The sequence below is a fragment of the Phascolarctos cinereus genome, unplaced genomic scaffold (genome assembly GCF_003287225.1).
Source record: "Phascolarctos cinereus isolate Bilbo 61053 unplaced genomic scaffold, phaCin_HiC Scaffold_5;HRSCAF=322, whole genome shotgun sequence".
Lineage (NCBI taxonomy): Eukaryota > Metazoa > Chordata > Mammalia > Diprotodontia > Phascolarctidae > Phascolarctos > Phascolarctos cinereus.
Genome location: NW_027555958.1, coordinates 95461769 through 95605947, shown reverse-complemented (window position 1 = coordinate 95605947; position 144179 = coordinate 95461769). Strand labels below are relative to the sequence as shown.

Below are 144179 nucleotides of genomic sequence, written 5' to 3'. Positions count from 1 at the left end.
ATGGGAGAGAAGATGCAGACAGGGAATCTCATTTGGATATTACTGATAATCTTGTTTTCCTTAAAAAGAAAGATGTTCAATTGCCAGGCCAAAAATGAATTTAGCAGCTGCACAGCCAGCTAAATCCATGTTTTCTGCCCTAATCTAGAAGAGACCTGGTCTAAAATCAGAAGGCCCAGAAAGTCTCAGTAATAAGCCTTAGAGCAATGCAGAGCATTTCGGGGATGGAAACTGAATTCAGGTGGGTGCCTGGCCATTCAGTAGTGATCCTTAACCAACCCTCATTTCACCCAAGGTGAAGTCTCTATTGTCCTTTCGGGAAGGATCAAAGAGGAAAGGCCGTTTAGGATGTGCCTGTGTAAAATTTACTCCTCACACAGCTGCAATTCAAGGGGGTTCCCCTTTGATGCCGGTCCTGCTTTGGGCTGGGGTAGGGGATAAGGGGGAACACGTTGCAACAATAACTCTAATTTTTCAGGGCATAGCAAACATGACCAGAAGCATGAATACAATAGCAAATAAAGTAATTTCTGGTCAGCCGTAGGGTCAATCCAAAAGGGGTGTAAAGGGAGGGTCTTCTTTAAGGCTCTGTAGGAGGTATTGTTGCACCTTCTCTAACTAGAAAGGTAGATTTGAGCCTGCTGAAACTCATTCAATTAATACCAGAGGAGCCCCTATTACCTGGGTTTCAGGTATATTCAAGTAAATTGAAAACGAAGCACTTAGCCATCCTCCCCTCTGAAACAAAGAAAAAAGTGGAATTCTAAAAGAAAGAGCATTAGAAGAATGTTTACCATCATTGTGCCCTTACTTAGTTAACATAAAGTAGTATACTACCTCCCTTCTCTAACTGGAGAGTGGTGGAATATGAGAAAACAGTGTTGTATATGCAGAAAACACAAGTAGATGTATTGGTTTGCTGAACTGCTCTCCTCCCACTCCCACTCCCACTTTTTTTAATCTTTATTCTTTCCTATAAGGGAAATTTTGCTGAATTTTGGAGTATATTGGAATTAATGTGATGTGAAAAATAAAGGGTATCAATACAACTTTTTGAAAAAATAAAATAGTTCTTGTCCCTACTGGCTGAAAATACTTATCTATCAACCCAGTGCCATGACTGGCATGTATTAGGTGATTAATAAGTATTTCTTGAATTTGCTTGAATCCATGGAAATGGAAGAGGACCCAGTCAGGAGACCTGGGTCTGACTCCTGGCCGTAATATTTACTACCTATGTGACATTCTGTAAGTTACTTCTCACCACTAGCACCAGCACACCAGCACCATTACCAGGAAAATGAGAGGTTAGACTAAATTATTCCTAAAGTCTTTTCCAGCTTTCAGTGCTGCTGCCTTATTTTCTAAAGAGTTTTGAAATAAAGTTCTTTGGGAGATCTGAGGGTGAAGGAGTATGTCACTAATCAGAAAAGTCAGGGGTGCTTCACAGAAGAGATGACACTTATTGCCTTCAACCCCAATACAATGACTGTATCTTCTCTGAATCTAAGTCTTCCAGATAAGCCCAACTACAGTGCCTTGTCATGGCATGAAGATAATCATGGGTTCCCAAAGGCTATGTTAGCAATACAAAAGCTCCGGAATCCCCAGTAATTCAATAGATGTGTATTAAGCTCCTACTGTATTCTGTGCAAGGTATTAGGAATGCAAAGAAAAAAATGAAACAGTCCCTTATACTGAAAATATAAGGAAGTTCCAGTTAAGTGGAAGGTTTTCCTCGGAGTCAAGTGTTTTTGAAGTTGACCTCAAAGTACAGCCAAAGGAAACTAGGTACATATCCTCACCCAAGACACTCTATCTCCCAAATCCAGGTATTTGCACTGCCTTTCCGTCATACCTGAAATTCCCTCCCTTCTCGTCTCTGCCTCCTGCATGTCCTACATGTCCTAGCTAAAACCTCACCTTCCCCAAGAACTACTTCCCAGTCCTTCTTAATCTCAAGATGAGATATTTGCAAAGCACTTAGCACAATTCCTGGCAAATTGTTTTTTGTCCTTCTTTTTCAAGAGGACCAGTGACATCACAAGGGATGTCTCAGCTTGCAGAGAATTGGATTTAAGTGAGGCAGAGTTACACAAAGTCATCAGCCTCACTCTCTCTTTCAGAGTCATCACAATCCAGTGTCAAGACAAAAGCCAGTGGATGACCTTAGAGTCTTCAGTGTCTGACCAAGCTCTAAGCCAGGCCTGCACAACCTTCAGCTTACAACACAGCAAAGGATCATGTGGAGGCCCATGAAAATGTAGAGAATGACCCCTAAGCCCCAGGTTGTGCAGGCCTGCTCTAAGGGCTCTACAGCATCTGCTTCTGCCCTCTTCATGGCCCCTGGAACAAATTGTTCTCATCTGCCCATTCCACTGGGGGAATGTCTTCACATGCTAGGAGTAGATACCCCCTTAACTCACCAACAGATTTGAGGCCTGTCAGTTACCCTCAACCTGGTTTAGCCCATCTGCTGAGACAGGTTGTGTCTGATGGACGTGCTACAGCTTCTAGGAACCGTAGGTGAGAGTTGGGTGAATCAGGCAGACACAAAAATGGATGAGCAGCCCAGAAGAGGGCTCAGCGGCCCTCACACCAGAGGTCCTGGTCCTCCTGAGCATCCCATATCCCCCTAGCAAGTAGTAGGTGGTACATAAATGTTTCTTCCCTTCCCTCTTCCTTCATCCTTAATGCCTTACTCTGACTACCCCTAGCGTATCCTAGTTATACCGAAGTATGTATCTTGTTTGTACGTAGTTGTTTGCAAATTGTTAGACTTGAAGACGGAATTTTTCTGCCTTTCTTTGTATTCTCCAGGCTTAGCACAGTGTCTGCTACTTAGTGGGCACTTAATAAATGCACCTTGTTGACTGACACCATTTCATGGGACACTTGATCATCTCAACTTGTAGTGAACGATGAACACTGGTAAGAACCCCCTATCATGCTTCTTCTTGCCTTTGGGTGCACTATGAAACTAAATCTGCCAATTCATTTCTTTGACTCTACAAGAAGAGCCGGCCTTCCATTTAGAGTCAAGCACCTTTTGTCTTCTGGTTATGTTTATTTTGAGTTTATCAATATTGATGCAGGTTGAGTAGGGGCAGCTAGGTGGCACAGTGGATAGAGCACTGGCCCTAGATTCAGGAGGACCTGAGTTTAAATCTGGCCTTAGACACATAACACTTACTAGCTGTGTGACCCTGGGCAAGTCACTTAACCCCATTGCCTAGCCAAAACAAACAAACAAAAACAAAAAAAGAATGGGTTGACTTGATTTGGAAGTTCTAAGTTCTTTGTAGAATTTCTCTACAACTTCATTCTTAGCAATTAATGTTGGTACATAAGATGCAACTATCTCTATAGTAGTCTTTTTGCAAATATTTCTTATCATGACCAAAGATCCCATGAAATAACATTTCTTGTTGCTTAGGGGCAAATGACGAAAGTCACTCTGCCAATTCCTTCCTTTGTCTTGATAAGGATTAACTGTGAGCCATTATTCTATGTAGTGGTAAGTTCCTTATTTCTTCCAGCTAAATTTGTAGGAAGAATATTAAGATCCTCCAAGAATATGTTTACTCAGTCATTAAACAAAAAAGTCACATTTATAATATAGTCATATTAATGTTTATTTATAGTCTAAAAAGTGTATTATTCCATCTTACCATTTCCTGATTTCCCTAGTCAAGTAAGAACCTTTCTTCATTCCTAAAACCATTTCTTCCTTTGGCCCTCACATATCATTTTACTAGCATATGGTAGACTAATCATGCATTATTTTATGCTGTAGGTATTTGTGTATCATGTACTCTACTTCACTAGAAGCTCCATGAAGACAGAGACTGTCTTATCTAAATTTTGTATCTCATCTAGTGCCTTGAACAGTGCTCTGTACACAGATGCTTAATAAATGTCTGTTGAACTGAATTGAATTGGACAAGGACAAATGGTGAGAGCTTTATGGACAGAAATTTTAGCTAATTTTAAAAAATCATGACAATTAGAGCTATAGAAAAAAGGAATAGGCTGCCTCATGAGGAAAGGAGTTCCCCATTAGTTAAGCGTGTTTAGACAGAAAGTGGAGGGTCACTTTTGAGGAATGTTGAAAAAAGAATTCAGGAATTATTCATTAAATTGAACTAGATGATCTTGGGGGAATTGTCCAGGTAATATAACCAACAAAAAGAAGGACAAGCATTTTCTCTGATGCTCATTACCACTCAAACATCTTCAAAATAGGAATTATATACAGGAGACAAATTGATATCAGCTTTCTTCATAGTCTAGGATACTAAGCTAAAAAAGGTAAAAACCCAAAGAATTAAGCACAATAATCCCCAACTCCTCGCTATGCACTTAGTACTTCCCTCCACCACCAATCATGCTATGACAATAGGGCTACACAAGCCAACCAAAAGACTTAAAAGAGATCTCAACTCAACCCTACCCCTACCTCCTCATTGCTTCAGAGATGCAAAGGAAAAACATTTCTCAGGCTATGACAATAGTGTGTTGTCAGTTGTGAGAGGAACGTGCCAACACTTTGGGTTGCAATGGTACTTTTACCACAACAGAGCAGAGTTAGAGAACTGTGGAACAGAAGGAACTGGAGAAATATACCTGTATGTCTGTGTGGCACTCCAATAAGACTGAAAGAGCCCAGCATGCATTTGGGGTCTGCCTCTACCCCTAGAAGTCACTTGGAACAAAGAATGAGGGGCTTAAGCTGAATTGCCCAGCATGAGGAGGCTGAGACAGCTTTGAGTTCCAACCCCCAGAGAAATTACCATCAAAGGGGAAGGAGTCAGAAAGTGAACAATAAGGAAATAAAAGGAAAAAAAGACTAAAATTACAAAGATCTGAGGAAGAGGAAAACCCAAAGATTTTGAAAATAAGCAGATAAAGCAATAGGCAAGATATTAATAATAAAAAGGAAAATAGTCTCCAAATAAGATAAAAGAGTTCAGGGCTCTATGAATAAATGTTACAGGAAAATGCAACAAAGGAAAATGAAGACCCTGTGGATTCCCAAGAGAAAATGAAACCACAACAAGATGTTTCTAAATAGCTTAAAATAGAAATAAGAATCGTGAAAGTGCTATTTATGATCTGCACTGCAGAAATAATTGGCAGATTAGAAAAACTTGAATCCACAGTGGCAGGTCTTACCAAAGAAACAAAAGAGACCATAACTGATAAAAAAAAAAAAAGGCAAATACCCAAAAGTAATGGACTTAAGGAAGAGAAGTAAACAACCATGTCAAAAGAAAATATGATCTCCATACCTTCAAAACAAATTGTTCCCTAAGACAAGATGGAGAAAGACAACTTAATGATTATAGGTCTCTCAGAAGAACATGACAAGTCAAAAAGCCAGAATATTACAATTCAAGAAATAATACAAGAAATCCTCAAGAACTTCTGAACACAGAGAACAAGGTGTCAATCAAAAGAATTCAAAGATTGCCTACAAAAACAAAACATATACCACAAAATTCAAGACACATAGTAGCCAAATTAAGTAATTTCATTGATAAAAAATTCTGTAAGTGACCAGGAAAAAGACCTTCAAATATAAAAGAAAGAAAATTTGAATAACACAAGACTATTGTTCATCCACTAGTAATCACTGGAAGTAACGAAATAATGTATTCCAAAGAGCAAAGGAACTCAAGATGCAACCTAAAGTAATATACTCTGCAAACCTGAGCCTAACAATTAATGAAAAAAAGATGGACATTTAATAAAAAGAGGTATTTAAAACATTCGTAGGAAGAAAACCAAAACTGAAGAAATTGCTTATTTTTCAAATACTCTAGACAACAGAAATAAAAGGATAAGCAAGTACAACATCCAATGAAAACAACAACAAAATAATACTAGAGAACCCATGAGGAAATTTTTGTCTAAATGCAACCAAGATGATGGTGGTGAAAGCAGAAGTCAAATAAGAGTGGTGGTAGAGAAACAAGCCTGGAAAATCATGGACTAAACCTCATGAAACTGTGCTTACAGGTGAATCAAATGGGGGAGGGGGGATTAAATTACAGAATGGGAGGCTATATAAAAGGAGAGGAAAAAGAAGACAAACAGGAATATATGATTTACCCTAATCAACTCAAAAACTAGCAATAAAGTCTCTCAAGAAGAAGAAAGCCCAAAAGAAATTCGGTGAGGAGGCAAAGGGAGGAATTTAAAATAGGGGACAGAAAAGAGGGAGTCTTGTTTCACTTGTGGGGAGGGATACTACCAATGAGTGCTCATGTAGGTGAAGAGAGATATTCTGTAAAGGAAGATGAGGACCTTAAAATGGATATGAACTGCAGAGATTTGGTACCTAGAGAAACAACTAACCCTGCCTCAAGAGAAGGGGGGGTCAGAGCTCCTGAAGGCAACTGACATCCAGAAAAGGGGATGAATCTATGGAGGATATTTCAAGAAAGGGAGGAAATGACCATAGGGAAAGCAAGGATTAATAATGAAACGCACAATCAGGGACACAGGAAAATTTCTACCATGGAGTAAAATCTTCTTTATCACCTGCAGGAAATGGTACTTCTGAGTGAGGCACCAGTGGATAGGGTTACCAGGCCTGGAGTCAGGAAGACCTGAGTTCAAAATGGGCCTCAGACACTTACAAGCTGTGTGACCCTGGGCAAGTCACTTAATCCTTTTTGCCTTGTTTCCTCATCTGTAAAATGAGCTGGAGAAAGAAATGGCAAACCACTCCAGTATCTTTGCCAAGAAAACCCCAAATGTCAATGGTACTGGCTAAGAAGTAGAGGGGTAGGTCAGTGGTTAGGTACATAAGACACAGTAGTCAGCGACAATAGTAACATACTGTTTGATAAACCAAAAGACTCCAGCTTCTGGGAAAAGAGCTTTCTATTTGACAAGATTTCTGGGAAAAGTGGAAAAGAGTATGGCAGAAACTAGGCACAGACCAAAAGCTTGCACTGTATGCCAAAATAAAGTCAAAATGGGTACACAATTTAGATACAAAGGCTGATATTATAAGCAAATTGGGAGAGCAAGAAATAGTTTACCTGCCAGATTTATGGAGAACAGAAGAATTTCTGACCAAACAGGAGATAGAGAACATTATGAAATGCAAAATGGATAATTTTGATTACATCAAATTGAAAAGTTTTTGCACAAACAAAGCCATTGCAACTAAGATTAGAAGGGAAGCAGAAAACCAGGAAAGAATTTTTACAACCAGTGTCTCTGATAAGGGCTTCATTTCTAAAATATATAGAGAACTAAGTCAAATTTATAAGAATACAAGTCATTCCCCAGTTGGTCAAGGGATATGAACAAGCAGTTTCCAGATAGACATTAAAACTATCTATAATAATATGAAAAAAATGCTCTAAATTACTATTGATTAGAGAAATGCAAATCAAAAAACTGAGGTTTTTTGATCACACCTTGGCTAACATGACAAAACAGGAAAATGATAAATGTTGGAGAACATGGGGGAAAATTGGAACACTGATGCATTGCTGGTGGAGTTGTGAACTGATGCAACCATTCTGAAGAGCATGCCTAAAGGGCTATAAAAATGTGCATAACCTTTGACCCAGAAATACCGCTTCTAGGGCTGTATTCCAAAGAGATCATAAAAAACTGGAAAACTATTTATAGCAATGTACAAAACTATTTATAGCTGCTTTTTCTATGGTGGCCAAGAATTGGAAATTGAGGGGATGCCCATCAACTGGGGAATGGCTGAACAATCTGTGGTATATGAATGTAATGGAATACCATTGTGCTATAAGAAACGATGAGCAGGCAGGCTTCAGAAAAACCTGGAAAGACTTGTATGGTCTGATGCTGAGTGAAGTGAGCAGAACCAATGGAACATTGTACATAGTAACAGTGACATTGTGCAATGACTAACTTTGATAGACTTAGCTCTTCTCAGCCATGCAAGTAAGACATCTTCAAAAGTCTCATAATGGAAAATGTTATCCATATCCAGAGAAAGAACTGTGGAGTCTGAATGCAGATCGAAGCATGCTACTTGCTCTTTTGTTTTCTTCTGTTTTGTTTTGTTTCTTCTTTCTTATGGTTCCTCCTTTTGGCTCTAATTCTGTAATACATGACTAATGTGAAAACATGTTTAATAGGAATGTATATGTAGAGCCTACGTCAGATTGCACACTGTCTTGGGGAGGGGCACAAGGGAGGGAGAGAAAATTTAAAACTCAAAAGCTTATGGAAGTGAATGTTGAAAACTAAAAGTAAATTAATTAATTAAAAAAAGAAAAGAAAAGAAAACCCCAAATGGAGTCATGAAGAAGTCAAATACAACTGAAATGACTGAACAACAACAAAAGAGTGAGGCAGTACAGAAAAAGGGGGCCAAGGGAATGAGGTAATAACATAGAAACTATTTAGGAGAACCCAAAACAGGTACCTCCGAAGCTTTAATTCAATGAGAAATACAGAAACTGAAAAAGAGACTAAATATGTATAAGGCTATGAGTCAAAGAATAAAAGCATAGAATAGTTAGCAACAGAAGGTAGATAATGAAGAGAATGGGGAAGAAATGATCTTTAGGTCTTTGAATTCTAAACTCCCGATTCCAAAATGTGAAACAAAGCCATTGGTGATAACTGAGTCCAATAGCCTTCTTGAGTAAATCAGACTTGTTTGTACTATTTAATTTGAGTTGGCAAATTCTACCATATCCTGTTGGATCTCAGTTAGACTTAATTAATATCTGGCTTCATCCTTAACCTCTAAGGATAATGTTCTAGAGAGAAATTACCACATTAACCCACAAAGATCTTTTTCATCGTACAGAGACAGAAATGTTGGTATGAATGACATTTCTTATGTTTTTATAATCAACTAATTATTACTATTAAGCTCTTTCTTAGATGATACAGAAAGTAAGGTAAAGACATGCTCCTTAAACCAGAAGAGCTTAAAATCTAAAGTAGGGAAGGTTTAACTAGGCAATTCCATTATTTTTTTCACTAGTTCCCAAAACTGTTCTAGCTCTCCACCACATGTGTCTGATAGCTTATGCTCTGTGTTCCCCCTCAAGGCTTGACAGGGATGCACTGCTTAGTATTACTATATCTTTTGACACCTCCTGTTCTTAGATGCATAATGATAGTACATTTTATGAATTATGTGGCATACTTTGCCGTGCTCAGAGAATAGCAAATACACATGTACAACTTAAACTTACTATTTCTCGGCTATATGGCTATGCTTTAAGTAGCTTTGCAAGATGAGCCAAGCCATCAGGAAGGCTATGGAGAAGTTGATGGGGGTAGCAAGTCTCTGCTAAGTGACATTTTCTTTCTTGTCTGTTCTTTTCACAAAATACTACTGTCTTTTTCCTTATCTAGTAAACTGACACTGTGTGATTACTATAATACTAATAAAGTGTTAATAATAATGGTTTACATTTGTATAGTACTAATTATTTGGGACTAAGAATGGGAACACTCCTCTCTTGTCCAGGGCTCAGCAGAGTATCAGGCATGAGTAATAGCAGGCAGAATAGTAGCTCATGACAGGCATGAGCAGGCTGCAACACATTTATGAATAATTGAAGATTTGCCCAAAAAAAAAGAAACATAAAGGATGCCATAAGAGAGATGACTGGAAAAGAGGGTGGGCTAGTCATTTAGCAAGAGCAAAAGATAACCAGAATAGCCCACATTCTCTATTGATATCCAAGCCATGTGAAGAAAACTAGAGCAAGAGAGAGAGAGAGAAAGAGAGAGAGAGAGAGAGAGAGAGAGAGAGAGAGAGAGAGAGAGAGAGAGAGAGAGTGAGAGAAAAAGAGAGAACAAGAGAGAGAGAAAAAAAGAACAAGAGAAAGAGAGAGAACGAGAGAGAGAAAAGAGAACAAGAGAGAGAGAGAGAGAAAGAGAGAGAGAGAGAGAGAGAGAGAGAGAGAAAAGGAGTGAGAGAAAAAGACAGAGAGAAGGAGAGAAAAGGAGTGAGAGAAAAAGAGAGAGAGAAGGAGAGAAAAAGAGAGAGACATAATGAGAGAGACAGAGGAGTGAGAGAAAAAGAGAGAGAGAATGAGAGAGAGAGGAGTGAAAGAAAAAGAGAGAGAGAGAACGAGAGAGAGAGAGAGAGAGAGAGAGAGAGAGAGAGAGAAAGAACAAGAGAAAGAGAGAGAAGGAGTGAGAGAAAAAGAGAGAATGAGAGAGAGAGAAGGAGTGAGAGAAAAAGAGAGAGAACGAGAGAGAGAGAGAGAGAGAGAGAGAGAGAGAGAGAGAGAGAGAGAGAGAGAAAGAGAACAAGAGAAAGAGAGTGCACTGTTGGGTAGGCCCCTTAAAGGATTTCTGGGAGGACACAGACAAGAATCATGCAGGACAAGGCAGGACTGAATGGGTTTTGAACAGTACCATTTGGAGGAAATACTCAGAACCTCTAAGTATTGGAGTGGGGGCTTAGGTGGGATTCTTGTAATTACTCAGGGCCCTCAGTTACCCGAAACAGTTAGTAGCCTCTCTCCAGATAGGGCTGGCTTCCAGCTATTCCTAAGGCGTACATGCCTACTCCCACCATCCGTAGGTGGAGGGGGAAGAGGAGATAAGGAGGTCACTGCTATTTATGATCTCTCCAAATAGAATGTTAGGTCCTTGAGGGCAGGAGCTGTCCTTGGTTTTTTTTGGTTTGGGGTTTGTTTAATTTTGTTGTTATTTCTTTTTTAATATACTTAGCATTCAACACAATTCTTTGCATATAGTAAATGCTTAATACATGATTTTTCCTTTACTCATTCCATGCATTCACAATAACCTTTTGAAGTAGGCACATCTGATACTTCATCCCAGCTTTGAAGAAGAGCGAATTATTCGTGTCACATGTTCTGGGGGAGATGGAGTGACTTAGAGGGTGCTTAGGCATACAGCTGTCATTGAATCCAGATCCATCTTCTTCACTTTAGGTTCAATTTGAGTTCCAACATGCCCAGATCTCCATCCTCAGGCAATGCCCAGCATGGGCACAGATGTGCATAACCTCTTAGGACCACGCATGTCCAAACTCCCAGGGCCACCTTTTCAGGGGGAAGGGCAATCAGCCGAGCACATGAATCCACCATAGATATGCTGGATACTGGTACCCTGCTGCTCACCCACACTCACTGGCCTCCCCTGACTCTTCCTTCACTCTATCATCCATGGTAGCTTTTCTTCAACCCATAAAATTACAGTGCATAACTTGTCCAAAATGACAACAACCCCCTTTACTTTGCTTTCTTCAAATACCTTGCCTAATACAGCCCTGAACAAAAGGGCTGTTGGATCAGGCAAACTTCGACCAGCTGCTCTCAGTAACTGGGACATAATACATCATCTTCTGGTCTGCTTCTTTCTCTTCACTCTAGACAATAGGGAATAGACCTGTGATTTCACTGGGTAAGGGAACTCTGGGGTGAGAGAACTCTCTCTATCAATGCAGGTCAGCATCTTCCCTACAACTTAAAAATCTTAGAGCATTGCACAATCACATAGCTAGTACATTTAAGAAGTTAAGACTTAACCCAAGTCTCCCTCGCTTTGAGGTGAGCTCTCTATTTACACCAAGCTGCTTCTCCTCACTCTGGTGACAGAAATTGAGATTCAGAAAACATTTCTGATCTACCCAAGCTTACACAGCACAGGTTCCCTCCTACTTTACCCCAATATTCACTCTATGCCAATGCAGAAAAACCTCAGGTCTCTGGAATTCTGGGTAATGTATAATTCTGGAGAGGAGGTAATTTTCTGAAAATTATGGCTTTATCTCGTTGATGACCAAAACTTTGTTTGTACTTAATAACTAACATTTATATGCCACTTTAAGGTTTGCAAAGCCCTTTACATACATTATCTCGGTTTATCCTCATAATAACCCTAAAAAGGAGGGGCTGTTATTTTCACCTTGTAGCTGAAAAAACTGACATTTAACTGAGGTTAAGTGATTTGCCCAGAGTCACAGAACTAGTAAGGGTCTGGGGCAGGATTTGAATTCAGATTCCCCCTATCTCTAAGTCCAACACATTATCTACTGTGACACCTATGATGCCTCCTGAAATTATACATTTTGGATAGGCATCTATTATATGTTTCTGTGAGCATACACTTAACTAACCTTTTCTTGGTGGCTTGGAGTCATTATTATGAACAACGATTATCATCATACTATGCCGTAATGAGGAAGTTCCATCCTGACCCATCTAAGTGTCATGAGATCTTTGTCCTTAAACCAAATGATCCCAGGCCATTGTGTTTTTGAGATCTTTATGTCTGCTTTTTATAGTTTTTCAGTCTCCTCTCTTACCATTAAGTTGTCAGATATTACTTTTTGCTATTGTCAGTGGGCCTTCCTAAAGCAAGCAATCTTTTTCACCCTCCTTCTAATATACTGCTTCTACTATATTCAGCTATAGGATGGGAAACCAGAGAGACTGTTAGAATTCTATCAGCTTGTTAGAATTTTGTTAGAATCTTGTTAGAATTTTTATCAGAGACTGTAGTTCATTCTTTGTAACTTACTATATGCAAAGTGCTGTATTTTTACCTAACACTTGTACTTCCACACAGTAAGTGTAGCTGGAGTGTCAAAACCACTTAGAGCACAAAGGACTTGGGCTAACAGTTATATATACCAAAGGTATCAAATTTATCTGAATGTCCTACAAAACTCCAGAGTGCAATGAACCAAATTAAAATATAATTGGGAAATTTTAACAAAATAAATAAAAATACAGTTCAACAAATAATGTTAATTTGTGGTTTTCCAAGTCAATTCAGCATTTCTATTTGAGTTTGACACTACTGATATAGACTGTAAGTAGGAGCCTAAGGGACTATTTTATGAGAAAAGTCATTAGCCTTTTAGTAAATGGACTTTATAAAATCCAATTATGATATTTATTTGGGGTTGTTGTGAGGCATTATATAAATGTCTATTACTATTATTACTACTCAGAGAACTTTTGAATGACTTCCTGGTTGTTGTCTGTGTTCTAAATAGTAAAAGTAAATAGGTGAGATGTGGATAAGTAGAATATCATATTTAATTTACTAAAATGTAACCCATGAAATATTGGGAATTTTTTTTCTTTTCATGAAATATGGAATTCATTTCATTAATTATGCCATAGCCTAAAATACTGGTACCAAATTCCTATAGAAACCCAGGCTACTACACTATATATAAAGAGCTACTACACCATATATAAGGAACACTACAGGCCTTACACTAAGAAAACCACATATTAATATTATCTCTATTCTATTTTATTTAGTTTATTAGATATTTCCCAATTATGTTTTTAGTTTATTGTTTTATTATAAATTATAATATATTATTAATGTTATTTAGTAACTCTATTATTAATATTTCCCAATTACACTTTAATCTGTTTATTTATGGGATGTTTCCCAATTCCAATTTAATCTGGTTCAGGATAGCTCTCAGAAGTGTTGACCACACCATGCTTAACACCTCTGGCCTAAGACATTCATCAAAGTACAGGTTAAGTCAGAGGTATGCTGGTAAATGTTTAACAATCAGCTCTCCATGGCGGGGAATGTAGTCACAAAACACTTTGTAAGTTTAAACTGCATTACAAATAAAATCTATCACTTCCTTAAATCTAGACAATCATCAATACAATAAATCAAGCCCTGATTTGTAAGCTTTAGGAGTACAGAGAAGATTTAACATTTGGCAGAACTGGCATGACCTTGTTCCAGCGCGTCCCTGACTTTCCACCTCCTACTTTCCACTTCCCCTTTATGTGTTGTCTTCTCGCTAGAATGTAAGCTCCTTGAGAGTAGGCGCTGTCTTGTTTTCTTCTTGGTTTTTTTTTCCTAATACCCCAGTACTTAGTACATTGACTGGCCCATAGTAAACTCTTAATAAATGCTCAATTTATCTCTCTTATCTATTTTTTCTATCTTGTCTATTTTATTTATCCATCTATTATCTATCTATCATCTATCTTAACTCTATCATCTATCTTATATATCTATCATCTAGCCATATATCTACCATCTATCCTATCTCTACCATCTATCTAAGTCACCTATCATCTATCTTATCTATTATATATCCATATTGCCTATCTCAACTCTCTATCATCTATTGATCTATCTTATCTATCTCTATCATTTATCCATCTATCACCTGTCTATCTTATCTGTCTTTCTATCATATAGCTGTCTATTTAAAGCTGGAAGGGACTTTAAAAGCTATTTTGTTCAGCTCCCTCATATTACAACCACTGAGGGGTTGCTAGGTGGCACAGTGAATAGAGCACCGCCCCTGAAGTCAGGAGGACCTGAGTTCAAATCTGGACACAGACCAAACACTTGACACTTACTAGCTGTGCGACCCTGGGCAAGTCACTTAACCCCAATTGCCCCCCAAAAAAAAACCGCTGAAGAAAACGATGCCCAAAAAGGTACAATGATTTGCCCAAGGTGACACAGCTAAGTAATTGGCAGAGCTAGGATTTGAACGTAGGTTCTTTTATGTCATAGCTAGAATTTTTTCCACTGTACCAAGCTGTCACAAAGCAAAAACAGACCCGTGCTTCACTGCGTGAAGAATGAGGTTGCAATTCATAACTTCGTAATACATAGTGTACAGTAATAATCTTTATTCTTTCTTATTCATCGCTCTCCTTCCTTAAAGTTGTCTGTGTATAGCTCTATCTCTAATTCAGTACTTAAGAGAGTTTCTTTATCCTAGGAGCTGAACAAAAGTCATTGAGTTTAGTTAGTGTTCATCTTTGCTGCAGATGATTCATTCACTTCTTTCCTCCAGCAAGCCTTGTTTCTTCTACCAAAACATGGGCGGTGTTGTGTGTTGTTTCCTCTTTGCTTTTAGCACGTCTCCAAATAGGCTGCCATGTGAAAGATATTTTCTTGCAGGCTTTCTACCCTGCTGATATAAGCCATTTCGTTCGGCTGTCCATTGGCCTCCTGGAGTGTGTTGACCATTGCTCTCTTACTCTTAATTCACTTGTATCTCCTTATTTATCTGTGGTTTTCAGTTTTAGGACAGTCAGCTTCTAGAGCACAAATTTATCCCTACACCCAATGCCCAGGTTTCTTTCCTCCCAATTTGTGGACAAATTTCAAAATGAACATTTTCATCATGGTTATGTATACAGCATGACTCATTCAGAACAAATCCACTCAGAGGATTAAGTAAAGTTTAAATTGTTCACTCTATATAGAGACAGGGAAAGTCTGCCTACTCAATGAGTGTAGTTTTCTCCACTTGAGGAGATGGAATTGGGCTCACTGCCCTAACAGGACTGGTGGGTACTTGAGGGTGAGGCTGAGAAGGTAAATGGAGAGAATAGCATCTTACCTAGTAGTTTTACATTGTATTGGAACAAGGAGTAAAAAGGAATTCCCATCCCTGACTCCCTATTAATGAAATCAGTGAAACCTTAAGACAATGCACTCATTCAAACGAGTGCCCCTACCACATGAACAGCATTCAACTAAATACTTGACCGCTACCTTCAAGTAGCTTCCAATTTAAACCAAGTGATACAATATACAAAAATGATGCCAGGAATGTCAATTTAAGGAGCAAGTGGGTTATAGACAATGCTGGTTCTGGGGAAATGGTTGGTATTCAGCAGGAAATATGTCCACCAAGGGTTTTGAGTTGTTTGAATGATAGATATTATCTCAGTACAACAAGGATAATTGCTCAAAGGACAATGTTGTCATTTGTAGTTTGGGTGATTTTTTTCAGATGAGCAAGTAATTTCCTTTCTTAGTACCCAAGGCAACTTTCTTGAGGCTATAAGTTACAGAGAAATTTCTGATATGCATCGGTGGGTATAATTTCCATGATGGAGTCCACTACAGTAATGAAACTACATATCTATGCCAAAATAACATCAATATTGCATTTGTATAGAAGAAAGGCAAGAATATTAACATTGCAACCACTAATTTTTTCACTCAATTATATGATCACTAAATTTAAATATGTTTTGTTCTTGTTTTTCATCAGCAGAGTAATCTTTTCTAAGGAAAGGAAGTCATTGGTTAGACAGCCAGTGTAATAATGGCTGTAGGAGAAAAACAAAACAAGACAAAACACTAGAACTAGAATGAGGAGGCCAGGATTTGAAACCTAGTGTTGATATTTACTAACCCAACACTATGACCTTGACCAACTCACAGAATTATAAAATTCTAGAACTTCAAAGCGGAAAGACAACTTAAATGAACATTTAGTACAACTTTTTTTATTTTAAGGAGAAGGAAACGGAAGTCTGTAAGTTGACTTACTCAAGATCACACAGAAAACTTTCTTCCCACAAAAAGCACTATTATAATACCTATAAAGAGGGTGTTGATTAACAAAATTAATCTCAGTGCATCATAAGAATGCTACCTGAGGGGCACCTAGGTGGCACAGTGAATAGAGCACCACCTCTGGAATCAGGAGGACATGAGTTCAAATTCGGCCTCAGACACTTGACACATACTAGCTATGTGACTCAAGGCAAGTCACTTAACCCCATTGCCTAGTCAAAAAAAAAAAAAGAATGCTACCTGACTTCCAGCTCACGTGACCAACACAATGGAGGACTACATCTTTTCTCTGATGTTTCTGTCCTTTCAAATATCTCCAAGATAGTAATTATGTACAAGAGATAAAGCAATTTTAGCTATATCCACAACCTATAACACAAAGAACCACAATGAGGAAAAATGTGATGAACTAATAGGAAGAGAAAGTCGCTATTCCCTATTACCCACTATATTGTGACAGGGCTGCATGAGTCAACCCTTAAGATGATAACAGAACTCATTTCTACTAACTCTTCCTCCTTGTGTTGAGGAAAAACAAAAGGCAGAAGCTTACTCAGACTGTGCCAGTAAAAGTACAGTGATTTGTGCTACAATAGAGCGAACTGGGATAGGACACCCGTTTGTGGCTTGTAGTACTCCACTAAATCTGAAAGAAAAATGCCAGCTTCCAGTTGAAATCAGTTCTGGTCCCCCAGAAGTCATGTGAGACACAGACTAAGACCTGTGAAATGTGAATCACTTGGCAAAGGAGTAAGTAGAGACATCTTTGAGATGCCAGCAGCAAAAGAGTCAGAAAGTATAGAATAGAGAACTATAAGGGAAAATGACTGAACTTACTAAGGATCTCAGAAGGAAGAAAACTCAAAGACTTAGAGCATGAGCAAATAACCTAAAAAGAAACATATTAATTACAGAAGGGAATATAGTCTCCAGATCAGGTAAAAGAGTTCAGGCCTCAATGAATGCAGAAAAAGGAAAATAAATTGACATATAATGAGGCAGAAGACCCTGTGGATTCCCAAGAGAACACAGCAGGTAGTTCCTGAATGGTTTAAAAGAGAAATAAGAATTATGAAAGCAGAATATATGGCCTGCCCTACACAAATAATTGATAGAATAGAAAAATGTGAAATCCACAGTGGCAAGTCTCACCAAATAAACAAAAGAGACAATAACTGATAGGAAATGCAAATATACAGAAGTAACTGACAGAAGAGTAGCAGAAGAAATACCATTAAAAGAAAATATGATCTCCATACAACAAAATATATTGATCTCAGAAACAAGATACATAAAAAACAGCTTAAATATTATAGTTCTCCTAGAAGAATACAAGTTTAAAAAAAACCTAAACACCAAGAAATAATACAAGAAAATTGATTATCTGAATACTGAAAATAAAGTGCCAATCAAAAGCATCCACAAAATATCTCTAGGAGGAAAACAATTGATGCTACAAACTCTAACACATAGTGGTTAAATTTTAAAATTCCAAAAACAAACAACAAATTCTCTCAGCAACTAGAAGAAAGACCTTCAAGAGAGAGGGAATTCAAATGACACAAGACTATTCACCACTAGAAACTACAGGAGGGAATGGAATAATGTGTTCTGAAGAGCAGAGGAACTGAATACACAGCCCAAGGTGACCTACCTTGCAAACCTGAGCCTATTAATGAAAAAACATTCAATTAAGAAGAAACATTTGAAACATTCTTAGAGAGAAAGCCAGACATGAATAAATTAATTGTTTTTCAAAAAGGTAACAAAAATGCAAGTAATGTAACAAATACGGCAACCAAGGACAACAAAATAGCAACAGAAAAAAACATTAAAAGATTTCTTCTTTAAAATAATAAGAAGACAAAAACAAAAGTCAAATAGATATGATGGTGGAGAAGCAGATGTGAAACACGATGGACTGAAACTAGGGGCAAGATGGTAAATGTTTAACAACCAGCTCTCCAGGAGGATAATGTAGGCATGGTACAATGTTCAGTTTAATATGCATTAAAATTTTCTCCATCACCTCCATGAGTCTAAATTAGAAAAATAGCAAATCAAGCCCTGATGTGTAGCATGTGCCAATTTCTGAGGCATAAATGCTCACACTGAAAATTTAAAAGTTAGTTCTCATGAGTTTGTTCAAGCCACATGAGTCTATTCAAGCCTTTATATAGCTTCTGCCACTTCTAGGTACTTTGCTGAGCTCTTTTAACAAATGTCTCATTTGATCTTCATAACAACCCTGCAAAGTAGGTGCTATTGTTATCCCCATTTTACCATTGAGGAAACTGAGGCAAATAGAGAGTAAGTGGCTTGCCCAGAGTCACATAGCTAGTAAGTAACTGTAGTAACATGTGAACCCAGCTCTTCCTGACTCCAGGCCCAATGCTCTATTCGCTGTGCCACTACCAGCTGCCTCTAAGTCAGTTCCATTACACTCCTGAAACTTCCCAACACTCCACTTTTAGGTGAAACGATGTTTGTTTTTTCTCTGGAATTAAATTACAGAATTCGAGGGCATGTGAATAGGGGAAAAGAAGAAAAGATAGAGGGAAACATGTAATGTATCCTAATCAATTCAGAGATTGACAATGAAGGGAAAATAACACCTATAGTACCTCAAGAAGACAGCCCACAGAAGAAATGGGCAAATAGGCAAAGGGAGAGTTTGAAAAGGGGTAGTAAAGAACAGAAAAAAATCTTATTTCACTGGTAAGAGGGGGTACCACTGACATATATGCCTATAGGGGAAGAGATATATAAAAGAAAATAAGTACCTCAGAATAGAATAATCTACAGGAATTTGGTTCTTAGAGAGGCCACTCATTTTCCCTTAGGATAAGGGGAATCAGAGCTCCTGAAAGCAAGTGAGACATAGAAGAGAGAGGGAGGGTATGGGCCCATGGAGGAGATAACCAAAGGGAAGGTAAAGGTTAGTAATGAGCTACACAATCACAGGGAAATAGGAAAATTCCTCCCATGAGGCAATATCCTCTCTACTACCTGCGGGAATCAGTATTTCTAAACATTCGGCACAAGAAAAAAATGAAATGACAGGACAATATAAGACAATAACATAGCAACTGTTTAGAAGAGAGAACCAAAAATAGGTACCTTAGAAGCTTTAATTCTATAAGGAATATAGGGACTAAAAAAGGATGTGGATCAAAGAATAAAAGACTAGAATAGATATAAAGAAAAGAACTAATGAAGAGAATAAAGGAAAACACCCTTTTAAGAAAGAGGCACAGGGGCAGCTAGGTGGTGAAGTGGATAGAGCACCAGCCCTGAAGTCAGGAGGACCTGAGTTCAAATCTGGCCTCAGACCAAACACCTGACACTTACTAACTGTGTGACCCAGGGCAAGTCACTTAATCCCAATTGCCTTAAAAAAAAAAAAGGTGCAAAAGATGACATTTAAAACTAACAAAAGAAGTTCAAAATAGGAGGAATCAGGATTTTAATTGACTGAAATAGAAAAAAGAGAGAAAGAATTAAATAATTAAAGAAAGAGAAACTAATAAATTAGGAAGAACTCTAAGACTAGGGGAAAGAGTAACAAATGGGAAGGGTAGGCCTTGAGGGTAAGAGAAAGAGAACCTGTGGGAATTGGTCTACCTTTAAGTAGATTGGGCTAAAATTACTGAAGAGATAAAAAGTAGTGTGTTTACATAGGAAAAGGGGTGGGGGGAACCCTACTTTGGACAATATATAATATAAGAAACAAATAAAAGAAATATAAACCTAACCCTCATAACTTTAAATGTGAATGGATTAAACAATCCAACAAAAGGGAAAAGAGTGAAAGAATGGATAGAAAACAAAACCCCACAATCTGTTTCTTATGAGAAACACATATAAAAAGCAAGGGCAGGTACAGAATAAAAATGAAGAGCTGGGGAAATTTTTTTTTTTACTATGCATCAAATAAATAGGAAAAAAAAACTGCCAAAGTTGCAATGATGGTATCACATAAAGTGAAAACAAACATTAACAAGATAAAAATAGATACACAAGTAAACTACATTGTTCTGAAGGAAAAAAAAACATAGACAACAAACCAGTATATCTTACAAATACATTGGCATCTAAATTCATAAAGGAAAAAATAACTGACCTACGATGAGACATAAACAGTAATATAATAATGGCAAAAGAATTCAATGTCCCTCTCTCAATTGTGCATAAGTATCACAGGAAAATAAACAAAAGGGAATACAGAATTGAACAAATTGCCAGAGTAACAAGGGCTAAATGACTTATGGCATCTTCTAAATGAAACTGGAAAAACAAATATGTATTTCTGAGCACCACATGGAACTTACCACATGTTAGGGCACAGGTATATTGCAAACAAATGTAAAATGGCAGAAATACAGGACACATCCTTTCCAAACCATAATGCAATAGAAAAAGTTATCAATGCGATAGAAATGGCACAAACAAAAGACACAAACCCAAATGGAGGTTTAAGAATGAAATCCTAAGTAACGAGTAGGTAAAAGAACAGTTCACAGAAAGAATTAATAATTATGTGTAAGAAAATTATAATTATGAAACAACACATTAGATTTTCTAGGATGCAATGAAAGCAGTTCTGAAGAGGGAAAATCATATTCGAACATACATTAACAAAACAGAAAAATTGAAGATTGGCTGAATGTGAATTAAAAGAAAAAATTGGGAAACCAATAAACAAACATACCTAAAATAAGCATAAAAGGGGAGGTATTAAAAATTAAAGAACAAATAGATAAAACAAGAATAAAAAAAATTATAAAAGTGACCAAACTACAAGATGGTTCTTTAAAAAAAAACTGATAAAACTCTGGACAATCTAATTTTTGAAAAAGGACAGAAAATCAAAGCAACAAAATTAATGTAAAGTTACATTACTGTGCTATAAGAAGTGACAAATATGAGGAATACAGAGAAGCATGAAAAGATATACATAAATTAATGCAGAGTGAAGCATGCAGAGCCAAGACAACAGTATACACAATGAGTACACACATTTAAATGGAAAGAACCAGCACAAAAGAATCCAAATGACTGTTGCAAAATTATAAATAGTAAGTATGGCTAGAAAGAAAACATATAAGGAGCTCACTCCAATTAACCCCTTTGCAGATGTGTGAGGTCCACAAGTGTGGTATTCCACACATAATTTCAGACTTCTCAAATGGAGCTTACACTGTATTTAGAAGATACAACATTCAAACATGTAAGAAAATAAATAATGATTTGAAGTGAGAAAAATCACTAACAGTTATAAGAATTATGAAAGGGTTCACTTTACTTCACTGAGACTTATTTTCCTCACCTTAATATGCAAATAATACCACTTAACCCTACCAAACTCACAGAGTTATTGGAAAGAAAAGAAGGATAGGCACTAGTTCTGTGATTTCATTGGCATAGAAAACCCCTGGGTAAGGAAGCTCCCTCTACCACAACAATTAAACATCTTCTCTGCAACTTAAAACCATGGAGAGTTGCCCAGAGGACTGAGAAATTAAGGGACTTGTCCAAAGGCATACAGACAAAATTATCTCCGTGATAGGAATTGAACTCAGCTCTTCTTGGCTTTAAGACTAGTTGTTGGGGCAGCTAGATGGCCCTGGAGTCAGGAGGACCTGAGTTCAAATCTGACCTCAGACACATAACACTTTCTAGCTGTGTGACCCTGGGCAAGTCACTTAACCCTGTTGCCTAACCAAAAAAAAAAAAAAGACTAGCTGTCTATCTGTTATGCTAAAGTCTGTGGGGGAGAGTATTTTGTCAATCTTAAAACACTATATAAATCTGAGTTACTATTATTGTGGGGGGCAGTGTAAAATAATAAAATTATGATTAAGCATGTCACAGACAGAAGAACTTCCCATGGCTCCAGCTAACATTAGTTGTTTCCAGCCAAACCTGTTTTAATGTTATGTTTTTAATGCAGCTTGCTCTTTGCCAGTGGATGAAAGTTACGTTCCCAATGATTCAGCACAATGAATCAATAGCTTCACCTTGGAGAAAAACAAAAAGTAACGCGGTAGTAACAAGCCAAACTAAAAGTGTTATCAGTAGCTGTGATTTCCCTTTATTGATTCTTGGCTGTGAAATGTGAGGCCCCTAATTTAAATCATCTGTATAGGTGTCATACTGGGTTAATTGCCAAGCAATTGGATCTAATAATAATATAACAGAGCATCCATGTTTATTGATTCCTGGGATTATGTGCATGTGTATTACACTGATCATGGGGTTACGATTCTTAAAGTTAAGGGAGAAGCCAAGTCCCAGGCTCATCATGTAAATTTAAGCTGCCCAGGGGTGACTTTTAAGTTATAAGCCATTTTGGATTGATATTGTAATTCTGTATACAGCTAGAATACGATTGGTTGTAAAATGGCTACCCTTGTACCTGGGTTGTTTTTTTTTTAAAACATATAGCTTTAACCAAAAAAGAAAAAAAAGCTTGATGTTGAGGTAACAGCAGGTTGTTAAGGACCAGTACTGATGTAAATTCGGAGAACAGGGTTTCTGTTGGTCAGGACGTCACGCCGAATTTCATGGTTGTTGATGATTCCTTTTTTTTTTAATTTAACTAGGTTGCTTTGGATTTTTTGTTTTTTGTTTTTGCCAGTTCACTAAGAAAGGAGCTATTCAAAATGAGCAAGAACAATACATTCCACATAAGCAAAATCTTAAACTGGATTTAATTACTTTATAAGAACCAAGCCAATTAGTTGCTGGTTATATGGTTAGAAAGGCTATAACAGGCTTACATTCTCCTCCATTCAGTGTGAAGGCTCAAGGTCTTAGCACTTCACTAGTCAAGTTTGACCAGAGATCAAGAGGTATTTCAGCCTTGCAATAAGATTCATGAAAATAAGTGTGCACCTAGGAAGCATCAGGGTGATAGTGCTGGATCAGGGAAGTCATTAATGAGAAAGACCTTACCAGCTTCCCAAGTTGGAAAGATAAGCTACAAGATATTGTCAAGTCAAAAAGCATTTATTAAGTGCTTACCATGTGCCCAGCACTGTGCCCAAGTGCTGGGAATTCCAATACAATTCAAAGAAAAAGGAGCCTATTCTAATGGGAGAAAACAATACTTAAAGGAACCTGAAGAGTTGGCGATGTGGTAGAGGGAGGAAGGAGGAGAGAGAAGTCTAGAAAGTCAGGAGCCCAACCTGGAGAGGAGTGGAAGAGTGAACGTGGCAAGCCTTGCCACTTTTCCTTAAAATGAAGTTTCATGAAGGAACTGATCAATCAGAAGAGGGGACCTAAGGGGCACAGTGATCTTCCAGGATGACAGAATTACTCATTCAAGGAATACAGCCATATTGTTATCCTTTCTGGTCATAAGGTTGAAGTGGTCAAAATAGAGATCATTTGAGAAAAAGGAGACAGGTAACTTTAGGCTTGGGAGATGAGTTTATTTCCAGCTTGTAAGAGTAAAAGAGAAGTCAGTGTCTTAGGAAAAAATCATATTCATTGCTATTGTTTGCTTGCAATTGGTGGTGGTTATTATTTTGAGATATTGTGGAAAACAATCAAATTGAGAGAAAAACCCCATTTACATGAAATAACTTCTAAATAAATCTCTCAGTCGAAATTCAAATAAATTCTCCTCCACCCTTTCCATACGAAGAGAGCACACTGCATGTGATCTATCCAAGAAGGCAGCAGCCTGGGAAAAATCTAACATTTCATGGGAAAGCCATAGATCTAAATAACAAAGAAAAGTTAATAAGAAATCCAAAGGCAAATTTGAGTGGGAAAACTTAGTTTCAGAGGTAAAAAGGAAATAAAAGAACAGCGGTGGGAATGGATAGAGGGTGAGCCTTGGAATCTTGAAGATCCAGGTTCAAATGCCACCTCTGACATATCCGGATGTGTGACCTTGGATGAAACATTTAACCTCTTCTTCTCCCAACAAGTCTTCAAAACAATAAAGTTGTACAACAGTTCCAGATCTGTGTGGATAAAGGGAATTTGCTCACTGGGAGTTCCCTACAACAATGATATCACAGGTCTGGTCCCCACCTCACTCCCTGTCCCCCCACCAAAAAAAAAAAAGAATAGTAAAATAGAAAAGATTCAGAATAAGAAAAATGAGAGAACTAATTGAAAAAAATTAGGAAATGTCATCTTTAAAATGTGCATTCTCTGTAGCTGTCTTCCAGAAGGAGAAGGGCAGAGAGGATATCCTCACCTGTCATCTCAACACTGTGGATGCAGACTGGTATGTAACTTAAAATCAATCATCAGTTATTGAACAGATATTCATCAAGTATCTGAGAATACAAACACAAAAGTAAGAGTCTCTGCCCTTAAGGTGCTTACATTTTACTTAGGATGTTCACAGATATGTAGAAAATTGAATAGATAGATAGATACATATATACATACACACACATGTGTGTATGGGGCGGGGTGCAGCTAGGTTTTACAGGAGATGGTGAGAACTCTGGACTTATAGTCAGGGAGATCTGAGTTTAAATCCAGCCTCAGACACTTACGAGTTGTGATCTTTGGCACATCACTTAAGTTTTGTTTGTCTCAGTTTCCTCAGCTATAAAATGGAGATAACAGCAGTTCCTACTCCTCAAAGTTGTTACAAGGATCAAGTGAGATATTTATAAAGATCTTACCACGGTACTTAGCACGTAGTAGGTACTATTTAAAATGCTAGATATACATTCACATCTCTATCTGTGAATGTATATCATATATACATATATGATAACCTATGTGTGTAATATGATATACATACACACATACATTTAAATACATAATGATGCCCCACCCCTAACTGATGAAATCAGGAGAACTGCCTGGGTTATTGAGAAGCTCAGTGACTTGCCTGGGTTTGTACAGAAAACACACATCAGGGCAAAACATTAACTCAGGTCTTTCCCACTCAAAGGCTGTCCCTCTACCTACTTTGCCACGCTGTTTCTCACCCTCTAAATGCAAGTTCAAAATTCACTCTAGTTATGACTAAACTATCCTAACGTGCAGTACGCGCCAGTGCCCAGTGCCATTTGATATATAACTCTGATGGGCATACCTAGGTAACTTTCATACCCACCTCCACTGCCACCCCAGAGGGCCCTGGGGAGAACTGGTGGCTTCCATTACTCATCCTCCACTAACAATATAACATCTTATGCATCCCACATACAATGAAAACTGATGGTTTTCACTTCATCTCATTTCATCATGAAACCAAATGGCTTTCATTCCCTTCCTGCTTTTGGTTCAACTGACTTTTCACCATCTCAAAGATTAATTGTGTGTTATGCTAAACAGGTAACTTAATATATACAGTAAGCACATTTACCAAAAAGATGTTCAACTGTACCTTATAGGACTTGCCCTTACTGGTCATAGAGATCAATATTAGAAGATTCCATTTTATTATTTTAATTCGATTCTTTTACCAGACCTTCAATTTCATCAGTGTGTGGTGATTCTGAGGAGGTACTTCCTCTACCAGGGCAGAGCATGTGAATCACTGAGATGTGCAGACTTTTCTACTTGATAATGAGTTATATGTCCCATGTGTTCTGAGCTGCTTAGTGCTGGAGCTGACAGCTGATTCAACAGAAAGGAAAAAAAAACAGCAGGATGGAAGAAAGAAGTGATTACTTTTATCTTTTTAAGGTTTTTTAAAATTTTTATTGAACATGGCTATAGGGACAGTACCACTGATCTAGGGAAGGCCTAATAAAAACATCATTATTTCTACAAGATATAAGATGGGTATGAAAAAGACTAGATTATGAATACAGAAAGGATAGCATTTGGTTTTTTTGTTTTGTTTTGTTTTTGCTTTTTTGGTGAGGCAATCGGGGTTAAGTGACTTGCCCAGGGTCACATAGCTAGGCCAGATTTGAATTCAGGTACTCCTGACTCCAAGGTTGGAGCTCTGTCCACTGCACCATCTAGCTTCCCCCTAGCATTTGGTTTTTAAATAAAATTAAGGACATAAGATGTTGTTAGTGTAATAGTGATAACAGGAATCATGTATGTTTTCCACAATAATTTTTCTGTGGATTTCAGATTTAGCAATGTAGGAGCTAGATTACTGAATTTTAAAATATATTTTATTTTCCTTCAATTAAATGTTAAAACTATATAACATTTTTTAAAAGTTTTGAGCTCCAAATTCTATGCCCCCCCTTCTTTTTCTCCCTCCTCCTTGTGACGGTAAGCAATCAGATATAGGTTTTACATGTACAATGATGTAACACATTTCCATACTAGTAGTCATTTTGGATTACAGAATTTTTTAAAAGTCAAAGTCATTGTCTTGTACAACAAAGTCTTGTTTATTTATCACTGTATGTAAGGAAGCTAACAGTTATTTAGAATGATAGGACAAGACGATTGAAGCAAAAGAAGAACAAAAAGTAGGTACTGAAATAGTGGTTTTGGGACTTAGTATTAAAAAATACAAGCACCTTGTAAAAGATTTATCTTACAGTTCTTCTATGAATAATATGATATAAAATGATAATTTTGACATCATGAAGAAATTATCTCAAGAATTATCTAAACACAAGAAAAGACTAAAATTGTGATGTTTTTCTTAATTCCAAGAGGACATTGTTTCTAGAATTAGTTTCATGTTATATTCTTCTAGCATATTTATCAGATTCAGATTCACTTTTTAAAATCTTATTTATAAAAAAAATAAAATTTTATTTATAAGCATTTTATTTGAAATATGTAGAAACAAGTCCAAAATCCTACTTACTTCAATTTCTAGTCTTTAGTTATTTCCTATTTTTCTTCTTTATCCAGTCTAGTTTCACTATTCTTATGATTAGAATAAAAAACAAACACACAACATCACCCCAGTCTTAACCATCTTATATTCATTAAGACCCTCTACTCCAGATAGATTATCCCATTCACTGCATGCTGAATACTCCAGGAACACATAGACACCTTTGCTCAAACCATTCCCCCTTCCTCAAATGCCCTAAAGCTCTCTTCATCTTTCTAAATTCTACTATCCTTCTGGATTCCCTTCTCCATGAAACCATTCGTGATCACTTCAGCCCACACTGATTTATGCCTCCTCAGAAACACTGAATGAATGAATCTTACTTAGAAAGACAAATCTGTTTGTCTTACATGTGTTTATATATGTAAAACAAAGTCATGTTGTAAAATAGTAAGGCTTCCTTGAAAAAGGTCAGGTTGGTGATTCATTCACTCAGAGACAGAATGGGGGAGTTGTTCATTGAAAACTTCTGGGCAGACAATAACATCACATTTCCTCTAGAGAAGACACGAAGAACAAAATAACAACTGGCATTTGTACATCGTCGTAAGGTTATAAAGCACCTTACATAGATTATTTCATTTGGTTGGGTGTTCTCCTTTATTCTCAAAGAGGACCAAAATGACATCACTGTGTTGATGTCAAGGCACAGTGTGTCTGTGGCTAATCAGACCAAGATGACCTTGGAAGGCTCTATCACAGGTGGGGAACAAATAGAACACATGAGCATTTGGAATGGAGATGGCTGGAAATTCGTACAGCTCAAGTTTCCATTGAGCTACTGCAATTCTGCTTTGCTCATAGAGCACAGTGCCTTCTTTGATGTTGGCCTGCAATATTGGACAGTCTTATGTCAATGTCTCCTATGTCTCACAATTGATTGGAAAGTTCTTCAGAGAGACCTTGAGAGTATCGTCATACCACTTCTTCTGACCTCCATGTAAACTTGTCTTGTGTGAGTTCTCCATAAAATAGTCTTTATTTTTATTATTTGTATTACATTTTATATATTATATATTATATTTTATAATATTTTATTATTTGTTATTATTATAGTATTTTGATCATTATTTCATTTAGGACTCTAAACAATCCTTTGAGGTACAAACCTATATGAAAGATGAGAAAGCTAAGGAAAAAAAGCTAAGTGGACTGCCTACACTCGTATAGAAAATAAGCATCAGAAGTCAAGTGTCGAATCCAGGTCTTCCTAAATGCAAGTTCATCACTTTATCCATTATATCATCACTATATCCATTATATCTTTTTGAGGCAATCAGAGTTAAGTAATTTGGCCAGGGTCACAAAGCTGTTAAGTGTCTGAGGCTGGATTTGAACTCAGACCCTCAACTCCAGGGCCAGTGCTTTATCCATTGTGCCACCTAGCTGCCCCAAGGATGGCTGTTCTTGAAGAAATGTTCAAGAGCAGTGGTTCCCAGTCTTTTCAGGACTATGGGGGCTCCCTTTTTAACATCAAAAAAAAAATTCATGGATTTCCTAAGAAGCTGGCTATCTTTCCTGAGAGGGAAGAAAGAATCAGACAGAGGCAGTTAAAAAAACTAGTTGAGACAGTAACACTCTTTAGTAAGAGATTTAATTTATGGGATGAAAAAAGAGAAGGTCAAAACAGTTATTGCAGTTAAGGGAAGTAATGATATGACATACTTTTTCAACATATTATGTCTCTTTTCATCCTTTTTGCTCCTCCGTATCATACGACTGATCACTTCAAAATGAATTCATTTCTACTTTACTACAAATAAGCTCTCTATCTTCCACTACTGAAGTATCCATGAGTCTGAAGTCTTTAGATAATTGAGTGTCCTAACGGGAATCTCATAGGAGGCGGAACAAAGGATGGATAAAGGATGATCAGAATCTTAAGACTAGATCGATCCAATGAGGTGCAGGTGGGCAAGGGTAGCAGTCACAACAGCAGGCAATGGGAAGTTCAGAAGGTCAGCATCAGGAAATACTGACAATAGATAATAGTCAGTGAACCAAGCAAGCAAATGGTTAATATCAGGGAGGTCTGGCAGCAAGTATCAGGAAGCTAAACAAAGGAACTGGGGTTCCAGGAGAGGATCCCAGTCCCACTTGAAAATTGAGCATTGGGCAAGGACACAACTTAAGGAAATTAAAAGGGATCCAATTACTAGAAATAGGAAGACAAAGGCAGGAGCTTCGTCAAAAGGAACACTGTGAGAATTTTATTACTAAAATCAGCGTACAAGGTCAGAACATGACCAGTGCTAAGGCTGACTTGCCTAAAGGCCAAAATGGCCCCAGCCTTTGGATAAGGCTGCAGATTAAGGGTCAAATAGACATAATTGTGGTGTTTGGAGTGTACGAAGACAGGAAGACATTACAACCTATATCTTCTACCCATCTATCTTTGTTCTGCCTTCTGGAGCAGATGATTGCTTTCATGAAATTTCACTTTCCTCCATCATCTAATCTTCTCCAAATTCAACTTCTCTAGCTTGTTCAACCATTTCCTTTATGCCATAGCTTACAGACCCCTTACTGTCCTACTTGTCTTCATCTGGTCATACTCTCATTTTCAATGACTTCCTATTATATTCAAATTTTTAAAATTTTATTAAGTTTCTACTAGGTTGTAAGACACTGTGCTAAGTGCCCCTGGACATATCCAGGGGTGTGCTGGAGCCGGTTCAAACCAGCTCAGGACAGCCAATTGTTAAATTTATAGTGTTTAGGAATCAACAAATATGACAGATCAGTGCTTGATTTATTATTTTGTTGATTGGCTAGACTTAATAAAGTGATGGGAAACGTTAATTATGAAGATTAAATTTAAGTGTGTAATACAAACTTTTATTTTTTTCTGGAGATCTAGTTGTTAAACAAACCTTATTCTCTCAGGAAACTTACAATCTAATAATAAAGGGAAATACACAGACAGCCTATTATAGAAAAAAAAAAGAATGTATCAAGTACAAAGGAAAGGCAAAGGACTATGAGGAAATTGAGAAGAGATCGCTCTCATTAGAGGAAGGGAGAGACATGAAAGATTTTATGGAATAAGAAACACCTGAATTGGTCCTTGCAGGCGAAGGATTTCAAAAAGAAGAGATGAGGGTGAAAAGTCAGTTGCAGGCATAGAAGACATCATGAGGAAAGAAAATGGAGAATACACCAGCAAGCTGAAATAGAGTGCATGAAGGGAAATGATATTAGATAAAACTGTCAAGGTAAGTTGGAGTCATATTACGGAGGAGAGATCACATTTTATGGAGGTCTTTGAATGCAAGGATAAGGAATTTGTTCTTTATTCTGTAGGTAATAGAGGGACCCTAAAGGTTTCTGAGTAAATGAGTGATGTGATCAGAGTAGCACCTCAGAAAGATTACACTGGCAGTTATGTCAAAGATAGATTGGGATGGCAAGATACTGGAAGGAGAAAGAACAGCTAAGAAGTTATTACAATATTCATAGAATTGCAAACTGTCAAAGTTGTAAGGGACCTCAGAGGTCGTCAGATCCAACCTATAGTTGAATAAGAAACCATTCTACATCATAGCTAACAAATAGCCTGCTTTCACTTGAAGAACTCCCAAAAAAAACTTCATTTGTCTTTTAAATAGCTGTTTAATAACTAATAACTAGGAGTTTTTGCCTTATATTAGGTCTAAACTTTACTCTGCAATTCCACCATTGTTCATGGTTCTATCTCTGTGTCTAGGTTTATTGTTATTCATCCTTTCAAAGAGAACCAATGACAGTACAATGTAAGATAAGGGATGACAAGTGATGTCTCGACTTGAACTGGATTTAAGTGAGGCAGAGTTGCACAAAGCCGTCAACCTCACTCTCTTCCAAAGTCATCAAAAGCCTGTGGGGCAAGACAGATTTGGGAGTAGATGACCTTGGCATCTTTGATGTCTGACCAATCCCTAAGTATTCCATACCACCTGCTTCAGCCACATTCATGGCCATTGGAACAAATTGTTTTCATCCACCCATTCCACCAGGGGAAGTCTTCATAGTCCATCTGCCCAGACCGTTTTACCAGGGTGTGGAGCAACATACTTGCCACGGCATCTTGGAGCCACAGGTGAGCCACTCATCCGTGTCTAAGTGCACCAAGTCTAACACCCTGCTCTGCGTGACAGCTCTGGAAATGCCTGAAGAAATGGAATGCCAACTGTACCCTACCAGACAAGGGGTCATCCAATATCTGCTTGACAGACCATCAAGAAAGCAGAGCACAACACGTTTCTAGGCAATCCCTTGTGCTTTAGGACAGCTCTAATGGTTAGCAAGCTTTTCCTGACATTAATCCTAAACTGACCTCTTTGTAACTTCTACCAATTGCTCCTAGTTCTTCCTTTTGGGGACAAACAGAACAGATCTAGTCCCTCTTCAACACAAGTCCTTCAAACAATTGAAGATTGCTATCGTGTTTCCCTTGAATCTTCTCTTCTCCAGGCTAAACATGCCTAATTCCTTCAACTGTTCCACATACAACATGTCTTCAAGACCCTTCACTATCTAGGCATCCCTTCGGGGGACATTCTCTGGGTTATCAATATCCTTTTCTACATGGTGACACCCCAAGTGGTGTACAGTACATAGATGAGGGCTGACAAGAGCAGAGAGTACAGGTAGACTATCACCTCTCTGTTCCTAGAAGCTACACCTTCCTTCATGTAGCTCAAGATTCCATTAGCCTTTTTGGCTGACACATGATATCATTGAATCATATTGACCTTCTGGTATACTTAAAACCCCAGCTCTTTTTCAGAACAATTGCTGTTTAACCATGACTCCCCAATATTGTACTTGTAAAGTTGGTTTTTGGTATACAACTAAAAGACTTCATAATTAACCCTACTGAAATGCATCTAATTAAATTCAGCCAATGATCTAACTTGTCAACATTCATTTGGAGCCTATCATCATCTGAATGTTAGCTATTCCTCCCAATTTTGTGTCATCTGCAAATTTAATACCATATATTCCTTTCTCCAAGTCACTGATAAAAATATTAAACAGCAAAGAGCACAGGTTTCTAGAATACTCCTCTGGAGATCACCTGTTACACTGATATTTAACCATTAATAACTATTCCTTGAGTTTGGTCATTTGATCAGTTCTCCTTTGGGCTAATTGTATTCTCTTCTAAGTCAATAACTCCATCTTCTACGCAATTTTCTGTGCTCTTGACACTGGATTTAACCTCTCCTGGTGTTTTTGGGCTCAGAGCACTGGCATCCTTCACTGTTCTCAGTCAAAACCCTGTGGGTGGCTGTCCTTGGCAACGGTGTTGTTAAGGGATTCCACCCTGTAGTTTCCCTGTTTGGGGTACTGCCATCTGCCATCTCCCCCAACTCACTGGAATATCTTAAGTTGGGGCACTGCCTTAGTCTTTTGACCTTTTCACCTGAGCATGTGCTGACTTTCCCAGAAGGATCAATCTTCCAGCATGATGACTTCTTGCTATCTTTTTTTGTGCAGTACTGGGCTGGTTGACGATACTTTCTAATGTTTCTCTTTAGATTTCTTCATGATTTTTCAATCTGCTACCATTTTTAGATCATTGCCAGAGTGTATGAATTGAGCAGCAAGGCTCCTTTTAATCCTTTCCTGCTGCTATCTTAACTAGAACTCCTAAATCCTCTAGTTCCAACTAATACAATATTTTTTGGCGCTGAATGAACATGGAAGAATGAGAAGGGGGATATCTGAAGGAGAGGGGAAGATTTCAATCCCAAGTGACTAGAAAGATAAAAGTTAGCATAAATAGATAAGGAAGGCTTGGGAATAAAAATTATTAACTCAGCTTGAGATGTTGACTTTACAACACCAGCAGCGTATCAAGATGTAGTTATCTAGGAGGGACTTGAAAATATAGGATCTATAACTTTGTCAATAAATTAGGACTCAAAATTAAGATGTTTGAGTCATCTATGTCAAGGTATTAAAGAAAATGAAGTTATAATCATCTCACTAAAGGAGAGGCTGTATAGAAAAAAGAAGAGGGCCAAAGACAAAAAGGTCAGGGAATCCATGTATACAGAGCAGGAGAAAGAGAAGGAATCAGTGAGAAAGACAAAGATATGAAGTGACTATTAACAATTTCAATAAGGCAGAGAAGTCAAGGGCATTTGGACTTAAAAAGTGGAAGCTACTTGATTTGTCGATAGTTATATGGAGAGAGTTGTCTGAGTCCAGTAATCAGAAGAGAAGCCAAATTGCAAGGGCTTGAAGAATTAATGGGTGACAAGTAGAGGTCGTCTATTCTTCTCAGAACTTTAACAGTAAAAGGGAAGAATAAGAAAGAAGAGTAGCTTGAGGAGAAATGAGATCAATGCCTCATTCTTGTTAGAACGGGTAGACCTTGATACATTTGAAGACTGAGGCAGTGAAGCCAATAAAAATTAATTATGCACATAGGAGAATTGTATAAGAACAAGATATCACAAAAGAGATGGGGGGATATAGAATAAAAAATACAAATGGTGGAGTTAACCATAGCAAAGAGAAGAGCTACTTTTTTTTTCTCCTGTGACTAGAGGGAGAAAGGAAAGGATGTTTGAGGTATATACAGGAGTAGAAGTGAGGAGTTGATGGAAGTGTTCATATTCCATTCAGATCAAAATGGCATTAAATGTACCAAATATAACAAAATAGCATACAAAAACAATATTGTAATAACAATATAGCTTTAGAAGAAAGAATGGAACAACTAGTAGAATTTCTGAAATGCTTTAGGTATTTAAGAAGAGCACTTAGGAAATACTTAAGGTTGGAAATTAGAATTACTGGAACTAGAATAATTCTGCTTAGAATACAGACTTGCAAAATTTTTATAAAGCAATAACTGAGAACAAAGCAGAGATAGAACTCAAAATTGCAACATCCTAAGGAAAAATATAAAAAGTAGAATGAAAAGACAATAACAGGAAGAATGCTTGATGGCAATACATACCAAAACACCTGACCTTAAAGACAAAGCTCAATGTTACAATATAAAAATTGTTGGATTCATTGGAGGGGAGGGGAAACCATTACGAAACAAAGAATTTGAATGCTATATTCCAAGAAATTATAACAAAAACATGCCCATAAATACTGGAAACAGGTGTAAAAGTTCAGAACAATAAAATCCAAAAGATACCAGAAGGCAGGAGAACCACATTTAATTTACTCACACATATTATTACAAAGTTCCAAGACCTTCCATATTAAAGAAAAAAGTGTTATTGAATTATATATTTCCCTTGGCAAGAAAATTATAAAAAAGCCTGTTAGTAAATGTAAAATCATGGACCTAAGTGTGAGCTGGGAAGGAGATAAGAGCAGGGGAAAGCTGTAGATAGAAGATAGAAACTGGGATCAGAATGTATGAAGCAAAACAAGCTTAATGTTATTTTGCATTTATTGTTTGAGGTAACATAAAAGTCAATCAGTCACTTAATCAACAAACATTTATTAAATGCTATTACGTGCCAAGCACTAAACTAAGCACTGTGGATACAAAAAGAGGCAAAATACAGTCCCTACCGTCAAGGAGCTTACCATCTAATGGGGAGGTAACATAGAAATATATACAAAGCAATCCATATACAGGATAAATAGAAATTAACTAACAGAGAAAAGGAACTAGAATTAAGACAAGCTGGAGAAAATTTCCTGTAGAAGGTGGGATTTAATCGGAACTTGAAGGAAGCCAGGGAGGTCAGTAGACAAAGCAGAGGAGGGAGAGCACTCTGGGCATTGAGGTCAGCCAGAAAAAATAAGCAGAGTTGAAAGATGGAGTGTCTTTTTAATGGAATGACCAGGAGGCCAGTTAAAGGGTACATGTTGGGAAGCAAGTTATATGAAGATTGGAAAAGTAGGAAGGGGCAAGCTTATGAAAGGCTTTAAATGCCAAATAGCATTTTGTATTTAACCCTGAAAGGCACAAGGAGCCACTGGAATTTACTGAGTAGAGAAGTGACTTGATCAGACTTGCACTTTTAGAAAAATCACTTTAGTGGATGAATGGAGGATGGATTGGAGTGGGGAGAGACTTAAGGCCAACAGAACCTCCAAGAAGCTATTGTAATAATCTGGAGATGAGATGATGAGGGCCTACACTAGGGTGGTAGTAGTATCAGAAGAGAGAAGGGGGTGTATGTGAGAAATGTTTAAATCAACAAGTCTTGGTAACAGATTGGATATGGGGGCACGGGGAGTGTTAAAGACAGTGAGAAATCCAGAATGACTCTTAGGTTGTGAGCCTAAAGGAGTATGGGGATAATATTGCCCCCTACAGTACAGGAATGGTAGGAGGTGGGGATGGCTGAAAGCAGGAGTGGGGAAACTGAAGCCTTGAGGATACGTGTGGCTTAGAGGCTGCAGGTTCCCCACCTCTGGAAGAAAGGTAATGAGTTCTGATTTGAATATACTGAGTTTAAGATGTGTCCTGGAAATCTAATTTGAGATGCCTGAAATGGCAGATGGAGATGCAAGATTGAAGGTGAACAGAGAGTTTGGGGCAGGTTATATAGATTTGAGAATCATAGCATAAGATGCTAATTAAATTCATGGCTGCTGAGGAGATCACCAAGTGAAGTAGTACAGAAAAAGAATAGAAAAGCGTCCAGGACAACCCTGAGGGATACCTATGGTTAGAGGTCACGATCTGGAAGAGAATCCAGCAAAAGAGACACAGGAGTGGTCAGATAGGGAGATGGAGAACTCAGAGAGAATAGTGTCCTGAAAACCTAGAGAGAAGAGACTATCAAAAAGGAGAGAGATCAACCATGTCAAAGACCTCAGTGAGATCAGGGAAAATGGGGGATTGAGAAAAGACTACTTGATTTAGCAAGTAAGAGATCATTTTTTAAATTTTTTTTTTAATTTTTAGGCAATTGGGGTTAAGTGACTTGCCCAGGGTCACACAGCTAGTAAATGTTAAGTGTTTGGTCTGAGGCTGCATTTGAACTCAGGTCCTCCTGACTTGAGGGCCAGCGCTCTATCCACTGTGCCATCTAGCTGCCCCTGTAAGAGATCATTACTAACTTTGGAGAGAGTAGTTTCCGTGAAATGATAAGGCTGAAAGCTAGTTTGTAGGGGACTAAGTAGAAATTAAGAGGAGCATAATGGGAATAGATGGAGGTAGAAACAAATTAAGCAATTATAACTCTGAGTGGTAATGGGTTTAACCTACCTATAAAATGAAAGAAAGTTGCAAAGTGTATCAAAAAAAACAAAATTAAATATTTTTCTGTAAGTAAGGTACACACAAAAAAAAGACTTAAGATAATAAAAATGAGGGGCAGGAATAAAATGAATTCATCAAAATGAATCAGAGTATGGGGTTATAATTATGATTTGGATAGGAAACAGCAAAACCTGATATTCTTAGGAGACAAAAAGAAAAGCCATATTATGCTTTAAAACACCATACATGATCAAAAAAGGGCTATTTGAAATATAGATGTACTAAATGACATTGTGACTAAAGAGTTAAGGGAAAACATTTTAAAATAACAGATGAAGTTCATTCAAAAGTAGGAGGCTAGGCTAGGGGTTAGATTATGCTTGAACCTGCATATGGAAGGTGATAATCCTCAACCACATGTTTATTTGAACTGAGCAAGGGAATTGTTTTTAAGATTACCTAACTAAATATAGAATCTGAGAAAGCAAATCTGGAATAGGAAGAGATTTAAAAGGAATGTCTGCATATGAAGGTTAGAAACTATGTTGAGTATGTTTCCATTCATAAGCAAGGCAATAATTAAAGGAGACATTTTTCTTTTGAAACAGAGTCTAAGAGGAATATTAAAAAAAACACAAATCATGGATTTGAAAATAATATTACAAAAAACTTAGTTTGATAGGCTATGAAAGCTATTGACAAAGAATTCTAGAAACTATTTATTTGTAAATATTAATACCTTTACAAAAATGTGCTAGAGTATAAAAAACCTGCAAATAAATCAGAAGAGGGGGCAACTAGGTGGCACAGTGGAAACAGCATCAGCCCTGAAGTCAGGAGGACCTGAGTTCAAATGCAGCCTCAGACCAAACACTTAACACTTACAAGATGTGTAACCCTGGGCAAATCACTTAACCCCGATTGCCTTTAAAAAAAAAATAAAAATAAAAAAATAAATCAAAAGAGCAGAAATAATAAGAACATCCTTCTTGGACCACAACAATAAAAACTGAATCAGTAAAGGAAATATAAACAAAAGATTCAGAGGAAGGCCATGTAGTACTGTAGGAAAAGCAATAGATTTTGAGTCGGAGAACCTGGGTTCAAACGTAACTCGGCCACTTGTTATTTGTGTGATCATTCTGGGCCTCAGTTAACTCAAGTATAAAATGAGAGGAGTCAAGGCAATAAATTACAGAGTCTTTTACAATTTTAAATCTATGATCCCATGATCTGAATAGAGATTCAAAAACAATATCCCAAAGCATGAGTGGATCAAAGAACAAATCATAGAAACAATTTTTTAAAAGTATGCTAAAAAGAATAATGATATGTCAAAATTGATGACTTATAGCTAAAGTAGTCAGAGGAAAATTTATATTCCTCAACATTTGCAGTTTTAAAAATAGAATGAAATATATAGGCTAATTGAATATGAAATTTAATTTTTAAAATAATGTTTCATTTATATCTTTTATTTTCCCATCATCTTTATTTAGGAACATAACTTACTTGAATTTCTCTACCTAATGAACTATGCCTTATAAAAAAGAAAAACATCCAGATACTCCCCTGCCTATGCAAAAAAATGAGAGTGGTTGGGTATATGATATTAAAAGCTAGAAAAATCAACAAATAAATTGATAATCCCAAAATCAGTATAACATAAGAATTTTTTTTAAAAAATTATGCAAGAGAAAAAAGTAAGAGCAAGAAAATTAAACTGTAAAGCATAAAACTGTTTAGGACTTACAAACCATTAGCCAATTTGATTTTTTAAAGATGAAAAACAAATTATCAATATCAAAAATTAAGAAGAAAAATGTACAAAAAATGGAGAGAAAATTTAAAAACTATCAGAAGCTACTATATCCAATTATATGGAACAAAACTGAAAACAAACATTAAATGTAAAGATCAACAAAACAGGAAATATAAAAATCTAAGCAAGTAAAATATAGAAAAAATAAAATTCCCTAGTCATAAATGAAGTCTTACTGAACAATACTCATAGACCAGAGGATTCCAAAATATTCTATTAACTATATAAAGAACTAAAAAGCTCTACTATATAAACTGTTCTCAAAATTTTTTTTTAAAAAAACATTATGGTCTTGAAATCCAAACCAGAGACAGATACAGTAGAGAGAGAACACAGTCAGATGTGCATTAGCCAAGAAGAGATGGAAAGAAAACAGCTGTTTAAAATAATGAGAAAATTCATTAAGTATCTGGGAGTTTACCTACCAAGAAAATACATAAGCCATATAGTTTTCAGTCATAAAGGAGGACCAAAATAATTAGAGCAATGTTAAATGTTCATGGTAGCAGTCTATTATTAAGACGATCTCCTTAGTTTGAAAAAAGATTTCTTTAGATTATTTTATACCGTGTTCCACATCTGGATTCTACAACTGGATAAAAGAACTTCATATAAAAATAGCGTTAAAAAGTTTGACAAAAATAGGTTATATCTGTCATAAGTATGAAAGAATTAGTAGCCAAACCTTGGATATAGGAGATTTTAAAAGACAAAATAGACCATTACAACAGTGTAAAATTAAAAAGGTTTTGCACAAATAAATAATATCAATGCCACTAAAATAAGAAAAGTGTATAAACTGGGCAAAAATGTTCCTTAAACATCTCTGGTATAAGTGTGACATCAAAAATCTATAGGTAATTGACACAATTCTATAAGACTGAGCCATTCCCTAATATATGTGGTCAAGTTATGAACAAATTGTTTTCAAAAGTAGAAATCTAAACTATCAACAACACTTGAGAAAAGTTCCAAATCATTACTACGAGGCAAAATAAAATTGAAACAACTTTAAATTATTATGTAATACCAATCAAATTGGCAAAGATGGTAAAAGTTTGAAAAATTCAGTGTTGAAGGAATTATAGAGAGGCAGGGACCTACATGGCACAGTGGATATAGTGTCAGGCCTGGAGTCAGGAAGACCAGACTCATTTTCCTGAGTTCAAATCTGGCCTCAGACATTTACTAGTTGTGTGACCCTGGGCAAGTCATTTAACCCTGTTTGCCTCAGTTTCCTCATTTGTAAAATGAGCTGGAGAAGTAAATGGAAAACCATTCCAGTATCTTTGCCAAGAAAATTCCAGATGGGGTCATAAAGAGTCAGATACAACTGAAAACAGCTGCAGAAGAACTACAAAGAGACTTCAAGCCAGTCATAGTGGAGCTATGAATTGGTCCTACTACTCTAGAAGACAATCCATAGCTATGCAAGAAAAGTCACTAAATTGTTAAAACATAACAATCCTACTACATACTGGTTTATACCTCAAGAACAAAGAAATCAAGAAATCCATATGAACCAAAATCTTTATAGTAGCACTTTTCATAACAGCAAAGAATTGGAAACAAAGTTTCTTCTCTGGACTGAGGCATGTTTAAATGACTTGTGCAGCATAATTGAATTAATATTACTGTGATGTAAGGAGATTTGAATATGACTGATATAGAGCCTAGTAAAGAAGCATAGTAAGACTTATATGAACTGATGCAAAATGAAGTAGGCATAACCAGAAAAACAACATGTACAATGACTCTGACAATGGAAATGGAAATAAAAACAAGAACAAAACAATTGAAACTCAGTGCCGCAAAATTATAATGCTCAAGATTGGCCAAAGAAGAGATATGCTGACATGGAGTACTAGGAGTGTGAAAGACTATATAATGGCAGCCTTTTTCAGTCTACTGTTTAGTTTTGTTCAACTATTCTTTGCCTTCTTTTTTGACAAAATGTGAAATGGAGGTTATGTAAAAGCAAAAGATTTCAATAAATAGACTCACATGTATAAACATTTATGTCTGCACAATCTAAAACTGAAAAAAAAAAAGGCTGTAAGCAAACTGTGTGGGGAATGGCTAGGCAAACGGGTCTATGTAGGTGATGAAATATTATTATACCATAAGGAATAACAAATATGAAGGATTAGGAGAAACATAGGAAGTGATACAGAGTGAATAAGGCAGAGTCAAAAGAATATCACAATACACAATGACTATAGCAATGAGGACAATACCAAGAGGTAACAAAACTCAAGTCAAGTACAAATCACAATGTTGATACAAAATCATTAGAATTTAAGTATACATCATTCCTTTGTATTAACAAAAGGCAAAGTACAAAAGTAGAAAATGATATGTCTGTGAAATCTAATCACAATGCTAGGCGGCTTTGTTTTACTGTTTTCAAGAATGTACATAATAGAGGGATTTGTTAAAGAGAAGGTGTCTTTAACCCTTTTTGTGTTATGGTCTCCTGTGGCCATATCATGAAACCACGAATAATAATGATCTCAGAATAATGATGTTAAGTGCCTTAAGTATAATACATAGTTACAAAGGAAGGCAATTATAATGAATTATAGTTATCAAAATATTTTTTAAACCAAATTCATGGATGGTTGGGGATTTGTGAGCCCCAGGTGAAGAACCTCCATTATAGAAGGCATTCGTTCAGATGTGTCTGCTGTGTAAAAACAAGGTTTTTAAAATTAGAATCAAATGTACCTCTAAATGTTAAGGTCTAACCATCACAATATTTACATCATAACCTAGAACACCAGAAAAACTCAATAAAATCCACAGAAATTTTTTTAGAAAAAGGATCCATCTAACAAAACACACTAGGGGGTAAAAAGTAGATGAAAAAAAATCGATATTATCAAGACTATAATGGTCAGCTGACAGACAATTCAGTTATTCTATCAATGTGTGATGCTAGGTGCCACCATGGATCCCCAAAGTCCTTTCATTCTTTGTGAGCCAGACATTTGAGTTACATGGCAAAACAAATGTTAGGCTTATATTTTGATGGTGGCAGACTCAACAAAAGGCCTTGGTTCGTATTAATTCTACCTTTGAAGGTTTATTTATGGAACATATGAATGTTTCATAATTATGCTCTCAGTAAGAAAGATTCTTTGAAGTCTTGGAAGTTGGAATCCCAGCCCTGCAGTATGAAAAGTCACTGTAACCTGTGTGACTCCCAGGGCCATAACTCAGACTTTAATGCTACAGAGGAATGGGCATAATGGATATGGACATCTACCACAGACGTTTATGAGGGGTAAGATTAAGTCAGTAAAATCCAGACTTTAGTAGAATGAATGAACAATTTCAGATCAGAGCAAACCCACCTCAAACAGGGCAGACTATTAGTAGTCCACATTTTCCCCACAACATGTATGCTTTTAGACCAGTTCTCTAGATGCCTATGTGAGCAAGCCTCATAAAAAACTATTAATACTTTGCTGCTTGCCTCTTCAGCTATCCCTTCTCCCTGTAGACTTGGGGAGGAGAAACTATTGTTTAAAAGAAAAACTCTCCGCTGCGTTTACTCGTTCCAATGTTACTGCTGCCCCTGCTGCTAGCTCTTTTGGGGAGAAGCCTCCTGCTCTAAACTATTGCTGTTTTTTCTTTTTTGTGTGTGTGGTCTCTTTACAAGAGTTTCCCCATACCAAAACCATGCCACATTTCCTTATATTGAGAGAAGAATGAAAGCTATGAAACCTAGTAGTCTATAAGAGTCCAGGCCATTATTCTACACACACACACAAACACACATATGCCATCGCAAAGGAGGTATTACATTCATGTCTGTCTTGGACAGGCCCCATCTATGGACAATGATTTGGCCCATAATGAAGCAGCTTAGATCCTATTTGTGAAATTTGGAGATGATTTGCTCATCATCACCAAAACTCACCTCTTTATCATTATCCTCTCAGTGATGCAATGCAGCTACAAATCACAGAACACTATGCTCTCGGAAGAATCAGAATGATAAGTAGAACAATGGAAAGATTCATGGTGGAAATGAGGAGATTGTAACATATTACATATGGTGAATGCCACGTGAAAAGCTGCGTAGAAGATATTGTTGAGGACATTTATGAGTAGAAAACAAGGTGTGCTGATTATGCAATAAGAATGAAGGTCAATAGTCCATAAACAGATTAATCAGAGAAAGGCCTCCAGAATGTTAGCCCAGGTTGGCATTGACTCCCAACTCTTCCTAGACACACACACACACACACACACACACACACACACACACACACACACTCTCTGTCTCTCTCTCTCTCTCTCTCTCTCTCTAATGGGGTTAGCTTGTTCATCCCACCTATACTCTCTCTCTGATGCTGGATCATGTCTACATAGGAATTACTCATTTCTCAGGATTCTAAGGATAATCCTTCTGGGAGTGAGGGGAATATAGCTCCTAAGCCCTCATTGGTGCACTTCCCATTCATACAAAATCTTAAACATGAAACAATTATTAAACTATAAAGCAAAAGCAAAAATAGTCATAGCATACGCCCAACAGAAGGCCAAGTAGGTATCAGGAAAGCATTCCGCCCATAGCCCCGGATCTCACTCTTCCACCGAATCAAGCAGTATCAACGAAGAGCAACCATCTGGGTATCCAAGCCAAGCAGAAAAGTTCACGAGTCGGTAAACCCACGCACCCAGACAGCTCACGACTTTGGGCCTCAAGCCTTGATGTCCTTAGTCTCAGAGAACAGGCTTGCACCAGCTGCTTGGCGAAATCATTTCTCCATTATCTGTTCCCTGTCTGGTCTTCATAGCTCTCTTGCTGGGCAAAGCCTCTTCTCCACTATCCTTCATCCACTAAAGCAGCATCATTCTGTTTTAGCGCATAGCTACCTCTGGTAACTATGAAGAGAGTGCTATCCTTGTTTAGCAAAAATATGTCAGTGTTCCATAGTGGAATCCAGAATCTGCCAAGCTAATTAGGTTTATCCTCTATGGATTACGAGGGGTTTCCCCTTCTCAAACCATAGAGGGCAGTAAAGGTCAACATTGGCAAGCCCCTGAGGGGTTTCCTATCTTTCCAAGTTGTGGATCCCAGAAAAGGACATGTAGCCTTTGCCCTAGCTAGCTCTTCCAAAAGCTGAGGATTATATTTTCTCTCCACAGGGCTGACCTCTCACAACAAAGCAAATGCAAAGCCTGTCTTTCACCCTTTTGTTTTTCCTTCTCAAGACAAGGTCAGAAAAGGGCAACCAAGGCAAACTCTTGATAAAGTTCCCCCTTTCTGAGGCTGTAAATGGTACTAAAGGGCAGTAAGCCCAATCGGCACTTCCGGCAGGAGGAGCAGTCTACTTTCCTACAACCAGCTCTAAGCCACTTCAGGGCTCTCCTACAACCAACAAGCTGCTTTCATTAACCACAAAACCAGCCTGTGACCCAAACTCACCTCCTGTCAGTTTTTGCTTATGTAATATCATCCTACATTCCCTAAGGGAGGGTAGAGGGCAGGCAGGGCAGCTAGGTGCCCCAGTGGATAGAGCACTGGTCTGGGAATCACAGACTCATCTTCGTGAGTTCAAATCTGGCCTTAGACATTTATTAGCTGTGTCACTCCGGGCCAGTCACCTCAGTTTCCTAATCTGTGAAATGAGCTGGAGAAGGAAATAGTGAACAATTCCAGTATCTTTGCCAGGAAAATCTCAGATGGGGTCATGAAGGGTTCGACACAATGGAAACAACTCAATAACAACAAATATTCCCTAAACTGATGTTTGAATTACATTTTCAGTTAAAACCTTCAAAACCCTGAACACTCACATGTAAATGTACTGATGGACAATGGTGACCTGCTGCCATGCCCACCTCAAGTCAACGCTTTTGTTTGTAAAGGAGACTGTTCTCTCTCTGGTCTTCTCAGAACAGCCCATATCTCTCCTCAGGAATTTTTATCTGATGATCTTCTATTATTCTATTACTATTCTACACATAAACTTTTTTCTGTCCCATTCAGAAACAAAAAGTGTCCATATAACAAAAGTATAGTACCTCTTTAATTGAATTTGATGAAAATATATGGTTAAGAATCACCCAGGACAAATAACAGGAGGAGGGAGAGTAAGAAGATTAAAGGAAGGGGTGGCCACATTGATGATTATTCATATTTTCAGGTTGTCCTGTGTCCGTATTATCTAAACTCCAACTTCCTTGAGGGCAAGGCCACAGTCTATATCTGTATAGCAGTGGTCTCCAAATTTCTCTGACCTCATGACCCTATAAAAAAAAAAGCTTTTGGACACACACTCCAAATATATGCCTATATTTACAAAATGTATACCATGGACTATTTTATTAATATATTATATACATGATAAATATGCACAAAAATAGATATCAGAAAAGGGTGCAATAAAGATGAAACAAGCAATACTTTTGAAAATTGTATTAACATAAATTTTTTTATCCTCTCCAAAATAATTAATAATAATATTTTAGTGAGAACACTGTGATTGAATATGCTTCATTCTTTTTAAAGATCTTGGTTTAATGGTGTGTGATGGAAATTAAAGGTATAGTTTTAAACAGTTTATTCCAATACTTGGTTTTAACAGCTGTCATAGCTGAAAAATATACCCCCCCAAAGAATCATAGGCGCATAGATTTATAGCTGAAAGGGAACTCAGAGGTCATTGAGTCCAACCCTCTCATTTTATAAATGAAGAAACTAGAGCCCAGAGAAATGAATTGACTTGCCTAAGGTCACACAAGTAGTAAGGGGCAGATCTAGAATTCATCATTTTATAACCCAGTTGTCAGGCCCTAACCCTTGACAAATAAGACCAAGTTCATTCTTGGAGGCCAATTCTTTTAATCACCCAGCGTTTTACTTTGGAACATGAAAATCTGTCCTATGTCCTTCAAAGTATACTCAGCTCCCCCTGCAAGTGCATAGATTAACAAAAGCGTTAAACACTGAGCAGATTTATTTAAGACAATAAAGAACACAGAAAAACCCAGATCTAACCATTTAAAGCAATCCTCTCCCCAGAGGTTCAGTTCAGTCTCCACAAACTCATTGCACCACACCTACTGCCATCCGTGAATTATGAAGGAAATCATAGAGAAGCTGCAAGTCTAGGTTTGGCTTCTCAGAAACAAGTACAGGCCGAGTCGTAAGTCTATCTGTCTCTAGCGGTTCTCAAAGGTTCCATTTCTCTGATTTGTTCCTGGCCCCAATCCATACTCTCTTGGCATGGTTCTCCATCTGCTCCATGGACCCACTACCTCCCTCACACGGTATCCCAAACCACCCTGGCCACCGCAGGGCTTCACACCTTCATGTTAATTCCCAGGCAGCTCTCTCTTCTTACATGCCCCACCAGTCTGGAAGCACCAGCTCAGTACTTTTTGTGCATGAATCTTTTCTGTGCATGACCACCCCAAATGTATTAAGTGGGAGGAGAGAGAAGAGAAGAGGGAGGAAGGGGTTTATTTCAACTGTTACTGTTGTATGTTCACCAAAATTATGCTTAATTTGAAATCATTTGCATTTTCCAGCTTGAAGACAAGTAGTGAAGCTACACACTGTATAATTTCATGACCGTAATCCTAAATGTCCATTGAAAACTGGAGAGAGAGAAAAAAAAATACGGCTAAGTATAAATTTGGAACAACGAGAAACATTTATTTTGCCTAGGGAAAAAAAAGCTGAAGGGTGAGTCAATGACAGTCTTTGTCTTCATTTATATGAAGACATACTGACATAGGTGAACTCTATCCTGGCAGAGGTTAGAATACTGAAAATGGACTTAAATTGGAAAGAGAAAAAATGGTGGCTGGCTCTAAGAATTATTTATACAAGTTACAAAAGATATTGGAGAGTCTCTTTTCCTCGAGATATATGACCATAAGACAGGTATCTTCCCAACTGAATGTTTTAGATATATTCTTTTCTGCAAGCAGGAGGATAGGCTAGATGTTTAGCAATATCAAAAGACTTGTGATCAACACAGTGACCATTAAGATTTGAAAGGACAAATGATTATTTTTCTTCTTTTTTTGGTTACATTTTAGTTCAAAACTATCCCCCTCCCTCCCCATCCTCAACTAAAGAAGGCCACCACTTGACAGATTTATAAATATATGTACAACCATATTATGCATGCTTCTAATTATCAGTTCTTTCTCTGGAGGTGGATAGCATCTTACTTCGTGGGTTTGAATACTGATTTGAGTATTTGCTTATTGATTTGAATATTGATAGTACTCAGAATAACATAGTTATTCACAATTATTCTTAGGACAATATTGCTGTTACTGTATACAGTGTTCTTTTAGTTCTGTTCACTTCACTTTTCATTATTTCACACAAGTCTTCCCATGTTTTTCTAAAATCAACCAGTTCATCATTTCTTATAGTGCAGTAGTATTCCAGAGAGTACAAATGATGAAGCATGCTATTCTCCACCTAATAGAGGCGATGGACTCAGGGTATACCTATTTTGCGGACATGGCCAATGAGGGAATTTGTTTTGCTTGACTGCAAATTTTTACACAGATTTTCTTTTCTTTTTTCTTCCTCATTGTAGTGGAGAATGGGAGGAAGAGAAAATATATTTCTATCCATTAAAAAGAAAAAAAATTAATGGAAAAATATTTCTCAAACCACCTATTCTACATGTTCTTGTTTATCACCACCAAAATCCAAAACAAAAACTTTGTATCAGGTTGGCATTTGTCCTACATTTTTGAAAAGGATGAATAACATCACCAAGTGATGTCTTGACTCATATGTAAAGTGGATTTAAGTGAGGCAAAGTTGAACAAAGTCATCAGCCTGTCTTCCAGTGTTATCAAAGTCCAGTGCCAAAACCAAAGTCAATATAACTGCTGATGGCCAGAATGCAGTGGATGACCTTAGCCTTCAGTGTCTGACCAAGTTCTAAGCAATACAAGTTCTGAATGCCTGCTTCAGTCACCTTCATGGCCTTTGTAACAAATTGTTCTCATCTACCCATTCCACCTGGGGAAGTCTTCACATGCTTGGGGTAGACAACCCCCTAATTCATCAACAGGTTTTTAGCCCATTGGTTACCCTCAACCTAGTTTAACCAGACTACCAAGACAGTTTTTACCAGGATGTAACTGCTGCACATGCTACAGCTTGGAGCCACAAGTAAGAGTAGAGTGCTAGTGGGCACCAAAGGTGGATGTGAAGCCCTAAAAAGGGCTTGGCAAATCCTCACACCACAGGTGTTAGTCCTTTCAGAACACCTGTACACCCCTTCCATCAGATACAGAGCCTTTGGGACCACTATACTAACTTGATTTATTCCTTTTTCTTTTCATGCAACATAGGATGGGAAGGGAATGTCAGATATAATCTCCTTCAATGAGTCTTTCTACATCTCTTCTCCTTTCACTTCTTTCTTTCCCATGCCTACAAATGACATCAACCAAGGTAGGATCCATTTATGTCATTTCTGATCCAAGTGAACCAGAGTCATGAGGGCATTGTGAAAACTCTGCCCAGTGAAAACACAAGCCCACAAATTCATTGTTGGTAATCATGAATTGATACACTCTTTCTCAAAAACAAATTGAAGCTAGGCCAGAAAAAATTATTGAATTGTTCATATCCTTTGACCCAGTAGTACCACTATGAAGCATGTAACCCCAAAGAGGTTAAAGGAAAGATCTCTGTACATAAATATTCATGTCAGCACATTTTTGTGGTAGTAAAACATGAGAAATAAAGTGGGGACCCATTGATTAAGCAATGCTGAACAAATTATGGTGTGTAAATAAAATGGAGCACATGCTAAGAGACATAACAAATAAAAAGAATTCAGAGAAACTTGGAAAGACTTGTTTGTACCAGGAAGAAAATATATATAGATATAGATATAGATATAGATATAGATATAGATATAGATATAGATATAGATATAGATATAGATATAGATATAGATATAGATATAGATATAGACAGATATAGATATAGATATCGATATAGATATAGATATATAGATATAGATGATATAGATATAGATATAGATATATAGATACACACACAAGTATATGTATGTATCTATACCCACACATATTATATGTATGTGTGTATATACACAATGACAACAATAATATAAAGTAACAGCACTAAATGGTATTAGAATTCAGGTAAACTGATCAATTAACCAGTATTTATTAAGCATGTACTGTGTGCGAGGAAGTGTGCCCTGTGCTAGGGATACAAGCACAAAGGATTAAATAATCCCTACTCATACAGAATTTAGATTCTACTTTGGGACATAACAAGTACATATACAACGTGTCCCAAAGGTCTTAGTGTGCTACTAAGACTTCTGGGTCACCATAAATTCAAAGTTGTTAAATACAAGGCAGTTTGGGAGGGAAGATACTAATAGTTGGCAGGGGGTACGGCAGATAGTCAGGGAAGGCTTCCTGAAGAGGGTGGTGCCAGAGCTGGGTCTTGATAGAAAAGAAGGACTCTATGAAGCAGAGGTGAGGAAAAAGTACCTTTCAGGTATGAAAGATACCCAATGTCAAGGCATAGAGGTGGTCAATTGAGTACCACATATGAACAACAGAGAGAAGGCCAGTTTAACTGGATCGCAGAAGGTAAGCAGGGTACAATTAAGTTAAAGAAAACAGGTTGTGGTCAAGTTGTGAGGATCTTTAGGAGACAGAACATTCATATTTTTATCCTACAAGCAATAATAGATCAATGCAATGACCAATAATGATGAAATATACCTTCCTCCCATCTGTAGGGAGGTGATGGACTATGGGTGAGGTGGAAGTGTCTGTTGACAGACATGGTCAATGGGACAATTTCTTTTGCTTACCTCTACTTTATTACAAGGGAGTATTCTGGAGGGGATGAGTATTGAGAGGTAACCACAGTATTTTTAAGGTATGAATAAAACATTCTTTAAAAAACTGTATCCGTACTCTCAGTAGAGTTTGAGGCAGCTACCAAAATTGTTCTTTCTTCTTTGGTTCTTGTGATGACTAGGAACCTCACCTAAAAACTAACCCAGCTTCTTCCCTCACATTTTGGACCAGTCCTTTACATCATCAGGAGATTTTTCCTGAATCACCAAAGTGAATAGATTATATATTTTAAGGATCATGACACTAGATGATCTCTGATGTTCTTTGTTAAAGACTGTGATGTATATACCTAGTTGATCACTAACTTTCTTTTTCTAAAAACTTTTCTTTGAATTTTGAGAACTAGTAGTGCAGTCTTGAATCTCATGAGAAGGTATTATATGGAAGAGCTGCGAAATCATTAGCCAAACTCTAGGAAGAGATTTATTGTTAAAAAATCTATTTTCCTCTAGATAGCAAAGTAGTTAACACTCAGCATAGCAGTCTATGTTTTAAAATATTTGATTCCCCATCATACAAAATCTCACTACAACAGTGATTCATAATTATTTTTGTTTTCTCTTCTGTCAAAATTCTTTCATATTTCTTCTTTTAAAAAACTGAAGTGGGGCATCCAGGTGGTGCAGCGGATAGAGCACCAGCCCAGGAATCAGAAAGTCCTGAGTTCTGGCCTCAGACACTTAACACTAGCTGTGTGACCCTAGGCAAGTCACTTAACTCCAATTGCCACACACACACACATAAATGTCTTTAAAAAAAATAAACGGCTGAAGAAAAAAATGAATTTACATCCTACATGGTCATATTCCAGGCTAACTTCTCCTCTGGCAACCAGGAACACACAGCTACTAATAGTTCTCTAAGTCAAATGAAAATAACAACAAAGACACAAAAGTAACCTACTCTGAAATCCTTTTATTTTGTCCTAAACCATTCTTATGGTCTATCTTTGGATCTTGGAGCTTTATTAAATGATCATGCTATTGATTTTTAGTTCTGAGCACTGGTTAAAATTGAGTGAATTGAAACCCTGATGGCTAAAATCCACTCTTTGTCTAAAGGACAGGTTTAATGGGATAAGGTGTATTTTGAGTTCATTTCCATTACCATTCTTCATAGCTGAGATTTGAACCTCCTGAAAATAGGACAGGTGGGAAATAGGACACAGAATCTGACACATCTCTCTTACTTAAATTTGGCAAGGCTGTTATTCTTGGTACCCATCTTGGGAAAATGTATAATTAATGGTATATTCTGATATTAGGATAGAACCTGCTTGCCTCATTTCTACCTTCAAAATCCAAATTTCTAAGAGTCTTGACCTTTAAGAATAATTTTTCTTACTTCCAGTCTTATCCTGTCTGGGCTATTTACTCATGAAGTTGAAGCAATGAGCAATCAGAAACTAAACTGTGAATTTTCAATACTAGTTGCCAACTGTTTTGAGAATATGAGACTTCACCTTACCCGTAAAATACTGAACTTGTGCCAAAATGAAAGAACTGTTTGAGTTGCTATAGTCACCAGGAGCCAAACGTTTTAGTTTAAAACATCATTATGAGTAATTGAAGGGGTAACCATAGGCTCATAGAATTTAGAGCTAGAAAAGACCTTAGTGATCATTTAGTCTAACCTCCTTATTTTATAGATGACCAAATTGTCAGCCAGAAGCAATTTTCCCAAGGTTACACAAGTAGTGAGGCCAGGTGGCTTAGGGGAGCAGGAGGTTTGGGCCAAAGCCTAGCCCAAAGAGAAAGAGTACCAGGTTAGAATTATAAGTATCCATCCCCCTAAATATTATTAGTTTAGGGGAAATTATTTTTAAGTTCAAGCTGAGCTCCTGATCACTATCCCTTAACAGGGAAGGAGAACCCCAGGCAATATATCCAAGGCTTGACTCTCTTCCCACCAAATGGCAGTTCCACAATGAACATGCATGGCAAATAGCAAATAAACATTTTCATCCAAGCCAAAAGTAAAGAGAACTCAGATAAAGTATAGAGATGAGAATATGTATCAGACAGTACACAGGGTAAATGAGTGCTACTATTGAGAGCAATATATATCAGGTCAACCAAGAAAAAGAATCCCAGACCTCACCCAAGGGCATATTCCCCAAAGTCTCTAATTTAATGAACTGAGTTTAGGGGTATGATCCAGGTGCTGGCTTCTCTGTATGTCAGTTTCTTCCACTCTCTCCCTTCAGGGATCTGAAGAGAATCCAAAACCATGTCTTCTTTCTGAAAACTGGAAACCAGAAGCCCAGGTTCTCTACTGTCTCAAACTCTCACCAAATCTGGCCCATAGAGCAGACATAGAGCATTGAGTAATCAATTTCTGACAATGCAGAGAGTTTTATGCAAATGGTTTTGAGGGTCACATCCTTAGTTTCACAAGGCATCCATCCATCCAATCTGCTCAATCTTCTAGGGAGAATCTAGTCCTAGAAATTCTAGAAGACAGAAGTTCAATTTTAGTGTCTGTTTGAGAGAGGTATAGGATCAGTCATAAAACTAACCTGTGACTCAATAACCCCCAGGGAGGTATTTTAACCTCCTACACCAGAACCTCAGGGTCCCAGCAAGTTAGATAGTCTGTGAAATATAAGACCTACTTTGGCCATCACTAAGGCATACTCTGATCACGGGTACAGACCATGGCAACAAACAATTATAAAAAGGATCAAGCTTAGAAACCACCATCAGCAGTAGAGAAATAGGAAAATAGGAAATTGCAGGGGGCAGGGAGTTGTTTCAGCTTTCACCTAAACTGACATGGGAAATAAAGATGTAAAGAGAAAAAAGGACACTCTTCAGATATCAGGCTTCATAGCTGAGGTGGAAGGGAGTGTAGAGTCCACTACTATTCAGACCCTTCATGTAATTGGGTTCCTGCAGTCCCATCCGCTTGCCTTGGACGATGACACTGGTTGCTCTGAAGGGAGCCTGGCTGTTTTCCACCTCATTGAACAGTTTCTATACTGTTTCCCCATCTCGCCAGCCATGGCCACCACTTCTGTCCTGCCCTCATTTCCCACAGTTCCTTATTCTGTTCAACTTTCTTACACTTCCAGACCCACAACTCCAAATCCAGAGTGATGTTTCCTTAGTCTTCTTATGGGATGGGAGAAGACTAAAGTAAGGGGCCATAATTCCCAAAATGTCTAACTGTCATTCACAATATTTTGTGCCTCTGAAGCCCCAGTCCTGGCTTCACCTGTGGAGTGTCATACAGCACAGTAATAATTCCATTATATTCATGTATCTCTCCAAGTTTTGCTATTTTTCTGTTTGATGTGTATCTACTTTGTTTTCAATTCTTTGCTGCCACGAAAAAAAAGAAAAAGGATTGCTACCCACCAATATTTTAGTGAATGTAGGACCTTCCTCTTTGTCATTGACCACCTAGGGGATGTGCCTAGCAGTCAGGACTCTGGGGTAAAGAGTATTAACATTCTGTTTACTTCCATCATATAATTCCAAATTACAAAGCTGGTATACTCTACTTCCTGACCATAGTTCCAGAAGTTCCCTTTTTTTAGTTGTAAGTTTAGACAGCTTGAAATGATTGTTATAGGAAAGATCATGTCTTGAAATATCTGATGAAAATATACAAAAGCCTGAGATTACAAAGCAAATCGATTTGGAGTCAATTATTGATTTCAAAAAGTTTCTGCACGAGAGTTCCTTTACAAAGAAAACACCCTTGGCTTCTAAAATATAACTTGATTGACATAAATTCTCTTCACACATACCCGTAGAGAAGCCCAACTCTTCCATGAAGTTACTCCTGCACACAGTTCATCTCATCACTAAAAACATGAGTCAGAAAGTTAGCACTGTCTGACGGAGAAGGCAGGTGGCTGTGGCTATACAGACAAGGGAGAGTCTCGTTCAATTGTCTCGGGACCTCTAGCTTTGACCAGCTGCTGTTTCCTACACCTGACCTAGCCTGTTTCTCCCAGTTGTTTGTGCCCTTCCCGTTCCTTAGGAATGATTTTGTATTTGCTTTGTATGTGCTTTGTATTTAATTATCACCTTACTATAATATGGCTTCCCAATTTAGTGAAAGTCCCTTGAGAAGAGGGACTGTTTCATTTTGGTCTCAATAAACATATGAATAAACATCTAAGGCAGCTGATGGTGTAGAATGCTAGAGCAGGAGATGGAAAGACTTGGTTTCAAATCTAGCCCCAGACATTTCCTAGCTGTGTGACCCTGGGCAAGTCACATCTGTCTCTCTCAGTTTTCTCCCCCATTAAACAGCATCTACCTGCCAGAGTTGTTGCGAGGATCAAATGGGATATTTGTAAAGAGTTTAGAACAGTTCCTAGAACAGTAGGCACTTAATAAGTGCTTTCTTTCTTTCTGTCTTTCTTTCCCTCCTTCTGTTTGTTGAATAAATAAAAATGTGAATATGTGAATGAATGAACATATTGCCATGCTACATCTCTCCCCAGCCTCAAATCAGCCACCTAATTGTAGGAGGGACTAGTGAAGAGTGAAATTAGTTGATGTTTCCATCTGCAGTCCTAGTTGGTTGAGGATAAGAAGAACTCAAGATAATAGACTCTTTAAGAAGCACAGTTCATTTACAAACAAGAATTCCCACACTAGTACCCCTATACTAGGTAACTATATATACTAGATATTCTATATCTACTCTATTCTATATTATATATATATATATACTATATATTGTCCTATAGTATTATATTATACCACATATGATGTATTATATATATTCCATGTATACTAGATACTCAATATCTATTCTATATCTACTGTATATATTCCATATATATTAGATATTCTATATCTATTCTAGATATTCTATTTATACTAGATATTCTATACCCACTCTATTCTATATCTACTCTATATATTCCATATAACTAGATATTCTATATCTATTCTAGATATTCTGTATATATTAAATATTCTATATATAGTATATATTCCATACTAGATATTCTATATTTACTGTATATATTCTATTTATACTAGATATTCAATATCTACTCTACGTATATATATATATATATATATATATACACTCCATATATTTCATATGTGCTAGATATCTAGACCTACTCTATTATAAATATACTAGATATTCTAGATCTACTCTATATATTCCATATACACTAGACATTCTAGACCTACTTTATTCTACATCTACTCTATATATTCTATACATGCTAGGTAGTCTAGATCTACTCTATTCTATGCATCCTATATATTCTCGATGCTACAGAACTGAGCAGAGATGAATTCCATTCAACCTAAAGTTCTGAGTGATTAAATTCAGCAGATTGGAATTATTCCAAGGCAAATTTTGGTCTGGACCATAGAAATTGATGGATCACACTTTTGAAGTGCCTCTTTAACTATAAACAGTATACACATGCAGAAAGCATCGGTCTATATATGCAGAAAATAGTGCTAAGAAATTAACTCTCCTTTCATATCGGTCTTTCCCCTATTGTACAAATGTAGCTATTGATATCACCTATGACCTGTCACTTAATTGTATTCTATGGAAACTAAATTTAAGAATGGTGAGGATGGCAGTTTTAATGTTTAAATCGGGTGTACCTTCATTCTCCTGTTTTTGTTCTTTAGGTATTTTCTTGTTCTCTATTTTCTTCTATGTCTTTTGGCTTCCCTCCTTTTCTTCCTACTTAACACTCATTTGGGGGAATCACTCTTTTCTGGTCTCTTGAAGGGCAGAGAAGAGATAGGGTTGAAGACCTTTAGGCAGGGGAAATCCTATCCACTGGGAAGGGACATACCAAGTGCAGAACAAGGGACTTCCGTCCTGTGCCTGCCAAGGTAATACAGTAAGGGAACCAGCTGTGTCTAGTCTGTACTTGCTTTTCACTTGCTCTGCTTGCTAAATTCCTAGTCACCCTAATTTCAATGATCTTTGGTACCCCTGAAGGCAAGCAGCACACCTGAATTGTAAAGCTGCAGATGTGTTGAGTTCAAAGTTTTATTTTCAACTTTTAAAGCCCTCAATAAATTAGGACAAAGGTAGTTGGAATACAGCCTCTTGCCCGATGCTCCTCCGGGACTGTTAAGATTGGCTAGGCAATCTGCTCTTGGAAACCAGGTGTAACAAGACCTGGGTGGAGGGGCCAGGGTGTTGTTTGGGGAACTTTCTCCTTCTAGGTGACATATGCCAGAGTCTCTCAGGAGCTGTCTTTAAGATTTGCCACAAAACTTGCCTGGTTAAGAATCAGTGCTTTTCATACTTACCCACATCCTGACAAAGAGGGCTATTGGGCTCAGAACGAGATACACATTTTTTAATATGACCAATGTGTGAATTTCTTTTGCTTAACTGTGTATCTATTAAAAGGGTTTTGTTTTCCTTTTTCTTTTGTGGGGGAGGAACATAAGAGAAGAAGAGGGAGAATAGGAAGAGGGTTGCCAAAAAAGAAAAAAGTCATTGAAATTTTTTTCAGCGCATAAAAGAATATATAAGGAAAATGAAAAGGAAACACAGACAAGCAGGAGAGCTTTGAAAGTTACATGTTGCATCCAGAAAAAGAACTATGGAGTCTGAAAGCAGATCAAAGCATACTATTTGCTCTCTCTCTCTCTCTTTTTTTTTTTGTCTCTTCTTTCTCATGGTTTCTTCCATTGGTTTTAATTCTTTTTTACAACATGACTAATATGAAAATGTTTTCAATATAAATGTACATGTATAGACTATATCAGATTGCATGCAGACTTGGGGAGGGCTGAGAGGAGGGAGGAGAAAATTTAAAACTCAAAATCTTATGAAAGTGAATGTTGAAAATTGAAAATTAATTAATTAATTTCAAAAAATAATTTGGAACTCAAAAAAAAAAGTTACACGTTGAATTTACCATACTTGAAAAACAATCTGTATGTGATAGTCACAGTTTCATACACATATACAAAAAATCCTCTTTTTCTATTCTACTTGTATCTAGAAATGCTCATTTTATTGTTGTTTAAGTTCAGAATTAAATAAAACTGGGGCACAGGGAGAGAGAATTTGAATTTTTTTGTTGTTGTTCTAAGAGTCACCAAGCACACCACCATCCCTTATTTACTATCTAAACAGATAAATGAGAAGGAATGGCTCAGTGGCAGTCCAAGGTATAAAAGGCTTACTGATTACCTCTATACCTTTCCTATTTTGAAGTCTGTCTATTTCTGTTCAGAGAAATAATGTGTCAACTCTTCAAACATTTGAGAGCGAGATCTTCTACTAGAAGGAAAGAAAGATACAAGCCTTTATTAAATGTTAACTATATGCCAGGTACTATGGTAAGTGCCAGGGATCCAAACACAATCAGTAAAAGAGTAGCCCCCTGCCCACAAGGAGCTTACATACTAATGGAAGAAGACAATACACAAAAAAGAGCGCTCCCTGGGACAGAAATGAAGGCTGGCCTACCCCCAACCACCTAAATATTGGCTCCTAGAAATAACTTACCCTTGGAAGAAGGAAGCAGGGCCTTACAGAGGGAAATTCCAGGTTGAGAAGGCCAATGGGGGTAGTTGGACATTCCAGGGCAAGAAGGCGTTCCAAGAGATCTGGAATTAAACAACCAAGAAAATACTCAAGACCTGAAGGATGGTTGCCATATAAAAGAAATAGTTCCCTGACCATATAGAATGGAGAAAAAAAAGAAAAAGAATTTCAGTGTCCCTATTCTAAACCCCTAATATATTTTCATAAGCTCTCCTTATCCCATCTGGAGGGATGTAGCCATTATGAAAAAATTTTGCACCCAGGAGGATGTTTAGTTGGGGAGGGAGGCAGGAGGGAGCAACAAGATTCCTTGAACAGAGGACAAACCAATGCCTAGAGAAGGCACAGACCATCTACCAGGAAATCTAGCCCACACCCTAAAGGTGTTGGAGGTGAGGAAGAGAAAGCAAGCCTGAAGAAACTGATACTGCCATTTTATTGCTCTGTACTGCATTTGCCACGCTATAAAAGTCTAGGTTACGGGTTCTGTCACATAAAGACTATGACAGTTACAGGCAAAGCAAAGTAGTCTCTTTGAAAGGAAGACAGTAAAATAATGTTACTTTCCATAATTTGTGCTGCAGCCTTTCTGTGGTTCAATATGTTTTGGAATGTACCATTAGTTTAGCTAACAAGGTATTTCATTTGATGAATTCCAACTATTATTTAAAGTAAGATGAACCTTCTAGAATAAGACTCCAACTTTACTTTTCAATATCTTCTACTTCTCACCAAATCATAACATTAATAAACATAACTCATTTATAGAGAACTTCAAGTATATAGTGTGTGTTCCTTACAGAAATCCTGTGAGGCAGATAACTTGAAATATATTGATATGCAGATTATCTATCACAGGGGTATCAGACTTGGGACCTGCAGCCACCCATCAAATTCCCCAGTATTACTGAAACAAATTGAAATGTAATTAAGAAATGCTTAACAAAATAAATAAAAATGCAATTCAATAAAAAAGAAATTGGCACTGGGATACCAACAAACTAAGGCTGCACTGTGTAGCATCCCAGATTATTGGACTTAGAGGCAAGATTTAAGAATGATGCTCAAGGAGGATTTCAGAAAAACCTGAAATGATGCTGAGTGAAGTGAGCAGGACCAGGAAAATGTTGTACACAGCAACAGCAACATTGTGCAATGATCAACTATGATAAACTTGGCTCCTCTCAGCAATGCAACAATCTAAGAAAATTCCAAAAGACTCATGATGGAAAATACTATCCACATCCAGAGAAAGAACCATGGAGTCTGAATGAAGATGAAAGTATAGTATTTTCACTTTTTTGGTTGTTTTTTTTTCTCTCGTGGTTTTTCCCTTTTGTTCTGATTCTTCTTTCACAATATGACTGATGTGGAAATAGGTTTAACATGATTGCACATGTATAACCTATATCAGATTGCCTGCTGTCTTGGGAAGAGAAGGGAGGGAGAAAAATTTGGTACTCAAAATCTTACAAAATTGAATATTAAAAACTGTCTTTACATGTAATTAGGGAAAAATAAAATACCATTAACTACAAAAAAAAATTTTTTTTAAAAAGAATGATGCTCAACATTGTTCCCCTACAATGTTGGTACCTTGGAACAAAGCCCTGATCACTTTGTATTAGTTTTGGTTCTGCTAGGGTCTTCATCACACATATACATACACCAGATCTCAAGTGGTTCCACAAGGAAAACATTTATATCAATTATAAGTAAATGGAGTCTGGAATATGCTGCATACAATGGACTTTGTGGAGTTTTTTTTAAAATTCTTACCATTTAAATGTGGATGAGACTTAGAAATTTAAAAACTGAAAAGGAAAGCAAGCAACCAGTTCCCCAAAACAAAGTATAGTTCTCTTTCCCTTAACTTCTTCCTTTGCAAGGTGACCTATATCTCCTGGAAATGAGGCTTGAAGAATAAAGAATCCCAAATTGATAACGACTCCACACTGTCAGCTCCATGGGATATAAAACAAAATAGGAAATTACCCCACTGCTAACTGTCAGTAGTGTTCATAGCAACTCTTGTCTACATACATATCCCTGCTACTTACTGGCAGGTGTTCAATCTAGATGAACAAAAAGGATTCCAATCTACTTTGTCCCAATAGAGCAGTTATTTCTATGACACTTATCTCTGTAGTCCCCAAAGCACTTTATAAAACAAACTAGATGTCTGTTATTGTGGGAAATCTACAGACTACCAAGTTCCTGAAACAAGAAAAACCTTTGGCTGAAATCACTTATCCTTTGCTGAACAGAAACTCCCGAGAAACATAATGACTATGTCCAGATGGATAAATAGATTCATGGATAGCCTGAAAAGAAGATGAAAGCAAGAATAATCCATTCTTCTATTTTGTTTCCCCTCCTTTGTTATGTCATAAAACAGTAACTCAGAAAACCAATGATACTCAAGGCGGCAGAGTCCACCATCTCAGAAGCTAAGATCAATATACGAACATAAAAAAATGAAATAAAATCATAAGGTTCATCATACATTGCTACATCATTCAGCTAATGACCGAAAGGACTATTCATTCACAGTGTAAGTGGTGGGGAGAGTGGGGATGGAACTAATCTGTTAGAATCATTCCCTTCCTCAAACTTCTTTTCAGCAAAGATATAAATTATGCCAAATATCTATCAGTTTTATGACAAGACCATCAAACTTGTTTCATTTTTTAAAAAAACCTCCCTTCACTTACAACTGTCTAAACAGGATTTTCCCATTTAGCACCCTATCAATCCAGAATTATGATTATTCAGTGACTGAGGGGATCCCTTGTATTAAATATTAACATTTGTATAGTTATTAAAGTATTTGATGATTTGTCCAGGGATACTATAAAATTAAATGTAAGATGTCATTTAGAGTAATTCAGAGGGCTTTAATAAAAAATTATTTTCTTGACTTTGATGGTATGCTGGTACATTATGGCATGACTTAAGGGATGCTTTGTATGTTATATGGTATAATATTATAACATATGTAAGTAGAATATCAGACTATTTTGAGAGAAAGACACAAGTGATTTTTTTTAGGTCTTTTAATTTTATGAAATGGTAGAAATCATTGAATCATAAAAATGTAAATATAGGAAAGAAGCTATTTAAGATAGTAAAAATTTCCTTATAACTGTGTATCTAAGTACTTGTGTGTGTGTGTGTGTGTGTGTGTGTGTGTGTGTGCACGCGCGCATTTGAGTCAGTCGACAAGCATTTATGAAATATTTACTTTGTGCTAAGCATTGGCTTGGGAAAAAAAGCAAAAACTGTCCCTGGCCTCAGCAAGTTCACATTCTATTCCAAGAAGCAACATGTAAATAACGATAAACACACAAAATTAAACAGAATAGGTAAAAGGAATTTTTAGAAGAAATCTTAGAAAGAAAAGCATTACCAGTTGGTAGGAGAGAACAGAAAAGACCTCCTTCAGCAGAGTACTTTGAGCTAAGTATTGAAAAAGGTTAGGGAAGTTAGTAAAGGTAGGTGAAGAGGAAGAACATTTAAGGCATGAAGGACAGCCAGTGAAAGACATGGAATCTGGAGGAGTGTCATTTGAAAGGAAGTTACAGGAATTTTACTGGATTTTTCTGAGTAGAGGAATGGTATGAACAGACTTCCACTTTAGAAAAAAAAATCACTTTGGCAACTGTGTGGAGAACGGATTGGATTGGAGAGAGATCTGATACAGGAAGATCAATTAAGAGACAATACTGCAATAGTCCAGACAATAAATGATGGTGTTCTGAACTCTGGTGGGATGTATATGAAAGATATTGTGAAGGTAAAAATGATGAGGCTTGGCAATGGATGGGATCTATAGGGTTAATGTGAATGAGGAGTTGAGGACAACACAAAAAAATTGCAGCCTGGGTGACTGGGAAAATAGTCATGCTCTTGACAGTAGTAGGAAATTTCAGAAGAAGAAAGGATTTTAGGGAGAAGTTCTTGAAATAGGTCTGATACGTCTATGAGATACCCAGTTCAAGATGTCCAATTGGCAGCTGTTGATGTGAGACTGGACATCAGGGGAGAGGTAGGCCTGGATAAATAGATTGAAGAATCATCAGCATAGAGATGATAACTGAATCCATGGGAGTCAAGACATTACCAAGCAAGATGATTTAGAAAGAGAAGAGAAGAAGGGCCTTTGACAGTCCCTTGGGAGACACGAAAGGCTAGTGGGAGAGCCCTGGATAAATATCCATCAGAGGAAACTGAGGAGTGATCAGACTAGTAAGACAAGAACCAAGAGAAAGCAATATCACCAAAATTTAGAGTAAAGGGTATTCAGGAGGTTCTGAACTTTGTCATACGCTACAGAGAGTTCAAGAAGAATGAGAATTGAGAAAAGGCAATTAGATTTGGCAATTAAGAAAGCATAAGTAAATTCAGAGAAAATAGTTTCAGTTGAATGATGAACCAGATTCCAAAGATTTTAGAAGATTGTGAGAGGAGAGGAAGGAGAAACACCTAGTGTAGACAGCTTTCTTAAGGAGTTTAACTGAGAAATGGAGGAGAGATATAGGATGACAGCTAGCAGGAACAGTAGAATCAAATGAGAGTTTTTAAAGGAGAGGGAAGACATGACTATGTTTATAGGCAGCAAGGAAGGAGCCAGTAGGTAGAAAGATATTAAAGTGAAGCTCTCAATTTCTGTTGGACTGTGAGAGTTGGACTGTAAGGAAAACCGATAGCACCTGAATCCACGCTTTCAAATTGTGGTCTGGAGAAGACTTTTGTGAGTTCCTTGGACAGCAAGTAGATCAAATCAGTCAATACTTAAAGAAATTAATTCAGATTATTCACTGGAAGGTAAAATACTGAAGCTAAACCTTAAATACTCTGGCCACATAATGAAAAGATAGGACTCATTTTTGAAAAGACCCTGATGAAAATTTTGAAAATTAATGTTAAAAATTGTTTTTACACGTAACTAGGGGAGAACAAAATATTAAATAAATGTATTTTTAAAGAAAAGGAAATACATTTTTGAAGAAAAAGAAAAGGCTCTGAAGTTGGGAAGGATTGAAAGTAAAAGGAAAAGGAGATGGCAAAGGATGAGATGAATAGATGGAAACAACAAACATAAGCTTGGACAGACTTTGGAGGATAGTGGAAATTAGAAAGCCCTGGCATGCTATGGTCACAAAGAGTTAGATATGACTGAACAACAACTCTTAACTTCAAGGATATACTCATTTCTGAAGGCAGCTGAGGTTGAATGAAGGAGAACTGAACAGACTGGGAAACCAGGGCTGATAGTAAAGACAATCTGCCAGAGAAGTCAAGAAGTGGGGAAAATTTGAAATAAAGCGTAAATATAGAGGGATTGACCTTAATAAGACAGAAATGAAGGAAAAGACAAGAGGGAAAGATGTACGAGTAATGTGTGATGAGAAGGAGGAAAAAGGGAGTTTTAAGCAAACGGCCACGTGTGTGTGTATGCGTGTGTGTGTCTGTGTGTGTGTGTGTGTGTGTGAAATCTGAGTTGAAATTTTCAGCTGAGTGAGTGAGGAGAGGCAGTGCCAGGGGAAGCTTGAAAGAGTTTTGAAGCTGTGGCAATTGGGATTTCAAAGTGATTAGGAAGGAATAGAAAGATTACCTTACTACAGTGAGTGCCCAATGAGATTACATAATATTAATGTAGTGGATTCAATCAAAATGGTTTCATGATTTCCTCTTGTTCCATTCAGCAGCATAAGAGGGATAAAAGAATCAGATAGTGGGAATAATAAAGAATCGGGGTTTGGCAAGATATGACTAGAAATGAGTTAAGGGGGCAGAGTGGTCTGAGGGTACAAGATGGAGTGGAGCTGTCTTCCCAAGAAGAGGAAGAGAGAACAGTGTTGCCAGTGGAGAGGCAATAGCCTTGAAGAGAACTGAAGGAATAGAGGTCACAGTGAGTATGAGAAACAGGGTTGGAATGACAATGATTGGGGGAAATAAAATGATAAATGATTATAAACAGATAAAGGAATTTAGGGGTTCATGAATACAATAGTGAAACACTTGAGGGTGAAGATGGGTAAATAGAAGAAAAGAGCATCAGTATGTATATTAAAGTCTCCTGGTATGAAGGCAGATATTAAAGTGAAAAGAACGACTTGATACCAATCCCAAACTTTTTTGGGGGGGAGAGAAGGTGAGGCAATTGGGGTTAAATGAGTTGCCCAGAGTCACACAGCTGGTAAGTGTTATGTGTCTGAGGCCACATTTGAACTCAGTTCCTCCTGACTCCAGGGCCGGTGCTCTATCTACTATGCCACCTAGCTGCCCTCAGATCCAGAACTTTTTGAGGAAAGGAGGAGAACATCTTGAGGGTTGAAAGAGAATGATCACCAAGTGATAAATGTGGATTTTGTAAATCTCCAAGGAAGAAAAGTTACCGAGTGGTTGTGGTACAAGGAAAGTCTAGAAGTGGGAATGGGGAGAAAGAATATTCTGACTATCCAACTTCGATCAGTGAGTCAAGGGGCATGAGAAAAAGTGTGGCCAGTATGGGAAATGGTGGTCAGGGAAGCAATGTCAACATGAATGAGCCAGGTCTCAGGGAGTGCCAGATGGTGGGAGGAGTTTTAAAAAGAAAAAGAAGAGGTAAGATAAAAGCAAGTTTATTAATTATGGAGTAGATATTCCGGAGGGCAGGGTAGAAAAGATGGGAAGATCTGTAGTGGGACACTGACAGAATAGGGATTAGGTTAAGGAATCAGGAAGCTAGGTATTGGGGGAAAGGGGACTTGTACGTTGGTAGCTAGGGGTTCATAATTGCTGTGATGGAAAAAACGTTAAGATGGTAGTATGCTACGGACTAAGAAATGAGTTCAGGCAGAATATCAGTGTTTGAAAAGCAATCCGTTCAAAAAAGCACATGATTAGATTGTTGAAGGTTCACCTTTAAAATCCAACATTGAGGGGCAGCTAGGTGGCGCAGTGGATAGAGCACCAGCCCTGAAGTCAGGAGGACCTGAGTTCAAATGTGGCCTCGGACCAAACACTTGACGCTTACTAGCTGTGAGACCTGGGCAAGTCACTTAACCCCAATTGCCTTAAAATTAAAAAATAAAATCCAACATTGAGGCAGTTACCTTGTGTCCTATGAGCCCTGGCAGGCATGAACTAGAGAAAATGTGACTTAGGGAGCCAAAGAGGTTGTCAGGATGGAGAAGCTGGTAGTACAAGGTGTATCCTCTGCTAGAGAAGGTCCTCAGAGCCAACACAAACCTGAAGGGGTAGGAATGTGTGTGTGTATGTGTGTGTGTGTGTGTGTGTGTGTGTGTGTGCACGCGTGCACCCATGTACATGCAGAAGCAAGAATTCATTACCTGTACTAAGTACAAGCATACTTTATTTGGATAGATTGGGAGGGAGTGGGGCTTAGACCTGCCATTTCAGTCATATTTGATATTTTCAGGGAGGAAACCCTCCTTTACAAACGTAGATCAGCAACTACTCTGTAACATACTATCTAAGAGAGTTGACTGGGGCACTGAGAGACTAAGTGACTTGCCCAAGGTCACACATCCATGTCTGAGATGGGATTTGAACCTAGGTTTTTACTCACTATAAAGCCAGCTTTCTATCCACTATACCAGACAGTTCAGCTTTTCTGGGGTCTCATCATATCATGAAGGCAACCCTGGGTTCTTGAAGGCGCCTTCCAGCAAAGGGCTATCTCTGGTAGGTACCTCGTAAGATAGAAAGGCTTTAAGCATAAGTCCAGTGATGGGGAGTATATCTCTTTATCAGAGGAGCAGTTCAGATGGGTTTGAAGAAGCAAATCATCAGATCACTGTTCTCCAGGTGGTCAATTTTTCAGCTACCATAACACACCATGACAGTATAATAATAATATGCAGCTCAGTTGTGATATGTGCATATCAGTGAAAGGAATAGCAAGCAACCAAGAAAAAAGGAAGAGATTCATAAAGTATTTTTTAGAACGATAAATAGTTGGAAGGTGACCTCTATTCCATCTTATCATTTTATCTGACAAAATAGAGGTTCAGAGAGATTGTGACACCCCCAGGTTCATACAGCAGAGTCAGGGTTAGTACCCACGTTTCCAGATCCCACAGCAATCAAAACATTTCAATTTGATAAACATTTTTTAATAGTCTGCTATAGCCATGGAACTAGGTCCTTTGTTCTGATGCTACAAAGTTGTTTGTTTCTTCTAAGTCCTTGCCCTCGAGGAGCTTACAATTAAATTTGTTGTTTGTCCAAGTCAGACTCTTGGTGACCCCATTTGGGTTTATCTTAGCAAAGATACTGGAGAAGTTTGGCATTTCCTTCTCCAGTGTGTTTTATAGATGAGGGAACTAAGACAAACAGGATTAAATGACTTGCCTAAGGTTACGCAGCTGGTAAGTGTTTGAGGCCAAATTTGAACTCAGGTCTTCCTGAACCCAGGCTCAGCGTTCTAACCATTGAGCCACCCAGCTACCCTATACAATTAAATAGGTGTTATTATAAATACACACAAATAAGCACAATTTACACCAATGATAATAGTTAACATTTACATATTGCTTTAAGGTTTGCAAATCACTTTAGAAGTATTAACTCATTTTATCCTCACAACAACCCTGGGATGTAATTGCTATTGTTACCTCTATTTCACAGATGAGGAATCTGAGGTAGACAAAGATTAAATTATTTACCCAGGGTCACAGAGCAAGTAAAACTTTGCAGGTTGGATTTGAACTCAGGTCTTCCTTACTCCAGGCTCACTTTGCTGCCTCTAACCAAGAATATAAGAAGTGCAATAAAGAGATAACAATAAAGTGCTGAGAAATTTGAAGAGGAAGAGCTCACTTTCAGGGTTTGGGGAAGCAATATGGAAAACAGTGGCACCTGACTTGTCTAGATCGAAAGGAAGAATTTGAACAGTTAAGAAGGAATAGGAGGAGTAAGGAACAGAGTTTTTTGCAGGCATGTGGGATAGATCAAAGGCACAAAAATAGGACAGTGTAGGCTAATAATAGGGGATAATGAGTAGTTTGTTTGGAAATGAATGTGTGTTAAGGAGATAAGTTTAATATAAAGCTGGAAAAGTAGATTGTGGTCAGATTTCTGAGGGTCTTTGAATGGCAAAATAAGTAGTTTATGCTATATTTGGTAGGCAATAGGTAATCACAAGGGCTTTTGAGTAGAAGGGTGATTTGATCAGAGCAGTGCTTTAAAAAAAAAAAAGTACTCAAGCATCCCTGTGACCGATAAACTTGAAAGCAAAGAGAGTGAAAGCAGGAAAATCAGTTAGGAAGTTATTATAATAGTTTAGGCAAGAAGTAATGAGCTAGTGTAGTAGAAATAGAAAGGAGGGGTTGGAGGCAAGAGAAATTGAAGAAGTAGAACTGGCAGGACTTGGTGACTGATTTAAAGGGGAAATGTGCATAGTTAATGATAACCTTGAGGTTGGCATGCTTGGAAGATGGTGGTACCATGAAGTTAGATCTTCAAGGAAAGGTGTCAATTCTGGGCAGCTTGAGTTTAAGGTACCAGCAGAACATACATACGAAAATATCTAGCATTCAACCAGATAATGTATGACTAGAGCCCTAGAAAATACTGAGGATGAATATCAAGATTTTGGAGTTGTCTACTTAAAGGTAATCACTGAAGCCATAGAAATGAATTACCAAGAGACATGTGGAAGAGAGAGAAAGAAGGAAAACTCTTACAGGCTGTCCAGGTTTAAGGTGGTAAGAGAAGGAAGAGGATCCAGTCTTCTTCCTTTACAAGAAGGAAAGGCCAAACAGGTATAAAGAACATCATGCGAGTTTAGTGTCATGAAAGTCAAGAAAGAAGACATTACCAAAGAGAGAGTAGTTAATAGTTTCAAATGCTCAAAGAGACAGCTGGATGGCACAGTAAACAGAATGCTGGACTTGGAGTCAGAAGAGCTGAGTTCAAATCCTGCCTCAGACACTAGCAATGTGACCTTGGACACATTTCTTCCATTTCTTCATCTGTAAAATGAAGGTAATCATACCACCTATTTCCCAGGGTTGATGTGAAAGTAAAGTGAGATCATCCAGAAAAAGAACTATGGAGTCTAAATGCAGATCGAAGCATACTGTTTATTCTCTCTCTCTTTCTCTTTTTGTTTCTTCTTTTCTTGTGGTGTCTCCCATTGATTCTAATTCTTCTTTACAACATGAGTAATATGAAAATGTTTAATATGAATGTATACATATAGCCTATATCAGATTGCATGCCATCTCAAGGAGGGAGAGAAAATTTAGAACTCAGAATCTTATAGAAGTGAATGTTGAAAACTAAAAATTAATTAAATTTTAAAAAGAAAGAAGATAATATTTATAAGGTGCTTTGCAAAATTTAAAGCACTATATAAATTCTAATTGTTGTTATTATTATCATTACTAGTACTATTATTAAATTCCATTTTTTTTACAAGCCATTGGATTTGATGATGGTCATTAGTGTTCCTTGGATTTATGTGAGCTAATTTTAAATCATTAGCGCTCTTTGGAGAGAGAAGTTTCGGGAGAGTAGTGGAGATGAAAGTCACATTACACGGCACTGAGGAATAAGAGGTGGAGTTAGAGTCTAGAACAAGGGTTTCATAATTGGTTTGTGTCATGGACTCTCTTTGGCAACTTGGTGAAACCCATGTATACCATAGGTTTAGTGGTTTTAAGTAACAGAAGTAAATACTGAATTTCAGTTAGAAGTTAGTGAAAATAAAGATATAATTTTTCCCATCTAAGTTTACAGACTCCATGAAATCTATCCATGACCTCGTTGGGGGCCTATGGATCCCAGATTTAAGAACCCCTGGTCAAGATGATTAGTGGTAGAAGGGAGATGAAGAATGATGTTTTTTTTTTAAGTCAAAGAGCAAATCTTCACCCTCGGTTGAGTTCTAGGTGAAAACAATTTGCGTGTATTTGGTCAATATGTGTCAGACATAAAAAGATCTCAGGACTGCTGAAAGTGTGTTATGCAGGGGGACAGACTATAAGAAGGAATAAGGGGTATTTATTCCATTCTGCAAAGCAGACGTTTGCAGAATTTGCTGTTGTATAACTAGGAAGGAATGAACAAACTTGTCAATGGCTATGCTCCTAACACACGTAGAGAAGAACATTTTAGGCTTTGGCTAAGAAGATCCTTATTCTCAAATATTTGTAATGTGCCCTACTCAAACTTAATCCCTGGTAATAGAAATGGTGGAATCAGGCAGCTTGTGCATGAGATTTTCCACCAAAATCTTACAACTTCTTTATGCTACCTAGACAAAAGAATTCTGGTTCCATCTTTCTTACATCTATGTAATTGAAACATAGTATATCAATTCACCAGTGACTCTGAAGCAATAATAAATGGAGAGAAAGAGACCAAGCTGTCTCCCATTTTGGGAAATTGTGAGGTGCTTTCAGAAATCCCAAGCTGCTCCCTGACATAAAACCACTTCCTTTTAATGTCAGTGTTGTACTAGTGATTCTATAAAACTATGAATCATGGAACACCTCAGTCTTCAAAGAGTCTAAATTGTGGGTGACCCAAAGGACCAATGAAGAGATAGTGGGCTATCAGCATGTTACTAACAATGAATTACATGTGAGAGGTGGTATAAAAAAGATATCATCTACAAAATGTATCACTTGAAAAGAAGGTAAGCTAGTAATATAGCAAGAATGAGGGACAACAAATGGACGACCCATGTGCTACACTAGAACCCGCAAAAAATTTTTTAACCTAGAAAAAGTCTCCAGGACATTGGATAGCTTTCCTATTGAGAACTGATGGGAAGGGAGGGATGAGTCACAAAGAATAAGAAAGTATAAATGTTACTAGCTGTGTGACCCTGGGCACTTAACCCCAACTGCCTAAAAAAAAAAAAGAAAAAAAAGAAAGTATAAATGAATTGTTATGTGTATCAGTAGGAGGAGTAATACCCACTTTGGTAAGATTCTGGTATTGAAGTATCAAACAGAATGTGAACATATAGCATAGCATTTCAAATTACTTAATATTTATTATTGTTGTTAATAATTTATTTAAAAATTTAAAAATTATTAATATTTATAAGCCATATTCTTCAAACATGTCCTATTGTAGTGTGAGTCAATTTAGAAACAGCTGTTTTTTCTGTGTTTTTGGTGGTTGTGGTGGTGGTGGTGGTTAAGTTCCATTTGAAATTTTGACAAAAATATTGAAGAGTTGTGATGTAAAGCAAGTTAATATATTTAATTCAACTTCTTTGGCAGGCAACTTTCTACTGGGGAATATCAGATCGTGTAATGTTAGTCAGAGTGTGCCTAATTGGATGCACAATTATCTCATATGCATTACAGCATTTTAAAGGGGACCACTTTAGAGTGAGAAAAAAAAACTACAATGGGCTTGAATGAGAGCACAGAGACAAGTGAGTAGGTCTGGAGGTGTGGTCAAGAGTACAAGCCTCTTTTCAGTATACTGTAATTAGGCTTCTAATGGGGGGATCTAAATTTAGTCTGCATGTTGGTAAATGGAAGTTACTGATCTGTGTAAAAGCATTTGGGGGTACTTTGGTCAATGATAATGCTTTGTTGTACATTTTCCTTGGATGACATTTCCCAAGGATAGCCTTTTAAAAACTTATCGTGTTCTTTGCAGTTTTGTCAGATTAATAACATTTACATACTATTTTACAAAATATCTTCCCCACAACAACCTTATGAGACTGTGAAAGTGGAGGAAAAAAAAAAGAATTCACATTTATTTTTAAGGTTTACAAACTACTTCATTGAGGTTGCACAATGCAGGGGAAACAATGCTAAATTGGGAGTGAGAAGATGTGGGTTCAAATCTTATATCTAGTTGTATGAAGCAGCAAGTCAGGTGGTTCAATGAATAGGGGGCTGGACCTTGAGTCAGGAAGACCGAAGTGCAAATGTAGTTTCACATACTAGTTGTAAGATCCTGGACAAACCACTTAATGTCTCAGCCTCAGTTTCCTCATCTGTAAAGTGAGGATAACAATAGCACCTACCTCTCAAGGTTTTTGTTATGACCTTGGGCAAGTGCCTTAGTATCTTAGTCCCTCAGTTTCCTCATCTGGAAAATGACCGAGTTGGAATAAATGACCCCTGCCATCTTCTTCCAGCTCCAAATCTTTGGTTTATCCACAGACTATGGTCTTCTCTATCATTTAATCCTCTCAATAGCTCTATGAGGGGGAGTGCTAGGGAAAGCCTTCTTATCCCCATTTTGCAGATAGGAAACAGACTGGGGAGGGAAGCAACTTTCCATAGTCACATGACTGACAATATGAGGACCAAGTCTCCAGGCCAAGTGTTCTGGCTTCAAATTTAGAGTTCTTTCCACTATATCTCTCTTTTTTTTAAGGCAATTGGGATTAAGTGACTTGCCCAGGGTCACACAGCTAATAAGTGTCAAGTGTTTGGTCTGAGGTCAGATTTGAACTCAGGTCCTCCTGACTTCAGAGCCGGTGCTCTGTTCACTGTGCCACCTAGCTGCCCCTCTTTCCACTATATCTTGCTGATTGATGAAACAGTTAAAAGCAAAAATTAGATTTAAAATTATATAGTATATAAAATTTTGTATATTTATTATCCATTGGTAATTAGTAGCTTTTCAGTTAATCTTTTGGAATGGATATATTTAAATTTTATTTCAGGATTGAAGTTATATACAGGAGTTACACAGGATGAAATGTTTTAGATAGATTAGGATCTGCCCTGATAGAGAGATTACCCATATCAATTAGACCATAGATCTGTAAATGTATTAGAAATACATATTAAAAAGATGCCTTCACCCCAGCTTCTGGGATAAGAACTCATTATTTGAAAAAAAATTGCTGGGAAAAGTGGATAGGGCACCGGTCCTGGAGTCTGGAGGACCTTGAGTTCAAATCCAGCCTCAAACACATAACACTCACTAGCTGTGTGACTCTGGGCAAGTCACTTAACCCCAATTACCTCATCAAAAAAAAAAAAACTGCTGGGAAAACCGGAAAATAGTGTGGCAGAAACTAGGCATAGACCAACATCTTATACCATATACCAAAATAAAGTCAAAATGGGTACACAATTTAGATATAAAGACTAATACTATAAGCAAACTGGGAGAGCAAGGAATAGTTTACCTATCAGATTTATGGAGAACAGAAGAATTTATGACCAAACAAAAGAGAGAGAACATAATGAAATGCAAAATGGATAATTTTGATAACATTAAATTGAAAAGTTTTTGCACAAACAAAGCCAATGCAACCAAGAATAGGAGGGAAGCAGAAAACTGGGAAAGAATTTTTATAACCAGTGTCTCTGATAAGGGCCTCATTTCTAAAATATATAGAGAACCAAGTCAAATTTATAAGAACATGTCATTCCCCAACTGAGAAGTGGTCAAAGGATATGAACAGGCAGTTTTCAGATGAAGAAAATAAAGCTATCTATAGTCATATGAAAAAATGCTCTAAATCACTATTGACTAGAGAAATGCAAATCAAAACGACTCTGAGGTACCACATCACACCTATTAGATTGACTAACATGACAAAACAGGAAAATTATAAATGTTGGAGAAGACGTAAGAAAATGGAACATTAATGCATTGTTCATGGAGTTGTGAACTGATCCAACCATTCCTGGAGAGCAATTTGGAACTATGCCCAAAGGGCTATAAAAATGTGCATACCCTTTGACCCAGAAATACTGCTTCTAGGGTTGTATCCCAAGGAGATCATACAAATGGATAAAGGACCCGCATGTAGAAAAATATTCATAACAGCTCTTTCTGTGGTGGTAAAGAATTGGAAATTGAGGGGATGCCCATCAATTGGGGAATGGCTGAACAAGTTGTGGTATATGAATGTAATGGAATACTATTGTGCTATAAGAAATGATGGACAGGCTGACTTCAGAAAAACCTGGAAAGACTTTTATGGACTGATGCTGAGTGAAGTGAGCAGAACCAGGAGAACATTGTACATAGTAACAGTGACATTATACAATGACTAACTTTGATAGACTTAGCTCTTCTCAGCAACACAAGTAAGACATCTCCAAAAGTCTCACGATGGAAAATGCTATCCACATCCAGACAGGGAACTGTGCAGTCTGAATGCAGATCGAGCATACTGTTTGCTCTTTTTTTCTTCTGTTTTGTTCTGTTTCTTCCTTCCGGTGGTTCCTCCTCTTGGTTCTAATTCTTCATTACAGCATGATAATGTGAAAATCTGTTTAATAGGAATGCATATGTGGAGCCTATATCAGATTGCACACTATCTTGGGGAGGGGGGAGGGAAAGGAGGAGGAGAAAATTGGGAACTCAAAAGCTTATGGACGTGAATGTTGAAAACTAAAAATAAATTAGTTAAAAATAAAAAAATACCTTCAATTCATTGTAATTATTTAGCGAAAGTCAGGTTCTTATGCATCTATTGTCTTGTGATATCTCCCATACTATTGTTTCATTTTACTATTTAGCTTTAATATCATCATTTAATTTTTCACGTGTCTTGTGTCCCTAATAAGATTCTATACTCACTAGCTGGTTGGCACCATGTGTCATACTTCTTTGTATATATCAGAGTACCTGGCACAGTGCCCTGCTCATATAGACATTCAATAAATAATCGTTGAATGAATGAATAAAAAAAAAAGTTCAGCTGTGTATAAATTTCAGCAATCCTACTTTCCCAGATTTTTTTAAAGTGGGTCACATTGAGTTTGATCTTTTTTCTTTTTATCCTATCAAGATTTTATTTTAAACTTTTTTTTAAGGGAATGTGCATTTCAGAATAATAACTTGGACAAAATAACTCTCAATTATTAAAGAGCAATTTAAAGATGACCTGGAGTAGGAAAATTCATATTTAACAGTAATTAACATGCTTAAACAAAATAAATCCAAATTTTTAGGCCTCTCTTCCTCAAAGGCCTCTAAATGCCCTAACAAAAATAGAAAGAAAATTATTAACCGTAAGTAGGCAACTTGCCCAAATGTACCAGAGAGTAGAAGGAAAGAAAATCACCCACACACTGGCCTTCACATATGAGATGTAAAATTTTAAATATAAATGTGCATATGAGTACATATTAAAATACATAAAACAATTTCCATTGTAACTATTAAGTAAACAGAGAGGGGGAAAAAAAAGTTTTGAGTCTTGCCTGGAAGCATGCCAGAGAGATACACTTGAGAATATTTTAAGGTAATTAGCATTTTTGTCTCAGTGTCAGTAAAAAATAGGTTTTAGCCTGCCACTAATTTTCTTTGGGTTACAGAGACCATTGTATGAATGAAGGACTGTTAAAGGCCATTTATATTGTGCAAACAGAGGCACAAATTAGAGAGGGCATGTTAATAAGGAAAGGGGGCATTGAGTGTTCAATTATGAGCACAGAACCTGTTTCTATTTTGGGGGGATAGAAAACACATCAATCTTGCTTTTAGAATATTTTCAATTAAAATGAATAGCACACAGCACACATGCTAAGAGCCAACAGAGAGGCCAGAGCCACGTGAATTATGAATAATTTTTACATACCATCTTAATTTCAAAATATATAGAGGAAGACAGAAACACTGAAATGTAATTTACAATCCCAAAAGCCAGATGCCCAACTTGCATCAGAAATTCTAAAGTGAAAGAAATATAAAATGAGACCATCCATTTTCCTTTCCAACATTTACTCTTTAGAATGGAAGGTTGAAGGAAGAACACAGTTTCAAACCTGAATAGGGATTATGTACAGTACATATATTCACAGCGTGTCATTAGCTTCCACTCTCAGAAAGCATAATCAATGGAGTCCACAAGACATCAGTCCTGCATGTTAAAAAAAACAAGGCACAATGTTCACTCTGCAGCCAGCTTTTACTCTCCCTACCCACTCTGTTACAATAGTGAGTAGATTACTCTCTGGCCCCAGGCAATGCTACTTGCCTAATTGGAGTAAGCAAGGGGAGGCATCCACACTGTACAATTAAGTGTTTTTGAAAAATCTAATTGCAATCTGCAATATGCAATCAAGATTGCCCAGAATTGCATACACTGTATCCCCTATTTCCAATTGCAAAGTACTATGCATTTGGTGTGTAATTATGAAAACATCCCAATCTATTGCGCATGCAGCCTGCCTTATTTCCATACATGAAATGCCCATTTAATGGCAGTGGGTCCATGGCCATGTAGCCAGTGTTTATGGAAAATGGAAGAAACATTATCCAGGATTTATGGGGAACCAGTAATGCACCCCACATCAATGTGGAAAATCCAAGCATTCCAGAAGCGATCTGATAGTAGCAAACCTGTATATCCTCCAAACTATGTCTTTTTTTCCAGGGTGATGATGCTTCTTTCCCTCTAAATCTGTCTGCAGGCTGGCTTGCCATTTAAGGGAAGAAGCCAAGAAATGGAATTCAAGAAGATGAGGCAAGGCAGGCTTCATTGTTATCCTCTCTGGAGGTCATGGGGAAGTAGGACTTTATTTTGAATTGTCTGTTGAAACTTTACTGCTTTCTTCAAGGGAAATAGTGTTCCTGCTGGATATACAGTGTCTGTTGCTAAGGAAAGGCTTGTTCTTGCCATCATCACAGGATTCTGATGCAAGTAGATGGCCAGGGTATCTACTGGTTGATCTTTTTTTTCTTAACAACGTATTTTGCTGAACATAAGTAGCAGCGGGTATCAAGCAATCTCCAAATATTAGGGGAAAAAATTATATCCCTTTTCCAAATGGTCTGCATTGAGAAGTTAATGGGAATTTGATCCTTTTCCCCAGAAACTAGTTCTACCAATATAGATCTCAAAATGCTCCTTCATGTGCCATCCTAACCCCCCCTCTGAAGTTTCCATCTCTAAATTCATTTCAGTGTTGATCTGTTCATTTCCCTTTGGATATTCTGCTGTTGACTCCAGAAGAGCCACGTCCTTTAGCTCTGTTGCCACCTGCTCCAAAGCTCGGTGAACCCTTTGAGCGCACCGTCATTCTATGAAAGATAGGTATGAGCCAGGGCTTCCCTTCTGCTTATGCCATTCTAATGCTAACATTTTTGGTTTCCTAGAAAGAAGTATCAAGTACTTGAACATCTGAGCCTAGTATTTTCCTACTTCTGTTACAATTACTTTTTGAGACTAAGGTTTTTAGAGAAGAATCAGACTTTCCTCTGTTTCTCTTTTTTATAGTAGATTTATTTTTAGCAATAAATGCTGAAAAAAAAACCAAGCCTTTATTTTGTGGGTTTTAATTCACACAGGGAAAAACATGACTTAACTTGAGACAGCCTAGGACACAAAATGAGGGGAAAGTATACATCTGAATCCTGGCTCAGACACTTAATAGCTGAGTGAACCTGGGTTAGTCACTTAAACTCTCCAAAAATCAGTTTCCTCATCTATAAAATGAATGAGTTGGACTCCACAATCTCTAATGTCCCTTCCAGCTCTAAATCTGTGATCACATGATTTGGATCCCAATAGCTGGAGAGAAAAGGATATAAACCAATCTTTTGAGGCACAAGACATCTCTCCTTAGTTCAGGCAGAGGAAAGAGGGTCCTAGCATCAGGTGAGATGGTCTTTGGATCAGATTCTGGTCATGACAGGAGGTAAAAGTGAACTGATGGCTATTCTCCCAAGGTGATGCTCAAGCTATGCCAAGCTCTCATTACTTTTCTGAGGTTGGTGAGTTGTCCTTCACAACAGGATTGTTCAAGGAAGGTAAAGGAGGGGCAGCTAGGTGCCTCAGTGGATAGAGTACTGGCCCTGGAGTCAGGAGGACCTGAGTTCAAATCCAGCCTCAGACACTTGACACTTACTAGCTGTGTGACCCTGGGCAAGTCACTTAACCCCATTGCCTAGCAAGAAAAATAAAAATAAAAAAAATAAAAACAAGGAAGGTAAAGGGCTCTATAGGGAAGGGTTGAATATCTAACAAACAGGTATGCTTGGTTCCCTATCTCTGATATCACAACCAATCAACAACTACTTAGGACGTGCCAGGGGATAAAAATAAAAAGAATAAAACAACTCCTGGACAGCTTGGAGTCAGGAAGACCAGGGTTCAAATCCAACCTCAGACTCTTACAAGCTATGTGACCCTGGACAAGTCACTCAACCCTGTTTGCCTCAATTTCCTCATCTGTAAAATGAGCTGAAGAAGAAAAATGGCAAACCATTTCAGTATCTTTGCCAAGAAAACACCAAATGGGTTGACAAAGAGTTGGATGCACCTGAAACAAGTGAACATCAACGAGGACCTTACATTATATTGGGAAGTCCAAAGTAATAGAAAAACACAAGTACATGGGCAAGTGAATACTGAACGTAAAGATAAATAAATATAAGACAGTTGGGAAGGGAGGACACCAGAACTGGCAGGATCAAGAAAAGTTTTATGTATCAGGTGGTGCAGTCTTGAAGGGAATGAAGAATTCTATGAGATAGAAGTGAGGAGAGAGTGCATTCCAGGCATGGAGAGTGGCCAATGTCAAGGCAAATCATTAGACCAAGTTCTTTCCTACTGCTATAGATTTCACTGGGAAGATTCCCAAGTATACTAAGGTCCAATGCAATTAGCAAAATATCATGTGCAAATCAGAGCACGTGGAGAACCTTGTAATTAATAGGGAATCTTTCTTTTGCTTGGACTCTACACAAACATTATCCATGACACTGGCAGATACCTATTTAGCGAATTCTTTGCTTTCACATACATAACTAACTCATTTAATTTGTATAGGTTGGCTGTGTAGCTCTAATAACTATGTCACTATCCCACATCTTAGACTAGGTCAAGGGCCTTAGTCTATCCCACAATCTTTATCCAGTGTCTTGTATAAATAGGGGCTATTATATTTTCAATGGCAAAGCCAAAAGCTGCTTTGTGCTCGTGCAAAGTTTCACTATTATCTTGGACTTAATAAATGTAGACATGCAGAAAAAGGGCAGAGTCTCATCATTTTTTTGCACACATCCAGGGCCATACCTGTTATATCAGCCCAGATCAGAAACTTGTAGTAGCATTTGGCATTTATTCATAACCAGTGAAAGCACTATTAATGCAAGTCCATTTAGCTAAATTTGAATGGAATTGAACATTCTCTAAGCATTTTCCACCCAGTAGTAATAGAGGTCAAACTTCCTAAATCTCTAATCTATGGCCCTAAGATTACCACCTGACTGAGAGCCAGCTCTTTGAAGGCAGGGACTGGTTTATCTAAATTTTGCATTTCACTCTGCAGGTCGAAACAATGGATTCCAAAAACAATAGGGACTTAATCATTCCTCGAATTGAATCTCTAAAAGATTGGGAACTTTTGACCGTACCATGATCTGGCATAGGGAGTTTAATCTTAAGCACAATAGGAGATGCATAAAGGCATATCTGAAGCTGAATAACTATAAAATAATAATAATACTTAATACATATAGCACTTTAAGGTTTGGAAAACCCTTTACATACATACATAATTGCCTTTGGTATTCAACTCCAATTTTAGTGGGATTTGTGCATTATTAAGCATGGCAACAAATAATCCTACATAAAACTTTATTCTCTCATTCATAATTTCTCCAATTTATTAGGATATTTCTTCCTATTATCAGTTCCATTTTAGAAATGAGAAACTAGGGTCAGAGGTTAAGTGACTTTCCCAGATCACAAAACCAGTAATCATCTGAGGCAAGATTCAAACTGAGGTCTAACTGACTAAATCCAGCATTCTCTCCATGGCAAAGTGAAGGTTAAGTATTTTCCCACCTTTGAAATGTGTTGACTAAAAGGATTTTTAAAAAGTGGAATGTCTTACCGTGATTAAATAGGTGAAAAATCACCATCTAATCTAAATTTCTCCTCATAATTACAATATGTTGAATTACCGAGCCCAGGAGAATCTACTTATGATCTATACAAATGTTTTCCAATAAGATTACAGAATAAATCTGAATTTGAAGATAGGGCTAATGTTCCAGAGATGTACACGGAGCGTTCTTTTGATAACTTATGAATCCTTTCCTTAAAAATACAATTTAATACTGGGCACTGTACTGCAATGACCCAGATCTCACTGGCTCTGGCATAATGTATCCACCTCATTATTTCCATTTTGGGGGAATAGACAGGGCCAACCATAGTGCTCAAGTAGCTCTTGTCATCTGTGATCCTTTATTGTTAATTCTCTTCGTGTATTATGCCTGCTGCTTTGTTTTGGTTGTCAAAGTTTGTTACTGAGACAAGACTAAGATCATCCCACTCAGACAGTCCCAGATTGACTTGGCATGACACACCATGAGGTGAGTCTAATTGCTGTTGATATCAGAAGGATGAATAATCCTATTAAGAAAAAGAACTGTTATAAAAAAAATAAATAAGTGAAGGAAGGTCTAGTTTACATGAAAGAAGGACAGCTTGATGAGGGGAAATCCATTAACCTGAAAGGAAGCAGGTCCTAGCTTCTAACTTTAGCTTTCATGAGCAAGGTTTTATTTATGCATGATGGAAATGGAAAATACAATTGTCTGATTCATTCATAGATTTAAATATTAGGTTTTGTTTAATTAGAGTGAGAGAGAAAGAGAGAGAGAGAGAGAGAGAGAGAGAGAGAGAGAGATCTCCCTAGTAACTGAATATCACATTGGGTTAATGGAAAGCCTCCATCTTGTTTGATATTATTAATGACTAAAAAGAGAGAGCTGTACTGTTTGATTAATGGAAGCCCACAATGCTGTAGACAACTACTTAAGGAGAAAATTGGTACTAAAGTACTATGTCTTGCTTTGACAAAGTCTGACATCGATGTAGAATCATGACCAAATGAAAGGCTCAAGTGATGATGTCGCCCAACTGGATATACAAGTAGATAATCTGAGACTTGGTCTACTACCTACACACAGCCTATCCATCACCTCTACCTCTTAGACTTTTTGTGTAGCATCAAATATAATGACACTGGTAAGAATCTGAAGCTCAGCCTGGAGAAAACTATTATCTACTTCTTAGGGCCAATCATCTAAGAAAGTCAGCAAAGACAACAGGATAATGAAGCCAAGGGTTTACTTACAGAAAATTAAAATGGGGCAGGTGAGTTGAAGAAATGCTTTCAAGGACACTCTAAAGAACAGGTTGAGTCAGCTGTGATACCCACACAATAGTAGTATTGAAATGTAAAAATCTGGAAAGGGAAATTCAGTTTAAACTATAATCCAATCTAACAAGCATTTATTAAGCTCCTATTATGTTTTAAGTCCCTGAGGTAGACAGGAGGGATACAAAGACAATTAAAAAAAAACCTAGCCCCTGACTTCAAAGAGATTACCTGTGGGTTGGAGGAGGGAATGTGAATGCAACAAGTAAGCAGATAAGTATGTGTGGTCTACTTTCGGTTGAGTTGTAGAGGCAACTGCTATACAACTCTGAGTTTTAGAGAATTCTAGGGGAATGGGAAGTTAAAGTGCCTTGCCCAGTAATACATCTACTAACTGAGGTAAAATTTGAACCTAAGTCTTCCTCTGAGGCTGGTTCTGTATCCATTGCACCATTTTACCTGTTCTATTTTATAGATAAATATACTTTTAGTTTCTTGAGACAATTGAGGTTAAGAGACTTGTCCAGGGTCACACAGCTACTAAGTGCCTAAGGCTGAATTTGAACTCAGGTCCCCTGGACTCCAGGGCCAGTGCTCTAACCACTGAGAAACCTACCTGTCCCTGATAAATATATTCTTAATCATTTGAAGAGAGAAAGCACTAACAACTAAGGAGATTAGGAAAAGATAAGGGCACCTGGGCTAAGCCTAGAAGCCAAATATTCTAAGAGACAGAGGCAGGAAAAAGTGCATACTAGACATGTTACAGCCTCCACACAGACATGGAGGTGAGAGATGAGGCTTTAAAAATTGTAAGCCATGGGGGCAGCTAGGTGGCACAGTAGATAGAGCTCCAGCCTTGGAGTCAGGAGGACCTGAGTTCAAATGTGAACTCAGATACATGACACTTACTAGCTGTGTGTCCCTGGGCAAGCCACTTAACCCCAATTGCCTCACTAAAAAAAAAAAATTGCAAGCTATGTTTGTTTTTTATCTAGAGGCAACAGGTAGTCATTTGTAGTTTCTCCAATAGATGAATAACATGGTTGAAATTGCACTTTAAGATTATTTTGGCAGTTGTGTTGAAGGTGGCTGGGAGGAGGAACATACTGGAAGCCAAGAATCCAATTTGGAGGCTGTTGAAATAATCCAGGCAAAAGGTAATGAAGGCTTGAGCACCAAAGCAGTGGCCATTTGAGTGGAGAGAAAGGGATAAAAGTGAGAAATGTTGTAGAGGTAGAACAGACAAATCAATTAATTAACAGATTTATTAATTAATATGGGGATGAGGCTGAGGGACAAATCATGGATGACTTCAAGGTTTCAAAGCTGGGTAAAACAAAAGATGGCTGTGACCTTGACAGAAATAAGAGCAGAAAGAGGAAGAATGAGTTTGAGGGTGAAGATAATGGGATTTCATTTAGAACATGTTGAATTTGAGATGCTTATGAGAGGCTGAGGTAGAACCATCCAAAAGGCAAATGATGTACCTAAAATTTGGCAGTGATGAAGAGTGATGCTTTTCATACCTGCAACTAAGAACCTCATCTCTAAGCTCTGGATTTAGTCCTCGTTAGCAACATATTTGTTGTCTCCTATATAAAAAGATAAATAAAATGATATTTAATGTCAATCTAAAGACTTCAATACTTGATTTAAAAATGTTTATATAGTAATTTCAGTAAAAGAATAATAGTGTTACACAAATACTCCACACTCCCCACCCCCAGTAACAATGTGGTAGAAAATTATAGCATCTTAGAATCAAGAATTTACAGCCAAAAGAGAATTCAGAGACCCTGGAGCCCAAACTCCTCATTTGACAATTAAAAAAAAAACAACCAACCAGCCCCTGCCCTCAAGGAGATTAACTACAGGTTGCAGGAGGGGAATGTGAGCACAAGTAAACAGATTAAGTATGTGTGGTCCAGCCAGTTTAAGTTACTTGCCCAGGGTCACACAAGAAGTAAGAAGCAAGGCCGTGATTTCAAAGTCCAGGTCCTCCAATCCTGGGTCCAGATCCATTCTTCCCATTATAACCATCAGTAAGTTAGTCAACTAACATTTACTAAGTGCCTACTATGTGCCAAGCACCATGCTAAAGCCCTACACCATGTTTAAATAGCCTTTGGAAGTGGTTCAGCTCAATGAAGGATCCACCTGGAATTACAGGCAATTCAGGATCAGGGAAAAGAAGTCAAGATCTCAGAGAACAGGAACTTAGTAAATAGAAGGAGGAGAAGGAGAAGAAGAAATACACAAGATACCATGAAACTTCTCAGAAAATAAATGCCACAGTTGTCTTGAAGGGTTGAGGTAGAAAAGCCAAGGATATAGCTAAGACAAAGAAAGAGAATAACGTGATATCAGGAACTGGGAGACTAGACATGGTAGGCAGCATGGTTAAGAAGTAATGATGAGGTAATCCAAATTACTGCACCACAAGGTCTGCTTCTCTGATTTTCTTTTAGTGAGGAGTTAGCAAATAGTCCAGCCTCGATCTCCTCCATTCAGCTTCTAAAGTCCTCCCCAATCTGGCTCCAGCCTACCTCACCAAGCTGATTTCACACTCCTTTCCATTCCAGCCAAACCAGCTGACCCACTGTTTCACTAACTCAGCATTCCATCTCCCCCATGGGACCCTTTGCACAGACTGTCCCACATTCCTGGAAGGCACTGCCTTCTTCTTCCCTCCTCCTCTCAGAACCTTTAGCTTCCTTCAAAGTTCAATGGAGGTTCTATTTCCTAGGAGAATGCAGTTTTGTTTGTTCCAATTTTGCATTTACTTTATCTGTTTACATGTTTCACCATCCAGCAGAATGTAAACTCCCTGAAGGCAGGGTGTGGTTTTGTTTTTTTAAAACTTTGTCTTTGTATCCCCAGCACCTAGCACAGTGCCTTTTCATACAGTGGGTGCTTAATAAATGCTCATTCAATCAGACTGAAATGAATTATTCTAGAAGGGAAACCTTGTGATACACTGCTCAGAACACAGGCTCGAGAGTCAAAGGACAGTGACTCAAATACAGCTCAGATTCTTAGTACCTGTATAACCTTGGGCAACCCAACCTTTGATTCCCAGTTCCCTTATCTCTAAAATGAGAGGTGTCCAGCTCCACCATAGATCTACTGTGATCCCCAGAAAGGAGCCTTCTTATACATGTATCTTCAGGAAACTGATCCTGCTGCAAGCTAGACTGGCTAAGAGAAGTCGGCAAAGATCTCACAACATGCGCATATCATCCATTAAATCTCAGGCATGCTATTTATTGGTGACTACATCCTGGTAAGATCTTCTGAAGTTTCTCAGCATGAAGCCTGATGCTGTGGGCTCTTGAATGCATTAATCACAATTAAACCTGAGCTAGCTGAATAGGAAAGAAGAACATTGAATTAGTTTAAATAATTGAGGGTTAATTCAAGTTAGGGAGAGCTCATAAATAGAGAAAATGGTCTTGAAAGGGACTTGACCATATTCTGAATGTTGCAAATTTTAGATGGTCAAAATGTGATGGATTAGATTATGCTATCTAGTGGTTTGAGGATTTGAAAGGTAATGTGGTATTGCAAATAATAAAAGAACAGGCCTTGGAGTCAGGAAGACTTGTTTTCAAATCCCACCCCTGATTTTATTGACCTTATGATGATGGGCAAATCCCTTAACATTCCAATGTTAATTAGCAATCTGTTGAGAGAGCTTACTACACTGATCAAATCATATGTCTAGACCCACTCTCCTCCTAAAAAAATAAAATTGGCGTAAAATGCTAAGAAGAGATTTTTGGAATAGGCCTGCTTATTTCCAAAGCATAGATCCAGAGTTGTTATTTGAATATATATGTGTATATACACCTGAAACATAGCTCCTAGATATATATGTATGTGTGTACATATATGTGTAATATACAGATATATATTTATATGTAGAGATCTGTGGAGTTCTATCTGTGTACCATATCCTGAGTCATGTTTCATTTTGGTCCAATGCTTTGGCTGATGTGAAGAGAACTGGGGCAAAAATGACCTGGGGTTGGCCAGCATGTGACTGGGAGAAGAGAGAACAGCACTGAGAAGGCAAGATGGCATGGTCCTGGAGAGAATATGCCTCTGGACTAGCCCTCATTGTTGTATAAGGATGCTATGATAGCAAGTCTGTGCCTCTGGGCAAAGCAGACTAACAGGGAAGCCAGAGGTTATAGATATGGCCTGATGGGAGCAGCCTGTCTCAAACAAAAGCAACCAGAGAAGAGCTTGTGCCTCCAAATGCCTACCTTTGAGGAGCCAGGAGTTGCCCTCAATTACCAGTTCCCTCAACTGACTGACCTTTTATACTCCTGGAGGCCATGAGTGGAACAGCTATGAAGAATGTTCATTAGTTCTGCATGAGAGCAGCTGACAGAGTTGCTGAGCCCAAGCACCTGGATTGCACTCAGGAACTCCTAGCTTTGGGCACTGATTAAGGATGATGTAGGTCTGCAAGTAAAGTTAGCTTAGCCAGACTTATAAGACAAACTCCATGGTCCACTGATTAGGGTCCACTGAAACATAGCGGGGAAGGAAAGAGGAAGTCTCCTGGTCGGTGGGAAGGTAAGCAAAGAGTTGAATTGGCTCAATTGAAGAGACCATACCCAGAGACTAGGGAGACAAATCCTACCATACAAAGAAGGATATAAATGGGAAATAGATGATACAGCTGTGCTGTTTGAGAACCAAGCTTGCTATTCCCCCAGAGCAGTGATGTCAAACAGAAATGGCCATCAAATTATGCACAAAGATCCCTGTAGCCATACTAACTTCAGCCATGTAGTAACATTATCTACTTTCTATTGTATTTTTATTTATTTTGTTAACTATTTCCCAATGACATTTTAATGTCTCCCTGTCAGCACTGGGGAGTAAATTGGCCCTGACACCTCTGCCCCTTTGCCCCAGAGGACCCCTTGTTGTTGGGTAAACCAACACCTGGACTCCCTCATCCCTGAAAAAAGTCGGGGTGGTTGGATATAACAACTGACATAAATAAAGCTTTCTGGTTTATATATCATTTTACATGCTTTATTTCCTTTGATTCCCATTATTGTTTAAGACAGATATCAGAGATATTACTCTCTTCACTTTTTAGATGACAAGACGGAGGCTCAGAAAGGTGACACGTGTTACCCACAGTCACCAACCCAATACACGTTGGAAACAAGATCTAAGAAGAATGAAAGGAGAAAAGGATTCTCTCTGTGCTTCTGTGATATTGCTCAGTCATTTCAGTCCTGTCCAACTCTTCATGACCTCATTTGGGGTTTTCTTGACAAAGATCCTGGAGTGGTTTGCCATTTTTTTTCCTCTAGCTCATTTTACAGATGTAGAAACTGAGGCAAATAGGCTTAAGTGCTTTGCCCAGTGTCTGAGGTCAAATTTGAACTCAGGTCCTCCAGATCCAGGTCTGGCACTCTATCCCCTTCACCACCTAGCTGCCCCCTAGCTACATCAGATGAGAAGTGGACTATTAAGGAAATGAGAAGGACTTTGGCACAAGTGAGAAATACTACCTTCTTTCTAAAAGTAGACTCAACAAAAGGGAAAACAGCCTCATAATTAAACCTCCCCAGAAATGGAATGAGCTATCTCATCAAGGAGTCTGTTCCTTGTTGAGGAGCGGAAGTTGGAAGTCTTCAAAATAAGTCTGGATGCACAAACACTTCTTTGGGAATGTTATGGAAGCAATTCATGTTTGATTTGGTTTGGACCAGATGGCCTATAACACACTTCCAGCCCGAGGATGCCCTGATTGCAAACCACTATTTCTACTAATCGGCTGTGTCAAAGTAAGCCTAGAAATCTGAGATGTAACTAAAAACATATTTAGCTAAGCAAAATACAGCTTTGTTGAATGGGTACATTTAACTAAAATGTAAGTGTTAATGGCTTTACAATTTCATTTTATGCATAAGAGTGGAGGGGGCAGCAAAGTGGCACAGTGGATAAAGTGGTAGGCCTGGATTCAGGAGGACCTGAGTTCAAATTTGGCCTTAAGACACTTACTAGCTGTGTGACCCAGGGCAAGTCACTTCACCTGTTTGTCTCAGTTTCCTCATCTGTAAAATGAGCTGGAGAAAGAAAGTGGCAAACCACTCCAGTATCTTTGCCAAGAAAACCTCAAATGGGGTCACAAAGAGTTGGATGTGATTGAAACAACTGAACAACATATAAGGATTGAAGTCTCTTTTGTATCACTATCCTTTGACATTCTATAATATCAGGTCTAAAACTTGGGTGCTTGTATTTCTTAATACCTTCAAGTATGGATGAGTCTCTGGCAATGATATCTTTAAAGCATAGAAATATGATTCTTGGTGATACTTTCTTCAGTAAGTACCACTGGTAAAAAGATGAAGCTAAGTCTAATTCTTGTTTCTCCTAACATACTGGCCTCAAAAAGTTACATTTTACCACCCCATAAATATTTCTACCAGTTCTACCCCACAGAGTTGAATTTATATGCTAACTAAATATTTTTATATAATATCCTCTCTTCCAAATAAATATATTGTTATTCTGTAATGTCTGACCCCTTGTGACCCCATTTGGGGTTTTCCAAGATACTGGAAAAGTTTGCCATTTCCTTCTCCAGCTCATTTTGGAGATGAGGAACTGAGGCAAACTGGGTGAAGTGACTTGGCCAGGGTCACACAGCTAGTAGGTGTCTGAGGCCAGATTTGAACTTAGGTCTTCCCGACTCCCTGTCCTAAGCTTTGTCCTCTGTACCACTGAGCTGCCCCAAATAAATATGAGAAAAAGAGGTAATAGCATTATTATAGCACTTATTTTATAGATCTGTAAGTAGGTTGCATGGCTAAAGAACACAAACCATTTTGAATCAAAAATTAAAGGTAGTATATATACCTTTTTACCATCCTGTCACCTCATTTTTTAATATTAGGGCAAATGTTTCAGATGCCAAGAATGTATGGCTATATATGCCATTTATAAATTTGATGTTTCTCTCAACAAATTGTCTTTCTTTGTCTCAAATCAGGAAGACCCAAGTTCATATCCAAATTCAGATACTTAGTAGCTAAGTGACTGTAGCTAAGTCACTTAACCTCTGGTATTATTCAGTTTCTTCCTCTGTAAAATGAGGATAATAATAGCATCTAACTCCCAGGGTTGTTGTGAGGATCAAATAAGTGTTAATATCTGTAATGTGTTTTACAAACCTTAAAGGATTGTAAAATGCTAGCTGTTACTATTAACAATGCTAGTTGTTATTATTAATAATTGTCCTGGTACTAAAGCCTGTTAGCTATTAACTTCATTCTGACTTCTCCCCTCTCAGTGGCTGAAACAAAGAGTAAATTTGTGAATTCCAAGACTTTCCACTATGCAAATCTGTCACCAACGTGCAAATGAGTTAACACTCATTTTTAATGACTTAAACAGGGATTTCCTGTTGAATGATTTCATTTTCTATGATTGCACTTCGTTTCCTTAAAGCTGGTGTAGTCAAACAACTAGAAGTGAATTGAGAGCATTGAGGATTGGGTGGCTTGGTCAAAAATTGCATGTGTGGTAAAAATAGATTCATTCATCTACTCATTATTAGAAGCTACATTCCTGTTCATTTCTGCATCTATGGAACTCCAAAACATTAGTATGGATTCAAATGGAGGCAATGTCTATAAAAATAAATGAACTGCATTCATAAACTAACATTTTTTAAAATTTAAATTGTATTTGCAAATGAAATTCTTTTTAAAAAATTTTGATTGGCTATCTTAAAGCTATCAGAGATAAAATCAGGGCAAAAGGAATATAGTTACCTTTTTAAAAAAAAGTTATATTAATAGGTCAATAGTGATTTCTAAGACTGAGCTGTTCTATTTTGCTTCTCTTTTTTTTTATTTTGTCTTAATATCTGTAACACCCAGCATAGTGCTTTGTACTCTGTAGTAGGTGTTTAGCAACTATTTGTTGGAAATCGAAAGCCAGTGACCTAGAGCAATCTTCTCCATTTTGGGGGGTAAGAATGGAAATCATGAATCTTTGTCAATAAAAAAAATGAAGTTTGACTTCTAGTATTTGCATATTTAATCTACAAAATTATATATGTACTACTATATTAATAGTTATGTGCATTATAAAACTTACATTAAATGGTGATTTTAAAAGAATGACATGATGAAATATTATCTGATCCTAGAGTGAACAGAGAGCCACTGCAGTTTATAGAGTGGGGGAGTACAATGACCAGACCTACCCTTTATGAAAATCACTTTTTTTGATTATGTGAAGGATTGATTGGAAAGGGAAGAGAACCAGGCAGGGAGACTAAATAGGAGTCTATTTCAGTAGTATAGGCAAGAGGTGATCAAAGGGTCTGATTAGGGTGGGGCTAGACAAATAGAAGGAAACACATGCTAGAGATGTCCTGTAAGTAGAAACTATGAGACGTTGTAACTAGTTGGAAGTATGGGGAGAGTAAGGGAGGACTCAACGTATAACAAACACCAAGGTTGTAAAGTTACGTGGCCAGAAGGATGGTAGTGGCTTTGACAATGATAGAGAAGTTTTAGGGGAAAGATGATAAAATGAAATCTGCCAGGAAGATCACAACCCATTCATGGCTTTTTATCCAGGGGACTCACTCAATCCGACCCAAAACGTGAAGGAGACAAGATTCTTACTCACTGTCACTGCCCAAGAGCTCCCAGCCTGCCTTCCAAAGAATTCAGGGCTTGCTGCAAACAAGAGGTAAACTGGGAGGAGAGGGTGGCCTTGCAGGAGGGCTAGTGGGGAGAAGACTGTATGGGAATTTTCCTAATGGCATCAGGCTGCTGCAGGTGCCCAGAGAGCCCTTAGTTTATTACCACCCTAAGGTGTAAAGGGTTGGGGAGAGGTTTGAGCTTACACTGGAGAGGGAGGCGTGAAGGGGAGTATCTATGGAGCATCAGGCTAAGTGCTGTGTTGGAGACAAGCCCCATGATTGGCTATGGTGGAGAGAGTGGGATGTGACCCATCTTCCCACCCTCTAATTGGTTGATCACAGATCCTTTGAGGTCAGGCTGTAGCCCCCTTAGAAATCAAGCAAACTCCCCTATTTCAAGCATGAATCTAATCTTCTCTCTCTCTAGGCATTGTCTGCTGTTCCGGAATCTTCTATTATGTGAACTGTGACTCCTTGATTTTCAGTTGTATTGGCCTAACAGAATTCTTAAAATAACACAGTATATTAATGTGAGCTATTATAAATGTGATCTTCCATCAAGCATGGTTCCTGAGATTCAGCATTTAGCATATAATCCATCCAATTATATTCTTTCTGTAAAAGTATCATTTTTTAATTAAAATAACAACCAACAGTTAAATATTTTCTAAATACAAACACTGGGTGACTTAAAACCAAATGCTAACACCTAGGTATATAGACAGGTATCACTTCAGTCACTAAACCTCAACTGTTTTTATCCAGTTTACCCAAATTGAATTGAAAATTACTATCATCCAGAGTGCCTGGAGAGGTGCATAGTCAATATGAATAGGCCACAGCACACAACAAGGAACTATAAAGAAGAATTGTAATAAAAGATTTTATTTATTTTGTTTAATGGAGGATCATAAAAGAAGCCAATAGAAAGCCTGGATGTGATGGTTTCTTTAAGATGTCAAAAGAAAGCTGGAAATGCCCTGGGCATGTTTAGTGGACTTCTTTTCACGAGCAGATGGGAGGACATGGACAGTAGTCACTTGGGATGGGTAGGCATAGATGGGTGGTAATCTGAACCATAGGAGGAAATGTCCACATTGATGAAATCACAAATCTATTTGAGTGAGTACCTGAACCTTGATTTCTTTTTAGAGTCAGAAAGCTTCTGATATCTATTTGATATCCAACAGAGTTTTATGTTTTGAGGGCTTCAGAAAAACAGTATGACTCAGCATGAAAGCTTACAGCTTAAGCTGGATTCCAACCCCCCCCCTTTTTCTTTCCTACCCCCCCTTCAGGTGTTAAAAACCTATAATTAACTGTTTACCCTAATTACTGTACTTTATTCCAGCCTCCTGCTAACCCCAGGCACCTGAAGTCTTTTTTCCTTCAACAGTCAGTGTGAAGAAGAAAAGAAAAAATCTATCCCCCTCAATGTCTTTATAAAGCCTTCATGATGACTTTCTTCTAATCAAGAAAAAAAAAAATTGACTGCCAAGTTCCCAACCTACTCAATTAACATCTTTGTTCTCAATTTACCAATGTTTACTTTTCAGGTAGGTGGATACAGTGGTGGGCCTGGCATCAGAAAGACCTGAATTCAAATTCAACCTCAGACACTTAGCAGCTGTGTGACCCTGGGCAAGTCACTTAACCCAGTTTGCCTCAGTTTCCTCAATTATAAAATGAGCTGGAAAAGGAAATGGTAAACCACTCCAGCATCTTTATCAAGAAAACCCAAAAAGGGGTCACAATTGAACAACATCACTAAACTGTGCAGTTTCACAACCTGTCAGGAATAACTTGCTTCTTAAAGGGCCAAACATCATCATCATCATCATCATCATCATTATTATTAACATTGCTAGGAAACCAGCCTAAGAGTAAACAAGAGCTGAGTTCAAGCTCTGCCACTTATTGGATGCAACCCTAGGCAAGGCACTGAAGTTATCAGTGCTCCATACAATTCCCTAAGACTAAATACATAAATACATTGTGAATAGTTACTGATCTGCTTTGGTAGAGGGGAGGTTCCTCACCACTAACTCTAATAAACCAACACAGTTCTGAACCTCCCCTCTTGCTCCACCCCAAAAACCCTAAAAACCTTTGACTATTTTTAAACACATAGAAACAGAACAGTTTTTAAACAAAATAAGTTATACAGTAGTTGTTTTAATAAGATCACAAATCTTATGGGGTTTCCAATTCAGAAAAATTAAATCAATCTACACTTTACTCATTGAAGCTCTAAGAGCACCTAGTTTCAATTCTCAAATTACCTCTAGAGATGTCATGATGTTTGTTAGCATTATGTTGAAATGGAAGGTAAGATAAGCCAATAAGTACTTATTAAGTATCTGATCTATGCCTGGTACCAATCAACCCTATCATTTATTCTTGAGATTTCACTCACTTTTTAGGGAGTGATTAAATCAAACCCTTTTGGTTTTTTTGTACTCTTGAAAAATATGGTTTCTAGAAAATAGATGGAAAATTGATGGCAAGCATAGTAGACCTGATGGAGAAGCTGGAAATCTAGAGATAAGTCAAAAAAGCAAAGAATTATAACATAGAACCAAAAAAAAGAAATTTTCCGAACAAAATCTTTAGGAAGTTTTTGATGGAAAATTCTGCGTTAGCTTAAAGTTCTCATGAATGTTATCAGACGATAATTCTACCCTTCAAATTCTTGACATTTTTTCCTACAGCCTTCAAGAGGTATAAGAGAGATCTTCATTATTATTTCAAGCTTTTCTCTTTTCTCTTCCTATTCTTCTTTTAGTTTGAAATGTACATATATCTCCAAGATGCAAAGATTATGCATGAACATTATATCAAATATCAATATTGAGGTTATATCAAATGATAATGCCTTCTTAAAATAAAATTGATTAAGTTTCATGAATAGTGATTTAAATCATTATGCTCTAAATGAAATCCACACTAGGCACAGTCTTCTTTGGTAAGTAAAACCAAATAGTCTCCTTGTACTGAATTTTCCCACCATGTTTTAAACACTTTCTCTCCCTGGACCAAGTCTTTTGAGAATGATAAAATATTATGTAACTGTAGGTATAGAATTAGGAATTATCTGACCTTGGAGATCCAAGCAAAGAGAGTGCCAGCTTTTCTAATCCTGGCTCTGCCATTTGTTACTGGTGTGACCTTGGTCGAGTCATTTAATTTCTCTTGGCTTCCTCAGCTATAAATGAGGGAGTTGGACCCAATTACCTCTAGGATCCCTCCCCGTCCTATGTCTATGCCTTAGAAGTGATCCCTTTTCTCTAACATTAATTAGTGTATACATAGTCGGGAGAATCATTCATAGCTCATGAGATTTTGGAAGGTAAGAATAGCATAGAAAACTGCCATTTTTCAAAATCAAGTCAGAGAACCAACGTGGTCCTTAAAAACAGAGAAATTTCTTACCTTGTGTTTTCTAGTACTTGTTTTGACCCAACTCTTTTTCATCTTCTATACTTTCTCCCATTTAAGAGTCAAAACTATTGAATGGATCATAAATTTATAGCTGGAAGATAGATGACCTCAGAAGTCATCTAGTCCAACCCCTACATTTTACAGATGAGGAAACTGAGGTCAAGAAAAGTTAAGTTACTTGACCAGAGTTGCATGGGTAGCATAGTACAAGGATTCAAGCCCAGGTGTTCTGATCCAAACCCAGTGCTCTCTCTACCATACTACAATGGAGACGGATTTTTCTTAAAGCATCAAATGTTTTTTTGAAGCAACATTGTGATGAATTATCTCAAAGTGGAGATTGAATTCCCACTAGGATCTATGCCTATTAGGACTGGTTTATTCCTTCTGAAAACATTTGTTTGCTGTTGTGTAGACATTGGCTATCACTTGATAAAAAGGATTCATATGATAGCAAAGTGGCCTCAGAGGGATGTAAAGTAATTGGTATACACTGAGAAATGTCTCTTTAAATTAGATTTTCTGCTATTATGTACCGAAAAAGAACAAAGTGAAAAAGAGTCTCTACTAATATCTGTTTTATTTCTCTCATTTTCCTATCTGATCAAATGTACTGATAAAGTCCTTTGTTGACCCTGTGTTTATTTTTGTTACGAAGGTTCATAGATTGATGCTAGTGTTCCTGAAATGAACAGGAAGTGGATGGATTAAGTTCCTCTCTTGTTAATTGCTTCATGAATTCTTCTCTCCCTAATCCCACTGCAATTTCTCCAGCAATGAGGCACTTATGCTTCCCAAGTGGTTCAGAGAGAGAGACTTCTGCTGCAGAGGGTAAAGTAAGGGAGTTCTGTGGCATGAATCATTGAATAACATCAATCATGCACCCACTTGACCAAATAAACTTCTGTTGTACAAAATAAAGGAGCACCTGGGGAATGTTTACTGCTTTGTGAGTGATTTCAACATGCTCCCTTCTCCAGGATCTTGGAAAAATAGACTTTTGAGTGTAGAAGACATGTTCAAGTGAAAATAGTGTTTAAGCACATAGTAGGTGTTCTAAAAATGTTTCATAAGATCTCAGATTTAGAACTTCAAGAAATGTAGGGAGACATTTGGTCCAACATCCTCTTTTCACATATCAGAAAACTTTACCCAACTTACATAAGTAATAAGTAGCAGAAACAGAATTTGAACTCAGGTCCTCTGATGCCATAACCAGCAATTTTTCCACGGAAGCACATTACTTCAACTGTAAGGTCACTGTTTAAAATAATTTCTGAAGTGAATGATTAGCTCATTAGAAGAGTAAATGAATGAACTTGATTTGATAAGCAGATTGGTAAACTGATAAGTAGTACATTACAATAATAATTCCACAAATATCAAGTGCACGGACATTAAAGATACAAATATGAAAATATGAAAGTGAAATAGTCCCTGCCCCCAAGAAGCTTACATTCTACAAAGCGAATACACCATGTTCACAAGTAGGTACATAAAGTACATATACAGAATAAATATGATGATTTGGGAGATGCTAATAACTGGAGAAAACAGGAAAGACTTCTTAAAGGAGACAGCACTTTAGCTGAGCCATGTAGGGAGCTAGGGGGAGCAGGACACTGAGATGAGGAGGGTGAGCATTTCAAGCATGGGGGACAGCCTATGTAGAGGCACTAAGAAGGGGGTTGGAATGTTGCAAAGTGGGAAAAGCAAGTCAACCAGTTTGGGTAGAGTATGGAATGCATAAAGGAAGAGTAACAATGTGCCCTGGAAAGATATGCTGAAGCCAGATTGCGACAGGCTTTAAACGTCAGAGGAATTTGTATATTATCTTAGAGGCAATGAGGAGCTACTGAACCTTCTTGAGCTCACTATAACATAGTTAGAATCGCACTTCAGAAACATCAATTTGGCAACTTGTAGGGAATAGTTTTGAAAGAAAAGAAACTGCAAGCAGGAAGATCAGATTAGGAACTATTGCAATGAACCAGGGAAAAGGTGAAGAGGTTGTTGTAGTATGGGTAGGAAGAAGGGACCAATGCGACATAAACTGTGGAGGTGGACTCACCAACACTTGGCTACTGGTTGGATGTGAGGGTTGGAGAGACTAAAGAATCAAGGAAGACTCCTAGGTTTTGAATCTGGATGACTGGCAGAATGGTGATACATTAGAAATTCTGAGGCCATTTGCATCACACTCTGTCCCTATTGTCTGCTCCTTTACCCATATCTCACATGAAGAGATGAACCTTCTCCTTGTCACGAAAAATTTACATATGCCCTTGATCTCATCTTATCCCATCTCCTCCAGCAAACTGCCCTTCTACATCCCTGCTCTCTAGCCAGTCTTCAGTGTCTTCCCATCTGTTGTCCGTTTTCCTGCTACTTCCAAGCATGCCGTGTCTCCTGGAGCCTTCAAAAACCAAAACAAACAAAAACCCACTTGATCCAATGACCCCACGTCCTAGCTCCCTCTAGAAAGCTATCTACACTTGGAGCCTTCTCTTCCTCTCCCCTCTTTTCTAAACCCTTTGCCATCTAACTTCCAACCTTATCATTCAGTTGAAACTATTCTCCCCAAAGTTACCAATGACCTCTTCATTGCCAAATCTAATTCATGATCAGTTATCAGTCTTCATCCTTCTTGACCTCTCTTCAGCCTTTGACACTGTCACTTATCCTCTTCTCCTGGATCCTTCCTCCTCTCCAGGCTTTCATAACCTTGAAGCCTCCTTTTTCCAATGAGGAGTTCCTCCTAAAACCTTCATTTTAAGATAAGAAGGGGGAGCATGGAGTCAGTCGATCCTTCATTCCTCTCCTGGGTCTGTTTCTGACTCTCCAGGCTTCACCACCATGACCATAAATGTGTACCTTCCCCTCCTACACAATTCCCCTTTTCTCTGTTGTTTTCCCCTTTTGGAATGGAAACTCTTTGAGGGCAAGAACTGTCTATCTTTTTTGCTTGTATTTGTATCCCCAGTGCTTAACATAATATCTGGCATATAATAAGTGCTTAATAAATTCTTGTTGACTGACTACTCACTCCTGATTCTTTTTGCTACCTGCCTGACCACGCTGAGGCTCCTCAGATTGATTTTCATCCAGGTCATGACTTCCACCTGTGGGTGGGTGTTCCCCAAGGGTCTGTCCTTGTCCTACCTCACTTGGTGATCTCATCAAGATCTCTGGGGATTGACTCTTTGCACATGATTTCCAGGTCTATGTTCCCAGCCCTAACCTCTGTAATGAGTTGCAGTTACCAAATGCCTCTCAGATATCTTGAACTAGATGTCCTATAGACGTCTCAAACAAAACATGTCTAAAACAAACTGATTATCTCTACTACTACCACCACCACTCAACCCTACCCCCCCAAAAACTTTCTCTCTTCTGAACTTCTCTATCATTGTCAAAAGTACCACATGACATGAGATATAAATAAATATATATAATGTATATGTATGCATATATCACACATATATACATACACACATACGCACATATGTATGTGTACCAGTTATACAATCTCACAACGTTGGTGTCATCCTTGACTCCTCTCTTGTACTTACTCCACAGTTCCAACCTGTTGCAAAGTTTTAGTGTTTCTAACTTCATAGTATCTCTCATATACTTTCCCTACTATTCACTTGAACAGCTGAGCAGGTGCACAGGCTCTTACTACCTACCTCAGGCCTGGTCTGTTGCAATAGCCTTCTGGTTGGTTTTCCTGCTCTTGCTACTCCAATGCATCCTCTACTCAGCTGTCAAAGTCACTTTTCTACAATGCAGGCCTCACCACATCACTTTCCTACTCAATAAACTCCAGTGGCTCCCTGTTACCTCCAGGATCAAATAGAAAATCCTCTGTTTGGCTTTTATAAGCCTTCACAACCTGTCTTCTCTTTCTAATCTTTTTACACTTTAGTACCCTTCACGTATTCTGTGATCCAGCAATAGCAGCCTTCTCGCTATGTCGCATAAGATACTCTATCTCTCAGTTTGTACCGTCTCACTAGCTGTCCCCCATTCAAAGAATTCTGTCCCTTCATATCCCTGCTATGGTCTCCTTCAATACTCAGCTTAAATCCTACTTTCTGTAAGATGTCTTTTTTGGATCTCCTCCACTCCCCCTGCTAGTGCCTTTCCTCTAATGATTATTTCCGGTTTATTCTGTATATAGCTTGCCTATACATACTTGTGTACATTCTGTCTCCCCCATTGGACTGTGAACTCCTTGAGAGCAGGAACTATCTTTTACCTGTCTTTGTACCCCCAGAACTTGGCACTGAGCCTAACAGATCACAGGCATTTAATAAATCTTTATCGACTGACTGAATGACTATATTGTATATATCATTTCTGTATAATATTTTGCGTGCTGTCTCCCCCACTAAACTCTGAGCTTCTTTTAGGGCAGGGACCATGTTTTTTTTTTCTTCCTTTCTTTCCATCACACATATATACATACACACATACGCACATATGTATGTGTACCAGTTATACAATCTCACAACGTTGGTGTCATCCTTGACTCCTCTCTTGTACTTACTCCACAGTTCCAACCTGTTGCAAAGTTTTAGTGTTTAGCATATTGCCTAGCATATAACAAGCATTTAAGGAATGTTTATCTACAGTAAGCCCTTAAAGAATGCATGTTGATTGACAGAAGTTTGGAAGAGGGTTGGGTTTTGTGGGGAAGATAATGATTTCTGATTTCAGATATGTTGAGTTTGAAGTACCCTGTGGGACATTCAGATGGAGATGTCAAAGAAGCTGTTAGAGATATGGGACTGGAACTGGAGAGAGATGAGAATTGGATATGTAAATTTAGAAATTATCTGTGTAGAGATGATCATTGAATGTGTGACAACTGATGAGAGAATAGAGAGAGAGAAGAGTGAATGCCAAGACCAGGGCCTTGAAGTTACAACCCAAAGGTAGCAAGAGTTTCTTCTTTGAGCATGAGGTGAAAGGCAGTTATGGTGTAGTGAAAAGAATATTGGATTTGGAATCAGACGATCCAGGTTGGAGTTTCCCAGTTATTCCATTAACAGTATGCCAATCTTTTCACTTACCTGAATTTCAGTATCCTCATTTCCAAAATGGCAGTAATACCTGCCTTGCCTACTTCACAGGGCTGCCATGAAGTTCAAATGAAATAACATATGTACAGCTCCTTCTCAATTTTATTACATTCAATGTATACACAGTAAATATTAACAATGTTCCCTGAGCAGTCATTAACACATTTACTGTAACAAATTAGTAAGAATGGCATAATTAACACATCACTTGTTTTATTTGAGGAGTTACAGCACAATAGAAAGGATATTAGAGGTAGAGTCAGGTGAGACCCATACCCTGTAACATGTATTAGAGACAACCTGAAGCCAGGAAGACCTGAGATCAAATCCAACCTCAAATACTCATTAGCTGTGTGATCTTGGTCAAGTCATTTAACCTCTGTCTGCCTCAGTTTCCTGCCCTGTAAAATGGAATCATAACAGCATTTACCTTCCAGGGTTGTGAGGAAGAAAATGGGCTAATATTTGTAAAGCACTGTGCAATATTTGAAGCACTATAGAAATAGTAACTATTATCATTACTAGTCATGCTACTTGTGAGTGAATGATGAGGAGGAAGAACAAGGAGGAATAGAATATCCCATTTTTAGAACCCTGCCATGGTTTACCAATTATACCAAATTTCATTTGCTTCATGATGGGCCTCAAGGTCTATCAACAGATGGTTCCATATTACATTGCTGCCCTTACATCCTTGTGATAACCAAATCTCCCTTTTGCCTGCTATGTCATTTACTCGCTGACATGCCGTTTGTACTGCTGGGAGGGTCTTACAGCTTCTCTGGCCAAACCATGTTCCAAACTTTCCCATCAGTTCCATACTTCCCTGTGAACTCAAATCAAAACCTGCATCCTACATGAACATTCAGAATGAGCTCACAACTGTTTTGGTTAACTAACTTCACTGGGACTAGAAGTAATGACTCCATTGATTTCTAGCTTAAAGGATTGCTAAGAGCTGTTGAAATGGCCAGTTGAAAACAGAATGAAAATAGAACAAGAATAATACAATATATCTATAACTAAAAAATAATTACAAGTTATTCTTGATTATGCTAATAGAGGGGAGAACTTTTTTTTTATCATACAATTAAACTTCACCTATTCCAGGTGAATTGGGGAAGACCACTTTGAATAAACAATGAGATTGAATTATAATTTATTAAGAAATATAATTTTCATTATATCTTGTATCATAGTTTTAGAGGTAGAAGGGACTGAAGAAACCATCTATTCCAACCCTTTTATTTTGCCATGAGGAAACTGAGGCCCAGAGAAGTTAAGTAACTAATTTGTCCAAGGTCATATAGGTAATATACAGCAGAGCCCGGACTTGAACTCAGATCATCTGATTCTATAATCTAACACGCTTCTTACTGCATCCTACTGCCTCCTATGGGATTCAACAGTAGAAAGAGTCCTTAGAGATCATCTAGGCCAACAGCTTTATTTTATAAATGAAGAAACTGAGGCCCAGAGGGTTTAAATGATTTGCCCAAGGTGATAGTGCCAAGCTAGTGGCAGAGCCAGGAGCGGAACCTTGGTGTCCTACCTTCTGAATCTGGGTCCTGTTTGCTTTTTACCTTTACTACTTTCCAGTACATGCAGAACTATATTAACAATGTTCCCTAAGAGAGGTCATTAGAATATTTACTGTAATAAAACAATAAGAACGACACCATTAGCATATCACTTGTTTTATAAGCCTTGTGACAAAGCGGAAAGGACGCTAGACTCAAAGTCAAGTGAGATCTGCATCCTCTAACATTTATTAGTTGTGTTCTCCCTGGAAATTCATTCAAACTCCGTTAAGACTCGGTTTCTTTATCAGTAAAATGCAGATAATAAGGCCAGTGACCCAACTCAAAGGTTGTTTGTGAGGATCAGATAAAAGTATGCATTTATACCATTTTACAAACCTTAAAGTACTATATAAATATCAGCTCTTGTTATAATTATTATTAACGATAAATATGTTTTTCTAAAGTCAGTGAAGGTATTCTCTTGGATGATTCAAACATTATCCAAAAACATTGGTTAAGCTATTAATTTACTAAGCAAACTTTTTTTCCTATTCACAGAACAAAAATAATAAAAAGTAAATCATGGTCTAGAACAAAGGCACTGTGTTCTAAGTATCTGGGTTCTGGTTTTCTCCTTTTCCATTGTAATCTCTGATACTCCTTTATTAAGGCCAGAGCCAAGATATAGCCCAGATAGATGAACTGGTTGTGAAACAACTATCTTCAATGTGGTCTTAATGAGATTGCCAGAACAAGCCAATGACTTTACACTTTAGCAAAGAGAAGACAGCAATGCCAGAGCAAATTCGTCATTGGCAGAGGTAATGAACTCCCTAGACTGTGCCTAGGTCAATAAGTTTTACCTTTAGTTGAACTTCAGTTCAAATTATCAGAAATTAGTAGGGTCCAAAATAATTCAAAATTCCTCTAAATGATTTGTTTTTTTCAACTTATATATTATAAGTAAGATATTCATTGAAAGGTTCTATAGTTGGCTCCTAGGATGTAAAAACAACCAATTTCTGGAGCCACAGAGTCCTTAGAAAATATCATACCCAAACTACCTATGGTATAATGGGTCATTCTTTCTTGGTCATTGCTTTCTTCATGTGATGTTCTTCCAAAAAGGGTGATCATATATACCTTACAACAAAACCCTATATAATAAAACTATACAACCAGGGGCCTACTCATTTCTAGAAAGTTCTGCTACAAAGAAAGAATGTACATAGTTTCTTTGAATTTCTCATAATAGATTTTGACTTATAACAGGAAACACTTTTTCTTGCACTATACTGAGATCCTTTCATTACAGTCCTACTCAGAATCCAGGGTCACCCCAGATTACAACGAGGCATCAAAGTAGGTGATATTCATAGGACAAGCATTCAAAGATTGTCATGGTTCTGATTGCCCTTCTCTGGACACTCTCTATCTTATCATGTCTATTGTAAAATGTGTTGCCCAGAACTGAACACATATTCTAGATATAATCTGATTATGGCAGAATACAGAAGGTATGCCAGATTGTGTTGGTAAATGTTTTACAACCAGCTCTCTTTGTCTCTCTCTCTCTCTGTCTCTGTCTCTGTCTCCCTCTCTCTCTCTCTCTCTGTCTTTGTCTTTCTGTGTATGTCTCTGTCTATCTCTGTCTCTGTCTGTCTCTCTCCCTCTCTCTATCTCCATATAATCACATATGCAAGACACATTTTTAAGTTTAATCTGCGTTATTAATATTTTCTTAATGACTTTCTTAAGTCTAGATAATTAGCAGAATGATAAACTAAGCCCTTATTTGTACTATTTGCTTATTTCCAATGTGATGCATTGGATAATGCAACAATCACTTTCTCAAGCTGTTATGTATGAGCTGGCTCAAGCACTCCACTAAAGCTTTGTGTCCCTTAATGCAGCCCAAGGTTATACTTGCTGTTTTTGGTTGCTATCACATTATTTACTCATTTTGAGCTTGCAATACACTAATTGCCCCACTCCTCCTCAGTTCTATACTCAACATATCAGAAGAACTTGCTGCAGAAAATTTTGATGTTACTTCATTGTCTGTAGTACCTTTTAGCAAAATGTAGTTTCCCTGATTATCTCTTTTTTTGCCTTTGCTTTGTCTGAGATCTTGACTGCCACCCTGCCTTCTTCACTTCAGTTGAAGTAAAATAGACTCTGTTTCAGCCCTTCATTTCATTCTGTGTGTATCTTTCTGTTCCAAATGTGTCTCTTGTATACAACATAGTGCTGGATTCTGGTTTCCAGTCTGTTCTGCTATCTACTTCTGTTTTATGGATTAGCTCATCCCATTCACATTCACAGTTATGACCACTAACTGTGCATTTCCTCCATTCCATTTACTCTGATTATCCTTTGTTCTCTCTTTTTATCTTGTCTCTCCTCTGGCTACTGCTTCCCCCAAACTGCCCTCCCCTTTATCACCACACCCCATATCTCTTCTCCCCTTCCCTTCCTATCTCCCTATTGGGTTAGATACACCCAACTGAGTGTGTGTGTGTATATACATATATTACTCTTTGAACCAATTCTGAGTGAGGTTCAAGCATTGCCCCCTACCACCACCACTGCTATAAAAGCCCTTCCTCATGTGTCTCCTTTATGTGAGAAAATTTTCCACATCCTACCTCTCTTTTCCCCCTTCTCCCAGTGCATCCCTCTTTCTTACCACTACATTATTTTTTTCAGAGGTCATCTCAATTGACTCACATCCACATCCCCTGTCTATGCAGACTCCTTCTAACTGCCTTAATATTAATAAAGTTCTTAGGAGTTATACGTATCATCTTCCCATATAGGAATATAAACAGTTTTGACACCAGTGAGTCCTTATGATTACTCTTTCATGTTTACCTTTTTATGCTTCTGTTTGAACATCAGATTTTTTATTCAGCAATGGTCTTTTCATCAGGAATGCTTAAAAGAACTCTTTTTCATTAAATATCAATTTTTCCCCTTAAAGGATTATATTCAGTTTTGCTGGGAAGGTTATTCTTGGTTGTAATTCTAGCTTCTTTGCCCTCTTTTATATCATATTTTAAGTCCTCTTCTCCTTTAACATGGAAGCCGCTAAATCTTTTGGGCTCCTAAATGATATTTGAATTGTTTCTTTCTAGCTGATTGCAATATTTTCTCCTTGACCTAGGATCTGAAATTTGGCTATAATATTACTGGGAGTTTTCATTTTGGGATCTCTTTCTGGAGGTGATCAGTGAATTTTTTCAATTTCTGTTTTGCCCTCTGAATCTAAGATATTAGGGCAATTTTCCTTTATGATTTCTTCAAATAAGATTGTAGGCTCTTTTTTTATTACAGTTTTCAAGTAGTCCAATAATTCTTAAATTATCTCTACTCAATCTATTTTCCATGTCAGTTGTTTTTCTAATGAGATAGTTCACATTTTCTTCTATTTTTTTTCATTCTTTTGAGTTTATTTTATTGTTTCTTGAAGCCTCATGGAGTTATTAGCTTCCATTTGCCCAATTCTTATTTTTAAGGAATTATTTTCTTCCTTTTCTATCTCTTTTTCCACTTAGCCAATTCTATTTTTTAAGGAGTTCTTTTCTTCAGTGAATTTTTGAAACTCCTTTTCAATTTGGCCTATTCTTCTTTTAAAGGATTTCTTTTTTTCAGTGTTTTGTGCCTCTTTTACCATTAGGCCAATTCTGGGAGGCTTTTTTTTTATGTGATATTTTCTTCAGTACTTTTGGTGCCTCTTTCATGAAGCTATTAATTCTCTTTTCATAATTTTCTTGCATCACTCTCATTTCCTTTCTCAATTTTTCCTCTAGCGCTTTTATCTCTTTCTTTAACTCTTCCAGAAATTCCTGCTGGCCACTTAGCATTTCTCTTTGAGGCTTTGTTTGAAGCAGTTTTCACTCTGTATTCTTCTAAGTTTATATCTTGTTCTTCCTTGCCACCATAGAAGCTTTTTATGGTCAAGTTCTTTTTTGTTTTTGTTTTTTTTCATTGTTGTTGTTTGTTTGTTTTCTCATTTTCCCAGTCTGTTTATTCACTCTGAACTTTATACTAACGTTGAGCTCTGTTCACCTGGGGGTGTGAAGGCACTGCCCCAAGTTTCTGGCTCTTTTGTGCTGCTGTGTTGAGCTAGTTCTGAAAGTCTGCATGTTTTTGATGCTTCCAAGGTGGTATCATTCTGGGAGAGGTGCAGTCACTGCTCTTTTGGTCTGCACTCTGATCTTTACCCAGGAAGGGCCCTTGCTCCCCTGCAGCTGCAAGTACTAGTGCTCCTCTTGGTGATGGCACTGTGACCAGGGCCCTGCTCCTTTGTGACCGATCACAAATGCTCCTCTCCCTCCTGGAACTCTAAACCAGAACTGCTTATGGGCAATAGAGTTGCCAGTCAGTGACAGTTGCAACAAGTGCCAGCAAAGTGTCCCCCTGTAATCTCTTTTCTTTTTTTTAAAGGCAATTTATTTTATTTTTTAATTTTATTAATTTATTTTGATTTATCAACAATCACTTCCGTAAACTTTTGCGTTTAAAAATTTTCTCCCCCTTCCTCCCCACCCCCCCCTCCCCAAGACAGTGCACAATCTCATATAGGCTATACATTTACATTCCTATTAAACATATTTTCACATTAGTGAAGTTGTAAGTAAAAGTTAAAACCAATAGGAAGAATCATTAAAAAGAGGAACCAAAACTCAACAGAAGAGAAAAAAAAATGATAGCAATTCAACTTCCATTGTTCTTTCTTTGGATGTGGATAGCATTTTCCACCATGAGGCCTCTGGAGATGTCTGAGATCCTTGTATCGCTGAGAAGAGTTAACTTTATCAATATTAGTCATCATACAACGTGGCTGTTATTGTGTACAAAGTTCTCTTGGTTCTGCTCACTTCACTCAGCATCAGACCATACAAGTCTTTCCAAGTTTTTCTGAAGTCAGCCTGTTCATCATTTCTTATAGCACAATAGTATTCCATGTAATCTCTTTCTTAATAGTTGTCTAACCCTCTCTCCCATCTCTGCACAGACCTCTACTGTGGACTGCCTAAGTTGTCTTAGGCTGGAAAAACGTCTCCCTCTGACTTTTTTGTTGGCTCTGCTGCTCTAAAATTTGATTTGAGGTATTATGTTAAAGTTGTTTGGAAGGAAATGTTGGGGAGAGTTCATTTGGGTCCTGGCCTATGTTCCACCATCTTGGCTCCACTGAGTTGTTTTTTTTTTTAAACCAGAGTGTAATATTTTTCATTTATTCCTATTAAATTGTATCAGATTGAATTTGGCCCAATGTTCTACCCTGTCCAGATCATTTTGGATCCTGACTGTAGTCTAGTATGTTAAATTCTCTAAGTTTTTGTCATTTGCAGGTTTGATGCTTTTCATCTATATCTTTTTCTAAGTCATTGATAAAAATTATAAACATCAGGGCAGCTAGGTGGCACAGTGGATAGAGCACTGGCCCTGGATTCAGGAGGACCTGAGTTCAAATCCAACCTCAGACACACATAACACTTACTAACTGTGTGACCCTGGGCAAGTCACTTAACCCCATTGCCTAGCAAAAACAATTATAAACATCACAGAGCCAAGCATAGATCCCTGGGGCCATTTCCTGGACATCCCTGGTTTTCCAGAGATCTTCTGGTTAGGCCTCTACATTGGTTGCAAAGGATTTCAAAACAATTTTCATTGAAGGTCAATTTAAAAAAAATAAAAGAACATCTCTCTTTGTATTTCAGATATATACTGGCCATAATGCTGGCTTTGAGTAAAATATCAGATGTGCTTAAAATTTTATCATCAACCTTCAAGTTACTTAGGGTCCTTATCAAGCAGAATATAATAACATTAAAATCTTTTTGGTTCTGTTACTTCTGCCTCTCTTGGTCTGTAAACAGATTTTATAGCCTGTGCAAGATCTGTTTTCTACTTATAGATGACTCTTGCTCTGGGATTTCTTTGTGGGCAGTAGTATCATTAAATTAATTAGCACTGTTATAAGAAAGTTAGATATGTTTTATAAATTTTTAAATTAGGAAAAAAGGAGGGAGTTCTGGCTATAATATATTTTTTTTAAAAAAAGGAAAAGGCTTGAGAAATACCTCAAGAATGTATCTTGCATTCACCTTATCTTATATGACAGGAGAAATAAATTGGAGTAAAATTACTTTGAAAATAATTCCATTAATACCCTCTCCCTGAAATTACTTTGTGTTTACTTTATATGTACCTATTTGCATAAATGCTGTATGCCCTTCCCTTTGTCTCCCTCCCTTTCCCCCTCTTCCTGCCAAATTAACTGTTTTGTTTCTCCTTGTATTCCTGGCACCTAACAGAGTGCACATGATAGATGATTAATAAATGCTGTCACATTGAATTGATTTGCAGGTATCTTGTACCTTTCCTTAACACATCTTGTAGTTCAATTAGTAATTTTTTACTAGTGTCTTTACACTATCAAAGCCACTCTTTATACTTTTTAAAAATACTATTTAACACCCCCCCTTTTTTTTAGTAGTCATACACAAAGGACAGCTAAGTGGCACAGTAGGTAAGAGTGCTGAATTTGGATCCAGAAAGACATGAATTCAAAACCCACCTCAAACTTTACTCACTAGTTCTGTGACCCTGAGCAAGTCATTTAACCTCTCTCAGCCTCCATTTCCTCATCTGTAAAATGAGAGGAATAATAATAGCACCTACCTTACAAGGTTGTTGTGAAGCCCAAGTGACCACACAGTGAGGCTTTGCAAACCTTAAAACTCTCCCTCTCTCTCTCTCTGTATGTATGTATATATACATACATGTATATGTATATACACATATATAACATATATGTGTATATACATACATGTATATGTATATACACATATATAACATATAGGTATATAAATTTATACACTATTATTATAGTACTCTCTAAATTTTTATCATACTTGACCCCCAATGTCAACAAACTGCAAATTTCCATTAGGACTTCTTGTGTGTATTTTAAACTCCGTACCTCCATGTCAGTGAAATTAAGACATTTCAAAAGAACAAGCATATTAGTATCATACCAGAAATATTTGTTGTACTAGCCCTGCTACTATTTAGCTCAAAAATAAAAAAATTCATATTACTATTTAATCCCAAAATCCCGCATAGTACATTTTAAAAAGTCATTTATTTATTTTTGGCTAAAAAGTTATTTAATTTCAAAGATTTGGACCCACCCACATCATGACAGTCTCTGAACTGAAATCAGGGTTCATTAATAAAAAACATTCATATGAAATTGAATACAAGAACTGAACATTAAGGAATTTATTTAACCTTTCTATTTTCATAATTTCCTTAAATTCAAAATCAATAGATTTGGAATCTAATTCTGTTTCTATCTCTATCTAGCTATGTGACCTCAGATAAGTTGTTTCACCTCTCTGGCCTCAGTTTCTTGAGTTCTGTGTTAAATGAAAGAGTTTTATTCAGTTCAACATTTATTAAGGTTTCTATCTCCTATGTACTTGGATTATAAATATTAAAAAAAACCTCACAGTTTCTACTCTCAAAAAGATTATAGTATATACAAGATATACAAAGATAAGTATGATACAATCAGTCAATCCATCAAGCATTTATTAAGCACTGTGTGCCAGGGACTAGGGATACAAAAAAAAAAAAAGCAAAAAGACATGGTCCCTGCCTTCAAGGAGCTTGAAGAAGAATATCAAGGTCTTTTCAGGTTTTAAAGTTCTAGAATTCAAAAAATTTTTTGAAATTTATCCTACATAGTAGCTATCGTATTTCAGGTTTCAAGCATTTTGGTAGGCATTTGCCTTCCCTGAAACTTAAAAACCGTTATAATACATGTTAATGGATTTCCTAATTTAGCTACATGATTCACTCAGTTTCTATCAAATTAGTTCAAAATATCAAGGATATGTCTGAAAATGAAAGCCTGCTAGGGTTCCGGTGATGCTTGAAAATCTAGTCACTAGATTGTGAATGTACCTTGTGGCTTGCCCTCCCAAGAAAAATGTCGGAACCTTCCCTTTTAGACACAGTTAAGTGGCTAGACCCACAGACTCTTTAGCTGGGAATCTTAGCAAGAGCTAAAGTGATTCTCAAGTAGAAAAGATTTGAAACAAAGGCATACTGATGTTTGGGGGGGAGGGGCGGGGAGGTGAAGGTAAACCAGGGTGGGGTAGGGTGAGTGACATGTGCCTGAGATTGAGTTACACAAAAATCCACAATGTATCTCATTGTTACTGCGCCAATGGTAAATTGGTTCATTCATTTAATATATATTTATTGTATGTATATATGTATATTTCTATATCTATATACCTATACACATAAGTATAAATACACACATATACATATATATTTCACCCAAAAGTGCATTCAGAACTAAGAGAGATGCTTGTTCAGTTGTGTCCAGCCCTTTATGACCCCATTTGGGGTTTTCATGACAAAGATACTAGAGTCATTTGCCATTTCTTTCTTCACCTCATTTTACAGATGAAATGGAAGCAAACAGAGTTAAGTGACTTGCCCAGAGTCACACAGCTAGTAAGTGTCTGGGTCCACATTTGAATTCAAGAAGATGAGTCTTCCTGACTCCAGACCCAGCACTCTATCCACTGAGCTACCACTCCCCTAAGAGAGATATGTACACAATACCTTTCCTCGAAAAGCTTACAGGCTGGGAAGAAAAGACATGTAGAACTCTTCACAAATTAGAAGTTATCTTAAAGATCATCTAATACAATATCTTCACAGCTGAGAAGGGAAGTGATTTCCCGTGATCACACAAGTAAGAAACAATAGAATCAGGATTTGAATCCAGATCTGGAGAATCCATGCAGAGTTCTATCAGTGGAAGGAATGATTCTGCATGAAACAAGTAGGGAATAGCTCATCAGAGCTGTACCTAGCACAGGGCAAATGGAGCTTTGCCCCATGATTCTACCATCTGGCAGAGAATATACTTCTTTCCGATGGAAACTTTTGCTCCTACACCTTACCTCTCAATCCTCTGCTGACCAGCACAGCTAGTAGATGGGTACCAACACTATCAGCCACTAGCCCCATGGACCCATTGTTGTGGCATTTCTTTCTGATGCTCTCCTTTACCTCCCAAATTCCAGTGGAGAAAAAGGACCAAAATCTCTGGGGTGCATGCCACACTCTGCCTCAAATGATTTTGTCCCAAGTGAAAACGTTTCTAGTTAGAGTTCTGCAGATGAAATATAGTCCAACCTAAATACAAAATGTGGAGGAAATACAAGTTGTTGATTAAGTTGTATTTTTAGATGGTGAAAATATCCCAGGAACAGAGTGAGTTGAGGCAAGTTTTAGAGGAAATGATGGACTTAACAGCATGACCAGCATGAGCACAGGGATGGTGACACATTTGGGAAATGGCGAGGGGATGGTACTGGCTAGAGATGAGAGCCATGTGGGCAGTAATGAAAGATGCATCTGGACAGGTATGGAGGGGTGGACAGTAGGAGGAAAGCTTCAAATAGTGGACTATTGCTCTAGTAGAAACAAGGAGTACCTGATAAATATTGAGAAAGGGGGGAAAATGCAAAAAAAAAATCATTTTTTGAAAGAATGGTGGCAGCAGAGTGCAGGATTTACTGACATGGGAGACAAGAGTTAGAGAGAACAGGTAGCAAACTTGCATTAATTGTAAAGGTCATTGTTCTGGAAAGAGATCTGGGGCTATAATTCCACCCTGCCCCCACACTAGTACTGTGACTCTCAGAAATCTCTAGAAGTCAGTAACAGGTTTCTTAACCGGTTAAACTCCACCAAATAAACACATACTTTGTATGTAGCTTCAGCAAAAAATTCCAGCTTAGAAGTAACATGCAAATCCATTTTAAAAATCCATAAATTGTTTATATTTTTATCAGTAACCCTAAAGACATGGACACCCAAACATTCCTACCAGTAGGATGAAATGATATTACCAAAAGATACCTGTCCTGGGCGGCCCAGTTGTGCAACCCACACAGAAATCAGAGAAAGCGAGGAGAGCCAAAGGGAAGAGTCTGCTGCTGCCAAATTATTTTTGGCCAGGGCAAAACTGTGCCTTTTTCTCTGCCTCCATGGAGAGAGAGAGAGCAAGGAAAGGGCTGACTGGGAGGTCTGTTGATAATTGTTCTTCCCGATACTCGCAGTCTAGTCAGGTCATGTGTAAATTGCATTCCTTATCACTAGAGTCTCTAGAACCTGATTTTGCAGCACCCCAGAGGGTTAGAGGCAAAAGCATAGTATATGGATTCCAAACTCTCTTCATGATTCTGGGGTCACTGCAGGTCACTCTTGTTACGGCATTCATTAGTTTTATATTAAGGGGATCCAATTCTGTTAGCCACAGAATCATAGGAACATAGAACCTCAGAGTCCAAACCAAACCTGTACAAGAATCCCCATTAGGACATCCCTGAAAGTGGGGCATCTAGCCTCTGCCTGAAGTCTGTATTTGGAGTCGGCGGAACAAGGTTCAAACAAACCCTAACTTCTCCACTTACCCTCTGAGTCATTTTATCTCACTTGGCATTGGTTTTCCTTATCTATAAAAAGGAATTGGATTGGTTGATTTACTTCTCAGTTCCCTTCCAGCTCTAAACCTCCAGCGAGATGGAGTTCACAAATTTCCCAAAGCAGCCCATTCCACTTTTAAATAGCTCTAATTTTTAATCAAGCCAGAATCTATGTCTCTGCAGCCACTAGTTCAACAAATCAAATCCCTTTCCCACATAGTAGCCCACTGCAGCTAAACATCCCAGTTCCTTCAATAGATCCTTATGTAACATATTTGACAGCCCTGTCCCCGTACTTAAGGCCTTGGTCTTGATGTGCCACCGCTTGTCTCTGTTCTTCCTAAAATGGGGCGTCTCTTCCACTCTCCATAGTCTTTCAAAGATCTTGAATGGTCTTCTAGCAAGTATATCCATCAGGTTCCCCCCCCCCATTATCCAAGGATGTAGTCCATTTGGGCCCAGTGACTTTAACTGATCAAGGGTAGGTACTCTGTTCATATCTCCTTTTTTTAAATTTTATTTTAATTTACTAATTCATTTATTTTTAGTTTTCAACATTCACTTCCATAAGATTTTGAGTTCCAAATTCTTCCCCCCTCCCCAAGATGGCACACAGTCTGATATAGGCTCCATATCACATCTCCCTCTTTATCTTGGGTTTTGACTTCCAAGCCATTTTTTGTTTTGGCCTTTCCAGTCCAAAAAAAGAAAAGAAAAGAAAATAGAAGCAAAATAAGAGTTAAATAACTGCCTTCTTTAAGTCATCTGTTATAATGATGTCACCTATCATGAATTGTGGACTTACCACTTTTAAATTCTCCTTTTTTTTAAAACTAGTTTAGCTAAAGATAAACAAACAAGCAAACAAACAAAAAACAACCAAATCCCTTTTGTTGGAATCCAGAGATTCAGTTGAAATCTCAGTTGGGCAACTTATTGCTTGTGTAATTATGGGCATATCCCTTATTTTTTCTGATCTTCAATCTGTTCATCTGTAACATCAGAGGGCTGGACTCAGTGATCTCTATAGGCCCATGGAGCTCTGTGTCAACATTCCTATGGACATAGCCAACACCTTCTGAATTTTAGCACTCTCCTGGTACTGTTCTTGTATGGCTGTGCTTTACTTTTGTATTTAGTCTTCATTGAGGGGGAAGGGGGAAGTGAAGGAAGAGAATAAGCATCTATTAAGTACCTACTATGTGCCAGGCACTGTGCTAAGCACATTACAAATATTATCTCATTTAATCCTCACACCCACCCTGGGAAATAAGTGCTGTTATGACCCTCATTTTATAGTTGAGGAAACTGAGACAGACAGAGATTAAGTGACTCGAGCAGGTTCATACAGCTAGTAAGTAAGGCTCAATTTGAATTCAGGTCTTCCTAATTTCCTAACTCCTAACTCCAGGCCCAGCACTCTATCCACTTTTCCATCTAGTTTTCTAAGGTCATTACATGGCCTTACTTTCATCTTCTGTGGGGATAGGGATTCAACATGTGATTTCGTTGGAACAGAAAACTCCCAGATAAGGGGATTCCCTCTACCAATGCAGGTTGGTACCTTCTCTTCAACTTGCCTGGAAGAGTTGTGAAGAGTTGCCTAGAGCACTCAGAGGTTAAGTGACTTTTCAAGGATCACACAGCCAGTTTATGTCAGAGGCAGGAGCTGAACCCAGGTCTTCCCAGCCTCAAGGACATCTTGCTACTTACTATGCATTAGTGCCTTTGTACACTGAAAAAAAAAATCAAAGGTAGTCATTACTATATCCTGCCTCCATGCTAGGCCTGTGGTCTATTTTCCAACCTCCTCATCAATTTCCTCCTTCTGCACCTTTTCATAGTACCTGGAGTCAGGAAGATTTGAGTTCAGATATGACCTCAAGAACTTACTAGCTGTGCTACTTAACCTCTGCTTCAGTTTCCTCAGCTGTGAAATGGAGATAATAACAGCATCTGTCTTGCAAGGGTGTTGTGAGGATGAAATGTGATAATATTTGTAAAGAGTTTAGCTTGTGGTTGTGGTTTGTCAGTTCTTGAAGAGAACCATGACATCAGGGAGATGATGACATGACCTGGAATTGACTGATTTGAATGAGGGAGGGGTGTGCAAAGTCACCAGTCTCACTTTCTCCTCCAGAGCCATCTGGGTCCAACGGCCTGATATTGATCAGGAAGATTGGAGATGGTCCAGAATGCAGTGGGAGACCTTGGCCCTTTTAAGCTAAGATCTTTTCAGGTTCTCACTTTGAGTGAGGCATGGCCCATTCAGCGCATAGACCTCTTTAAGGAGTGAGTCTAGGGACGGCCCCTTTAATCTAAAAAATAAAAAAACGAACTGGGAGGGGAAGATCCTCAGGGTTGCTGGCCAAAAGAGAAACAGTTACTATGTACATTCACTCTGAGCCTGAAGGGCCCAAAAAATAACCATTAAGTGGTGCTTGGGCAGGGACCTATTTTGGTCCAATCCATGAGATCAACAATGCTTTGGCTTTCAGTTTGAATCTTTGAGAAAGAAATCTAGCCAGTAAACTCCAAGCTAACTAGGTAGCTTTTGGCCATCAAAGTTTACCTTCCCTTGGGCAGAACACCCTCAGGTAAGGGGAGAGGAGAGGAGAGCACAGTGCTCAGCACATAGTAGGTGCTTACTCCTTTTCTCTCTTCTGTCTAGGTAGCCTCTAGGATCATCCTCCAATGACAATATTGGTTTTATTTGACCTACACGGGATAAATATTTGCAAAAAGACCAACATGAAAATAATTGTATCCTATGTATCACATCTGCTGAGGAAAATACAGTAAAGAAATTCTGAAGAATTCAGTGAGACTCTCTAATTTAAGTCAACATAGTTTAAGATCTGGTGATTTCAAGACAAGTATTGGCATAAGATAGGATGGTTTTAAAAAAAACACTTTGGAAAATATGGTTCAGGAGGAAGAAATGAGAGGCAAAAGGTTTGGAGACTAAATCCCATACTTACATATCATAATATTTTCAAGAAATGAATCATAAGGGACCAGACTTAACTAGCATCAAATAACATCTCAAAAAATGAAAATGATTATATTTTAATGGATAAGAAGCAACAAGTTTGTGATATGTGAGTCATTCTCTAATCACCTGCCTATGTGTAACCACAACATTGGTTTCTTAGAATAAAGATCCAAATCAATATTGAACTAGAAAAAATAATAAAATGAGAATAAGATACGGTGTGCAATTGAGGCAACTCTATCCTAATCTATTTAAACAAGCTGTTGACTCTGACAGCAAATGGATAAAAGAATGGACATCAATACAGACTACCACTATTCCTAAAGAAGTTTAAATGATATAAATTGATTGTCACAATAAGGAGGCGGAGGGAAAGAGCCTTAGCCAGCAAGCACTTACCTCCTTTCCAAACAGAGAGATATGGAGGGTATGGGTAATATGGTTTAGAATATAAATTCATTTATAAAATGTTTAGGTGGAGGGTAGTGGAAGATTATGAGCAGTTATGTCTCATAAGACACCAAAAAAAATAAACCCCAAACCCAACAGCGGAAGAAAAACACATTTACAAAATGTTGCTTTTGCACAGCTTTCTTTTTCCAGTAGCTAGTCCACCCTTCCCTACCCAGAGAACAGAGAACCTTCCTTTGTAACAAAGACTAACAATAAGTTTAGCTAAGTCAATCACTACATTGATCATGTCTGAAAGCACATGCGACATTTAATATCCATAGTCTCTCACCTCTTAGGTAAAAGGAGGAAGATGCATTTTCTCATCTAAAATTTCTATGGCCAGGCTTGGTTATTTCAATTAGTATCCTTTTTCTTCTTTATATTTATGTTGTTATAATTACTATGTACATTGCTTTTCTGGTTCTGTGTCAGTATGCATGAGTTCATATAAGTCTTCTTCCCATGTTTCCCTAAATTTCTCATATTTGTCATTTCTTATAGCATGATAGTATTCCATTACATTCATGTACCACAATTGTTTAGCCATTTCTGATCAATGAGTTCTTTACTGCCACAAAAAATGCTGCTATGAATATTTTGCTATATATAGGAAATTTCTTTCTGCTTTTGACCTCCTTCAGGGCAGGAATTACTTTTGCCTTTCTTTGAATTCTTAGAACTTAGCACAGTGCCTCACAAATAATAAAAATTTAATAAATACCTATTGACTGACTGAAGTATAAGTACAGGAATGGGATCTATGAGTCCGAGAGTATGAACATCTTAGTCACTTGATTTATTTTTGTTTTTTTATTTTGTGAGGCAATCAGGGTTAAGTGACTTGCCAGGAGTCACACAGCTAGTAACTGTGAGGTATCTGAGGTCGGATTTGAACTCAGGTCCTCCTGACTCCAGGGCTGGTACTCTATCCACTGAACCACCTAGGTGCCCCTTCACTTTATATTTTTTACATAATTCCGAATTCTTTTCCAGTAAAAAGACTTCACAGCTCCACCAACTATGTATCAATATGCAAATCTCCCTGAAGCTCCTCCATCATTGACTGTATCTAATGTTTGTTATCTCTTCCAATTTGCTTGGTATGAAGTAAAATCCAGTATTTGGTTTCATTTATATTTCCCTTATTGATAATTTGGAACAATCTTCCATATGGTTGTTAATAGTTTGTAATTCTTTTTAGAACTTTTTTTTTTTTAATTTGTGGATGACTGAGCATTGGGAAAATTTCAAAGTTAAGAGGTGGCAGGAGGCAGAGAAGTTGGTGAAAGATGAAAAGTAGTTAGAAATTAAAGGAAAACCATGAGACTACAGAGTTATGGAAGCCAAAGGAAGAAAGAATTCCACAAAAGAGAGCGTGATTGCAGAATTTTCATTGGTACTCTGAACTTGAATGGATTCCTGATATCATCTATGTGAATAGTCCCCTCCTCTAATATAGACCTTCTCATACCTACTCATCCTGTGGTGTTCTTGCTGAGGTTACTTTGTAAATACTCCCTAGAGGATTTCTTCTATCAGGGGTACCAGTGGACCACTCGGTTTGTCCATCTTTTGTCTGTCACACTCCTTTTCCAGTCATACATGTCACTCACCTCCTTTTTTTCTTAAATACTTCTCTGACAGTTTATTTTATGCTTCTTATATACAGATCATCAATAACAATATGTTGCAGCTTGCTCATTTCCACCAGGTGTCTTTCCACTGTCCTTTTGGTTATTTGTAATTTTAATTCTTTGTAACTATGACATTTCATGATTTTCAGCCATTTGGTATCATTAAGAGAATATTCATGTTAAAAGAAAGGGATTTTTTCAACAATGCATGCTTTGGGATCATTAAAATAACAATTCCATTCTTCGAATACTGTCTAGCCCAATCTCTATTTATCGTGGGTCCAGTTCATTAATTACATACAGATGACAGGACATACTTATAGATTAATGAAATGCGCTATCCAGCTAGCTACACATCATCATATGGGCAATATGCATTTTTTCATCCATAGTGTTTTCAGGTGTGATGGTCTAATATTATCATGGATTTCACAAGTATTCCAGGATTCCATTCAATTAACATAGTATCATCTGCCACAAGTACGAACATTTATTGGGTCTTACCACCAATAGGAAATTCTTCTTTCATTTGGACCTTCTACATAACCTTTTCCATAACGCTATCCAACTCCTTTGGTAAATACAAGGCCAGAGGCACCTTGGGATAGTGAGAAAAATGTCCCAGATCAGCCACTTACTATCTGAGTGATCTTTGGCTGGTATGTTAATCTTTCTGGGCTTCAGTTTCCTCATATCTAACATAAAGGTGTTGGATAAGATGGTCTTAAATATCCCTTTCATCTTAAACCTCTGATCCTATATGTCTCTCTAACACTTTGCAAGCTGATCATTGAACAAAATTATCTCTGTAATTCCACCTGTTGCAGTCTTGCATAACTGTGTTATATGGGTGAAAGTAATTGTCTGAGGATAGCCTTCAAGGCTGCACTTTCACTACCAAGTCAATGATTTTTTTTAAACCAACAAACACTAAAAATGGTCAAGCAATAAAAATTCACGTATTAATGAAAGAACAAACATACCATGAGCCTTGTGAACTAGAGTATCTTTTAACATATTTTTATACAAAATAGAGTTGCAAAAGAACTTAAAATGATTATCATTATTTAAAAACATATCAAGGGTGGTAAGCACAAATAGTAATGAAACAGTGGGCTTATAGTGGGGGGGATGGGGGAGCAACAGCCTAAAAACTGTGAAGCCTTGGAATGCAGTTCTGGCTCTCCATGGCTTCCAAAGTGATTCCTAAAGCATGTCCATGCTTTTTTCTTTTGACCATGTCATTTACCTACTCAATAAGCTCTAATGGCTCCCTATTACCTCTAGGATCAAATATAAACTCCTCTGTTAAGAATTTAGATCCCTTCACAATCTGGGACTACATTTCATCCTTATAACACACTCCACTGAGACCCAGACAGAATGTCCACCTCTCTTTACATGATCTCCATCTCCATCTCTGTGCCTTAGCACTGGCTGTCCTATAGGCCTGAGGTGCAATTACTTTCTCACCTTCAATTTGTTTATACCATTTCATTCATTTATGTAAATGGTATTTCTTCTCAGTGTTAAAGTTTCTTGAGGCCAGTGACAATTTCGCCCTTGTCTTTGTATCCCTAACCCCTAGCACTGGATATGGTATGGAGTATTGTTGCTGGATTGACACACATATATAGATATATTTTGCATATGTATATATGTTGCAATTAAGGGCTGAATTCTACACAATGTCCTATTTGGTGCAAAGTCAAGTTAAATGATCAAATGTAGAAAAAAAATTTCTTTATAATGATAGTGGTTATAAATATAATAAAATATATGTAATACATAATAAAATAGTTATTTTGTGAAACAAAATAGCGATTTTTTTTTGTTCTGTACCTGCATAAGTCTAGGCCTTTCCCACATCCATACCTTCCTCCTCTCTTTCTTAATTCCAATGCCTTTCTTTCTGTAGATATAATAGCTATGGTTCCGGGCAGGCATCAGGTGCAGCACGATCTCAGTTCTTGAGACTACACCAGATTCCTGACAATGCAGTTACAAAAACCCTGGATTGCAGCAAGAGCCAGAGGATTAGGGGTTAGCTGACTCCCAGTCTCCCACCGAGCTCCTCTCTTTCCTCTCTTTCCTCATGCTTCCATGTAAACATCCCCTTGTACTGAAGAGAACTCAAATACAGAAAGCAGTGCATTAGTACTTCATCATTGTCCCAGAAAGTAAAATTGACTCTTTCAAATAGGAACTGACTAATCACAGATTCACAGAAACTAAATAGAGCAAGGAAAAAACACAATCACATTGGGCTATCGACTTCATCTCCCTGCCAGAGCCAGAGAGATCCCTGGGATTGTCTAGCAAGCCTGGCTTTAACTCAAGTTCCAATAATCTTGTCCTTTGGGAAACTGTTCCACAGTTTAGTAGATTGTTATGTTAGGATGGCCAGGAACATTTTTCCAGATATTTGGCTATATATATATTCCCTTTTTAGATTTCAGCCCTTTTTCTTTATGATAAATATTTTTTCTCTCTCCTCCTTTATGTTATGTTACGGACCCACGTCCAGACCAGGGAAACATTGAGGTATAGGGAAAATTTAAAGTCCCCTAGTCTCCCTTTATTGTACTTCCCCATCATCCCCTTATTGATACCCCCTCCCCTTAGATCCCTGATATTTCACATAGTACTTCTCTCCCTTTCCACTATCAAACCCTGTTCACCCCAAGGTATAAATACACACTCTTAGTTATTATCGTTCACAGCGGTGTCACCACAGTATTGTTGTTCATATATTGTAGGGATCAAAGAGTTAAGGTAAAGGAATAAAGCTCTAATGATAAATATTCCGACTATCACACAGTAGGGTTTTTTTTGGGGGGGCACATAGGGCCACCTGGATTTCCTAGAAGTCCTAATATCATGCCATTTAGTTCTAGTCTTCCTTTGAATATGGCCACATCGTTCAGCTACCTTCAAGTAGCTGAAAGTAGTTTTGCTGTTTCCATTTTTGCTTAGTTGAGCTATACACAAGTCTCTTAAAATCTTTTCTCTCTCCCTGTTGTTGCTCCTCTCTGAACTCCCTCCAGTTTGTGTAAAGCTCTTTGGTAATGATGTGCCCCAAAGTGAACACACTAGTCTAGTCTATTTTCATTTTCCAGGCGATACAGAATGCAAAAAATAAACAGCATATGGTGAAAAGTAAATGAGACTTAAAAAAAAACCTTTCACTTTAAATAATCCAAGGGCCTCCACATGAATCCCTAGCTTGGCTTCAAAATCACAACAGTTTTGCTGTGCTTTTGTATAAGGGTGGATTTTCTGCATTGTTACAATGAGGTCAGTGGCAAACCAACCTCCAACATCTATTTACAATAAGTGGGCTAGTATGGGCAAGGTCGTGTTTATTATTATTATTATGGGTAAAAGATGAAACAATATAAAAAGGCAGTCTTCTTTCCTCCTACCATTATGTACTTTTTTTTTTGGTATGTGAAACTCCTTTTCATTAGCAAGGGAATCCTGTCTATAGAAGTGGGATGGAAATCTGCCTCGAGGAATTTTTAGCTGCCTTTAGCAGTTCTCTAAATGCCATTCAAAACTTACGTTGTCATAACAAGTGTTTTCTGAGTTATTTAAGAAAAGATACCGCTGACTTTAAGATAGGAAATGTTTCCCCATTTTAAAGTGGCAAGCCCATGAATATGTGATGCTGCTTAAAGGTACATTAATTCTCTACCCCTGGAAATAACATTTGTTTAGAAAATCTAAATGATGGCTTTAATTGAACACTTGTGTCTGAGCATCAAATACCTTTTTGGTCAAAAAGTACTTATTAAGTGCCTACTGTTTACAAAGCACCAAGTCTCTATAGGGGTTGCAAGATTGTGACTCTGGGAAAGTCATGAAGCTTCTCTGAACCTCAGTTTCATTATCTGTAAAATGGGGATGATACCAATGCCTGCCCCCAACCTCACAGGGCTGTGAGAATCAAGTGAAATTATGTATACAAAGCGCTTTGCAAACCTTACAATGCTATATAAATGTGAACCATCATCATCACACTGCCATTACCCTCATTACCACCACCTCACCACCACCACCATCATGATCTCTCCTGGAAGACTGTAAGCAATTTAATAATAATAATAACAATAATAATAGTTAACATTTATATAATGCTTACCATGTACCAGCCACTGTGCTAAGTGCTTTACAATTATTATCTCATTTGATCCTCATGACAAACCTGACAGGGAGGTGCTGTTGTTATCACTCCCATTTTACAAATGAGGAAACTGAGACAAATGACAGCTAAGTGACTTGCTTAGGGTCACCCAGCTAGTAAGTGTCTGAGGTCTTCCTGACCCTAGGCCCAGAACTCTATCCACTGTTTTACCTAACTGCCTACCACCATCTTTGAAGGCAGGTACCATGTTGGCAACTTCTCTGTACTATATACACCTTTCAGTGTAGAACCTAGCTCATGGTAAGTTCTTTGCTAAATGTTTACTGATTGATCCCGGTAGCCATTTAACAACTGTCTGTTGATTTTAATTCCACTGGGAGGGAAAGCCCTCAGGAGAGAACCATATGAATTGTCCTTTGAGCAAGTATCCCTTAACTTCCTACTCCTGTCCAGTAGAGTTGGTTTAAGAATCAGGGAATGAAATGAAGAGAATGAAAGAGAGAAAGGGGGAGGGGGATGGGAGCAAGCATTTATTAAATGCCGATTATGTGCCATGTGGGCCCTTTGTGCCCAACCTGTGATAGAGCCTTATGGGCTTATATTGGTCTGATCGGCCATAGTGGGATACACTGTACCTTGACCCCAACACAGTGATGTGATTTTGGCCCTCTTTGAAAACTAAGGACAATAACCAAACAAGCATACGGCAGGCATTTGGCTGTTCGTCTTAAAAATATCACCCCATTTGAGATCACTTGAGAGAGAGGACAACAAAGTGGACAAAATACAGCAGAGGGTGGGTCAGGAGCTACAGCTCACAGCATCCAGATTGGTGGGTACAGTAAGTTAGGGAGATCAGCAGCACTGATCAAAGAAAAGGGGCCAGAGAAGATAAACAGGCTTTAGGGGAAAGAAAGGAAGAGGAAGACCTGGAACTCTGGCTAAGGCCAAAGGACAATTTCTGATTAGCCTCATCCCTTGGAAGTGAATAGTTGGGGTTTGTTTTTTTTAACATGTAACTTTTAGTAGCTCACATTTTCATAGCACTTTATATAATATTATATTACTTATGTTAATTTATATCATTTCATTTATTTCTGCAATATCCCTATGAGGTAGATAATTTTGTCAACCTCATTTTATGGATGAGGAAACTGAGGTTCAGAGAGGCTTGACTTACCCAAGGTCACACAGATAGCTTGTAAGGTGGGAATTGAACCCAGTTCTTCCTCCATCCAAGGTCAGTGCTATATTCATCATGCAGGGAGGCCCTAAAGAGGAGAGCAAAGGGAAACACCCTATATTAAGATACCCCTTGTATAACATGGAATTTCTAACCACTGAGTAGCACAATGGGGGAGAAAAACAACAACAAATCTAAGCTGTCAGATTGGAGTATACCATGTAGTAGATCTGAGCCTTACAGAAAAATGCTGCAATGTGGAAGATCTATTGTGTTTGGTCTATAAATTGAGGAGACAAAACCAAAATCATTTGTGAAGTATAGGGCTTCAAGAACTTGAAAACTGTAGGAAAAAATATTAATGGATACATTCCCTAATGAAAATGAGTGATTTTGTTTAGAATTGAGTCTAGTCAAGCCCTTTTGCACCTTGGCTCTTACCACAGAAGCCTGATGACAGTCATTAATGGGCCCAGAGGCTGCCACTGAATATCTCAATAAATTAGGGACAGAACAATTGACCATAAGTGGGGTGAAATGAAAATCATGAATATATTACTCTAATGTGTATAAATGATTATTGTTGTTTGGCTTATTATTGTAGTTGATAAGTACAACCTTATTAAAAATACAGTAAAATTATGAATCACAGGTAGGGGAGGAGGCTGACCTTCAGGTAGAACTCAGAGAAATCATCCCAGACAAATGAGATGGTCCTGACCTCCAGATTGCAGTCTAATACACCGTACCTGCTCATACTCTTTTACCACAAGTGGGTTTATTATTCAAATGTTTGTTTTTACAGATGTTGGAGAGGCATTATCTACAAAGTACTTTTATGTAAACATTAAGCATATTATCATGCCTTTGGTAAGGCATAAATGTGAAGGTATGATAGAGAGGCAATATGGCATAGCAATCAGTCTGTCAACAAGCATTTATTGAATGCCTATTATATGCTAGATACAAAGACAAAAATCAAACTTCTACCCTTAAGAAATTTACATCATAGCAAAGGAGACAACACATAGAGATATAACCTCATACAAAATAAATACAAGGCAATTGTGTTGGGGAGACAGTAATAGTTGGGGGGATTGTTCAGGGAAGTAGATACAGTTATCCCTTCCACATTGCTGGGGTAATGGATGTGGTGCCTGAGGGGGGGACTGGACCCCCCCACCCCAGCAATCTGGAAAAATCCTTGTAGAATTTTTGGCCCTCCCTTCATATCAGAGAACAAGCCTGAATTTTTTTCCTTTTTCTTTTATGAGGTATTTATAGTACCTTATTGTAAAATTTGGGTTAAGTATTTGGTCATAGCCTCTGTGTTGTCTGCAGCTTGCACAAAACTCCCCCAAATTTCCCATATAATTTCTCATGCTGACCTGAGATATATCAAAACCTCTTTGGGGAAAGTTGTGATGTGGAAGGGATAACTGAGTAACAGACCAGCCTAGAAGACTTGGATTTAGTCCTGCTTCTGAAACATGCTAGCTATGTGACTGTCTCAGCAGCCTGGGCATCTCTCTGCAGAAGAGGGAGGTAGAGAGAGTTTCTAAGTCATGGAGTTTTGCACACTGATTAAGTGATAAGTCCAGATCACCTGCATCAGGATGATGATATGTGTAACATCTCCTCATCACAGAAGGGGAAACAGTAGATAAATTCACGAAGTTGATGTTCAATAACTGATTATTCATAATGACATAATACATCAGGGACAGAGTTGGGAACAAAATGAAGAAAACCAGGCAGTCAGTTAATAAGCATTTATTAAGCACCTACTATGTGCCAGTCATTCTGCTAAGCACTGGATATACCAAGAAAGGCAGTCCCTGCCCCCAAAGAGCATATAATATAATGAAGGAAGACAACATATTAAGGAAGCAGAAAAGAGGAAAGGATAGGACAAAAGTACTCGATCAGGAGCATGACAGAGAAGTCCTGAGGAATAGAGTCATGGGAAATGAAGAGATGAATGATTTGGGATCCCTCCTGAAATGGAGATTCTAGGAGGAGAGATCTGCACCCTCCTGATCAGAGGTGCAGAGGATACTGACAAGATATGAGTTCCAGGGCTGAAGTGATTTTGTAGGATGAAGAGGTTCCTGAGACATGATTTGGAAGAGAGGTGTCAAACACACGCAGGAGGCAGGATGTATTACTGCAATACTACAAAGCCAGATTAAAATGTAACTGGGAAATGTTTAATAAAATTAAAAATATAACATAGGACACAGATAATGTTAATATGTGGTTTTCTAAGTTAATATGCAGCCCCCTAAAGATCTTTATTTACCATTTAGTGGCTTCAGTTCTTTTTTTTTTTTAGGCTATACGTGTACTATCATATTAAACATATTTCCATGTTAGTCATGTTGTGAAAGAAGAATCAAAACAAAACGGGAAAACCACGAGAAAAAAAGAGAGAGAGAGAGAGAATAGTATGCTTCAAACTGCATTCAGACTCCATAGCTCTTTCTCTGCATTTTCCATCATGAGTCTTTTGGAATTGTCTTAGATCATTGCATTGCTGAGAACAGCTAAATCTGTCATAATTGATCATTGCACAATGTTGTTGTACTTTGTACAATGTTCTTCTGGTTCTGCTCATTTCACTCAGTATCAGTTCACGTAAGTCTTTCCAAGTTTTTCTGAAATCTGCCTGCTCATCATTTCTTATGGAACAATAGTATTCCATTACATTTATTTACCACAACTTGTTCAGCCATTCCACAATTGATGGGCATCCTCTCAAATTCTGGCCACCACAAAAAGAGCCATTATAAATATTTTTGTGCATGTGGGTCCTTTTCCCATTTTTATGATCTCTTTGGGACACAGACCTAGTAGTGGTATTGCTGGATCAAAGGGTATGAACAGTTTTTATAGCCCTTTGGGCATAGTTCCAAATTGTTCTCCAGAATGATTGGATCAGTTTACAATTCCACCAACAATGCATTAGTATCCCAATTTTCCCACATCATCTGCAATATTTATCATTTTCCTGTTTTGTTATGTATCATTTAATCAGTTCTCTTTCAGTTTGATGTCATTTATGTTGAAATCCAAGAAGTAGATCTTGGTGGGAAAACCATGGCCATCAGTCAGAAAATCAGGCACCACTTACCTCACACGGCCGTTGTGAGGATCAGGTGCAATTATATCTATAAAACATTTTCTAACCACAACATGCTGCATAAATTTAAGCTATTATAAAGAGAAATGGCTAGTTATCTAGTTTCTAAGGAACATTATGGACACAAGTAGAGCTAGGGAAAAAGCAGAATGAGTACCAGTAGACTACGTCATTTTCCACACATATTTTAATAGATGCACTTTGTTTCTAGTAAGTTTTTTTTAGATACCACTGTAGCCAAAAGAATTCATAAAGATGATCCTGTGTTTAATAAACCAGAGAGAGAGAAGGAAAGTTAGGCGTAAACTTTTATTAACATTCTAGATAGACTAATAGCATGTAGATGCTATGGATTTGGCCACATCATCAATGCCAAATGGTCCATGACTGAGTTCAGACACTGCAGGTGTTCGTGTCTCAACTGTATCCTTGTTCAGAGGTGGGGTCAAAGACAGGGTTAGTTTTGAGATGGAATCAAGATATGGCTGTGAATAAGAGAATCAGATAATGAAGGCAGCCTACTCATTTGTTCATAGCCCTACACCTTTCAGGACTGTGGCTCAACTGAAGGCCTTTAGACTGGGAAGTTTAGGTGTGGGAGTTGAGCTGTGGGTTGTGTGCCAGAGCTGAGATTTGGACCCTGCCACACTGGTATGTACTCTTCCCTGTATAGCAGTCAACCTGCCTCTGAACTTCAGGTTTAACTAGCCCATGCACTTTCTTTTTTCCAACCCCACCCGTGCTTATCAGTGCCATAATGATAATGGTAGAGAAAAGAAGTACTCAGAAGATGCATAGCAGTGGGCTTTGGTGACATGTTTCTTGATTTTATTAAACTGCTTTTTGTCTCTATCCAGATATTTTTCCAGGTCTACTTAATGCCTTCAAAATAGGAATTTATAGGCCACTAGTAACTTGCATGGCTGATATAAAACAGCTGAAACATCCTGTATACATGTGTAGTCATTGCTTCTAAGTGAAAAAGACAATTGTTTGGTGCTAAAAAATAAAACATAACAAAACAAAAAAACCTCCCTATTATTAGTAGGATAATGTCATGAGCTCCATTCGTTGAAATTTTTTTTTTATCAATCTCTGAGGAAAGAGAGTATGCAAAGCTTTTTCTTTTTTTTTTTTAAATAATTCCTATTTATAAAGCCTTAACAGTGCCTTATTTCAAATGGCTCCCAATTACATACAGAAATATGAGGGGTAGTGAATATACAGAGTCATTGAAAAACCAAGTAACATAGCAAAAAGGGACTAATCAGAAACCAAAGAGAATAGTTAAGGGGGAACTAACAACATTAAAAGAATAGAGTTCTGAAATTCTGAAACTACCATCTGGCCCAAATGTTCTTTATGTAGGCAAATTAAAGAATGCTTTAGGCAACGTCCTTAAACTGATGCCAAAGGAGCAGTATTTGAAGATTAGTTTTTTCTGTATCATAAGTAAAAATAAGTTTGTAATAAAATATGAATGATAACAATATAATGGGCAATACCTTCACTTAAATGAGAAATGCTGGGACCTGAGGCTAGGATGGACACATTGAAGGACCACAAGTTGAAGCACAGCGGATTTTTGTGCTGTTTTCATGTTTTGGTGTTGTATGAGTTGTTCAGTGATGAATTGTTAAAATGTTTCTTGTGGGCAGGAATTTAGGCAGAAGGGGTAAAGATGAGGGATTTGGTATAAAAATGAATGCAGTGCTTACCAATACTTTAATTTGTATAAAAGAAACTAGGGTGAAGAACGTAGGATGATTGTAAGCAAATTTGCAGTATAAATTATAACACAAAGTTGCAATTGTGCTTTGGTGGACTTTACAATAAGATTTTTTCGCTTTTTGATGGATAGGTGGCAATTCTAGTTTTGTTTATTAAGACACTGGATTTCTTAATGATGAGAGATTTTTACTTTGTTTTCCTGGAAAAGTGCATTTGAAAAGCCCAAGTTGAATAGGATATGGGCCTTCTCCTCATTTCACCAAGGATGCTGAAAAGGTATCCACAAATTCTTCCTGGTCTGAGACAAAACTGAGTCCCGGATGCTTTGTGTTGGGTTTCACTTACACAGACTGCAGTGCCTTCTGTCTGCTTTGGGTGTGGCATCTGCCATTGGGGAGGAAAAACTGGCATGTGCTGCCTTTTATAGCAGACCGATTTCATTGTGCTGAGGGCCTCTGTTTTATAGCCTCTTGGTTCCAGTCTTCTAGATGACTTGCTGAAGCAAATGTAATTAAAACAACTTAAAACTACAAACTTCTCGATCTCCCCCCCCCTTTCATGATTTGTCTACACGAAATGCTTTTTTCCCCCCCTAGAAAAGAGTCAATAGTAACTTTGTGACTCATTTTCCCTCAGAGTTAGTTATGAAAACAAGCCACAAAGTATGGGTAATATAATTTGGATTGCTTTTGATACATTTTATCAGATTTTTAACATTTAAAAAAATGATTATATGTACATATCTCCAGTGTGAGCATAAATGTCTAAAAATATAAATATGTAATGGATTTTTATAATATATGTATGCACATAAACATATACATAGGGACATATATTTACATTTGCATATGAAAGACTTTTAAAAATTCAACTTACGGTATAATGTGTATAATTAGTATGTACCTGAATATAGAAAAGAAGAAAATCCAGGAAAAAATGTCAAAAAGGCACAGCAACAAAGATGTAGTATTCTCTTGGCAAAAGCTGATGAATGATTTGGCATGAATTCATCTTACAATTCTGTTATTCTCTCTTCTACAAGATGATATACCTCCCCCTTTCCAGTGGTTTGCATAGAATTGTAATTTGTTGTTTCTACAGTCTATAATGACCCTTGGGTATGCACCTGATTCCCCCCCTCCAACAATTACTCACCAATTTTTTCCACTATCGTTTTCTATTAGTCATGTAACGTATTTACACTTGGTCAAACAAACAAAAATAAGTAGTGTAGCTGAAATAAACTGGAATACTTTTATGTACAACTGAAGAATTAGGGATCTTATGATAAGTAAATCCTATGGAATTGTAAAGTATGCTCATAGTTTTTAAGGCAGAAAGAGAAATCCAAAAAAACATTTCATGGTGGTTACATGGTATTTATTGCTAGTTTTAGAGTAGTATAATTTTATATTACCTAATGAAACTTGTAGTTTTAAACACTCTCTTCCTACCAGTGCCTTAGTACAGTTGTGCTCTTTCTCGCCTCAATGTCATGATATTCAGATTATCCCCAAGCTATAAAACAATTATGGTCCTTTTCCTGAGAACAGGGCATGAAGTATTTGTATTAATCTGTGTTTAGATGGTCTTCTTATGGAAACTCGTGGCTGTCTGATTTTGCTTCTCTGCAAAAATAACTTTTGTTTCACGTCATTGAGCATGGAATTGATATTAAGATGAGTATTTTACACATTCTCTTTGGAAACATGACCAAAGGTGCCACAAAGATGTTCTGATTGAGGATGAGTGCGAGCTGGTGCTGTTATGACTGGCAGTTAAACTTTCTTCTAAAAGTGGTTTGGATCATACATACAACACAACCCAACTTAATTATTTCCCTTTAAGGGGTGGAGATAAAAGTGCCCAGGAGAAATATAGATAAGACCTGACAAATTTCTTTCTAAAACAATTTCAGATTTGGGTGCTTGTTCTTGTGAACAGCAATATGTGAATGTATGGAAAATATATGTACACACATGTGTACATATAGAAATACACATGAGCATACCCATGCATGTATACACACATGCAGACCCACATATCTAGGGGAACAGCTATGTAAAATGTAGACATGCATTTACGTATACATATGTGTGGACTGTGGAAAAACAAGTATGCAATGTGAACACAAGGAAATACATGTGTATATGTAGAAACGCACACACGTATATATAATATGCATATGAATATATGGAAACACATATACATACATGTGTATTTGTGGGTATATGTCCCCACGTGGGTACAGGAATTTATTTTTTGTTGATGACCTTGCATACAAATATAAGATGCTCCATAAACAATGATTATATTAATAATAAAATCTTTGGGGAGGATGTGGGCAGTTAGTAATCAAACATTTATTGAGCACTTACTGTTTACAGAGCACTATCAGTTTAGGACAGAGAGGTATACTGTGCGATTATAAAATAAATATATGGTACCCCATTGCAAACCTGCAGAAAATTCATTAATCCGTCTCATCTTGTAGTTTGAATAAAGTTGTAGAAATTATGCTGACTGACTTCAAACCAATGCACAATGGGTTAACATTCTGCAAATTACATAATGAATTCTGAAATAGCTAATGCTCCCCCCCATTGCCCAAATATTTTTATTTTTAGTCAGCTCAATGTAACCTTTGAGCCAGACAGACAACTTTGTTCCCCAATCCGTCTCTTTCTTTTGTCTGCCAGTCAGACCCGTTTTCCACCTTTGTATCGTTCCTTTTAAACATGAAAACAAACACATTAATGCCTAGTTGGCAGGGAAACAGATGCAAAAGGGGAGAGTGCAGGCCCCTTTTGCCCCACGCTGTTGCATTAGAAGCGGCTGCTGAGCTTGGTAGAAAAGCCTCCCCGGTCCGTGCCTGCGCGGGTGAGTCTCCGCCGTGTGCCACCGCTAGAGCAGCCGGAGGAGACGGGAGAAGGTAGTTAGAGCTCTGGAGGGAGTGGTGGTGATGGTGGTGCTGGAAGGGGGGGGGCGAGGGGGGAGGGAGAAGTCCAGTCCGCGTTTTGCAAGTGCACAGGAGTAATCAGAGAGAAGTGGATAATAGTTGTTAGAGCTCTCTCTCCTCTCTCTCTCATGCCATGCTGGGCCAGATAGGCTCAGTCAGACGTGTATTTACCCATATCCGGGTTAGAGAGGAAAAGAAAAAAAAGTTTCATTTAAACCTGAACTAAAAACTTTCAACATGAAATCCCACAGCATGAACAGGCATAGATACCGTAAGATATTATATTTCTAATCTCAATCCAGGACTTTGGGAGGGGGGGGAAGGGGGAGGGTATGGGGGGATGTTTTTATTTTATTTGGGGGTATGTGGACTAGACACTGAGAGTGGCTGTTTATTAAAAAAGTGTTTTTATTGTTTTCTCCCTCCCTCTCTCTCTCCCCCTCCCCTTTCTTTTGTTTTATTTTTCTTTTTTTGTTTTTTTTTGGGGGGTGGGGGGGGGGATTGGGGGGACACATTTGACTCGCGATGTTGCAATGATCATGGCCGCGCAAGTAGCATCAGCCCCGGCGGGTGCGGACCACAGTGATCGGGGCACCCCGCTCTGCGTCCGTAGCCGGCTCACTTGACCCAGGATCTCCCGGCGGGGGAGAGCCGGAGCGGCAGGACCGGGATCCATGCTAGGGGTCGGCGGCGATGGGACTAGCGGCGGCGGCGGCTTGAATAATGTAGCTCCCCACCACCTCCACCACCATAATGAACTGAACATGGCCAATAATGCGAGCTCTGCCGCCGCCGCCGCCGCCGCCGCCGCCGCCGCGGCTGCCAGTAATAATAATACGAAGAGCAGCAGCGGCGGCGGCGGCGGCAGCAGCAGCAGCGGCAGCGGCAGCAGCTCGTCCGAGGCGGTTCTGAAGGAAGGTGGGAACGCCGCGGTCTTATCCTCCTCCTCCTCCTCTTCCTCCTCCTCCTCTTCGTCTGCCCCGGCCATGGAGACGGGGCTGCTCCCCAACCACAAACTGAAAAACGTTGGCGATCCCCCCGCTGCACCTCCCCACCACCAGCAGCACCACCATCATGCCCACCACCACCACCACCACCACCATCCTCACCATCTCCTCCACCACCACCATGCACTACAGCAACAGCTAAATCAATTCCAGCAGCAGCAGCAGCAACAACATCCAATTTCCAACAACAACAACAGCCTCGTCGTCGTCGTCGGCGGCGGCAGCAACAACGGAGCGGGGGGCAGCGGCGCTGCTGCTGCTGCTGCTGCTTCTGCTGCTGCTGCTGCTTCTGCTCAGCCCAGTCCTGACATGGAGCCCCAGCAACATGGAGGAGGCAAAGACGGTGTTTTGGGAAATCAGGCCGAGACCCAAGCGCAGCAGTTGCTGAGCAAGTCAGGCGAGGAGGAAGAGCTCCCGACTAAAATGGGGGAGCAGATGGGCGGCCGGTACGAGCACCCCAGCCTGGGAGCTTTGGGCGCGCAGCAGCAGCAGCAGCAGCAGCAACAGCAGCAGCAGCAGCAACAGCAGCAGCAGCAACAGCAGCAGCAGCAGCAGCAGCAGCCGCCCCAAAGCACCGGGAACGGCAGCGGCGGCGGCGGCGGTAGCGGCGGCAATGGTAGCCTCGGCAGCGGTGGCAGCGGCAGCGGCGGCCCCTCCGCATCGGTGGGGGTCTCGGAGTTTAATAATTACTATGGCAGCGCTCCCCCTGCGAGCGGCGGCACAGGCAGCCGAGCCGGGCCTTGCTTTGATCAACATGGCGGACAACAAAGCCCCGGGATGGGGATGATGCACCCGGCCGCCGCCGCTGCCGGGCCCCCCAACAGCATGGACCCCTTGCAAAACTCCCACGAAGGCTACCCCAACAGCCAGTACAACCATTATCCCGGCTACGGCCGGCCCGGCGCGGGAGGCGGAGGAGGCGGTGGCAGCGGCGGCGGCGGTGGCGGCGGTGCTGGAGGAGGAGGAGGAGGAGGAGGAGGAGGAGGAGGAGGAGGAGGTAGTGGAGTAGGAGGAGGAGGAGGAGGAGGAGCAGGAGCGGGAGCAGGAGCAGTGGCGGCGGCGGCCGCAGCGGCGGCAGCAGCAGCAGCAGCGGGAGGCGGCGGCTATGGGGGCTCGTCCTCGGGCTATGGGGTGCTGAGCTCCCCCCGGCAGCAGGGCAGCAGCATGATGATGGGCCCGGGAGGCGGCGGCGGCGGCGGAGGAGGAGGAGGAGGCGGCGGAGGCGGCGGCGGCGGCGGCGGGGCTGCTAGCCTGGGCAAGGCTGCCGCTGCTGCCAGTTCTGCCGCGGGAGGGTTTCAGCGCTTTGCCGGGCAGAACCAGCACCCTTCTGGGGCCACGCCGACCCTCAATCAGCTGCTGACTTCCCCGAGCCCTATGATGAGGAGCTACGGCAGCAGCTACCCCGATTACAGCGGCAACCCCAATGCCCCAGGCCAGCAGCAGTCCCAGGCGCAGGGAGCGGCGGGGGCAGCTCCAGGAAGCCAGCAGGCAGCAGCGGGCATGGGCATGGGCAAAGATCTGGGCTCCCAGTATGGAACTGCAAACCCCGGCTGGGCAGCGGCACAACAAAGAAATCATCCAGCTATGAGCCCTGGAAACACTGGACAGACCATTAACAGATCCCAGGTAACTACTAGAAAAAACCGGGGCCTTCTTCTAGGGTTTGGAATACACCTAAATCCGTGGGCAAGGTTTAGTTAGTTTCTTTCTAATTTACTTTTTTCCCCCGTCTCTTCCCCCCCTCCCCCCCGAGAGGGAGGCGGGGGTAGATTCCCAAAGCCATTTTAACTCCTAGCTGCCTCACTAGAAAATGTTTGGTAACACAATGTCTGACTCCGATTAGTCCAGGGGCATTAGAAGGTGGTTTCACGGAAGAAATAACAGCTATTTTATTTACACAATTGATTAACACGTTATTCCACCCCTTTAGCTTTGTATTATAAAAATGGAAAGGAACAACAAGGCTGTAGAAAGCAGTGGGGACGACTGAAATGGCTTTTGTAACAAATCGTGTTTTTAAAAGCCAGTAAATTCTAAAAGTGGATCTCTTCACTAAGCTTGTCTATTAAATGCTTTGATCCAGTAAAGCATGAACAGTTCTTTCTTTCTGACTTGTTTGCCCACATTAGCCTTGCTTTGCTCATAAGGCTAAAAGTTAGAAATTGTGAGAAAAATAGGCTTGTTTTTTGACAATCGAAGTATTTCTTATAGTTGTGAACACCTTACGTGATTAGCGTGGAGTTGCTTTTGATTTCATTTTGACTTTCAATGTTTGGTAACACAAATTCCAAATTTCAGCTAGGTGGATGCGAAATATATTAAAATATTTTATGTTACATAACATAAATAATGAAATCCACAATTTGTTACGTAGGTTTCTTGAAACCTGTAATTTTAAAAGACGTACTGACCTCAAAGGGCTACGTTTCTAATGAGTTGTACTTGTTTTGATCATTGAATATACATATATTTGATGTGCTTAATACAGTAATAAGATATCAGATCAGTAGGAAATGGATCATTTTGGAACCTGTTTATATGGATTTCCTTTGGGGGGGTGGTTTTTTTTTCCCCCCAGCCAAATCGTAGGTTGATTAGGAAGCGTCCTGCACACTTGCTGTTCTTGCTAGCAGACTGAGTCTAAAGACTGACTTGATCTCCTTTGCAAGGTTTGGAATTTGAATTGTGGAGGTAAACTGGCTGTAATAGTCTCCAGACAGCTGCCTCTGAGTTGACATCTAATCTGCCATCTGATTGGCTCCCCTCTTCACCATTGGGCATTTAGCACTGCTGATGTAAATAGAAGTGCTGAGCAGTACAGTCACAAAAATTCTTGCAACAAATAATAACTGAGCAGTATTACTAGCAGATGCAAGGTTGAATACTGTTAGAAGTTTATATTATAAGGACTAATATTCATAAATGGGGGGATTAAATGAATATTAACAGAAATAGTATGCTGTTTGCATTAAGGAAAAAAATAGCTTTGGTGACTTTGTATTATGTGCATTGCTATTATCATGAAATTTAATTTTGGAGAAGTGGAATTTTAATAAGAAAATACTTTTTGAGAATGTGTGAATGTTAAAGCAGTCCATATATTTACTTTTTACCCTTTTAGTAAATTGAGCTGAATCACATAAGATTTTTATATCGAGAGAATTTGGCTTAATCAGATTTTAGTCTTTGAAGATGTAGCAACACTGGAGGTATAATTTCAGTTGCCTTCATAATTGATTATTTTACACGTGTTCTCTTACCTGCTTCACTGTTTAATAACAAAAGTTTTTATTTGAGTGTTTGTGCAGGAGTAGTTTGGGGTGACAAGTAAATGTACAACAAATATAGACACAAAACCTTTTGTAAAAATAACATGCTAAGAGTGAAAAGTAATAGCCATTCGACTGAGTTTAAAAAAAAACACATTATTTTTTGTGTGGATCTTCTCCATTGGAAGTACTCTTTTTCTGTTTTAAGGACCCCCCCCCCAAAAAAAGAGCAGAAAGCACTGGGAGTTGGTTTTCATCTGATTATTTTGGTATGTCAGATAACTTGAGCTTTTTTTAAAAAATTAAATTGCTTACAGGATAGTTTAGGGAAACAACACTGCATAGTGTATTTCCTTTCACTTTTTCTTCTTTGGACAGTTTAATCTTATTTACATCAGATTCTAATAAAAAAATATAAGTACCATTGCATACAATTTTAATTTTACCCAGTTGAAGTCAGTAAAAAAGGAATATATTTGAAGAAAGATAGTCATCAGAGTGAGTGAGATAGACTGATCTTAATAAATAACGGTGAGAACTTTTGACACGCTAAACGTTGATATCCACAGCCTATATATCTTCATAGGAATATTTTACTTTGCTAGCATATATTTTCTTTATTCTTGATGGGGAAATAGAAATTTCAAGGATAATAACTTTTCCCACTCCCTTTCAATGAGATTTTTACAGATAAAAAGGTTGTATGGTGTTTCATGGATATAATCTCATAAAAGCAAGCTGACAAAGCAAATCTGTTTTTAAAGAGATAGCTTAAAATTTACAGCTTTTGGAAGCTAGAAACAGTTGTACTGTAATAGAGACAGATGTAGGTACATGTTACTTCTGAGTACTATTCATGGCAGAAATTACAAGTATTTTATTTTTATTGGAATGAAAATAAATTCATTGCCTATCTCTTGGGAATACTTTAAAAATTATATGTGGATATATATGTTTATTATGCACAAATTCACACTGAAAATATATTTATGGCATTATGACTTGTCTCCTGGTTACAGATTTCTTTTAAGGGTGTCTTTTAAGGACTCTGGCAGGGACTGCTCTTTAGTATTTCACATGGTAGTTACAAGAAGTCATTTGTCATACTATACATATGTTATAAAATATATTAAGCTAAGTTATATTATGATGAAAATTTCTTTTGGCTTCTAATTGGTACTTTAGTTTCATTTTTGTTTTTAGCAAAATGATTTTGTTCAATGGCATATCTTTTTGTGCTTGGTAGATGTTTCTGGGAGATATCTTTTTTTTTTAAGGAAGTAAATTAGGACTTTTTTCTGTTTAATCATATTAATTTCTTGGATTTCTGTGTGAGAAACTGGATTGACCAGTTTCCATAAATGTGCTTATGTCTTCATCCATATAGCTAAGATTTGTGTGTCATCTATATTTGTCTTGCATTTAATTAATGCTAATTCAACTTTAGTTTTATAAAACATAACATGAATCAAAAGGAAATTTGCTTTGCTCACCCCATCATTTGCCTTCATTTCTTCTTACTTCCCATTCCTTCCCACCTAGAAATAAAGGTCAGCAGTGGGTGGGTTACAATGAGTGAAACTCTGAGCTGAGGACATTTGCCTATTGGTGGATACCTATAAATAAATAGGTTTAGGTGAAAAGATTTCCACCACTAATCCTCTCAGTTCTCCAGTTAAATATTAGACTTATTGTGACATAGTCAATTCTATAAAGAACTTTTTGTGCTTTTATTTTTCAATCAATCAACATACATTTTTTATTTCTTGGTGCAGAGAAAAGGAGTTGATACTATTTGTGGTACTTAACCCTCTCCCCAAAATTTAAGTTGACATAATATGAGAAGTTATTCAGCACAACCTGCCTAGGATAACAGCTATTTCTGGGTCGTTTAATTTTGAGTAAGTGATGTCACTAGCAGATTTTTTCTTTTGATTTTGACCTTTTCAGTCACATAGCACGAATATTTAGGCACTAAATTCCAGGGAACTTAGGATTTCATCTACATCAGGAAATCTTAATTTTTATTTTAGTCTCCTTTTTGAATTTGTAGCAGAGTAGTTTGTGCTGGAGCTAATTTTTCTCAAATTCAAGTTACCAAAATAGAAATAATTTCAAAAACCTGTGGATAGAATAATAACTTTACCTAGGTCTCATGCTGAATACTATCACTAATGCAGATGTCCTTTAAATGGGTTTATTATCTTTACTAATGTTAATGCAATTGATATTCAGTCTTGTATGGAAATCTTTGAAAATGATTACTTGCAATTGACATATTCAGTCTTGTATAGAAATCTTTGAAAATGATAACTATCTCAAAACATGTGATCAAATGTATATTAAGACAATTGGGTTTCAGGTCAGATTTTAACAGGCGTATTTTTAATAGGCATCTTGGAATAGATTTGTACTTTTACTTCTAGTTTTATCCCTTCTTTCTAATTAACAATATTTGGGGACAAATAAAGGTAATTTTTTTGGCTCTTGACCTTAGTAACCAACACAAGTCATGATATTAAAGGACCATGTATAACAGGAAAAAAAAATATTCAATCTATTTTATTACTCTGCCTACTTCCACTAGGAAGATAATGGGTTAATCAATAATTGTGTAACTCTACTAAATGTTGCTACTTAGTTACAAGATGATTTTAGGGATCTGAACTACAGTTCATTAATGTTAGAGTTGGTATTTGCCTTTCCCCACCTGTCCACAAGCTTTTATCACTCCTGCACTAGAGTTTTGACAGCTGAACAGTTAATGGGGTGGATGGTGCTTTGATCCAAATTTGTGGGAAGGAGGACTCAATGCCCCACCTGTGCATCATTTTCATTTTCAGATGTGTGTAGATTTGTAAATTTGGGGTTGCTAGCAGGTGTTGGACAGAACTGTCTTATGTTACTTAAAACAACAAATTTATGGAGGATACGGCTGCATATTAACAACACTGAACATCTGAGTAATTTTGCTAATGCTGAAGTTTTCAGTATGGATGTTGTAAAGCTGCCTATGGCATAAAAAGAAGAGATCTGTAGCTATACTTAAGGCCACATAAATGTCTTCAGTATTTTTGGACACGAGTATGCAGTCTCAGACATTTCAGTGCCTGTTCAAATGGGCCATTTATCAGAAGATTTTTTTTTAAAGCAGATTCTCTGTGGATATGTAAAGCAGTGTTACCACACTTGCTGGGGATGTATGCTTAAGGCTTGAGAATCCCAGGCTGTAGCTCCCTGTAGTGTTGAGATGTAAGTAGTAGGCAGAACTGCTAACTAACCAGAACATATTTTTGCATTGTAGATATAAGCATTTTATACAGTATTGCTTTTCCAATATAGGGGCTATTTACATAAAAGTAATTTTGTGTGTGTTTGTGGGGGTTGGTTTGGGAATTTGAATAAATTATAATTTTAAATTTCTGGTATACCTTTGTGATTTAACAAATCATTTAAAATTTATAAAATAAAATTGGGGATTGAGGGAGTGGATTTATTTTATTTTATTTTATTTGCCCAATGGTGAAATCTTAATGGGATCTCTTTTGGAGATGACTCCTCAGAAGGGGGTTATCCTGTTATTTTTATTTTATGTATCAATGTTGTTATTCTGTGACTGAATTAAGTATATGAAACCTGCATAAATTCACATGGTATCTTTTCTCTATACTTATGTCCAGCAAATTTTGGTTATTTTCTATCTTTAAAAAGCAGAGAGTAATTGTACAACTTGTCTGATTCTTGTAAATAGGGTTTTCATAAGCGCTTGAAACTTTGTTGTGCTTGAGGTCTAATCTTAAAAGAAACATAAGTTATTTCATCAAATGGCTGATTTTGTTGGTGGCAAGGTAATTTCCTCCACTTCATTGGGTCAGAGACCCCTCTACAACCCCCCTTTAAAAAGTCAGCACCTTGCAGCCAGCTTGGGGAAGAGCCTTACCCAACTTGGTCAGGACTCAAAGCCTTTCACATTTGGAAGGATCTGCCTGAGCTTGGGATCTGTAAGAATAGCTTTCAACTCCAGAAGCCCCTCAGTTCCTGATGAAGCATCATAGTAAGTCTAGTGGAGGACTCTTAAAAGGTAGTTTTTAAAATATAGCCTCTCATCTTTAACTTAGTGAAAATGGGAATAAATATTTCTAAGAAACTTTAGGTGTTGTTGTTAAACCATCTTCAGACATGTTTTACAATAATTTCTCTGCATGGTAGAGACCTTAAGAGTATCTGTTTAATATATATGTATATATGTGTGTATATATGTGTGTATATATATATATATATATAATATATATATATATGTGTGTGTGTGTGTGTGTGTGTGTGTGTGTGTGTATATATGTATATATAGGCCAGATGGAAGAAATTAACCATTTCCTTGAATGGTGTTATTACAGAGCTGGGTCCCCCTTAATTTGGGCATATTCTGTATATAAATGCTGATTCTTAACTCCATTAATAAAATTACGTGGATGGCAGCAGAATCTGGAATACATATATCACTGCAAGGCAATCGTTTCGAATTAAACTAAGATTCTGCCTCTGCTGACATTCTTTTGTAAGAGATGCTTTTCAGTATCTCATTTGGGGCCTTGATAAAAGCAGGGTCTCGAGAACCAGACAGGAAGTCGTTCCTTATGAGATGACTCTGGAAAGGAAGCCTTATTTGATGAAGATCTAGAAGAAAATCCTAAAGCCCAATGCCACTTTTATTTCCTTGTAATGGGATACTGGAAAAAAGTCTTTTTTCCTTCCCAGTCTTCATGTTTCATCCTAATGATATGAGCTGTTAACATATGTAATAGGCAGAATAATTTGCTTTCATAATCAAGAACCTTTTTCCTCCCCAGTAACAAATTCCTTAACTTCTTTCAGAGGAAACAGTAGCATAGTAAATGGTCTTCATTTTCACTTCGAAGAAGCTCAAGATCTCTTAGGGAAGCAGCACAAATTTTTCATAATTAATTGGTGCTCTATATTGGTGTGCTATAAATCAAAGGGTCATGTTGCTGCCACTGTATTTTGTTGAAAGTTTAAGAGATCTTGTCTTTTGAATCTGTTTGCGGAAGCTGCAGAAAACCATGAGATTTAGTAGAAAAAAAACCTTGTGTGATTGAATCATTAAAGTGTTTACTGCCAACCCTCCTCCTCCTTTCATTTATTTCCTCTCACTGTCTGCCATTTATTTAGGTTTTTCTAACTTTTTTTAAAAAATAATTTTCATGTTTTTGTGTGACTTGGATATATTGGTACATGTATCTATGCGCTTTCTCTTTTTCTGTATTTTCATGTTACTTCCTTTTTCCCACAGTTTTTTCTTTTTCCTCTCTTTCCCAGCTCCTTTTTCGTGGTTTTTGGTTTTTGAAAAACTGTAGGAATGCTTTGCATATAGAAGGCTACTAAAAGATGACTGGTTTCCTAACTTTAAAAAATTGGAGCTTCAAAGGGACTCTTACTTAGATTCAAGTCAGTTTTCTCTGTTGAATATATTCTTTGTGTAAAACATTGGCATGCTATTTTAGTTGCTGGTGGGGCAGAAATGCAGGCCTGTCTTTACACTGTCAGATATGTGCATCAAATTTAAAACTATTTGCCACAGTGAGTATGAAGAAAATAAACTATTTCTGAGAGTCTGTACTTTAAAAGATTATTTCTTTCAATGTAAACAGTCCTTTTTGCCTTCATAGCTGGGAGGCAGGCATAGGCTTAATAAATGTCCATACTGAGATGATTGATCAGCAAGCTTAGTTACATTTATATACTCAAGTCTATATTGGGTATTGCCAGTGCCAGAAAGGTTTCTTCAAAAAGAAAGTATTGGATATGGAATAAGTGAGACTTGGATTCAAATCCTGCCCCTCACCAGCTGTGTGACCTTGGGCTAGTTCCAAGAATCGATGAATCTTTGGAATTGCTTCTCTGTATGGTTTGCAAGCAGCATATGCAAGTTAGACAGCTAAATGGAATAATCGTACTGCAAATAGGTATGTTTTATAATGTGTAATGCAGATTCCTCACCTGCAAAATGGGCTAATAGTTCCTCTAATACCTATCTCATAGTCTTGTTTGAGGCTTAAATGCTGTAATATATATAAAAGACTTTTCAAATTTTTAAAGTGCTCTACATGTGGTTTTTGCTGTTATTCAGTATGAAGAGTTTCTAAGTAGGCATTTAATCAAAGCTTTCTTGAGCTTCTACTAAATTGTTTTAGTTAGAATTGGCTCATTTGAATGATTTATGATTAGCAATCAAGTTGATGTATATTATATATCCTATTTTATTTTGGGGGCTAAAGAAGTATATAATAGATTTCTGTTTTCTAATTGTTATTTGGTACCTGTTTTTCATCTCAACAAGAAACCTCTACTAATTTTTTGTCACAGAAAAATGTAGTGCAAAAAGGAGTAGAAGAAGCAAAATTCCTCGATTATGAATTCTGAATTGAGTGGTTCTTTTTGTTTCTTCTAATTTTTTACATTGTACAATCTGCATAAGAAAAGTTAACAATTGTCCTAGATTTAGGCAGGTTTTGTGATATAGGATATGTTTTGGTAAAAGCTCAAATGAGTTACCCTGGTGAATAAATTTGGTTACTTGGCTCTATGGTGAAGTTAAGCATTTGTAAAAGGAGACATTTGTGATTAGTTAATGTTGAACTCTTCCAGTATTTTTTGTTTTTTGTGGTGAAGCCCTCTTATTTTGAAAGAAACAATGCATATTTCCAAAATCCGTCTAGAATTCCGTGTCTAATTTTATGAAACTGTAAGGATCAAATTTCTAAATTCAGTAAGTGCCTTGCTTTGTAAAGCCCATTTTAAAAGTTCATTTTAAAATTTCTACTTATACTTTATGTTTTCTTCAGGAAATTAAAATTACCCTCTGAGTTTTAAATGACACTATAAACCAGAAAAGCCATTATCGCTTAATTCTGAACAAACACCTTTCTGATAAAGGTGTCATTTCAAGGAACAAATGGATTCATAGTTTATAAGTTCATATAAGTTCAGATGTAAAACCTTACAAATTTAAAAATACATGTTGGTAAAGCAAAGTTGCGTCATAGAGTGTTGTATTGATAATCAGAAGACCCGGGTTCTAATCCTGGCTGTTCTGCTAACTAGCCTTATATTAATTTGATTACGTTCTTTAACTTCCAAAGGGGCTTAGTTTCCCCATTTGTAGAACAAAGGCATTGAAGGCATTGAATGCGATGTTCTTTAAGGTCCCAGCTCCAAGAATTGATGAATCTTTGGAATTGCTTCTTTGTATGGTTTGCAAGCAGTATAAGCAAGTTAGACAGGCAGATGGAATAATCCTACTGGAAATATGTATGTTTTATAATGTGTAATGCAGCAGTGTTTATTAAGCTGACATTTACAGACTTCCCAGGACTAAAATTTAATTTCTTCATCATCGTATTTATTGAGCATCTATTAGACTAGAACACTGTGTTGGATATAGAGGATACAGGCAAGTATAAGGCAGGCTTCTTAATTTCCTTCATGAATTATCTTAGACCTTTACAATAATTCTTGGAATATTACACAATGGAATAGAAGATGCAAACAAAGTATTTCACTGTGCTCTTATAATTCTCATATGAGAAGTTGAACAGTCTTTCATAATGCATCCTCCAAACCTTGTCCCATGCCATCTTTGCACACTCACCTGCCTTGCCCTTTGGTACTTATTTGTTGCTAAGAAATATCTGAAAAGTGCCAACCGATGTTCAGACCAAAGTTGCATTTTCATGATGAATTTATTGAAGATCTCCAGTGCCACATTCTTGGTTAGTTGTAGGTGGAGGATCAAATAAATCTGGAAACTTTAAAATTGAGTTCCCCTTGATGCAGTAGCATTCATTGAAAGTCAAGATTTTTGTTACTGGCATTACCTTTAGGCAGTTGTCAACTGAAGGAAATTGGCTTGTATTATTAGCAAGAAGAATTTTGCTTATGGAAAGTGTCATTGTTGAATGAATTTCGAGCCAATGGAATAGGTGACTGATTTAGTAACTCTGCCTCGAGATTGTGAAAGCAGGATAAATAATACTGTTATTTAGGATGGTTAAGGTACAGTCTGTAGTAGTTTATCAAGGTAGAAACTCAACCTGTCAATGTTTGATCTTTGGAAAAATAGGGTAAAATTTAGACTTCTTTCTAAATCTAAGGAAAGTTCAGATTACCCCTACCCCCCCCCCCGAGTTTTAAATGACATAAAACCAGAAAGGCCATTATTGCTTAATTCTAAACAAATTCCTTTCTAATAAAGCAGGTGTCATTTCAAGGAACAAATAAATTCGTTGTTTAGAAGTTCATTTCATAAGTTTTTAAGTTCAGATGTAAAATCTTACAAATTAAAAAAAAATACATGTTGGTAGTGCAGAGTGGAGTTATAGATGTGATCTTACCTTGTCCTGTATTTTGGGGAGAAGCTGATCATATTTGTCAAGTGTTTTGTATCTTTAGGCTTTTCTTTTTTTTCCCTTAAAAAATTAAATGAAGAAATAATAAATTTTCAGGTTAATGTCATTAGGTGAAGGATAGACTTACCAACAATATTCAGGGCATTGTATTGGGTGTCCAGAGACCCAGGGAGTTCTCTTACGTTCTTTGGGAACTCTTGATAATTTAGTTTATAAAAATATCAATATTTTGAGAGAACCTTAGTAGATAGAGCTGCTGGTAGGTGGGTAGATAGACATTTTAAAAAGAAAAAAATTGGTGGTTCAGGCTGCTGTTTTTTTATTTTTAAATATGTGCTTTAAAAAGTGACTTATGTTGTAACCTGCCTAAAAGCGTTTAAATATCATTTGTTTCCTGGGCTTACCACTAGTTTCAGTCACAATGTTTGCTGAGATTCTGCTCTTTGGGGGAGCTAATACTAGTTTACATTATTGTCCTACCTGACTTTTATAGAATGGTGTGAGAGTTCTCAAAGCTAGAAACAGGCTGAAACATGCTAAGATGGGCTTTCCAGGGAACTCTTATTTCTCTCCTTTCACCCAGTATGCACTGTGTGTGGTGGACTAAGGTCTGAGCCTCCTCTTCATTGTGACGCTTGACAGGGAGGCAAAAGCACACAAAAAACCGTGGGCATTTTACCTTTTATTCTGTAATTAAACTTAATTGGTGGAGCCAAGGAGTGAAAAGCCACTTTGTATTTGGAGAGACTGGTCTTTTAAAAATGTGAAATAAATGCAGTAGGCACCAGAGTTGCGGTAATTTCAGCAGAGTTCTGTATTAGCAATGAAAAACAAATTTTTCTTGACAGATGAATTTTATTAGAAACAACTGTACAACCTGAGACGTGGAGTTTTCTTTTTCATCTGAGTTATGCTCTTTTGGTCGTGTGTGTGTGTGTGTGTGTGTGTGTGTGTGTGTGTGTGTGTGTGTTCCAGTATTGAAAACCTGCCTCAGAAGGCATAATGAACTGTTGGGGTATTTGGTTAAATTGGCTGTCACTTTGTTAAATCTCTGTGGATATCAGCATGTTGGGGGGGGGGACGACTGCGTTTTGTCAGGTAGGTTTTTCTAACAGGGCTGTAAGAAGGGCTGACTAGAGAGGCAAAGCCCAAGCCTGGGTTTAATTTGCACGTGTGGGTTTTTTTGGGGGGGTGGGGGTGGGGGAAGGGAGTGAAGGGGTCTGTGAAAGTTTCACACGAAAAGCAAACTGGTTAGTTTGTATGGCATCACATGATCAAAATATTTTTCCCTTCACTGCTGCCAGAAGCTATCTATTGCTTTTCAACAATCTCACTTGTTGGGCATCATGCCAAGATGTTTAAGACAGCCCCTTACGTGAGCTGTTCCATTCTTAACCTCTTTGACTGAAGTGCCATGACCTTCACATATGTAGATTAACCATGTGCTCTGTGAATTGAAACTTGCTGCCTCAGGAAGAAAGGGTTTTTCTTTTTATTCCTCTGGGAACTTGACGGCCATTCATCCCTGACCTGGGCAGAGGTAATGCCAGGAAATTGGATTCAAATGGAATGCGTATAGATAACACATGGAGGCAGTGTATGGGCAGACAAGGAAGCTTCCTACCTTATAGAGGATGAAAAAATCCAGCAATACAGATAGTCCGATGATTTGGATTATCAGTAAAACAGCGTCTAGAGACAAGTTTTGGAGTTTTGAAACTTGCGATTTTCCTGTCAGACCCCAGCTGGATCTCTCTTATGATAAATACATCATGATTCCATTTTTGCCTACTTACAGACTCATTCTGCCTTTTCTTGGTTTTAGGTAATTGTGATTGAATCTTTAGTATTCTAATATTACAGACACTTGTACATTTAAGGCAGTGGAATTTGGGTATTTGTTTCAGAGACAGAAAGCATACACGAGAAAATAAAATAAGGAATACATGTGTAACTAGTTTCCAGAAGAATTCGCACTTTTCTATCTTTTTTATTGTAAAATTGGAAGTGAATTCTAATGAGATAGCCTTATGTCTTACTTGTCTGGTTGTACAAATTCTAGTTTAGATTGATCAATAAACAGTTATTGGATAGATTTGGATCTTTGAAATTTGGGGTAAAACAGATATTTGTATAATGTACGTGTGACCATTGAAATGAATTCTAAAACGAGTAGTTTTTATTTATAATGCATTACTGACATGAAGCATGTTTATATTTGCCTTGTTAGTAAACATCCTAACAGAAATTAAGTAAAACTTCTAGTGTATAAATCATGTATCATATCATATTATAATATATCATATAATATATATTGAATATGCCATTGTCATATGATATGAGATTAGATAGACATTAGACAATATGCTGGTGAAGTTTTCCTTGTAAACATAATGGGACTCTAGGGGCACTATACTAAGTTTCTTTTAAAACAGGACTCATCAAGCATTCTATAATAAACCTCTAATACTGGCTTTAATTTATTAGTGAAGGAAGGATGCTTCTAGAATCAGATCCATTCTTGTGGATTGTAGCCTCTGTGATATCAGTCATAGGCATACTAAGTCAGGTGAATATGGGAGGCATAGAAACCTCCCTCCCTTGTGTGCAATAGATTTTCTTAAAAGTTTTTTTTTTTTGTGGGAGGGGAAGGAGAAAGTCATGAAGGGAAGTCCAAACCTTCAATTTCATTGACATGGGGAAGGTAGTGTCCTAGAGAAGGTAGTGTTGAAATTCCTTCCCTTTGTGCAGATCTGTGACTTCTTTGTAATTGACATTCTTAGAGGATTGCCTGGGAACACTTCTAGGTTGACTGGTTTCCCTGTGGTCACACAGCTAGCATTTGTCTGAGGGAGGAGATAACCACAGGTCTTCCTAACTCCAAGATATTTAATTCATCAACAAATTGGAGAGTATAATCAAGGTCTGTTGGCTGCCAGCTCTGCAAGGGCAACGACCATATGACATAGCCCGACTTCACAACTTTAGATCTCTGGGAGCCACCAGCAAGATCCAGTGTACCCAGTAGGCCCCTAATACTTTTAATTTTTTATTTAATTTAAAAATTTTTTAATTTAATTTTTTATTTGTAGGCAATTGGGGTTAAGTGACTTGCTCAGAGTCACACAGCTAGTAAGTGTCAAGTGTTTGGCCGGATTTGAACTCAGGTCCTCCTGACTTCAGGGTCAGTGCTCTACCCACTGTGCCACCTAGCTGCCCACTACAATCATACTTCTTGAGGTGAATTTATCTAATATCTAATATCTAATCTTTGAGTTTCTCCAGCCATTCTGCAGTTATTAAACACCTACATATAGTTATTCTTAATCTTATGAAACATGATGCTATGTTTGAATATTTCTGGATTTTGTTTATCTAATCTGTTCCACTAATCAACTTAAGTATTTTAAAAACACTAACAAATAGGGTTGATCATAAGTGCTTTAAAGTCTAGTCTAAGATCTTGTACTGCTAGACTCTTTATTCCTGCTTTTTAAATTACTTCTCTTGAGATTATTCGTTTTTGTTTTCCATATGAACTTTGTTCTTATTTTGTCTAGTTCTATAAAGTAAACCCTTTGGTAGTTTGGTGTGGCATATAATCTGTAAGTTAATTTATCCTTGTATGGTCATTTCAATTATATTGGCAACACTCAATAAAGAATTTTTTTTTAAGTTCTAGCTTTCCTTTTCCTTTAATATATGCTTTAAATATTTTGTAGATTTTTGAATGGGCTTTTTTCTGTCTCTGTTGAGTTTTGTTAGTGGTATATTGAAATTATGAGGTTTTTTTGGTTGGTTTATTGTATATCCTACATCCTTATTAAAATTTTTAATCATTTCATTTAACTTTTTGCTTCAGTATCTAGAGTTCTGTAAGCAAGCCATGATATTTTCTGCAAATAGCAATAAGTTGGTTTCCTTTTTTCCTGTATTTATTCCCTCAGTTTTTTCCCCTTATTACTGTAGTGAGTATTTCTTAGAATTGTATTAAATATTAATAACAATGAACAGATATCCTTGTTTTACCTTTGATCTTAGTGCAAAAGCCTCTACTGTTTCTACAATGCAGATAAAGGCTAGTTACTTGTTTTTGATAGGTACTGTTTATCTTAACAAGGAAAAGTCTATTTATTATGCTTTCTATTGTTTTTTTTAACATAAATAAGCATTGTATTTTGTCAAAAGTTCTTCATGGAAGAATTTTAGTTGTTTTGTTAGTAACATGGCCTCATTATGTTTATAATTTTCTTAATATTGAACCAGTCCTGCATTCCTGGTATAGATCTAACCTGGTTATAGAGAGTAATATTTTGAATGTGTTGCTGTGGCTTCTTTGCTAATTTTTTGGCTTCCATATTTGCCTGTGCTTCTTCCTTTTTACCATCTTAAAGCCTGGAAAGAGGAAAAAAAATTCAAAAGGAATATTGGTGAATCAGAGAAGTAAGAAACAGATAAACTGAAGGTCAATGAGCACAAATGCAGAGTAGGTAGTATGCCTGAGAAGAAGACAAACTTGGGTCCAAGATGGACGGTTGGCGTGGCAGATTGGAAAAGAGTAATGGACTATGAGAGAACCGAGATCTAGGTTCTAGTACTTTCTCTGCTATTTTGTAGCTTTGAATAAGTCATTTAACTTTATTTACTTCATCTGTAAAAAGAAGGGAATTAGATAAGGTCTTTTTTTTCCCCCTAGATCTAAAATTTCTTCATTCTGTGAAGCATAGAGTAGTAGAACACTTTATTGTCAGGAGTTTAAATTTCAGTTCTTCTACTTACTTCCTTTGTGACTTTGGACATATCACTTTACCATGACAGGTTCCCATTTGTTTTCTTCATCTGTAAAATAGGAAAGCTAGAGGAGTAGATGACTTCTGAGACTCTTCTCAGATCTGAATCTATGGTCCTCTCAGTAAATGTGGCGGAAGGTAATTCAGAGGTTGTGGTGAGGCAACAATGTAGTAATTTTAAAAATAAGTGTGATGGTAGTATGGTGCACCATTCTGAAGGAGGGGAGGCAGATTGAAGAAGGGCCACAGAAATGATTGAAGAATTGGAAATGAACATTAAGAGTTATAAGTAAACTGAGATTCTTCCAAATGGAGATAAGAAGGTTGTGAGTTATATTAATATTAGTATTCGATCATGTGAAAGTCTCCTTGACAGTGGATAATGCCCAGCAATTCTTCATGGCTGCTAAGACCAGAAAAGACAAGACTGACTCAAACCATGCTATGAAGGAATCAAGTAAGGTACAAAACATTTTTCTGACTGTGAATGTGCTTCGATCTTGGGTTGAGTTGTCAAAGGAGGTTATCCTGTTATAGATCAAGGGTTC

At 37.8% G+C, this 144179-nt stretch overlaps 1 protein-coding gene and 1 long non-coding RNA gene across 12 annotated transcripts in view; one reads left to right on the top strand and one right to left on the bottom strand.

The window, feature by feature from the left end:
- Nucleotides 1–25710: 25710 nt before the first annotated feature.
- LOC110208578 (uncharacterized) lies at nt 25711–87735 on the bottom strand. 3 transcript variants are annotated; one of them, XR_013487499.1, is made up of 3 exons: nt 87523–87735; nt 56503–56603; nt 25711–25926 (listed from the first exon to the last, which is right to left on the bottom strand). It is a non-coding gene; the product is annotated as an uncharacterized LOC110208578 (long non-coding RNA). The 3 variants fall into 3 exon arrangements; XR_002324561.1 differs by lacking the exon at nt 87523–87735 and adding an exon at nt 58602–58860; XR_013487500.1 differs by lacking the exon at nt 25711–25926 and adding an exon at nt 51182–51481.
- Nucleotides 87736–126662: 38927 nt separating this feature from the next.
- The window catches only part of ARID1B (AT-rich interaction domain 1B), a 551542-nt gene continuing 534025 nt past the window's right edge, over nt 126663–144179 (top strand). For 6 of the 9 annotated variants that reach the window (XM_078155065.1, XM_078155067.1, XM_078155064.1 and 3 more), the window contains exon 1: nt 126664–128775. In XM_078155065.1, coding sequence (XP_078011191.1) covers nt 126817–128775 — 1959 coding nt within the window. In that variant the 5' untranslated portion in view covers nt 126664–126816. Of the gene's footprint in view, nt 128776–144179 lie in introns of all 9 variants that reach the window. The other 3 variants (XM_078155060.1, XM_078155061.1, XM_078155059.1) reach the window with 1 other exon arrangement.